The sequence below is a fragment of the Symphalangus syndactylus genome, chromosome 17, assembly GCF_028878055.3.
Source record: "Symphalangus syndactylus isolate Jambi chromosome 17, NHGRI_mSymSyn1-v2.1_pri, whole genome shotgun sequence".
Classification (NCBI taxonomy): domain Eukaryota; kingdom Metazoa; phylum Chordata; class Mammalia; order Primates; family Hylobatidae; genus Symphalangus; species Symphalangus syndactylus.
Genome location: NC_072439.2, coordinates 18621013 through 18722302, shown reverse-complemented (window position 1 = coordinate 18722302; position 101290 = coordinate 18621013). Strand labels below are relative to the sequence as shown.

The window sequence follows — 101290 nt, the reverse complement described above, 5'->3', positions numbered from 1 at the left end:
ACAAGGGAGCTCCCTGAGGTCCTCCCCTAAATGGCCACTGACTCTCCTACCTGGAAGCAGAGCCCAAGAACGTTGAGCTGATGAGAGGACTCTGGGCTTGGCCATGTATCAGAAAGCAGCCTGTTGTTGGCCGGGCGCGGTGGCTCACGCTTGTAATCCCAGCACTTTGGGAGGCCGAGGCGGGCGGATCACGAGGTCAGGAGATCGAGACCATGGTGAAACCCCGTCTCTACTAAAAATACAAAAGAAAAATTAGCCGGGCGTGTTGGCGGGCACCTGTAGTCCCAGCTACTTGGAGAGGCTGAGGCAGGAGAATGGCGTGAACCCAGGAGGCGGAGTTTGCAGTGAGCCGAGACTGCGCCACTGCACTCCAGTCTGGGTGACGGAGCGAGACTCTGTCTCAAAAAAAAAAAAAAAAAAAAAGAAAGCAGCCTGTTGAATGGCAAGAGTGACGCCATCTTCAAGCAAAACTGGCATGATGATCAATGTTTGACCCCCACATACCAAGGTGCTCTTTTTTCTTTCTTTCTTTCTTTCTTTTTCTTTTCTTTTGTTTTCGTTTTGCATGGAAAGTGTAAGCAAAGAGGCAGACTTGCCCCCAAGGTGGACAGTCCAGCGGGTGTGCAAAGCCATTTTAGAACACACACAGAGAAAACAGGAGTATGAGCAGTGCAGGTTTTTGGAAAAGAGCAGATTTTAGTTGAAAAGCAGAGGAAACCCCAGACATTGCATGCTTTTTAGACCTTAGTCTCACCTCTCTTGCAAGCCTCTTGTCAAGGAGGGCCATGTAGTGCCTCCAGCCTTCTCAGTGAGGACCCTAAGGTCCTCCCCACCCCCGTGAGCCATGGGGGAGCAGAGTCACTTATGTCCAAGAGGAGTTGTTCTTAGGGTTGGTTAGTAAGCAGGAAAGAAAAAGAGAGAGAGAGCAGAAGAAAAACCATGCAGGGGGGTTGGATGCCTCCATGGGAAGAAGGCGAGGCATAGACATCCCTTGCCATCTGAGTCAAGTGGCATCAAATATGTTACCAGTGGAAGGTGTCTGAGTTACCTGCCGCAAATCCAGACAGGTCTGCAGCAACCTCAGTTCTTGCCTCCTCAGAAGAAAGAATTCAACTGAAGGGCATAAGGCAGAAAAAGAGACCAAGGCAAGTTTCAGAGCAAGGTTGGAAGCTTATTAAAAAGCTTTAGAACAGGCCAGGTGTGGTGGCTCAGGCCTGTAATCCCAGCACTTTGGGAGGCTGAGGCGGGCAGATCATGAGGTCCAGAGTTCGAGACCAGCCTGGCCAACATGGTGAAACCCTGTCTCTACTAAAAATACAAAAAAATTAGCTGGGCGTGGTGGCAGGTGCCTGTAATCCCAGCTACTCCAGAGGCTGAGGCAGGAGAATTGCTTGAACCTAGGAGGTGGAGGTTGCAGCCAAGACTGCGCCATTGCACCCCAGCCTGGGCAATAAGAGTGAAACTAAGTCAAAAAATAATAATAATAAATTAAAAAATAAAGCTTTATAACAGTAAGGAAAGGAAAGCGCACTTGGAAGAGGGCCAAGTGGGCGACTTAAGAAACCAAGTGCCTGACCTCCACGTACCAAGGTGCTCTGCAACAAGCTCTTTAAACAATGCCTATAGCGGAGACAACCCCTCAAAAAGATGCTCATCCAACCTCCCAGGGGTCACATGTTTCAGCAAGAACATCTGAGACACTACCAGCTACACATGTTTTAGCCTAAAAGCTTGCTATATAAAAGGATAATTTCTGTAGGGCAGGTGCAGGGACCCACCGTCTCATGGCCACCTGAGACATTGCTTATGTTTGTGAATCCCTGTGAAATGTTTCTTCCTGAGAAACTGGATGTATGGGCCTCTCAGCACCCTGGGCCTTTGCGGTAGGTTTGCATAGACCTGCTCACCACAGAACATCATGCAACTTGCTTTTACCAACAGAATTAGGTTGGAGTGACAGCGTGCCAGTTTCAAGCCTGGGCCTCCACTGAGAGGAGTGCAAATGGTCTTTGCACATTTCCACTTGTACTTTTGTGGGGATTTTGTTTTGGGGTGGGGGGTCAGGGTCTTATTCTGTTGCCCAGGCTGGAGTGTGGTGGCACAATCATAGCCCACTTCAAGCTCAAGCTCCCTGACTCAAGCGATCCTCCCATCTCAGCCTCTCAGGTAGCTGGGACTACAGGCACACACCATCACACCTGGCTAATTTTTAAATTTTTTGTAGAGATCGGGTCTTGCTATGTTGCCCAGGCTAGTCTGGAACTGCTGGACTCAAGCAATCCTCTGGTCTTGGCTGCCTAAAATGCTGGTATTACAGGAGTGAGCCACCACACCTGGGCACTTGTAATTTTATACCTCTGTGAGAAACCCAAGCTAGCCTGTAGGAAAACGAAAGCCTCACAGAGACCAACCAACCCAGTTGTTGCAGACAAGACCAACCTAGAACAGCTGACAGCTGAGTTCTAGACATATGAGAAGGTACAGATGAGCCCAGAAGAACCATCCAGCCAAGCCCAGCTAAACAGCCTACCCACAAACTCAGAGGCTAAAAAGACATGCTACTGAGCTTTGGGGTGGTTTGTTACACAGCATTATTGTAACTAACCAATACAAGAAACCTGCAGCTGCTCAGCCAAATCCTGAAGTTAGCCTGCTTGGATTTGAAACCCATCTCCATTATCTGTCAGCTGAGTGACTGAACCTCCCTGAGCCTTAGATCTCTCGTCTATAAAATGGGATAAGAGCAGGTCTAACCCAACAAGATGGTTCCATCATTCAGGAGCTGACAGTTTATGGGGTTCCTCTTGCTCTGTGTGAGAAAGAGACAACAATGACCAAGACAGACTGGGCATGATGGCTCACGCCTGTAACCCCAGCACTCTGGGAGGCCAAGGTGGGAGGATTGATTGAGGGCAGGAATTGAAAGCCAGCCTGGGCAACATAGCAAGACCCCATCTCTAAAAAAAAAAAAAAAAAATTAACCCAGGAGGCCGAGGTTGTGGTGAGCCGAGATCGCACCATTGCACTCCAGCCTGGGCAACAAGAGCGAAACTCCATCTCAAAAAGAAGAAAAAAAATTAAAAATTAGCCAGGGGTGGTAGCTCCTGCCTATAGTTCCAGCACTTTGGGAGGTCAAGGTGAGAGGATCACCTAAGCCCAGGAGATTGAGGCTGAAGTGAGCTATGATCACACCACTGCATTCCAGCCTGGGCAACAGAGCAAAACCCTGTCTGTAAAAAACCAAAACAGTGACCGAGAGAAAGTTCCATATGCATAAAAAGCAAACAGATCTACGATATGAAGTCAGGTAGAGAGAAGTAAGTGCTCTGAAGAGAAGCACAGCTGACTAAAGGATGGAGGCTGTGATGGGGAGAGGAGACACTGCTTTCCATAAGGTACTCAGGGACGCCCACCAAAAGGAGATGACATCCCAGCCACGTGTGAATGAAGAGACCATGAGGGAGGTTTTCCCAGCAGAGGGAAAGGTGGGAGTATTAGTGATTTTTCTTTTTTTTTTTTTTTTTTTTGAAATGGAGTTTTGCTCTTGTTGCCCAGGCTGGAGTGCAATGGCACAATCTCGGCTCACCACAACCTCCCCTCCCAGGTTCAAGCGGTTCTGATTAGCCTCTCCAAATGGGGCAATGAGATATGCATTTATCTCAGTGAGCAGAGGGGTGACTTTGAATAGAATGGGAGGCAGGTTCGCCCTAAGCTGTTCCCAGCTTGACTTTTCCCTTTAGCTTTGGTGATTTGGGGGCCCCAATATTTATTTTCCTCTCACAGCTCAGAACTGTGCTTGGTGCCAGGAGTGTTTGGCGCATAGCTGTTGGTAAATGCAGGATGGGCACTGCAGGCAGAAGGAACAGCAAGTGCAAAGGTTCTGAGAAGGGAATGGGTTTCTGTGGCTAAGCCTCATCCAGGAGACCTGCGTGGCTGCAGTGGAGCAGGCAGTGGGTAGTACAAGGAGGTGCGGCCAGCACAGCGGTCAGGGCCAGACCCCGTGGAGCCTGTGGGCACACCAAGGGCATAGCGCTTCCGCTCAATGAGTGTTTCAAAAGTTAACCATTCTTGGCCAGGCACGGTGACTCATGCCTGTAATCCCAATGCTTTGGAAGGCCAAGGTGGGAGAATCGCTTGAACCCAGGAGTTCAAGACCAACCTGGGCAACAAAGTGAGACCCCCGTCTCTACAAGAAATTAGACAGGCATGGTGGCACACACCTGTAATCCCAGCTACTCTCCAGGCTGAACTGGGAAGATGGCTTGAGCCTGGGAGGTCAAGACTGCAGTGAGCTATGATCACGCCACTGCACTCCAACCTGGGTGACAGAGTGAGGCCCTGTTTCAAGAAAGAAAAAAACTAATAATAATATTGTTAAATGAAATTTACCAGAGGCCACTAGTTCGGACCAAGCTTCTGCGCAAAGCCCAACAGACCAAACCAAAATGGAGTCACTCATGCTAACTTCCACATCACCAAGCCAAAACTGAGTTGTTTATCTGACCTTCCAAGAAATCAGGAGAGTGAAAGATGTTAGCCAAGTCCCCAAGTAGGCCAGTTTTAACCTGCATGATAAGGAAACCCCCTGTCCTTTAACCTTTACAAGGAAAGTAATTTTGAAACGGCCAATCCACTTTTTCTTCTCTGTTTCTGCAGTGTCTGCCCTTTCTGTCTACAAAATCAACCTCCTGGCCAGGCGCAGTGGCTCACGCCTGTAATCCCAGCACTGTGGGAGGCTAAGGTGGGCAGATCACGAGGTCAGGAGATCGAGACCATCCTGGCTAACACGGTGAAACCCCGTCTCTGCTAAAAATAGAAAAAATTAGCTGGGCGTGGTGGTGGGCGCCTGTAGTCCCAGGTACTCGGGAGGCTGAGGCAGGAGAATGGCGTGAACCTGGGAGGCGGAGCTTGCAGTGAGCCGAGATCGCGCCACTGCACTCCAGCCTGGGCAACAGCACAAGACTCCGTCTAAAAAAAAAAAAAAAACCAACCTCCTTTGCTCACCTCATCAGAACACTCATTCTATCTCTTATAATTCGATGTTGCCCAATTCTAAAATCACGAATAAAGTCCATTTAATATCTTTAAGCAGGCTGGGCACAGTGGCTCACGCCTGTAATCCCAGCACTTTGGGAGGCCGAGGCAGGTGGATCACTTGAGGTCAGGAGGTCGAGACCAGCCTGGCCAACATGTGTCTTTTGTAAAGATACAAAAATTAGCCAGGCATGATGGTGCATGCTTGTAATCCCAGCTATTTGGGAGGCTGAGGCGGGAGGGAATCTATTAGCAAATTTGTTGTGCTTTTGTCTTTTGACAGTTCAAGGACTGGAACACTTTCTCTCTCTCTTTTTTTTTTTTTTTTTTTTTTTGAGACAGAGTCTTGCTCTGTCACGAGGCTGGAGTGCAGTGGGGCAATCTTGGCTTACCGCAACCTCCACCTCCCGGGTTCAAGCAATTATCTTGCCTCAGCCTCCCGAGTGGCTGGGATTACAGGCACCTGCCACCGCGCCTGGCTAATTTTTGTATTTTTATTAGAGATGAGGTTTCACCATGTTGGCCAGGCTGGTCTCGAAATCCTGACCTCGTGATCTGCCTGCCTCAGCCTCCCAAAGTGCTGGGATTACAGGCGTGAGCCACCATGCCTGGCCAGACTAAGCCCTTTCACCTTTATTTTTTTCTGTCTCCAAACTCATCCACAATCTCATCCAGCTTGGACTCACCCCTGGCAGTTCATCTCTGCCTTGACCTTGCTTTAGCAATGATCTTTCCTTTCATTCATCCCTTCTTTTGGGGCCTTTGCATGACTCTAGACTCTGAGGGTACAACAGTGAGCAACGCAGACTCAGATCCTGCCCGGAACATTCCCTAACACACAGTAGGTGTTCATTAAAAGCTTTTAGAATGAATAAGAATAGTTGTTTTTAAGTCCCTACTAACAAAATAAAAAGTTGACATCCTTAATGCTTGACCCTCCAATTTTGTCTTTGAAGTTGCTGGTTCACAATCTCCAAACTGGTTTACAGGAAAGTCCCAATGCCAAGGTTCTTTCCCAAATGGGCCCGACCTAATTCCCCAACCTCATCTCCCTGCTCCCTCCCAGGAAGCTGCACCCAGTTTCCGACACAAGGCATGTTCGCTCAGGCCTCTGCACGTGCTCCTTGTTATTTAAGATCCCGATCCTGGTCTTATCCATCACGACCTCTGAGAAGATGTCCTGGAAACCCAGGCAGAGCTGTGTCACTGTCTCTGCTGCAGATTTAGCTGAACGTTGGTGCAAGTGCATTCGCCAAACAGCAGTAGTACTTCCCGAAAGTCCAGCCAGGGCTGGATGCTGATGCTTAGCTGACATTGCTGCTCCAAGCCGCCAGAGGGCGCATGGAAAACACCAATCTGACTTCTAGAGTGAAAACCCTACAGGAGCTCCCAGTTGCTCTTATAATTAACCGTTAAGGTGCCAGTTTTTGTTTTGTTTGTTTTGAGGCAGGGTCTCGCTCTGTCACCCAGGCTGGAATGCAGTGGCGCGATCTCGGCTCTCTGCAGCCTCGTCATCCTGGGCTCAAGTGAACCTCCCACCTTTTGACACAGAAAAGTTGGCTTGTCAGTGGTTCATTTTGTTAACCCATGTCCATGAGTTTCTTGTGATGTGCTAATTTACTGCTAATATTTAGGATTCCCGTTGATCCTAATAAATTCCTAATTGCTGTTCTTGTTTCATCGGCTCACTATAAACCAGTGGATGCTGTCTCACTCTTATCCCTGATGCACACTGGCACTTTTTTTTTTTTTTTTTTGAGACAGAGTCTCGCTCTGTCGCCCAGGCTGGAGTGCAGTGGCGCCATCTCAGCTCACTGCAAGCTCTGCCTCCCAGGTTCACGCCATTCTCCTGCCTCAGCCTCCCGAGTAGCTGGGACTACAGGCACCCGCCACCACGCCTGGCTAATTTTTTGTATTTTTAGTAGAGACGGGGTTTCACTTTGTTAGCCAGGATGGTCTCGATCTCCTGACCTCGTGATCCGCCCGCCTCAGCCTCCTAAAGTGCTGGGATTACAGGCGTGAGCCACTGCACCCGGCGCACACTGGCACTTTTATATGAAGTGCCCTTGATGACACTAGTGATGATGGTTGTCACTGGAGTGGTACTTGCATTCTGGATTATCTTACTGCACTTTAGCTTTGCTAGGTGAGCATTCAGCCTCCCTAGTAGCTGAGACCACAGGTGCGTACCACTCAGCTAATTTTTGTATTTTTAGCAGAGATGGGGTCTCACTATGTTGCCCAAGCTGGGCAAACTCATGGGCTCAAGTGATCCTCCCACCTCAGCCTCACATAGTGCTGGGATTACAGGCATGAGCCACCGCGCCCCGCCAAGATGCCACTGTTTTTTGTTTGTTTTTCTGGGTCTGGGGGGGCTTTTTTGTTTTGTTTTTTTGTGGGGGGGGGGTTGAGACAGAGTATCACTCTGTTGCCCAGGCAGGAGTGCAGCAGCATGGTCTCAGCTCACTGCAACCTCTGCCTCCTGGGTTCAAGCAATTCTCCTGCCTCAGCCTCCCCAGCAGCTGGGATTACAGGCACCCACCACCAGGCCTGGCTAATTTTTTTTGTATTTTTAGTAGAGATGGGTTTTCACCATGTTGGCCAGGCTGGTCTTGAACTCCTGACTTCAAGAGATCTGCCTGCCTTGGCCTCCCAAAGTGCTGGGATTACAGGTGTGAGCCACTGCGCCTGGCCAATGCCACTGTTTTTGAGGTAGGAGGCTGGACTCACCTCCAGAGGTGGGACTTGGGTATGGGACCAAATTGAGGACTAGCTAAGCAGTTTCCCATAATACACGCCCACCAGTGTGCCATGTCAGTTTACCGTTGTCATGGCAACACCTGGGCGTTACTGCCCCTTTCCATGCCAATAACCCCACAAGCCAAAAGTCATTACCCTTTCCCTAGAAATTTCTGCGTAAACCGCCCCTTAATCTACATGTAATTAAAAGTAAGTATCAGGCCGAGCACACTGGCTCACGCCTGTAATCCCAGCATTTTGGGAGGCCGAGGCTGGCGGATCATCTGAGTCAGGAGTTTGAGACTAGCCTGGCCGACATAGTGAAACCCCATCTCTACTAACAATACAAAAATTAGCCAGGCGTGGTGGCGCCCGCCTGTAATCCCAGCTACTCAGGAGGCTGAAGTAGGAGAATTACTTGAACCCAGGAGGCGGATGTTGCAGTGAGCCGAGATGGCGCCACTGACAGCACTCCAGCCTGGGTGATAGAGAGAGACTGTTGTCTAAAAAAAAAAAAAAAAAGGAGTCTATTTACAAGGGTGGAGGCAGTGGGTAGAAAGATACAGGCAGTCCAAGGCAACTGCACATCAAAAAGCGAGCTGGGGAAATAAATACCCACCCTCCAGTTTCTTGCCAGTGTCTCCCCATTGGGCAAACCAATGCGGAAAGCTAGAGGTTCAGAAAGCTCACTGTGGTTCATGCTGATCCCAAGGTATGGTCAGACTCCCAGGAGTATGGCGGGGAGAGGTGGAGAGTGGACCTGAAGAGATAAACAAAAAATATCCAGCATAGGCCGGGCACGGCAGCTCACACCTGTAATTCCAGCACTTTGGGAGGCTGAGGCGTGAAGATCACTTGAGGCCGAGAGTTCGTGACCAGCCTGGACAACATAATGAGATTCATCTCTACCAAAAAAAAAAAAAGTTTTTTTAATTAGCCTGGCATGGTGGCATGCACCTGTAATTCCAGTTATTTCCAAGGCTGAGGAGGGAGGATGGCTTGAGCCTAGGAGTTTGAGGCTGCAGTGAGCTATGATTGCACCACTGCACTACAGCCTGGGCAACAGAGTGAGACCCTGTCTCAAAAAAAAAAAAAAGGGAAGAAAAGAAAAAAGAAAAAATCCAGCATAGTCTTATATTTGTATTGTTATTGTATTTCTTATTGTGGTCTATGAGGCCCTTCAAGGTCTAGGCCTAACCTCTGCCTCCTCTTCCCACCCCACCCACTACACTCCTCTCTGAAACCCAGGGATTGACTGGGAAGGGATGGGAGAGAACCTTCTGGAGTGATGGTGATGTTCTGATTCAAGATAAGGATTTCGGCGGCATGGGCCTGCACATTTGTCAGAATTCCTCTAACAATGTGCTTAAATTTTGTGCATTTCAGCATATGTAAATTTTACCTGAAAAGGAAAAACTAAATAAATATGCATTTCAACTTACTTTGAAATGCATCGAAAAGGCAAGAAGGAGTGGTGGATAGATGGATGGAAAGGTGGGTAAATACTTGATAAAGCAAGTTGAGTAAGATGTTAATTAATTTAGAATCTAGGTGATGCGGCCAGGCGCGGCGGCTCATGCCTGTAATCCCAGCACTTTGGGAGGCCAAGGCAGGCAGAGGGCTTGAGTATAGGAGTTCGAGACCAGCCTGGGCAACAGGGCGAAATCCTATCTCTGCAAAAAACAATTAGCCAGGTGTGGTGGCACATGCCCCTAGTCCCAACTACTCAGGAGGCTGAGATGGGAGGATCACCTGAGCCACAGAAGTCGAGGCTGAAGTGAGCCAAGATTGCACCACTGCACTCCAGCCTGGGCTATGGGAGTGAGACCGTGTGTCCAAAGATAAAATAAAAATAGAGCTGGGCATGGTGGCTCACCCCTGTAATCCCAGCATTTTGGGAGGCCAAGGCGGGTGAATCACTTGAGGCCAGGAGTTCAAGACCAGCCTGGCCAACATGGTGAAACCCCATCTCTACTAAAAATACAAAAATTAGCCAGGCGTGGTGGTGGGCACCTGTAATCCCAGCTACTCAGGAGGCTGAGGCAGGAGAATCGCTTGAACCTGGGAGGTGATGGTTGCAGTGAGCCCAGATCGCACCACTGCACTCCAGCCTAGGTGACAGAGTGAGACTCTGTCTCAAAAAAATAATAATCATCATACAAATAGAATCTAGGTGATGGGTATATATGAGTGTTCACTGTAAGATCATTTTAACTTCTCTATGTTTTAAATTATTCATTTTAAACGTCTGTGCAAAAGTAAAAATAAAAATTTGGGAAAGTGTTGAGTCAGCAAAGGAATTTGGATTGGATTGATTGGTTGGAGGAACCAAGAAGAAATGAATTGCTCTGGGACTTTCCACAGAAACCACAACCGCTTCCCTGCAGCATAGAGCTGGCCTCCAGGAACGAACTGTGCCAGTTGTCAAGTCTCAGTTCTCAAGAAAGCCTGTCAGGGAAAAAGTGCAGAGAAGAGAAAGAGACAGCACTCTCGCTTCTCAGAAATCCTGTGATGAACAGATCTGCCTAACATCTGAAGTCATGCACTATTCATTCGACAAACTGTAATTGAAGCCCTCCTCTGTGCCCAGCCCTGAGCTGTGCCTGTGGCACTGACAACATGGCACCAGCCCTTCCCTCAGGAGACTCAAAGACCGGGGCAGAGACAGACACATCTTCCAGTGTTATGGTTTGGCTCCATGTCCCCACCCAAATCTCATCTCGAATTGTAATCCCCATGTGTGAGGGAATGACCTAGTGGGAGGTGATTGGATCATGGGGACAGTTTCTCTCATGCTGTTCTTGTGATAATGAGGGAAGTTTCACGAGATCTGATGGTTTAAAAGTGGCAGTTTCCCTTGCGCTCTCTCACTCTCTCTGTCTCTCTCTCTTTCTCTGCTGCTGCCATGTAAGACATGCCTTACTTCCCCTTGACCTTCTGCCATAATTGTAAGTTTCCTGAGTCCTCCTCAGCCATGCAGAATTGTGAGTCAATTAAACCTCTTTTCAGTCCAGGTGCAGTGGCTCTCACCTGTACTCCCAGCACTTTGGGAGGCCAAAGCAGGCAGATCATCTGAGGTCAAGAGTTCAAGACCATCCTGGCCAACATGGTGAAACCCCATCTCTCCTGAAAATGCAAAAATTAGCCAGGCATGGTGGCAGCCACCTGTAACCTCAGCTACTTGGGCGGCTGAGGCAGGAGAATCGCTTGAACCCGGGAGGTGGAGATTACACTGAGCCAACTTCTCTCCACTGCACTCCAGCATGGGCAACAGAGTAAGACCTTATCTCAAAAAAAAAAAAAAAAAATTAAAGGCTGGGCATGATGGCTCATGCCTGTAATCCCAGCATTTTGGGAGGCTGAGCCAGGCAGATCACGAGGTCAGGAGTTCAAGATCAGCCTGACCAACACGGTGAAACCCTATCTCTACTAAAAAAATACAAAAATTAGCTGGGCATGGTGGCACACACCTGTAATCCCAGCTACTCAGGAGGCTGAGGCAGGAGAATCACTTGAACCCGGGAAGTGGAGGTTGCAGTGAGACGAGATTGCACCACTGCACTCCAGCCTGGGCAACAAAGCAATACTATGTCTCAAAAATAATAATAAATTTAAAAAAAAAATAACCTCTTTTCTTTATCAATTACACAGCCTCAGGTAGTATCTTTATAGCAGTGTGAGAACGGACCAATACATCCAGATAGCAACAATCCCAAGTGATCAAAACAATAATGGGGGAAGCCCCAAATGAGGCATGTGACCCAGACTGGTGGTCAGGAAAGCTACCTGATGGAGAGAACATCCGAGCTGAGTCTTAAAGAAAGGGTAGGTGTCAGCCAGGTAGAGAGGGAAGGGCAATGGAAAAGCATTCCAGGCAGAAGGAACAGCACCTGCAAAGGCCTGGGAGTGAGCGGAAGAGTTTGATGCTTGCAGTAAACTGAAAAGTTCAGTGTCACTGGAATGTGAAAGGAAGCAAAGGGTAGGGAGGGGTTAAAGGCAAGCGTGCAGCAGTCACCAGTTCCTGTGTGGGCTTGTAAGCCACGGTAGGGCATTGGAATCTTACCCTGTGAGTGCTGGGGAGTCACAGCAGGGTTATAGTCAATGGGAAGACTTCACCAGTTTGCAAATGATTCCAATTGCAAAACAGGGGAAGGAGATGAGGGAACGTATCGGTCAGGATTGGCTACGTTATGCTGCAGTGACAAACAGCTCCAGAATTCAGTGACTCAAAACAACAAAGGTTGGCTGGGTGCAGTGGCTCATGTCTGGACTCCCAGAACTTTCAGAGGCCAAGGAGGGAGAACTGCTTGAGGCCAGGAGTTCAAGACCAGCCTGAGCAACATAGTGAGATTCCATCTCTACAAAAAAAGCTTTTAAAAATTACATGGGCACGGTGTGCACACCTGTGGTCCCATCTACTCAGAAGCCTGAGACAGGAGGATCTCTTGAACCCAGGAGTTCAAGGTTACCATGAGCCATGATCGCACCACTGCACTCCAGCCTGGGTGACAAAGCAAGACCCCATCTCAAAAGAAAATAAATAAATTTTAAAAATAAATTTTCTGGCCAGGCACAGTGGTGCATGATTGTAATCTCAGCACTTTGAGAGGCTAAGGTGAGAGAATCATTTGAGCTCAGAAGCTCGAGACCAGCCTGGGCAACATAGCAAAACCCCATCTCTACAAAAAAAAAAATAATAATACAAAAATTAACCAGGTATGGTGGAACATGCCTGTAGTCCCAGCTACTCAGGAGGCTGGGATGGGAGGATTGCTTGAGCCCAGGAGGTAGAGGCTGCTGTGAGCTGTGATTGCACCAGTGTACTCCAGCCTGGGTGACAGAACAAGAACCCGTCTCAAAAAAAATTTTTTTTTCTAGCAACCACATTTTTTTTATTTAATTATTTTTGAGACAGAGTCTCACTCTTGTTACCCAAGCTGGAGTGCAATGGCACCATCTTGGCTCATTGCAACCTCTGCCTCCCAGGTTCAAGCAATTCTCCTGCCTCAGCCTCCTGAGTAACTGGGATTACAGGTGCACACCACCACGCCTGGCTAAATTTTTTTTTTTTTTTTTTTTTTCTTTTTTGAGACGGAGTCTCACTCTGTCGCCCAGGCTGGAGTGCAGTGGCGCAGGCTCGGCTCACTGCAAGCTCCGCCTCCCAGGTTCACGGCATTCTCCTGCCTCAGCCTCTCTGAATAGCTGGGACTACAGGCGCCCGCCACCACGCCCAGCTAATTTTTTGTATTTTTAGTAGAGGCGGGGTTTCACCGTGGTCTCGATCTCCTGACCTTGTGATCCGCCCGCCTCGGCCTCCCAACGCCTGGCTAATTTTTGTATTTTAGTAGAGACAAGGTTTCACCATGTTGGGCAGGCTGGTCTCGAACTCCTGACCTCAGGTGATCTGACTGCCTCGGCCTCCCAAAGTGCTGGGATTACAGGTGTGAGCCACCGCGCCCAGCCATTGCTATTTTATAGATGAGGAAACTGAGGCACAGAAAGATGATGGGGCTTGTCCAAAGTCACAAGCTAGAGCAGGAGCAGGGATTTGAACCCGGGCCATTGGGCTCCCTGCAAGGAGAGCAGAGATGGGTTCCTACATGGTCATTCATTGGGCTGGGTGAGTGTGAGTCCTTGGTGGTCCAATCCTACTCCCCCCAGAGGTCTCAGTAAAGAGAGAATGGTAGTGATTCTTGAGAATACTGAAGGGAAAACCCACAGTTGGTCCCAAGAACGACGGTGTGGGTGGGAGTGAAGAGATGTGGGAAAAGATTTTCCTGTTTCTTGCCACAGATTGCCAGGGAGTTGGAAAAATCCCCTTGCACTATGGGCCATAGACTAGTGGCTGTCACTGCTACTGGATTCTTCATCACTGGAAAAGCAGAAAGTTGGGGTGAGTTCCCTGTGAAGTCCCAGACCAGGAGGATGGATGTAGGAGGAGGGCCTCTCTTTGTTCTTGTTTTTTGTTTGTTTGTTTGTTTGGTTTGGTTTTTGTGGGGTTTTTTGTTTTGTTTTGTTTTGTTTTGTTTCTGAGACAAGGTCTTGCTCTGTCACCCAGGCTGCAGTGCAATGTCATGATCACAGCTCACTGCAGCCTCAACCTCCCAGGGATCAAGCTATCCTCCCACCCCAGCCTCCTGAGTAGCTGGGACTACAGACGCATGCCACCACGCACCTGGCTAACTTTTGTATTTTTTTGTAGAGACAAGGTTTCACCATGTTGTCCAGACTGGTCTAGAACTCCTGGGCTCAAGCGATCCTCCCACCTCGGCCTCCCAAAGTGCTAGAATTACAGGTGTGAGCCACCGCGCCCGGCCAGGAGAGCCTCTCTTCAACAAGTATCTCCAGTGTGCCAGGCTCTGGAAGGAGAACTCTAGTCTCTCATTTTATGACCCTCCCTTTCCAAATGGGGAAACTGAGGCTCAGAGGAGACATGTGACTCATCCAACATCACACAGAGGGGAAAGATGGAAAAGTTTCCTCCCACCCCCATCCCATGGCCACCCAATTCCCTTTCCAGAGGCAATGGTATTTATTGCCTTGTGGGTATTTCTTGACATGTTCTAGGCATATACAAGCATTTCCACACAGATTTTTTTTTTTACACAATAGTGGTACACTGTTCTGTATCTTATCTTTTATTTTACTTAACATTATTTTCAAGATCTTTCTAGATTAATACAAATAGATGTGCCTCATTTTATTTATTTTATTTTATTAATTTATTTATTTTTGAGACAGAGTCTCACTCTGTCACCTAGGCTAGAGTGCAGTGGCGTGATCTTGGCTCACCGCAACCTGCACCTCCCGAGTTCAAGCAATTCTCCTGCCTCAGCCTCCCGAGTAGCTGGGATTACAGGCACCCACCACCACGCCCGGCTAATTTTTGTATTTTTAGTAGAGAGGGGGGTTTCACCATGTTGGCCAGGCTGGTCTTGAACTCCTGACCTCAGGTGATCCACCCGCCTCGGCCTCCCAAAGTGCTGGGATTACAAGCGTGAACAACTGCACCCGGCTCATTTTATTTTTATAATGCCCATAAAGCATCAAACTGTGTGAGCGCACCATCATAAGCATAACCAGTTCCCTTCTGATAAACATTTAGGTTATTCCTAATGTTTTGTTATTCCAAACACTACCGCAATTAACATCCTTGGGCAGACCTGACATCGGCCACAGGCGTCCACATCTACATGTGAGATAAATTCCTGACAGAAAAACCTGCCAAGTCAGAAGCGACCTGCATTTGTCATTTAGAGAGACGTTTCCAAATTGCACCCCAATTTCCCTCCCCTGCAACTGATTGACCAATCATTTCTCAAAAGGGCTTTTTGAGCTCTCTCTCTTTTGCTGTCTCTGTATTTTTCTAATGTTTGACAGCAAGAAGATAGTCATGTCTTGCTTATGTAATTAAAATTAAACAAGCCCTTCGTTAAAAACACACAAACCCAGGAAGAAGAGAAAGCAGCAAGGTCAGTTCAGGCAGATCCACCCTGCCCCTTGTCACACCTGCCTTGTCCCCAGCAAGCCCTGAAAAAGAGGCTGAAATCAATTTCTCACACATGGACCTCAGACATCAAACTTTGGAAAAAATACAGGAAAGAGATTTTGTAACTTTCCCCCTCTGTGGCTTTTCATACGGCTAAATCCTCTCACTCTCTCTTCCCTTTCTTTCTCCTCCTCCTTTTTCTTCTTTCTCTCACTTCTGTTTTGGTGAGATGTCATTAAAAACACTTTAAAGCCATGTCCAGTCTAATAAGTTATACAGAATCTGGCTGTGTGTGTGTGTGTGTGTGTGTGTGTGTGTGTGTGTGTGTGTGAGAGAGAGAGAGAAAGACAGAGTCTCACTCTGTCGCCCAGGCTGGAGTGCAGTGGCACAATCACAGCTCACTGCAGCCTCCGCCTCCCGGGTTCAAGCGATTCTCCTGCCTCAGCCTCCCAAGTAGCTGGGATTATAGGTGCACGCCACCAAGCCTGGCTGATTTTTTTTTTTTTTTTTTTTTTGAGACAGAGTCTCACTCTGTCACCCAGGTTGGAGTGCAATGGCACAATCTTGGCTCACTGCAAGCTTCGCCTCCCAGGTTCAAGCGATTCTTCTTCCTCAGCCTCCTGAGTAGCTGGGACTACAGGAGTGCACCACCACATCCAGCTAATTTTTGTATTTTTAGTGGAGACAGGGTTTTACCATATTGGCAAGACTGGTCTGAACTCCTGACCTAAGGTGATCCGCCCGCCTCGACCTCCCAAAGTGCTGGGATTGCAGGCGTGAGCCACCATGCCCAGCCGATTTTGTTGCATTTTTAGTAGAGATGGGGTTTCACCATATTGGCCAGACTGGTCTCGAACTCCTGAACTAAGGTGATCTGCCCGCCTCGACCTCCCAAAGCGCTGGGATTACAGGCGTGAGCCACAATGCCCAGCCGATTTTGTTGCATTTTTAGTAGAGATGGGGTTTCACCATATTGTCCAGACTGGTCTCAAACTCCTGACTTCAAGAGATCCACCCACCTTGGCCTCACAAAGTGCTGGGATTATGGGTATGAGCCACCACACCTGGCCAGAATCTGGTATTTTTAACAGAAAGCAGAGCTAGGAGCTTAGAAGTAGAAACTAGATGAGCAAAACAATTGATTATATTTTAAACACATTAAGCTCTTCTTTTCTCTTCTCCTCCTGAACACAAGAAAGTAGCTGTCTGGAAGGAGGTTGGAGAGGTTGCGGTGGGGGAGCGGGAGTCTCAGGGCCCATAACGGGTTTCAGAGGCCAAGATGGGTAAGGAGGTCATCCTCCCAAGAAGACGGGAAGGGTGGACAGTGACAGCTGCAAAAGATTGGTTACTTTCAGGGGGATGGATCCACTAAGTAAATATATTGCCAGCCCGGCCAACATAGCGAATTCCCATCTCTACTAAAAATACAAAAATTAGCCAGGCGTGGTGGTGTGTGCCTGTAGAACCAGCTACTCAAGAGGCTGAGGCAGGAGAATTGCTTGAACCTGGGAGGCAGAAGTTGCAGTGAGCCAAGATCACGCCACTGCACTCCAGCCCGGGCAACAGAGTGAGACTCTATCTCAAAAAAAAAAAAAAAAATTGGAAGCCAGATTTCTTTTTTTTTTTGAGACAGCATCTCGCTTTGTCACCCAGGCTGGAGTGCAGTGGTGCCATCATGGTTCACTGCAACCTCGACTTCCAGGGTTCAAGCGATCCTCCCACCTCAGCATCCCCAAGTAGCTGGGACTACAGGTGAGTGCCACCACACCTGGCTAATTTTTAATGTATTTTTCTTAGAGACGAGGTTGCCCAGGATGGTCTTGAATTCCCGGACTCAAGGGATCCACCTGCCTCAACCTCCCAAAATGCGTGAGGATTACAGGCGTGAGCCACCGCGCCCAGCCGAGTGGTAGGAATTTTGAGCTGGGGTGAATGGGAGATTGTAGGTCATTTGCGTTTTTAATCAGCTTTACCCAGAGGAGAAGGCAACTTTCTTCTGTCTTTATGACAGGAGGTATTTCACAACTGAGAGCTGAGTCATCTACCAAAGTTAAGGCTCTCACCTTCTTGGGGGAGATAGGAGTGCTATTTCCTTTTATGTTTACATTTCAAAGAGATAGTTTCTTGGGTCCTGGTCACTCACCCCTGTAATCCCAGCATTTTGAGAAGCCAAGGCAGGAAGATACCTTGACCCCAGTTCAAGATCAGCCTGGGCAACATAGTGAGACTCCATTTCCTGGGCTATAAACTGGCAAGATACCTTTTTTTTTTTTGAGGCAGAGTGTCATTTTGTCACCCCCAGGCTGGAGTGCAATGGCGTGATTTCGGCTCACTGCAACCTCCGCCTCCCAGGTTCAAGCGATTCTCCTGCCTCAGCCTCCTGAGTAGCTGGGATTACAGGCACGTGCCACCACACCTGGCTAATTTTTGTATTTTTAGTAGGGACGGGGTTTCAACATGTTGGTCAGGCTGGTCTTGAACTCCCGACGTCGTGATCTGCCCGCCTCGACCTCCCAAAGTACTGGGATTACAGGTGTGAGCCACTACACCCGGCCAAGACTTTTGAAGAGGTTTATATCCATCTCAAATGGACAAAGAAATAATTTACAACGACAAGTTTTCTCAAGTAAATGCTCTAAGAAAAGGGAGGTAAGGGGCCTCTGTGTTTAGACCCTCTGGATTCTGAGGGCCTAGAGGCAGGAGAAAGCCTGTCTAAAGTTTAGTCAAGCTGAGGGAAACATTATGGCAGTGTTGGTACACTCTGTAAAGCTGACCTGCCCGTGTTCAAATCTGAGCTCCACTGCTTAATAGTTGAGGGAACTGGGGCAAGTTTCTCAACCTCTCTAGCCCTGATTTCCGCATCTTGTAAAATGCAGATGATTAACACTTACTTCATAGGATGGTTTTGTAGATTAAATATATTAATCCAAGTACAGCACTTAAAACAGTACCTGACACATAATAAATGTATTATTTGCTGTGGGTTAATTACTTCACCATTCTAAGCCTCAGTTTCCCCAATCATCCCATCTGAAAATATGCGGAAAAGTCAATGACATGATGGCTGCAAACTGATAGCATAGACTGGGCATCTAGTAAGACTGTCTTTAATCACTAACACAGCTGGGCACGGTGCCTCACATCTGTAATCCCAGCACTTGAGAGACAGAGGCAGGAGGATCATCTGAGCCCAGGAGTTCGAGACCAGCCTAGGTAACATAGTGAGACACCAATCTCTACAATACAAATAAAAGTTACATTAAAATTAAAAAATCACTGCCGGGCATGGTGACTCATGCCTGTAATCCCAGCACTTTGGGAGGCCGAGGTGGGTGGATCACCTGAGGTCAAGAGTTCGAGACCAGCCTGACCAACATGAAGAAACCCTGTCTCTACTAAAAATACAAGATTAGCCAGGCATGGTGGCACATGCCTGTAATCCCAGCTACTCGGGAGGCTGAGGCAGGAGAATCGCTTGTACCTGGGAGGGGAGGTTGTGGTGAGCCGAGATTGTGCCATTGCACTCCAGCCTGGGCAACAAGAGCAAAACTCCATTTCAAAAAAAAAAAAAAGAAAGAAAAATCACTAATACTCCCAACACTACATCTACCATCACTGATGTTTCCCTCTATACATGTATTATATGTTTCAGAATAAGAGCTCATACTCTTTTTGATGTTCTATTTTGTTGCTATACTCATTATTTGCTCTTGTTTTGTTGTTACCTCACACTACTCCCCATTATCAATAGTAATATTGGCAATATACTGTTATGATCTCACTATTCCCCACATCTGATCCTCCTCCCATCAAGCAGTTGCAAAGCCTACCAGGAACTCTCTCATTCCCAAGCCAGGCTTTTCCCCTCCAGTGCCTCTAGGGCCAGGCCTTCATCTGATTGGAAGGAGATGGAGGTGGGGCTCAAGCCCCAGGTCCCCAACATCAAGCAAAGGCCAACAGCAGCACCCTTGGGCCCTATGGACAAGTGGGATACAGTAGGTGAGCCCAGTTAACGATTTTTTTTTTTTTTTTGAGACGGAGTTTCACTCTTTTCGCCCAGGCTGGAGTGCAGTGCATGATCTCGGCTCACCGCAACCTCCGCCTCCTGGGTTCAAGCGATTCTCCCACCTCAGCCTCCCGAGTAGCTGGGATTACAAGCATGCGCCATCGTGCCCAGCTAATTTTGTATTTTTAGTAGAGACAGGGTTTCTCCATGTTGGTCAGGCTGGTCTCGAACTCTGGACCTCAGGTGATCTGGCTGCCTCGGCTTCCCAAAGTGCATGAACCACTGCGCCCAGCCTTAATGACTCTTAGTAAACCAGATGAAGCCGGGTGCAGTGGCTCCTGCCTATAATCCCAACACTTTGGGAGGCCAAGGCAGGAGGACTGGGCATCACAGCAAGACCTCATCTTTACAAAAAATAAAATTAGCCAATTATGATAGGGTGAGCCTGTAGTCCCAGCTACTTGGGAGCCTGAGGCAGTAGTTAGAGGTTGCAGTGAGCTATGATTGGGCCACTGCGGTCCAGTTTGGGTGACAGAGACCCCGTCTCTAAAAAAATGCAGATGGCTGGCTGGATGGCAAGGTGGGTGGAGCCTAGGGAGGGTACACAAACTCATTAGACAAAGGTCTCTGTTCCCTGGCATGGCTAAAAGCCCCATTCACCCCTCCATGCCACTTATGGTTTCGCCCGGTCTCCCTCTCACCAGTGGGACCACCCACATGCAGGCTAGACCCCAGGAGATTAAAGTTCAACCATGACTTCCCCCAGGGCTGTGGCTCTAGGTCCAATATCTCTCCTGTTAAAGGCTTTATGATGCCCACCCTAGCTCAGCTACAGAGGTTATTGCGAGAAACAAGATGGAAGTGACTCCTTTAAAGCACTATACAAAGTAATTAAATCTTTACTGAGGCATTTATGTGCCAGAAACTGATCACACACAGACGTAAGGCACGGTCCCTGCCCTCGAGGAGCTCACAGTCTAGTAAGGCAGACATATGGGGAACCGATTCCCCAAAGATGAGGGGAGTAGGGGAGGCAGTGCTTAGAGTGGGGAGCCATTGTCCCACCCACCCCACGCTCCAAAGTCCAGGCTGGCTAGGAGAAAGTGAGTAGGAAGCTTAGCATCCTCTCTGTCACCTTCCCTGTGACAGCTGACTTCTCTCATTCTGTCCTAACATCACAAGAGGACAAACAGAGAGACAAGGATGAGAAGGATACAGGTGCTGTCCTCAAAAAGCTAGAAAACCCCTGGCAGGATATATACAACAGTATTTTATTTCCCGAAGCCGCAAACCAGCGCAGCAGAAGCTGGGGATACTGGGGAATGTTGGAAAAACAGGGGCTGGGCCAGCCCAGTCCCATGGTGGGAACAGGAAGTGATGGGAAGAGAGGTACCCAGTGCCAGAGAAGTAGGTGAGAGGGAAATTTCCAGGTGGAGAAGCTCACAGCAGGACACCAGCAGCCACGGCCAACAGAAGGGCTGCCAATCCAGCTGTGGGAGCCACACAGCCTTTATTATGGGGCTGCTGGGGTCCCCCTTTTGCAGGATACTGCCCCGAATTGCTGCGGTCCTGGTGGCCAGCGGCGCCTCCAGTCAACCTGGGCTCCTCATCCCGGGAGGCCTCATGTTCTACTCCCTGTCTCGGAGTCTGACTGGTTGGGGCAGGCATGGGTTTGGTGGTGGAGGTGGGTCTCACTGGGGCAGAGGTAGAAGTGGTGACAGACGTGGTTGAGGCCACAGATATGGTTGAGGCCACAGTCGTGGGCTCTGGAGGGGGCAGCCGGACAAGGGGTGGGATTCGAGGGGAGAAGTAGGTCTTGTTGCGGAGGTCAGAGTTACAGCGGGACCCCTGGCAGCAGGAGCCACTGAGTGTGAACCCTGGGCCTGTTACTCCATCCCGAGTGCAGAATTCATCCTGGACACAGCCCCGGACAGGCAAGGACACGGTCACGTTAGCTGCAGGAAGGAGACACAGATAGGTCAGTGGCTGGAGGGAGAGAGGTTGACATGGCCAGAACGAAACTTAGAGGCAACAGACAAGAACAGTGAACCCAACCGGGCATGGTGGCTCAAGCCTGTAATCCCAGCACTTTGGGAAGCCGAGGCAGGTGGATCACTGGGCAACAGAGTGAGACTCTGTCTTGCAAAAAAAAAAAAAAAAAAAAGAACAGAGAACACCCAAAAGGAGACAGAAGGTCCCTGCATCCATTAATCCCAAAACCTCAACTCAGGTCCTACTATGAGAAACAGACAGACTCACTGTCTTTGGTTGGCACATGGTGGATTAACATTTTCCATTGTGCTTTGAATGGAAATGTGTGTAGGCTGAACCAAAAGTAGGGTTTAAAACAAAGGCTTAGACTGAGATACAAGACCTCTCACAAGACCACGGGGCAGAACAAACTTCCTCTACAACCCTCTCGCCATCATCCCCCTAGCCTTCACCCCGGCTTTTACTCCCCCATCAGAATTTAGTCTCAGAGTCAGAGCTACATCTCGGCACCAGGTTCAGTGGTTCACGCCTGTAATCCCAGCACTCTGGGAGACCTACGCAGGGGATCGCTTAGCTCAGGAGTTCAATACCAGCCTGGGGAACACGGCAAGACCCCACCGTTACCAAAAATAAAAGGAACCAGTCATGGCGGTGCACCCCTGTAGTCCCAGCTACTTGGGAGGCTGAGGCGGGAGGACTGCTTGAGCCCAAGAGGTAGAGGCTGCAGTGAGTTATGATTGCGCCACTACACTCCAGGCTAGGCGATAGAGCAAGATGCTGTCTTAAAAAAAAATAGTAATAATAAAATAAAAAAGAACTACATTTTCCATAGCATAACTGGCAGGGGATGGGGTTCGAAGAACTTCATTTTCCATGGTTACATCTCTCAATAGTCTGGGACAGGCGGAGGACCCCTTGAGTTTTAAGGGCTAAGAACTAGAGATTACCCGCAGTGCCTGGGCAGAAGCTTAGAGGCTTAAATGCCTCCTAAGTACCTGGCAGCCCTCTATGGAAATGTATTTCCCTCCAAAACACTCTGGGACAAAGCATCACTATCCCCACACTATTAATATGTTGGGGGAAGGGACTGCATTTTCCATGATGCCCTACGATACAAGCACTTAGGCCCCACGGTTCCCAGAATGCGTCGCAGGTGAAGGAAACGCTTTGGGTAAAGGGTTCCCTACCGCCCAGGGTGCTTCAGAAGGGCTACCCTAACTCCCACAGGTCCCGTGCTCCGGGGCTCCCTCACCTGCCATCAAGGTGACGTTGCCGTCGAAGCAGCCCTTGTAGACATGATCGCTGGCGTTGTAGCAGCTCACGACCGGCGGCGATGTACCCTGGCACGCCTCCCGGCTCAAGCCCACGCAGCTGTAGCACTCCACGCCGTTGGGCGGGTATGCACTCTCATTACCTGCGAGGGGAGCCGAGAGGAAGAAAAGGCGTCGAAAGGGTTCGGGAACCGCAGCTCGTCCTCTAGCCCCGCCCCTACGGCCTGGCCCCGCACTATCGATGACCCCGCCTACTAGTATCCCCGCCCCAGCGCGCAACCTCCCGGCGCCTACAGCCAGAAAGTCCCTCCTGCTGCCTCTTGGCCCCGCCCCAGAGTGTGACCCCACCCCCAGCCCAGGCCGAGTACTCCCGCCTCCGCCACGGCTCCGCCTCCATCTTGGCAGGCCCGAATGTGGCTCCGCCCCCGCAGCTACGGCCCCGCCCCCCACGGACCTGCCGGGTCGAGCGCCCGCGAGGTGAGGTTGAGCTTGGCGTTGCAGCGATCCTGAGCGCATTGCTGCAGCTGGATGAACGCCAGAAGCCCGTGAAGATCCAGGCCGCGGTCATTCTTGCCGGGGAGTCCCGAACCGCAACCCCGCACTGCCATCGAGAATTGTCCGTGGACTGGGGAGAGAGACAAGGGCGGGATTAGCTGTGGGCGTGGTCTCAGATGGGGCGTGGCCCAAAGTTGGGTAGGGTCTGGGAGGGGCGGGGCCTCAAATAGGCCAACACCACAGGACCGACAGGCAGGAATTGGCGGATGGACGCCCCCAAAGAGCCGCTCAGAGCGGAAACAACGACCGAAGGAGGGAGGAGCGGGGTCGTGGAACGGGGGCGGAACCTCAAAGAGCAGAGTCGGAGGAGACAGCCCGGTTGACAGGCAGGGATGGGGAGGTCTCAGTGGTGGAGCAGAAAAAGTGCATAGGACGTGACCTCGTTCCGAACCCGAGCTCTCCCAGTCCGCCCCACCCAGTTCTCAACTCTCTGCTCCTCGCCCTTGTAATTGTTAATAGAGAAGCCCTGGCCTGGGAGAAGGGGCAAGGCTGTGTCTTAGGGTCCCGGCCAGGCTGAAAGGGAGGGGTGGGGCCGCGTTAAAGGGGCGTGGCCAGATCCAGAAAGGATCTAAGGAGGCGGGCTGGGCCGGAGGAGCCTGCAGTGGTGTGCGTGGCCCGGGGGTCCCCACTCACTGGTCTCCACCGCCCCCACGGCCTCGGTGCAGACGTCCACGCCCGGCGCGCACTTCACTGTCTTCATCTTGTTCGGGGAGCATCCGTCATCTGCTTTCTGCACGCAGCTGTAGCACTCCAGGGCCTGCGCTCCTGGGGGAGCGGAGCCGAGTAGACCTGAGTCCTCCTTGCTAAAGCGTCCATCCCCAAGGGGGAAATAGTCCTTCCCATGCCCTCTGGCCTGGGATAAGACAGTCTTATTGCACACAATTTTCCAGGGCAGGAGTAGGGAAAAGCTTTCCACAAATCTGGAAGCACGGGAATCATTGGACCCTTTTCCTTCACACCCACTATGCCAACCGTGGGCACATCCTTCCGACAGCCCCGTATGCCCACTGTAGGCGATCCCCGCCATGAAGCCCCTCATCCCGGGGTAGGAGGGATACCTCCTCAGTTTTCTGCTCAGAATGAGAGAACTTTTCCCACAGTACACTGTGCTAGACTGTGCTCAGTGAGGGATCCCTTCCCACAGCTCCCTTCTGCTCAAATGAGAGAACTCTGCCCACAGCTTCTCTGCCCAGAACAGGGGACTCTTTTTTTCTTTTTTTGAGACGGAGTCTCGCTCTGTCGCCAGGCTGGAGTGCAGTGGCGCAATCTCGGCTCACTGCAACCTCCGCCACTGCAACCTCCGCCTCCCGGATTCAAACGATTCTCCTGCCTCAGCCTCCCGAGTAGCTGGGACTACAGGCTCGCGCTACTGCGCCCAGCTAATTTTTGTATTTTTAGTAGAGACGGGGTTTCACCATGTTGGCCAGGCTGGTCTCGATCGCTTGACCTCATGATCCGCCCGTCTCGGCCTCCCAAAGTGCTGAGATTACAGCCGTAAGCCACCGCGCCCGGCCTAGGAACAGAGGACTTCTTTCTACAGCTTCAGGATAGGAAAATTTTGCCCACAGTTCCCCCTGTCCGTGGTGGGGAACCCTTCCTACTGCCCATGGTGGAGGACCCTTCCCTCTGCCTCCCTTGCTCAGGACGGGGGAACTTTGCCCACAGTGCCCTCTGCTTATGTGGGGATCCTTCCCACAGCCTTCTCTATACGGGGCCAGAGAAGCCTCCTCCCTAGGAGCTCCCACTCTACCCCCTCCACCTCTCTGGGCAGCAGACCCACCTCCGCGAAGCAGCAGCAGCAGCAGCAGCCAGCCTGCGGTCCAGATCACGGCCTGGGCACCTGCTTTCCTGGCGGGGTCCATGGCTCCGTCCTGCTCCCTTGGCGTCCCCCCTGGGTGTGCCGCCTCCCAGCTGCGGCCCTCTTACCTGAGCCCAGGATGAGTAACCTCGCCCCAGGCAACCCCAGCCTTGCCCAACCGGGCCAACTCAGCGTCGGCTGTGGGGCGGGGCCCCGCCCCTAGGCGCGTCATCCACAGGGAGAGCGGTCCCTGCCCTGTGAAGTTGCCAAGGAGGTAAAGGGTGGGAGCTGAGGTTCCCTGACAGCTCGCGGGAGAAAGTCTGTGTATGTTTGGAGTGGGAGAGTAGTGGGGCTTAAAGACAGGCTGGGGCTACTCGACATTCAGTGTTCGGTAACTGTAAATGAGCATCTACAGTGTGCCCGGCTTTGATCTAGGTAATGCTGGAGATGAAGACAGAATCAGCGCCTGTCCTGGCAGAGCTCACAGTCTGATGGGGGAGACAGATGCTAATCAAATAATCATACAAATTGGTGTTTACCACAGAGACTAAGACACTGAAGGAAAAAGTGTAGTGATACAAGGAGATGTGGAGTCTAGAAGTGGGGGCTGGTCGGTGAGGGCTTCCTTGAGGTTATCTGAGATGCAACCTCAAGGGCATGCAGGATGTAGCCAGCTAGAGCAGGTCAAGAGAGGGACACAGCCCTTTACAAGCAGAGGGAACAGCACGTGGGAGCACCTGGAGGTAGGAGGTAGGATGAACCATTCAAACATGGAAAGGAGAGCAGTGCTCCTGAGCTCAGAAGTCCATGAGAGAAGCGCAGGAACTGAGATGAAAGAGTCAGGCAGAGGCCGAGAGCACTCAGGGCATTAGAGGCCCCGACAAGAGATTTGGATTAATTTTGAGAATAGTAGAGAATCTTTTAAGAGGGTCTAAATGAGCTGGAGGACATAATAGATTTGCTTCCTTTTATTTTTAAGGAATCACTGACTCAGGCCTGTCACTGGACGTATGTTATTCTTCAATAAAAACAAGGTAAAGAATGTCACTGTGGCCTCTGTGTGAAAAAGGAAAATGACTCTAGAAGGCGTGAGAGAGAAGGCCAGGAAACCAACAGGGGGCCGGGTAGTTTTCCATGGAAGAAAGAGAAAAATAGCCCCTAACTGCTGGCAGTTGGCCTGACACACACAGTGAGGCCATGGAGTTCAACTGCACATAGATAATTTCACAGAGCACCAACCTGGACAAGGCCACACTGTGACAGTAAAGGATCAAGAAAAAAATCAACAGTCTGGGCAACGCAGCGAAACCTCGTCTCTACTAAAAATACAAAAAATTAGCTGGGCGTGGGGGTGTGCACCTATAATCTCAGCTACCTGAGAGGCTGAGCTGGGAGAATCACCCGAGCCTGGGAGGTTGAGGCTGCAGTGAGCTGAGATTGCGCCACTGCACTCCAGCCTGGGCAACCAGAGTGAGACCCTGTCTCAAAAAAAACAAAAAACAAAGAAAGAAAAAAAATCAAGACCAATCCATAACCATGTCTGAACACAGAAACAAACAAGATCATTGTGCAAACCGCAGAATGACTAAGCATCCCCATATCCTGGCTAATATAAATGACTGCTTACATTATATTATAAAGTTACAACTTTAACCTCACTTTATTTCTCCTGCCTCATAAATGAGATTTATGCAAATGCCCAACCACAGCGTTACTCCTTCTCTGTTTAACAGTATCCAAACCAGAACGAGGCCCCACTTCCTTGCACCATTCCCAAGACCACCACACACAAGCCCAAATCTTAAAATCAATCCTTTCTGGCCAGGTGCTCACACCTGTAATCCCAGCACTTTGGGAGGCCAAGGGGGTGGATCACCTGAGCTCAAGAGTTTGAGACCAGACTGGCCAACGTGGTGAAACTCTGTCTCTACTAAAAATACAAAAAGTTAGCTGGGTGTGGTGGCACACACCTGTAATCCCAGCTACTGGGGATTAGGGGCTGAGGCAGGAGAATCGCTGAACCTAGGAGGCAGAGGTCGCAGTGAGCTGAGATCGTGCCACTGCCCTCCAACCCGGGCGACAGAGCAAGACTTTGACTCAAAAAAAAAAAAAAAAAAATCAATCCTTTCTAACACCCTTTTACTTAGACACCTCACGGTTACCTCATGGTGTGTTTTCTCCCTCATTGCAAGAAGCAATAAACCCAACTTGTTCAACCACAGGTGTGTCCCTGGTGGAGAACATTGACACAGGCCAGAGCAGATGTACTTGGCCAAGGGTGTCCCAAAGGAAAGGTGAAGAGTGGAAAGATCTAAAATATTTTAGGAGGAAGAACAGGTAGGGGTTACTGATGGATCCAATGTGAGGGATGAGGAAGTGGGAGGTTTCCAAGCTGATTCCAGACAGTCCTTGCCATAAACCACATCGTGACATTAATAACAATGGTAACAAAAGTCATAATAAGAACAGTGACTGAGTATCAAGTGTTTGTTTCCCAGAAACTGTTTTGAACAGGGGGCATGCATTATCTCATTTAATCCTCACCTGTAAGTATGCTTATTAGCATTTATTAATCACCTACTCTGTGCTTAGCACTTTCTGTGAATCCTCTCTGAATGTCACGACAGCTCTGCAAAGAGAGAACTAAATCTCATTTCACAGATGGGGAAATTGAGACTGGGAGAGGCTTGGAAGTGGCATAACTGGGATTTGAATCCAGGGCTGTCTCCAAAGACCCCCATGCCATTTGCCAAAGTCAGAGCCTGGCTTTAGGCCTGAGATTGTATTTTGCAATGACCCTTAGTTTTACAGCAAGAGAGGCATGCATTTGAATACCGACCCTAATCTGCTGTGTGACTTGATCAAGTGGCTCCAATTCTTTGATGTTCAGAGGCTTCCTGTCTAAACAAGGACTATGACAAAAGCACATGCATTCAGTGCTTCCTCTGTGCCAGGCAACTTTCCACACCCTTTACACACGATCCTATGAGAGATTTCTATGATGGTCAATTTACAAATGGGGAGATCGAGGCAGGCATGGGGGGCTTAACAACTTGCTCAGGGTCACGAAGCTAGGAAGTGGTGGAGACGGTATTTGAACTCAGGCAGTCTGGCTTAACTAACAGTACCTATAATTAAGTACATGGGTCCATTGGATATCAGCTGTGAAACTTTGACAATTACTTGGCCCCTGTGTGCCTCAGTGTCCTCATCCTCATCCATAAAATGAGGGTCTTAGTAGTACCCACCTCATACTAGGTGCTATACTGCTAGGGCATCAATGTTATATATATTTGAAATACTATACTGCTAGGGCATCAATGTTAAATATATGTGAAACGATTAAAATAGGGTCAAATTCTAGGAGCTATGAAAGTATTAGTTTTTATTACTAATAATAGGTTAAGGGCCGAGCACAGTGGCTGGTGCCTGTAATCCCAGCACTTTGTGGGGGCTGAGGCGGGCAGATCACTTGAGCCCAGGAGTTTGAGACCAGCCGGGGCAACATGGTGGAATCCCTATCTCTACAAAAAATACAAAAATTAGCCAGGCGTGGTGGTGCACACCTGTAGATCCAACTCCTCAGGAGGCTGAGGTGGAAGGATCACATTGAGCCTGGGAGGTCAAGGCGGCAGTAAGTTGTGATCACGTCACTGCACTCCAGCCTGATTGACAGAGAAAGACCCTGTCTCAACAATAATAATAATAATAAGTAGATTGTTAGTATCACTATTATTAGTAATAGCCCTCACTTCTTGAGCTCCAACCGTGTGCCACACAGGGTGGTCGGCTCTTATACAAGCAATCTCACCTTGAATTCCTAACGAGGGGGTAGAGAGGAGGATCTCTTTCACAGAGGAAGACTCTGAGACCCAGAGAGAGGAAGGTATCTGTTCAAGTTCACACAGCAAGGGAAGCGGCAGAGTCAGATGTCAGACCTGGCTGCAGGGGGCTGGCTCACTGTCTGATGATGAGACAAGCAGCGGTCGTGTTTATAAAGATATCATCTGTTCTCCAGACCCTGTGAGGCACCCCCGTTCCCAACAATGACGAGCACTTCAGTCACCTGGGTGAGGTCACTTGGCATCACGCTGAAGCTCAGAGAGAGAAAGTGAATGACTCCTTGTGAAGTCATTCATTCAGCACTGGCTCCTGCCCCCCCGCCTCCCAGCCTTGGAATCTCAGCCCCGATTCTTGCTTTGCTGTGTGATGCTGCATAAATGCTTTCACCTCTCTGAGCCTCCAAGGTGTCTTTTTTTTTTTTTTTGAGGCGGAGTTTCACTCTTGCTTCCCAGGCTGGAGTGCAAATGGCGCGATCTCAGCTCACTGCAACCTCTGCCTCCTGGGTTCAAGCGATTCTCCTACCTCAGCCTCCCGAGTAGCTGGGATTACAGGCATCCACCACCACACTCGGCAAATTTTTTGTATTTTTAGTAGAGATGGGATTTCACCATGTTGGTCAAGCTGGTCTCAAATTCCCGACCTCAGGTGATCCGCCTGCCTCGGCCTCTCAAAGTGTTGGGATTACAGGCGTGAGCCACCGTGCCCGACCCACGGTGTCTTTTTTATAATAAAAGAAGGATTATCTTTCATGGTAGGGTAAGGCAGTGGGCAAAATATCGAGTCTGGAAGTGGACAGACACATTTTAATCCTATCTCTGCCACCCTCTTGCTGTGTAACCTCAAGCAACTCGATCTCCCTCTCTGAACTTCAGCTGAAAACCCCTACCTCCTGAAGGCTAGAGCGGGCACCCAGTGAGTGACAGGCAGGGTGAGACTAGCATTATTATTGTGTGCTGCTCTGAAGCAGGAGGCCTTGCAGGTCCCAGCTGTGTGGGAGAGTTTCAGGGAGGAACCCCAACTGGCCAGACCAGAAGAACTAGCATCTCGGGAGGGAGTGGGACCCAGGGTGGAGAGGTACCTCTTGCTCAGGCCTGCCCGGATTCTGGGCACTGACCCCCGCCTGGCCCATGACCAGAGAACAGAAGGAGGTTTGAATGCAGGGCACCACTTAAGCCTGCTGCGTGGTAGGTGGCTGGCTCTTCTAGATCCTTTGCAGATTTTATGGCAAAGAATCTAGAATCTGGCTCAGGGGTCAGTGCGGAGGCAGCCGCCAGCCATACAGACCACTCCCAGGCCTCAGACAAGCCCAGGACCATATTCACTCTGGATTTCTTGTCTCCCTGTGGCAGAGCAGGCTCTGAGCCCAGCGAGGTTCCCAGCCTGACTCAGGCCCACTCCCTCTGGGATACACCATTTGGGACAAGTTAGGGAAGGAGTGGAGTCAGCGACAGGGCTGACTGTGTAATTTTCAGGCCCCAGTGCAAAATGAAATTTAGAGACCTGGTTCAAAAGGCAGGAAAAGAGTCCAGGCACGGTGGCTCACGCCTGTAATCCCAGCAATTTGGGAGGCCAAGGTGGGAGGATCACCTAAGATTAGGAGTTCCAGACCAGCCTGACCAACATGGTGAAACCCCATTTCTACTAAAAATACAAAAAATTAGCCAGGTGTGGTGGCGTGTGCCTGTAATCCCAGCTACTCCAGAGGCTGAGACAGGAGAATCGCTTGAACCCAGGAGGCAGAGGTTGCAGTGAGCTGAGATCGCACCATTGCACTCCAGCCTGGGCAACAAGAGCGAAATTCCGTCTCACAAAAAAAAAAAAAAAAAAAAACAGGAAAGAGTGCTGTTAAAGGTACTAAAATAGAAACACCTTTTTTTCCTTTCTTCTGCCTCAATCTCTTTTTTTTTTTTTTTTTTTTGAGACAGTCTCACTGCCACCCAGGCTGGCATGCAGCTCACAGCTCACTGCAGCCTCTATCTCCTAGACTCAAGCAATCCTCCCACCTCAGCCTCCCAAGTAACTGCCACTACAGGCGTGTGCCACCATGTCCAGCTAATTTTCAAATTTTTTTTGTAGAAACAGGGTCTTGCTATGTTGCCCAGGCTGGTCTCAAACTCCTGGGCTCAAGTGATCTTCCTGTCTCAGCCTCTCAGAGTGCTAGGATTACAGGTATGAGCCACTGCACCCAGCCCTCAGCCTTTCTCTTGAGCCCTCATGGTGTTTAATGTTATGTTCCCTTGGGCACAGAGATACTCATGGGACCAGCACAGATCTTCGAAAGTGGCTTCGAAGGGACCCTGCCCCACAACGTGGGCAACCTGGCTGGGTTCCCCATCCCACCAGATGCCCACCGCCATGTTCCACCCCAAGATACCATGAGGCACAAGCACCCAACCCTGATCTTCTTGCGGCATGCCTACAACGGGGATGGACAGTGCCAGTGATCACGGGGCAGAGTTAAGAAGGGAATAGGCCAGGCACGGTGGCTCACGCCTGTAATCCCAGCATTTTGGGAGGCCGAGGCAGGCGGATCACTTGAGGTCAGGAGTTCCAGACCAGCCTGGCCAACATGGTGAAACCCTGTCTCTACTAAAAACACAAACATTAGCCAGGTGTGGTGGCCAGTGCCTAAAATACCAGCTACTTAGGAGGCTGAGGCAGGAGAATCGCTTGAACCTGGGAGGCAGAGGTTGCAGTGAGCCAAGATCACGCCACTGCACTCCAGCCTAGGTGACAGAGTAAGACTCCGTCTCAAGAAAAAAAAAGGAGGTGGGGATAGGAGTGGAAACTTGTCCCAGAGAGGTGAGGCTGCCTCATCATGCTTTTATTATCTCATTAGTCTTAGCTTACAAAACAGAAATTCAAAGATACATTTACGAATTTCTACAGTGACCACAGAGCAGGGCTCTTCTGAACACGGGGAGCTGTCGTCTACATTGGTCAGATGTCCATGAAGTGGGATTCAGTAAGGGACCCGGTTTGCAGAGGGGCTGCGGGATGAACTGATCCAAGAATACAGATGTCACACACCTGAAGGTAGAGGCCAAGGGACACCTACAGTCCCAGAGGACCTAGGAATTTGGGTGTCTGCCCTCCCGGGACTCAGAGCACTCTATCTTGGTACTCAAGGGAACTTTTTGAGGCAGGAAAGAGCTGTCTCCAGAGTGACAGCCTAGAGTGCCCAAGTGGCGGACCCTGGAGGACTGTAGAGGCCCAGAGCAGGCACCTGACCCGGCCTAGGGGTCAGGGAGAGCTTCTTGAAGGAAGGGGCGCCGTAGATGAGACCTGAAGGATGAAGTCAGCCAAAGAGCTCTGCCTGCCTTGTTCATGACAGTCCCCAGCCCTTAGCATCACTTTCCCATCAGTTTATTCAACCACTAGATGTTCCCTCCGTACCTAGTATGCACCAGGCCCTCTGCTGTACCAAGGGTTCAGTGGTGACCAAGACAGCACTCACTCCCAGGCCAGAGGGGGAGACAGACTCAATAGCAGTGATGATCCCAGGTAGTGAAGGCCATGATGAGAGAAGCACAGGATAGAATGATCAGGGTTGGGAATGGGGAGGCACAGGTGGGGCGGTCAGGGCTATAATGAAAAGCCCAGGGCCAGGAGCAGTGGCTCACGCCTGTAATTCCAACACTTTGGGAGGCCGAGACAGGCAGATCGCTTGAGCCTAGGAGTTGGAGGCTAGCCTGGCCTACATGGTGAAACCCCATCTCTACTAAAAATACAAACAAACAAAAAAAAGAAAAAAAAAAAAAAGCCAGGCATGGTGTGGTGGTGGGTGCCCGTAATCCCAGCTGCTCGGGAGGCTGAGGCAGGAGAACCGTTTGAACCTGAGAGGTGGAGGTTGCAGTGAGCTGAGATTGCACTACTGCACTCCAGCCTGGGCGACAGACCGAGGCTCTGTCTCAAAAAAAAAAAAAGCCCAGAGGAAGCATCTGACCTGCCAGGAAAATCAGGGAGGGCTTCCTAAAGAAAGAGATTTAACACAGGAACTAGAAGCTAAATGATGAGTAGGGCTTTTGTGGAATGGGGAGAGGTGCCTAACCAAAGGGAACAGAATGTACAAAGGCCCAGAGGTGAAAGGGAAGCGAGTTTGTTTTTTGGTTTTTTTCCACTTTCATGGAATGAGACATGCTCTATGGTGCTGGGAACAGCAGTGACCAGGACAATGCTGGCTCTGCCTCATGGAGCTCCCAGTGCATAAAGGACTCAGATCCATCGCCCATGATGACCCAGGGTCCTCAGGGATGGGATGACAGAGCTCAAAAAGGGGTGCCTGACCCAGCCAGGAAAGTCAGTGAGGGCTTCCTGAAGGAGGTGCCAACTGAACTAAGGCTGGAAGAATGAGGTGCAGCTGATTAAGGGAAGGAGAGGGGCCGGGCGTGGTGGCTCACACCTGTAATCTCAGCACCTTGGGAGGCTAAGGTGGGTGGATTGCTTAAGTCCAGGAGTTGGAGACCAGCCTGGGCAACACAGTGAGACCCCATCTCTATAAAAATAAATAGATAAAAGAAAAAAGGGAAGAAAAGGGCAGAGGGAACAACGTACGCAAAGGCCTAAAGAGGGGAAGCCTAGGAGTTCCTAGAAATTTCCAGCAGCCCATCAGGCCAGAAAGGGTGGAAACAGAAGGGCCTACAACTAAAAAAGCAAAACTGCCAAACACTAAGGACACATGCCTCTCACCCTCTTCTCCCAGCCATGACCTTAGAGTTGAAGGCCTCCATTGCTAAAGAAACCTGGCTGTGGGACGCGTGGTTCCCAGAGGCACCTATAACTCAGATGTCCTGCCTAGGGCCCCAGGGGCGCCGGATGCCTGGGCTGGAAACCACAGCAGCAATTCCTGTTTTTCCTCCGTATTTAATTCGGTATCACAGGAGCACCAATAAATAGTTTCTTCCCGCCCCTGCAATCTTCCTCCTGCCCCGGGCAGGGCCTCAGGGGCCGGCGATCCCGTCGGAGGCAAGGCACCTGCAACCCAGAACGCAGCAGCTCAGGCCAGCTGAGCTGCGGCGCCTGCGGAATTCCCGGGAGAGTTCCAAAGCGGTGCGACCAAGTTTTCCGGCAGTGGGCGGGGCCCAGGAACGCCCCCGCGCCCCGCGCCGGAGGAGCCTCGAAGGGACTTCCCCCAAGAGGGCGGGGCCACTCAGGGGGCGTGGTTTTCATCAGCTGCTGTCACGATGACGTCCATCCAAATGCGCATGGCTTCGGGGTTCGGAGCCACCATGTAGAAAAGGCGTTCGTAGGTTTTGACGCAGAAGGTCAGGCGGGGGTTGGGGCTCTGGAATAAGCAGAAAGTGAGGGTAATTAAGACAAAAGACACCGGCCACAGTCTGGGTGTGAATCCAGCCTTGCTGCTTACAGTCTGTGTGGTAAGTCAGATACTTACTTAAGTATCTGAATGTCAGTTTCCCTGTCTTCCCAAATGATGCCACCTACCTCACTGGATCATAAGGATTAAATGAATTAACACAAGAAAGTGCTTAAAATTAACATATGTAGAGCGCTATTGATAAATTAGGGGCAAGATAAATTTTTTTTCTTTTGTTTTTGAAACGGAGTCTGGCTCTGTCACCAGGCTGGAGTGCAGTGGCGCAATCTTGGCTCACTGCAACCTCCACCTCTCGAGTTCAAGCGATTCTCCTGCCTCAGCCTCCCGAGTAGCTGGGACTACAGGCGTGCGCCACCACGCCCAGCTAATTTTTGTATTTTTAGTGCAGACCGGGTTTCACAATGTTTGTCAGGATGGTCTCGATCTCTTGACCTTGTGATCCGCCTGCTTCGGCCTCCCAAAGTGCTGGGCTTACAGGCGTGAGCCACTGCGCCAGGCCGAGAAATTTAAAAGTAGGACTTACGGCGTCTTCTCTCAGCCTAACTTCTCCTATATTAGAAATACAAGCATTCAAATTCCACCTCCCCAAAATCTAGGTCCCCTTGTACCTGGGGAAAGTTAGTGTCTAGAATCCGTTATTTGAGTACCCACTTGCCAGTCCCAAATTGAGTAAATCCCTTATGTCCATAATCTGTTTTTAGCCCTCTCAATAACCCTGATGGAATGGGTTGATGCGTGCCCATTCTACACATGAGAAAACTAAGGCTGGCTGGGCTGGGTGGCTCACACCTGTAATCCCAGCACTTTGGGAGGTTGAAGCGGATTGATTGCTTGAACTCAGGAGTTCAAGACCAGCCTGGGCAACATAGGGAGACCCCATCTCTACAAAAAAATACCAGAAAAACAAAACAAAACAAATTAGCTGGGTGTGGTGGCACACACATACAGTCCTAGCTACTCAGGAGGCTGAGGCAGGAGGATTGCTTGAGCCCGAGAATAGAGGCTGCAGTGAGCTATGATTGTACCACTGCACTCCAGCCTGGGCGATGGAGCAAGAAAAAAAAAAAAGAAAAGAAACAAAGAAAACTAAGGCTAAAGGCTAAAGAAAGGAAGTCACTTTCCTGATATTACATAGCTGAGATTCCAACCTAATTGCTAAAAAGCCACAGTTTGGTTATTCTCCACAGAGCTTTCTAAATATTGTATCAGTTGCCAATGTTTAAATTTTTGGCACTGTGCTTTATTCAAGTTCCAATTCCTGAGTTCTCTGGGAAAAAATAAATACAAGATAACACCATGGGGCCCACTCCCACTTGGCAACTGTTGGCAGGAGCCAACTAACAACCATCTCCTTTATCTATTTTTCATTTAAAAAATTAAAAAGAAAACAGAGATGGGATCTTGCTATGGGATCAAAAAAAAACAGTTTGAGACCATGCTGGTCTCAAACTCCTGGCCTCCTGAAATCCTCCCATCTTGGTCTCCCAAAATGTTGGGATTACAGGCATGAGCCACCACGCCTGGCAGATCATCTCCTTTAGATGCTCCCAGGCTGCCCCACTCTTGCTCTGACCTATTCATTCATTTATTCCCAGTTTAACATCAGAGTTTGCCATATTTTGGCTCTAAAACTTTTGCTCCAAGAAAATTAACAGTGACAGGCCAGGTGTGGTGGCTCACGCCTGTAATCCCAGCACTTTGGGGGGCCAAGGTGGGCAGATCATGAGGTCAGGAGTTCGAGACCAGCCTGGCCAACATAGTGAAACCCCATCTCAACTAAAAATACAAAAGTTAGCCAGGTGTGGTGGTGTGCCTGTAATCCCAACTACTTGGGAGGCTGAGGCAGGAGAATCACTTGAACCTGGGAGGCAGAGGTTGCAGTGAGCCAAGATGGCGCCACTGCACTCCAGCCTGGGCGACAGAGCCAGACTCCATCTAAAAAAAAAAAAGAGCCGTGTGTGGTGTGGTGGTTCACACCTGTAATCCCAGAACTTTGAGAGGCTGAGGTGGGTCAGGAGTTTGAGACCAACCTGGCCAACACAGTGAAACCCTGTCTCTACTAAAAATACAAAAATTAGCCAGGCACGGTGCCTATAATCCCAGCTACTCAGGAGGCTGAGGCAGGAGAATTGCTTGAACCAGGGAGGCGGAGGTTGCAGTGAGCCGAGATGGCGCCACTGCACTCCAGCCTGGGTGACAGAATGAGACTCCATCTTAAAAAAAAAAAGAAAATTAACAGTGGCTGAAAACTAGAGTCTGGGCTCTTAATTTTTAGTCCTGCAGTCAGGTGAACTGTTTGTTTTCTCTGCAACAAACAGGTACTCCTATGAGTACTCTGACAGGAGAAGCTGCAGGTGGCTTTCCCCAGGATGAGCCAGGGATGAGATAAGGCCTGACTCCAACTGGGTCTCCAGCTGGGAGGGCAGGGTGACATTGAGGGGCTTCACCTTGAAGGCACAGCGTAAGTGGTCGTAATAGACTTCCTCAATGGCCTGGAAGTAGATGACACCTTTGAGCTTGATCTCTTCCTTGTCTGGTAGGGGAGGTAAGAGAAAAAGAGAGCCAGTGAGAAAGGTGTGTCTGTGTGTGTCAAGGTGAGGGTCACTGGCCCTAAGTCCTGAGACTGGATTTGGGGTAAGAAACATGGTGACAAGAGTCTGAAGGTCTCTAAAGGTTGGGAGGTGAGTGAATGTTAACGCTGGATGGGAGACTGGGTGCAGAAACTGGACACGATTAGGGAGTGGGGTCTGTGGAGCTGGAATCCTAGGCCCTGAATGTCTTGGTCTCTGAGAAGGGAAGGAACTCAGGGAGTGCTCAAGCACTTTCTAGGTAAAATCTCTAACCCTCTCAAACTCTCCTGGAGGGTAAGTACATTTATCTCCATTTCACAGATGTGGAAACCAAGACTCAGAGAAGTTAAGTCACCTGGCACAAGTCACACAGCCAGAGCTGACAGAGCCAGGACTCACCAAGTAGAGTCAAATGGTCATACAGGGTCATATAGGTAAGTGTCCAAGGAAGCTGGGCGCAGTGGCTCAAGCCTGTAATCCCAGCACTTGGGGAGGCTGAGGCAGGCGGATCAAAAGGTCAGGAGATCGAGACCATCCTGGCTAACACAGTGAAACCCAGTCTCTACTACAAATACAAAAAATTAGCCGGGTGTGGTGGCATGAGCCTGTAGTCCTGCCTATTCGGGAGGCTGAGGCAGGAGAATCGCTTGAGCCGGGGAGGTGGAGGTTGCAGTGGGCTGAGATCGCGCCACTGCACCACAGCCTGGGCGACAGAGCGAGACTCTGTCTCAAAACAAACAAACATACAAACAAACAAACAAAACAAAGTGTCCAAGGAGAGGTTTGGAATAATTGATTCTCCTAGAGAAGAAGGACAAGGGCCCCAGACTCCTGGCCGTTGGGGGGTTGGAGGCAGCTGACAGTGCAGGTTCAGACTCATGGATGTCTTAGGAACATGGGCCCTGGAAAGCTTGAATTGTACTAAACTGTTATCTATGTCCCTGAGGAGGACTGGGGGTTTGAATTCTGGGTGGCTTAAAGAGGGGCTGGGGATCTGGACTCCAGGGTATGGAGGAAAGAGGGAGCTGGGAACCTGGACTCCTGGGTTGTAGAGAAGGTAGGAGCTAGGGAACCAAACTTCTGGATCCAGGGGAACATGGAAAGTGGGGGCCAGGACTTCTGGTGCCTGTAGCGGAAAGGCCTCCCGAGTGGAATTCCAGCGTCCCGGGGCCCGTGGTGGCCAGGCTGGGCTTACCCGCATAGTAGGCCAAGCGGCGGGCTTGGCGGTCAAAGCAGAACCATCGCTTCCTCCAGGTCTTGATGCGGCCACCCATCTTCACCAGGGGTCCGCGGCAGCAGCCCCCAGACACCTGCACATGTGGGCAGTTTTCCGGGTTGTGGCCCCACCCCTCCAGATGCTGCCGGAGATCCAAGATTCGCGGGCCTGGAGAGTGAGTTGGGGTGGGCGGAGCCTGGGGAGCAAAGAGAAGGGGCAGCTGATGTAAGGGGCGGGGGATTCTACAGCCTGGAGCCCCTCGAGGGGAGCAAGTCATAGCAGCTTGCGTGTAAGGCCCGCTACAGCCTTTAGACGGTAATATTAATTAGCACCATCTGACAAATGCAATGGCTACATGGATTGACTATGATGCTCTGCCCAGGGCTTTATGGACATCAGCTCCTTGGCACTTCATGGCAACTGTGAGCCCCATTTTACAAATGAGCAAAATGAGGTACAGAGAGATGACATAATGCACCCGAGGTCACACAGAGCTTCTAGGCAGCAGAACTGGGACACAAACCCAGGTATTTCTGACCCTAGAGCTCACCCTGAAACATCAGAGGCCTATCAACAGAAATGAACATTGGGCCGGGCATGGTGGCTCATGCCTGTAATCTCAGAACTTTGGGAGGCTGAGGCAGGAGGATCCCTTAGGCCTAAGAATTCAAGGGCAGCCTGGGCAACATAGCAAGATCCCGTCTCTGAAAAAAAAAATTTTTTTTTGGAAAAAAAGAAATGAAGATTGGAGCCTGTGTGGTGGCTTGAGCCTGTAATTCCAGCTACGCAGGAAGCTGAGGTGGGAGGATCCCTTGATCCCAGAAGTTTCAAACCAGTCTGGCCAACACAAAAGACCCCTTCTCTATTTAAAAAAAAAAAAAAAAGAGAGAGAGAGAGAGAGAGAGAAGCTATGTGCAGTGGTTCATGCCTGTAATCCCAGCACTTTGGGAACCTGAAGTGGAAGGATCACTTGAGGCTATGAGTTGGAGACCAGCCTGGGCAATATAGTGAGACCCTATCTCTACTAAAAATCCAAAAAATTAGCTGCGCCTGGTGGCGCACACCCGTAGTTCCAGCTACTAAGGAGGCTGAGCCCAGGAGATCGAAATTGCATTGAGCTATGATTGCACCACTGCACTCCAGCCTGGGTGATTGAGTGAGACCCTGTCTCAAAAATAAAAAAGAGAGCTTGTTTACATTATTATTGTTATTATTGTTGTGATGAAATTAATGAATATAATCCTCTGCTAAGTACTTTCTACGTATAATCTCTGCCCCCTCAAACTCTCCTGGAGGGGTAAGTACGTTTATCTCCATTTCACAGATGTGGAAACCAAGACTCAGAGAGGTTAAGTCACTCGGCACAAGTCACACAGCCAGAGCTGACAGAACCAGGACTCACCAGGTAGAGTGGTCACCTCAGATGGTCATACAGGTTGGGGAGGAGGATTTAAGGCAATACAAGTGTCCACTATTTATGAGAGCCTGACCATGAGCTGGTCTGATCCAACCTATTCTTCCCAAATAATCCCTGCAAACAGTGGTATGATTCCGGATGTCAAACTGAGGTTCAGGGTAGTACATCTCAGATTTCTTCATGCAAGCAGATCCACTGGAGATTTTGTTAAAATGTTAAAATGCAGACTCTGATTCAGTCTGGAGTAGGGGGAGAAGTTCTGCATGTCTGACAAGCTCCCAGGTGGGCCCTGATGCTGCTGTTCCACCAGCCACACTTTGAGTGTCAAGGAGTTAGAAAACTGAAGCAGGATGGGTGTGGTGGCTCACACGTGTAATCCCAGCACTTTGGGAGGCCAAGAGGGGAGGATCGCTTAAACCCAGAGTTTGAGACCAGCCTGGGGCAACATGGCGAAACCCCGTCTCTACAAAAAATACAAAAATTAGGCTGGGCGTGGTGGCTCACGCCTATAATCCCAGCACATTGGGAAGCCAAGGTGGGGGGATCACCTGAGGTCGGGAGTTCGAGACCAGCCTGACCAACATGGATAAACCCCATCTCTGCTAAAAATACAAAATTAGCCAGGTGTGGTGGTGCATGCCTGTAATCCCAGCTACTCGGGAGGCTGAGGTTGCAGTGAATCAAGATGGCACCATTGCACTCCAGCCCCAGCAACAAGAGCAAAACTCTGTCTCAAAAAAAAAAAAAATACAAAAATTAGCCAGGCATGGTGGTGTGTGCCTAGGATCCCGGCTAATTGGGAGGCTGAGGTGGGAGGACTGCATAAGCCCAGGAGGTGGAGGTTGCACTGAGCCGAGATCACACCACTGCACTCCAGCCTGGGGGACAAAGGGAGACCGTGTCTCAAAAAAAAAAAGAAAGAACGAAAAGAAAGAAAACTGAAGCAAGACCAGAGCAAGAAGGGATGAGAAACAGATGAGATTTACTGGTTGGAGACAGGAGAGTGAGGTGGGGAAATGAGAAGGATTAGGGAGGAGGACTGCAGAGAAGGAAAGGCCAGGTTTAAAGAGCACCCACTGGGCCTGCAATCTCCCCAAATCCACACAGGAAGACCAAGGATCACCACCGCGTGTGGAAGCTCCCACTCTGTGTCAGGCACTATGCCAAGTGGTCACTGTGATTATCTCGTTTCTTCTCCAAAACAACCCATTAATGTCCCCACTAGACAGATCAAGAAACTGAGGTTTTAAGAAGAGGTGACTCTCCAAGGTCACCAAACTAGGGCGTAGGGGAGCTGGGCCCCAATCTAGGAGGAGACCAGGGATGGGCTTGGGATTCCACCACTGCCTGGCTGTGTCACCTCTACAGAACTCCTGCCCCTCTGGGAGCCTCAGTTCCCTGTGCTAAAACACCAGGGTTATCACAGCACCCTCCTCTGGGGCTGTTTCAAGGATGAGCTGGCTGCCCTCAGGGTCTCTCACTTACAGGTTCCTCTTCTAGGTGTGAAGCCCAGGGACAAACTTGCTGATGTGCACAACAAATAGCAGGGGTGTACAGCAGGGGACAAAGCACACAGCAGGGGACTGTTTAATAAATGATGACCCTACAAGCCAGGCAGAACACCAGAGCAGGAGCAATTCTGTTTGTTTGTTTTGAGACGGAGTCTTGCTCTGTCACCCAGGCTGGAAGGCAGTCCTGTGATCTTGGCTCATTGCAACTTCTGCCTCCTGGGTTCAAGCGATTCTCCTGCCTCAGCCTCTCAGGTAGCTGTGACTATAGGCACACGCCACCATGCCTGGCTAATTTTTGTATTTTTAGTAGAGACAGGGTTTCTCCATGTTGGTCAGGCTGGTCTCGAACTCCCGACCTCAGGTGATCGGCCCGCCTCAGCCTCCCAAAGTGCTGGGATTACAGGCGTGAGCCATCGCGCCCGGCCTGTGCTTCGTTTTTAATGAGCACAAGCTTATGCCTAACAATGCAGAAGACCCCACTGCCGTTCCTGCCTTATTTTGCTCCCTCGCTCTTATCAGCCTCTGACATGCTATTTATTTTACATATTGATGTTGCTTTGTGTCCATCTTCCCCCTTAAAACATCAGCTTCCCCCAAAGGTGGGGATTGTCATCTTGGTCACTGCTATAACCCAGGGTCTAGCACACAGTAGGCACTCAATAAATATTGGCTGAAATGTATAAGGGAAGGACAGATGGTGGTAAAAACAAAAAGGTTGGGAAGGATGTGCTTATTTATGAGACAAATTCACAAAATATGGCTTGATTGTTGCATGTGGAAAAGTATAAACATAGATTTGAAGGCTTCTCAGCAGTAGAAGTGAGATCAGGAAGTAAGTGACCACTTTCTTAATACTTTATCTATCATTCTTTTTTTTTTTTTTTTTTGAGGCAGGGTCTCACTCTGTCACTGAAGCTGGAGTGCAGTGGTGCGATCATAGCTCACTGCAGCCTCCACCCACTGGGCTCAAGCAATCCTCCCACCTTAGCCTTTTCCCAAGTAACTGGGACCAAAGGCTTGCACCACCACACCTGCTAATTTTTTAAATTTCTGTAGAGATGAGGGTCTCACTCTGTTGCCCAGGCTGGTCTCCAGCTCCGAGACTCAAGTGATCCTCCAACCTCGGCCTCTCAAAGTGCTGAGATTATAGGCGTGAGCTACAGTGCCTAGCTTTATCATTCTTTATAACAAAACGCATTGATTCTATGAATGTTATTAGTATAGGCAAAAATATAATTTATGTAAGGGAGCTGTCAGCTAAATCAAGAATGTGAAAAAGTCAACAGGATAAATGATTTGATTATTTCCACAAATAAATAGCATTTTCTTTAATGGGGAGGCGGAACTGTTAGAGATTAAAAGATTTAAGAGACATTAAACCAAATGCATAGTGTGTGCTTTGCATATAGATTCAAATAAATCAACTGTGAAAAGATATTTTGGGTCAGGCATGATGGCTCAGGCCTATAATCTCAGCACTTTGGCTGGCCAGAAGGGAGGCTCAAGGCCAGGAATTCAATACCAGCCTGGCCAACCTAGTGTCTCTACTGTTAAAAATGGAAAACAAAGCCAGGCACGGTAGCTTATGCCTGTAATGCCAGCACTTTGGGAGGCAAATGCGGGTGGATCACCTGAGGTCAGGAGTTCGAAACCAGCCTGGCTAACATGGTGAAACCCTGTCTCTACTATAAATACAAAATTAGCCAGGCATGGTGGTGGGCGCCTGTAATCCTAGCTACTCCAGAGGCTGAGGCAGGAGAATTGCTTGAACCCTGGAGGCAGAGGTTGCAGTGAGCCGAGATCGTGCCACTGCACTCCAGCTTGGGCAACAAAGTGAGACTCCATCTTGAAAAAAAAAAAGGGAAAAGAAAAATAATAAATAAATTTTAAAAAAAACATATTTTGGAGACAATGAGAGAAATGTGAATATGGACTATATATTACAATATAATGAAATTAATAATCTCATAAGATATGACAATGGAATTTTTGTTATGTTAAAAAAAAAAACAAAAAAACTATTGGCCAGGCACAGTGGCTCACACTTGTAATCCCAGCACTTTTTGAGGCCAAGGCAGGCAGATCACCAGAGGTCAGGAGTTGAAGACCAGCCCGGACAACATGGCAAAACCCCATCTCTACTAAAAACAAAAAAAACTAAATGGATGTGGTGGTGGGCACCTGTACTCCCAGCTACTCGGGAGGCTGAGGTAGAAGAATCGCTTGAACCAGGGAGGCGGAGGTTCCAGTGAACTGAGATCACATCACTGCACTCTAGCCTGGGCGACAAGAGTAAAACTCTGTCCCCCAAAAAACAAGCCTATCTATTGGAGATAGTGATGTTTGAGTGAAAGGATACAATATTTTGCTTTAAAATATTTCAGTGCAGAGTGGGATGTAGGTATGGGATTAGTAAAATAAAATTGGTGGCTGGGCACCCATGCCCTAGAATTATGCTTATAATTCTAGCACCTTGGGAGGCTGAGATGGGAGGATTGTTTGAGGCCAGAAGTTTGAGATCAGCCTGGACAACATAGCAAGACTCTATCTCTACAAACATAAAATACATTAAAAATATAAGAGTGCAGAAGACTTATGAGAAAAAAGAAAAATATTAAAAATAAAAATAAAATATATATACCTAGTACATACTCACACAATTTAAAACATTAAATAAAATAAATAAATAAAAAGTTGGCAAGTACAAGATTCAATATTGCAAATGATTAAAGCTGCGCAGTGGGCACCTGGGGGTCTATTAATCTACTCCTTCTCTCGTGCATATGCTTGAATATTTCTATAAATAAAAAGGTTTTTTAAATAAATACAAATAAAAACAGTTTTTTGGGTTTTTTTTTTTTTTTTTTTTGAGACGGAGTTTTGCTCTTGTCGCCAAGGCTGGAGTGTAGCGGTGCAATCTCGGCTCGCTGCAACCTCCACCTGCGGGTTCAAGTGATTCTCGTGCCTCAGCCTCCTGAGTAGCTGGGATTACAGGCATGTGCCACCACGCCTGGCTAATTTTTGTATTTTTAGTAGAGATGGGGTTTCACCATGTTGGCCAGGCTGGTTGCAAACTCCTGACCTCAGGTGATCCACCCACCTTGGCCTCCCAAAGTACTGGGATTACAGGCATGAGCCACTGTGCCCGGCCAAAAACAAAATTTTAAATGATTTTGAAAAGTTCCAGCATGGACCGGGCATGGTGGTTCACGCTATAATCCCAGTACCCTGGGAGGCTGAGGCAGGAGGATTGCTTGAGGCCAGGAGTAAGTCCCAGCATGGACTCGTCCTCCTTCTGTACTGACTGCTGACATTGTCACCAATGTACAGAAGAGGAAACTGAGGCAGAGTAAAGCAAGTTACCCGAGGACCTGCCACACATGGAGATGACCGTCATCCGGTCATGGGAACAGGAACTGGTCCTCTGCAGTTCCCTTTCCCTTGCCAAGCCCAGGACACTTTTCTGTTCAATTGGAGGAGAGGAAAGGGTCAGATGGAAGAAAGGGCATAGGTCAGGGGGAGAAACAGAGTAGGGAGCGGTGGGTGTGAGGGCGGGGGTGGGACTGACCGTGATGGCAGGAACAGCAGGGCCTGAGGAACCTTCCGTGCCCCTTCTTGTTCCTTCCTGTGGATTCAGGATGAAGCACTCAATGAGGATGCCAACCCATAAGATGGTGGGGTGGCTGGAGAATGTCCTAGTTTCCCTGTTCTGAGGGTAGAGGGGCTGGGGGCCTGGACCCCTGGGTCTGAGGGAGGAGGGGCTGGGGGCCTGGACTCCTGGGTCTGAAGGAGGAGGGGCTGGGGGCTTGGACCCCTGGGTCTGACTGAGGTGGGCCTGGGAGGCTGGACTCCTGGGTCTGAGGGTGAAGGGGCTGAGGGCCTGGACCCGTGGGTCTGAGGGAGGTGGGGCTGGGGGCCTGGACCCCTGGGTCTGAGGGAGAAGTGACTGGGGGCCTGGACTCCTGGGTCTGAGGGAGGAAGAGCTGGGGTCCTGGACTCCTGGGTCTGAGGGAGGAAGAGCTGGGGCCCTGGACCCCTGGGTCTGAGGGAGGAGGAGCTGGGGTCCTGGACTCCTGGGTCTGAGAGAGGAAGAGCTGGGGGCCTGGACTCCTGGGTCTGAGGGAGGAGGGGTTGGGGGTCTCCCGGGTCTGAGGGAGGAGGGGCTGGAGCAGTCTTCTGTTCCTAAGAGGATGGCCTGGGCTCTCACCCGGGCCTTGAGCAGCCGCTCCCTCTCCGCCATGGCCTGCTGCAGGAGCCGCTCCATGTGGGCAATGTGTGGGTGGATGGCCCCACAGCTAGGAGGAGGGAACACAGATGGGGTGGGTTACAGTGGCTGGGCCTCTTCTCCCATCTCCCCACCTTCTCTCTGATGTCTCACCTATTCCCACGGCCACAGTTCAGTAGCTGGTAGAGGGGGTATCTGCCAGAGTCCCCCACTGCTGGTGGGAGAGCTGAGGCCTCCAGGGATTCTAGAGTAGAGGGGACCAGGTTACAGGGCTGGATACACCCTGGCCTGAGCCCCTCCACTTCTCCCCTGCAGGCATAGGTGCGGGTTTCCTCCATCCTCTGCTGCAGGATGGGTGCTGTTGCAGGAAGGAAGTGGGGAACAGGGGGATCCTCACCAGTACAATGGAAGGACAGAGGTCGGGGGGATCCTCTCTGGCTCGCCCTCTCTCCCCTTTTCCGGGGCAGGCTCCCAGTCCTCTGGAGGCCAATGGAGCCCTGAAAACACAAAAGCCTCATGAGCATAGGAAAAAGGCTTGATCTCCACCCTAAGTCAGAGCACTGCCCAGTGAAACCACCACCCAGTCAGCACAAATCAAAACGCTACTGTCCATGTGCTGAGTGAAAGGACCTCACAGGGGTATGATCCCATTTATAAGAAATATCAAGCTGAGCGCAGTGGCTCATGCCTGTAATCCCAGCACTTTGGGAGGCCAAGGCAGGCTGATCACCTGAGGCCGGGAGCTCGAGACCAGCCTGGCCAGTATGGTGAAACCCCGTCTCTACTAAAAATACAGAAATTAGCCGGGCGTGGTGGCACATGCCTGTAGTCCCAGCTACGTGGGAGGCTGAGGCAGAAGAATCGCTTGAACCCAGGAGGTAGAGATTGCAGTGAGCCGAGATCGTGCCACTGTACTCCAGCCTGGGCGACAGAGTGAGACTCTGTCTCAAAAAAAAAAAAAAAGAAAAGAAAAGAAAAAAAGAAATGTCCGGAACAGACAAATTAACATAGAAATGGGAAGTAGAATTGTGGTTCCCCAGACAGGCGTAGATGGGGGAACCAAGAGGCTAAGGGATGCAGGGTTTCTTTTGCGGGGTAATGAAAATGTTCTAAAATTGATTGTGGTAATGTTTGCGCAACTTTGAATATACTAAAAGACACAGAACTGTACAATTTAAATGTATGAATTGTATGGGGACGTGAATTATGCCTCGATAAAACTCTTTCTAAAAATCCCACTGTGGGCCGGGTGTGGTGGCTCACGCCTGTAATCCCAACACTTTGGGAGGCCAAGGGGGGTGGATAACTTGAGATCAGGCGTTCGAGACCAGCCAGGCCAACATGGTGAAACCCCGTCTCTACTAAAAATACAAAAATTAGCCAAGCGTGGTGGCACGTGTCTGTAATCCCAGCTACTCAGGAGGCTGAGTCAGGAGAATTGCTTGAACTTGGGAGTTAGAGGTTCCAGTGAGCTGAGATCTCACCACTGAAATCCAGGCTGAACGACAGAGTGAGACTCCATCTCAAAAAAAAAAAAAAAAAAAAATCTCACCACGGCCAGGCGCAGTGGCCCACACCTAGAATGCCAGCACTTTGAGAGGCCCAGGCAAGTAAATTGCTTGAGCCCAGGAGTTGGAGACCAGCCTGGGTACCATGGTGAAACTCTGTCTCCACAAAAAATAGAAAAATTAGCTGGGCACCGTGGCACATGCCTGCAGTCCCAGCTACTGTGGAGGCTGACGTGGGAGTATTGCTTGAACCCGGGAGGTCAAGGTTGCAGTGAGCTGAGATTGTGCCACTGCACTCCAGTCTGGGCGACAGAGCAACAGCCTGTCTCAAAAAAATAAATAAGTAAAACAAAAAAAAACAAAAAACCCACCGTGCTGGTGGCTATGTAGGAAACCCAGATGCCCTCACATGATACTGGGGGTGTTCTACTGGAACAAGCTTTATGGAGGGCAACTTGGCTTTTAAAAAAAAAAAATCTGAATGACAAATGCATAAACCATGGAGCCCCAATTCCACTTCTAGGAATTCAGCGGATGGATATACTCATACACATGCAAAGTGATCTGAGTTCAAGGTGATTCCCTGCGGTGCCATCTGTGCTAGCAAAAGCCTGGAGACCACCTAAGTGTCCATCAAAAGGGGACAAGGTAAATGAACCATGGCTTATGCACTCCATAGACTTTTTTTTTTTTTTGAGTTGGAGTCTCACTCTGTCACCCAGGCTGGAGTGCAGTAGCACAATCTTGGCTCACTGCAACTTCCGCCTCCTGGGTTCAAGCGATTCTCCTGCCTCAGCCTCACGAGTAGCTGGGATTACAGGCGTGTGCCACCACGCTAGGCTAATTTTTGTATTTTTAGTAGAGACGGGGTTTCACCATATTGGCCAGGTTGGTCTCGAACTCCTGACTTCAAGTGATCCACCTGCCTCAGCCTCCCAAAGTGCTGGGATTACAGGCGTGAGCCACCGCACCCAGCTGACTCTAAGGACAATTCTGCAGTGTAGAACAAGAGGAAGATGCATCCTACATCCAGATAGAAAATAATATCCAAAAAAGAAAAGAAAAAACAGAACATAATATCCAAGAGAAAAGCAAGGCCAGGTGTGGTAGCGTGCACCTGTAGTCCCAGCTACTCGGGATGCTGAGGTGGGAGGATCACTTGAGCCCAGGAGGTTGAGGCTGCAGTGAGCCATGATCATGCCACTGCACTCCAGCCTGGGCGACAGTGAGATCTGTCTCTTAAAGTTTTGTTTTGTTTTGTTTTTAAAGCAAGTACAGAACAGCATAGAATAAACTAGGTATGCATAAAAAGAGGGCGAAAGTACATACATGACTAGCTGTGTCAACACAGAATATCTCTGGGGAACACATGGGAAATTGGTAACCCTGCTGGCCCTCAGGAAGTGAACAGCGTAGGAGGGGGAACAAGAGCTGCAGAGTCTTCTCTGAATATCCTCCCACGCCGTGTGAATTTTGAACGAGGAGAATGTTAACTTTTTAAAAGCAAATAAACATGACAACTAAGTGCAACCTGTGTTCCTGAGCCAAGAAAAAAAAAGTTTGTTTTTTTTGTGAATTTTTTGCTAGAAAAAACACTAGTGGGGCCAGGAACAGTGGCTCATGCCCGTAATCCCAGCACTCTGGAAAGCCGAGGCAGACGGATCACCTGAGGTCAGGAGTTCGAGGCCAGCCTGGCCAACATGGTGAAACCCTGTCTCTACTAAAAATACAAAAATAAGCTGGGCGTGGTGGTGGGCACCTGTAATTCCAGCTACTTGGGAGGCTGAGGCAGGAGAATCACTTGAACCAGGGAGGCAGAAGTTGCAGTGAGCCAATATCACACCACTGCACTCCAGCCTGGGCGACAGAGCAAGACTCTGCCAAAAAGAAAAAAAAAAAAAGAAAGAGAGAGCGAGAGAGAGAAAGAGAGAGAAGAAGGAAGGAAGGAAGGGAGGGAGGGAGGGAGGGAAAAACATTGGTGGAACAACTGACAAAATATAAATAAGGTCTGTGGATTCTAATAGTGTTGCCTCAGTGTTAGTTTCCTGAAATCGATCGTTGAACTGTGCTTGTGTAACAGAATGGGCTTGACATTAGGTAGTAAATTTAGGAATATTTAGGGGTTAAGGGGAATCATGGGTAAGAAAATAATGGGCCAGGCATGAAGGCTCACACCTGTAATCCTAGCACTTTGGGAGGTCCAGGGAAGGCACATCACTTGAGCTCAGGAATTTGAGACCAGCCTAGGGCAATATAGTGAGACCCCATGTCTACAAAGAATACAAAAGTTAGCCTGGCGCATGCCTGTAATCCCAGCTACTTGGGGGGCTGAGGCAGGAGAATCGCTTGAGCCTGGGAGGTAGAGGCTGCAGTGAGCCAAGATCGCACCATTACACTCCACTCCAGCCTGGGCGACAGAGCGAGACTGTCTCAAAAGCTGAAAACTAAAAAAAATAAAAACTCTGGGAGTTGAGAAATGTTAGCTCCACTTCACAGAGAAGAAACTAAGGCTCAAATCCCTGTGCTTTACTTGACTTTTTCCTTCCTTCCAGCCACATTCCCAGCACTTCCTAGCTGGGAGATCTTAGATACTTGGCACTGAGGAACCAAGTGGGCAGGACAGACCCCAGCTTTGTCAGCAGGGCACTTATGTTGTAGGAACTGCATAAGCCATCAGCAGGCCATAGAAACAGGCCGGTTCGGGTTCAAATTCCAGCTCTGCCACTTCCTGGGTGCGTGACATAGGCAAGTCATTTCTCTTCTCAAGCGAGGTATCCTTTCTGTAAAGTGGGTATCATCTCACTGCCCTTCCTGGGTTGTTGCAAGGATTAAATGAGTGACCTCCCACAATGCATGTAGAGCATGCATGGCCCCCAGGTGAGATCCAGAAGCTAAGCAATGATCCACATTGGTGGGTCCAGGGTGCACCTGGGCTTAGAGGCCTCCAGTGCACAGGGGCCAACAACTCAGGTGACAACTCCATAGGACTGGACATGGCGTCCCACCAAGTATTTTCATATATGCAATTTACTAATAAGGGTAATTGCTATGCTAAGTCACGTTGCCTGGCAACACAGCTGACACCTACCTTCATCAGGTTTCCAGGGGAAGCAGCCAGAAAGTTAATTTCCCATACAGAAGAACATCTGCTAACCCTTCACCCAAATAATAACAGAACCTGCTTGTGGGGGTTCTTCTCAAGAAAAAATGAAATTTTATGTGTTAGGTTGAGCCAGGGAAATTGCCAGTATATGACTGTTTCTTGCCTCCAAATAATAGCAATTTCATAAGGTTCAAAGTGATAAAATGGTTTAGAACAGACCCTGACCTATATTAAGTGCTTTAAAATTAGTGTTATTAATATTGATTAATAAATAACAAGATTTTTTTTTTAAGATGGAGTCTCGCTCTGTCGCCCAGGCTGGCATGCAGTGGTGCGACCTTAGCTCACCGAAACCTCCATCTCCTGGGTTCAAAGTATTCTCCTGCCTCAGCCTCCCGAGTAACTGGGATTATAGGCACGCACCAGCACACCCAGCTAATTTTTTTTTTTTTTTTTTTTTTTGAGACAAGGTCTGGCTCTGTCGCCCAGGCTGGAGTGCAGTGGTGCAATCTCGGCTCACTGCAACCTCTGCCTCCCAGGTTTAAGCAATTCTCCTGCTGCAGCCTCCCGAGTAGCTGGGACTAGGCTAATTTGTTGTATTTTTAGTACAGACAGGGTTTCACCATGTTAGCCAGGCTGGTCTCGATCTCCTGACCTTATGATCTGCCCGCCTCAGCCTCCCAAAGTGCTAGGATTACCAGCGTGAGCCACTGCACCTGGCGTTTTTGTTGTTGTTGTTGTTGTTGTTTTGTTGTTGTTGTTGTTGTTTTTGAGACGGAGTCTCGCTCTGTCACCCAGGCTGGAGTGCAGTGGCATGATCTCGGCTCACTGCAACCTCCGCCTCCCGGGTTCAAGCAATTCTCCTGCCTCAGCCTCCCAAGTAGCTGTGACTACAGGCGTGCATTACACCCAGCTAATTTTTGTATTTTTAGTAGAGACGGGGTTTCACCATGTTGGCCAGGCTGGTCTCGAACTCCTGACCTTGTGATCTGCCTGTCTCAGCTTCCCAAAGTGCTGGGATTACAGGCGTGAGCCACCGCGCCCAGCCAATTTTTTGTATTTTTAGTAGAGAGGGGGTTTCACCAAGTTGGCCAGGCTGGTCTTGAACTCCTGACCTCAAGGGATCCACCCACCTTGGCCTCTCAAAGTGCTGGATTATAGGCATGAGCTGATGCACACTGTTATTATTTATGTATTTATTTATTTATTTTTAAGACAAAGTCTCACTCTGTTGCCCAGGTCTGGAACTCCTGACCTCAGGTGATTGTCGGCCTCAGCCTCCCAAAATGCTGGGGTTACAGGCATGAGCCACCATGCCCGGCCCACACACTGGTATTCTTAACAGTATTGCTTAAACTGCAAAAAAAACCTCAACTCACCATCTGTAGAGGGAGAGCTGTTCCATGCCCCCACAGTAGAGTTGTGAAGCCCAGAGTGATTAAGAACCTAGGCTCTAGGAGGCTGGGTGTGGTGGCTCACACCTATAATCCCAGCACTTTGGGAGGCCGAGGCAGGAAGATCGCTTGAGCTCAGGAGTTCAAGACCAACTTGGGCAACGTGGCAAAACCCCATCTCTACACACACACACACACACACACACACACACTAATTAGATGGGTGTGGTGGCTGTAGTCCCAGCTACTCTGGAGGCTGAGGTGGGAGGATGGCTTGAGCCTGGGAGGCAGATCATGTCACTGCACTCTGGCCTGGGTGACAGAGCCAGACCCTATCTCAAAAAAAAAAAAAAAGAACCTAAGTTCTGAAAACAGAGTACCTGGGTTTAAATCCCAGCTCTGCCACATACTAGCTGGTTAAACAACTTAACCTCTCTGTCTTGGTGTTTTTGCCTATAACATGGAAACAAGAACCTAGCTCACAGATTTGTTGCAAAGACAAATCAGTAAGCCAATCAGCAGAAGCATTTGTAACCATGCCTTGCATACTATAATGCCTCAATAAAACCATTGTTATGATTATTGCCATTGTCAATGTTATTATTATTGTTATTATTGTGAAGTCATTAAAAATGAGGCAACTCTAAATGTAGCAACATAAAACAATCTCCAAGATAGAGTTAAGTTAAAAAATAAAAACCAGTGGGCCAGGCACAGTGGCTCACACCTGTAATCCCAGCACTTTGGGAGGCCAAGGTGGGCAGATCACCTGAGGTCAGGAGTGCGAGACCAGCCTGGCCAACATGGCAAAACCCCATCTCTACTAAAAATACAAAAATTAGCCAGGCATGGTGGTGCATGCCTGTAATCCCAGCTACTCGGGAGGCTGAGGCTGGAGAATCGCTTGAACCCAGGAGGTGGAGGTTGCAGTGAGTTGAGATCGTGCCATTGCACTCCAGCCTGGGCAACAAGAGGAAAACTCTGTCTCTAAATAAATAAATAAATAAATGCCAGTGAGACCCTATCTCTACAAATTGGGCCCATGCACGGTGGCTTATGCCTGTAATCCCAGCAATTTGGGAGGCTAAAGCAGGAGGACCACTTGAGCCCAAGGGTTCAAAACCAGCTTGGGTAACATAGGGAGACCCCATCTCTACAAAAACAACTTCAAAAATCAGCTGTGCATGGTGGTGCATGGTGCGTGCCTGTGGTCCCGGCTACTCAAGGAGGATCACCTGAGCCTGGGAGGTTGCGGCTGCAGTGAGCTGTGATCCCCACCATTGCACTCCAGCCTGGGCAACAGAGTGAGACTCTGTCAAAAAAAAAAAAAAAAAAGCTAGAAGAGGACTTGAAATGTTCTCAACACACAGAAATGATAAACATTTGAGGTGATAGATACCCCAATACCCTGACTTATTACGCATTCTATGCATGTAATATCATAGGTATCCCATAAATATGTTCAAAATATATCATTTTTAAAAAGAAAAGCCAACTAGTGAACCCGGGAGGCGGAGCTTGCAGTGAGCCGAGATTGCGCCACTGCACTCCAGCCTGGGCGACAGAGCGAGACTCCGTCTCAAAAAAAAAAAAAAAAAAAAAAAAAGAAAAGCCAACTAGTAGCTAATATACACATTTTTCAAAAGGACAGGTTGAATATCCCTTCTCCAAAATACTTGGGACCAGAAAAGGTTTCAGATTTGGGATATTTTTTTCAGATTTTGGAATATTTGGGTTGAGCATCTTTAACCTAAAACTCTGAAACCCAAACTGCTCCAATGTGCATTTCCTTGCAGCATCATGTAGGCACTCAAAGAGTTTCAGATTTTTGAGCATTTTGGATTAGGGATTTTTTTGGTTCGTTTTTTGAGACAAAGTCTCACTCTGTCGCCCAGGCTGGAGTACAGTGGCATAATCTCGGCTCACTGCAACCTCTGCCTTCTCAGATTCAAGTAATTCTCGTGCCTCAGCCTCGCATCACCATGCCCGGCTAATTTTTGTATTTTTAGTAGAGATGGGATTTCGCCATCTTGGCCAGGCTGGTCTCGAACTCCTGACCTCAGGTCATCCGCCCGCCGTGGCCTCCCAAAGTGCTGGGATTACAGGCATGAGCCACCACTCTGGCCGTCTGTTGTTAACTATAAATGAGCTGCCCCCTAACCACCTCTGCAGTTTTAAGGAAGTCTAGAAGGATTCTCAAAACACAAGTAGCTGCGTTACTTCTGAGAAGGGGAGACCTTATTAAAATATGCTGTTTGGTTGCTTTTAAAATCTACTCCTGGGTGCACACGTTCCCATTTCGCCAGGGCAGGGGTGGGTGTTACGCAGAAAAAAATAATAATAATAAAGCTGGAGTCATAGGAATACCCCTTGGCCAAGCTTCCCTATACCCCAACCCCCATACAGAAAATCAGAGTGGAAGTTCTGGAGACCCCAGTTCGGGGACTCTGCTCCTAGCCCCTCCCTCCCCACTGACCAATAAAGACACGTGGGGAAACAGAGGCAGTGGGGGAGGCACCTGCATGGAGCTATGGACAGAGAAGAGGCAGGAAGAAGTAGGGGTGGCAGCGGAGTGGGCCACGGCGTCCTGGAGCACCAGCAGCTGGTGGTCTGTCTTCTGGGTGAACAGCAGCTGCAGGAGAGGGGGGTGAAGTTTCATGGGAGCAGGAGGGACCCCAGAGCCACTGTCAGTTTCCACACGCTCTGGCCCATGCCTCAGAAAGAAAAACTAAGGAGAGATGAAATGTGGTCCTTTTTGTCCAGTCTCCCAGCGTAGGGCTGTGGGCAGAGACTCCTGGCTCCCTGAGGAGGGGCTGAGGGCCTGGACTCCTGTGTCTGAGAGAGGAGGGGGCTGGGGGCCTGGACTCCTGGGTCTGAGGGAGGAGGGGCTGGGGCCTGGACTCCTGGGTCTGAGAGAAGAGGGGACTTGGGGCAGGACCCCTGAGTCTGAGGGAGGAGGGGCTGGGGCCTGGACTCCTGGGTCTGAGGGAGGAGGGCTGAGACTTGGACCCCTGGGTCTGAGGGAGGAGGAGCTGGGGCCTGGACTCCTGAGTCTGAGAGAGGAGGGGGCTGGGGACCTGGACTCCTGGGTCTGAGGGAAGAGGGGACTCGGGGCAGGACCCCTGAGTCTGAGGGAGGAGGGGACTCGGGGCAGAACCCCTGAGTCTGAGGGAGAAGGGGCTAGGGCCTGGACTCCTGGGTCTGAGGGAGGAAGGGCTGGGGCCTGGGCTTTCGAGTCTGAGAGAAGAGGGAGTGAGAGGTATACAAAATCCCCATACCTTAGTGAGGGCCGGGTTGGGCTCAGAGAAGTCCCCGCCAGGTGTTCCCTGAAGGCAGTTGAGCTCGAGCAGCCGGCTCCGTTCCTACCAGAAGATATGGACAGCTATGTGTCAAAGTCAGAATGGGCTGTCTCAGCTGCTTTCCCTAATGTCAGGAGACATCTGGGGTGCAGGGAGGGGAAAGTGAGGACAGTAGGGCAGGTGCCAGGGAGCTCACCTGTGACAGGGCCTGAAGGGCCTCCTCCTTCTTCCGGCTCAGCCCCCGGCTCTCAGCTGCCATCTGCTCCCCCAGTGACTTGAGCTGCTCTTCCAGGACCCGGATCCGGTGCTGCAGAGCACCCCTCTGTCCCAGTTACTCCTCTGCCAAGGCCCCAGCCAGCTCTCCAGGCCACCCTCCCACAGAACCACAGCCGCCTGGAGGGCTGGGGTTTGCTCCAGCCCCTCCCAGAGACCATGGGATCGGAGTGTCCAGGGCTGGGGACCCAGGGTTCAGCTCCCTGGACCCTCTTCCCTTTTGAGGGTCCAGAAGAGATCTAGGGAAGATGAAGAGAAAGGGATGGACAGAGAGAACAGCAACCAAGACAGGCCCCAAAAGACAGAGATGTAGACAGAGATTCAGGCAAAAGAAAAGATAGAAATAGAACAGAGACAAATAGAGACAACCCGAGACAAAGGAAAAGCCAGCGGGACAGGAAAAAGATCCAGAAACAGGTGGGGAAAGGAGACCCAAGAAAAGCTTTTATTTTTTATTTTTTATTTTTTTGAGATGGAGTTTCGCTCTTGTTGCCCAGGCTGGAGTGCAATGGTGCAATCTCCGCTCACTGCAACCTCTGTCTCCCAGATTCAAACAATTGTCCTGCCTCAGCCTCCCGAGTAGCTGGGATTACAGGCATGCACCACCACGCTCAGCTAATTTTGTATTTTTAATAGAGACAGGCTTTCTCCATGTTGGTCAGGCTGGTCTCAAACTCCCAACCTCAGGTGATCTGCCTGCTTCAGCCTCCCAAAGTGCTGGGATTACAGGAGTGAGCCACCAAGCCTGGCCGAGCTTTCTAATCCAAAACTTTGGGAAACTCTGGGTTAAATATGGTCAAACATGCCCATTTTTTCCCAAGGGTCTGACAAGTCAGACCCTTGAATGTGAAGCTCCCAGGAGGGATCTGATGGAGCGTCTTTTTGGAATAGAGGCAAAGAATGTGGTGGTGAATACCAAGTTTGTTCAAATCCTGGCTGTGGCGAGGCACGGTGGCTCATGTCTGTAATCCCAGCACCTTGAGAGGCCAAGGTGGGGAGATTGCTTGAGCCCAAGCGTTTAAAAATACAAAAATTATCCAGGTGTGGGGGCTCGCACCTGTGGTCCCAGCTACTCGAGAGGCTGAGGTGGGAGGATCACTTAAGCACAGGAGGTCGAAGCTGCAGTGAGCTGTGGACGTGTCACTGCACTCCAGCCTGGGTGACAGAGTGAGACCCTATCTCAAAAAATAAAAATAAAAAAATCCTGGCTCTATCCCTTACTAAGGAAACTTGGAAAAGACTACTTAAGCACCTTGACCTTCAGCTTCTTTATTTATAACATGGGAAAAAAAAAAACGTAATAGGACTTGCCTCATAGGTTTGTTGTAAGGATTCAGTGAGGAAATGCTCATGAAATATTCAGGACCATATCTGGCACATAGTAAATGTTTCATCAGTATCAGCTCTTGTTGTTACTATTCAGAAGAACATGACAGGCAGGAAACAAGGACAGAGAAAAACGCAGACAGAGCAGGGGAGACAGAGAGGAGCGGCAAGGGGGGCGGCGCTGGTCGGGCATGACTCACTCTGTGCTGCGCCATGCTGGCCTGAAGTTCCTGGACCTTGGGGTCTGGCACCTGGGGCCCAGGGCTGTCCTGATCCTCCTCCTCCTGCCGGCTCTCCCGCTCCAGTTGCTGGAACTCCAGGTCCTCATAGGCGCGTTGGGCCACATCCAGTTGTTCCCTCATCTATAGGTTGGAACACAAAAAGCGTGGAGGCCTGAATCCCTAGGACCCCAGGGAGTAGTGAGCTGGGGCTGGAACTCCTGGTCAGAGGAAGAAGGTGACTGAGGACCTGGATTCCTGGGTCCTGGGGGAGGAGGGGGCTAAGAATCAGAGGGCCAGCTGGGCACAGTGGCTCACGCCTGTAATCCCAGCATTTTGGGAGGCCGAGGCAGGTGGATCACCTGTCAGGAGTTCGAAACCAGCCTAGCCAAAATAGTGAAACCCCGTCTCTACTAAAATTCCAAAAATTAGCCAGGTGTGGTGGTGCGCACCTGTAGTCCCAGCTACACGGGAGGCTGAGGTGGGAGAATCACTTGAACCTGGGAGGCAGAGGTTGCAGTGAGCCAAGATCGCACCACTGCACTCCAGCCTGGGCAACGGGGCGAGACTCTGTCTCAAAAACAAACAAACAAAAAAAACCAGAGGGCCATTACCTCCTGCACACCCTGCAGAAGCCGCTCTCGTTGGTCCTCTGGCTGTGAGTCGAGCTGTCCCTGGGCCTCGCGGAGTCTCTGGCGAAGACCCTCTAGGCGATCCCGTTCCTGGCTCAGCCGCCTCTGCTCCTGAAAGAACAACCAGGTTCTCAGCCTCAGCTTAAGTGTAACAGGGGAAGCAGCAGTCAGCCGTATCTCAGCGCCTGCCTGGGGTGTCGGCTGTACAAAGGCAGGGACTTCATCTATGTGATTCACTCCTGTGCAGGCCTGCCTCACAGTCAGCGCCAAGATTTTAAAGAAATGAATGAGGCCAGGTGTGGTGGCTCACACCTGTAATCCTAGCACTTTGGGAGGCCAAGGCGGGAAGCTCTCTTGAGCCCAGGTGTTTGAGATTAGCCTGGGGCAACATAGGGGGAGCCCACCTCTACAAAAAAAAAAACAAAAAAATTAGCGGAGTGTGTTAGTGCACGTCTGTAGTTCCAGCTACTCAGGAGGCTGAGGTGGGAGGATTGCTTGAGCCAGGGAGATTGAGGCTGCACTGAGCTGTGTTTGCATCACTGTTCCAGTCTGGGTGACAGAGGGAGACACTGTCTTGAAAGGAAAGGGAAGGAAAGGAGAAAAGAAAGAAAAAGGAAAGAGAAAGAAAGGAAAGAAAGAAAGAAAAAGAAAGAAAGAAAGAGAAAGAAAGAAAGAGAAAGAAAAGAAAGAAAGGAATGCAAAACATATTCATGTTATGTGATACGGTGGATGCAGAAGTGGATTGTGTCTGGGCCCTGTCCTCCAGGTGGGAACACAGCCAGTTGGAAAGATCAGGGCAGTAAAATCCAGAGACTGTGGGAACCTAGAATGAAGAACAATGTCAGCCAGAGGTTGAGGCTGCAGTGATTGCACTACTGCACTCCAGCCTGGGCGACAGTGAGACCCTGTCTCAAAAACAAAACAAAACAAAACAATCAGGGAGCATTTGGATCTGGGAAAATAAAAGGAGCTAGAAGAGCATTTTGGGCAGAGGAAACGGCTTGGCACAAATGCATGAAAGTTGAAAAGTACAAGAAGTCTGGGGGACAAACTCCAGCCAGGGTGGAAGAGGATGTGGTGGTGGGAAGAACGTAGTGGGAGAGGACAGTGGGAAGGCCAGCTCGTCCAGCTCACAGGGGGTTTGGTCAACCTGGGGATATGGGGAGCCTCAGAAGGACTGAAAGGATGGAGTAGGAGCTAGGAATCATCCCTCTGGGAGATGGGTTAGAGGGGTGGAGAGCAGCTCCCTCGGGAGTCCTCCAAGCAGTGAGGGTGAGACCTAAGCTGGGGCCTGGGCAGTGGGGCTGAAAAATAGATGGACTAGACAAAGAGGATCAGGAAGCAGAAAGGATAGGACATGGTGGCTGACGGGCTTGGAGGTGAGAGACAGGGAAGTGTACAGGGCAAAGTCCAGGACTCTGGCCTGGTGACCAAAGGGACAGCAAGACAAACAGTGTGGAGAAGGGAGTTGCTGAGGTCAGCCAGACTCCTGGGTCAGAGGGAGGAGGGGCTGGGGCCTGGATTCCTGGATCTGAGGAAGGAGGATCTGGGGATCTGGACTTCTGGGTTTGAGGGAGGAGGAGCTGGGGGCCTGGACTCCTGGGACAGAGGGAGAAGGGGCTGTGACCGAGATTTCTGGATCTGGGTGAGAAAGGAGTACCTAGTAGCCAGTACCCTAGGAAGAAGGGCACATTTCTGTCTCAGGAGAGAAGGCCTGGGAGAAATATATGATCTTTGAGGATAAATGAGGGCCTAGGACCCAGCCTCATAAAATTCCAACATACACGACACTTGCAAAGAAAAAAAACTGACAAAATCACAAATCACCATTTTCCAATCTATAATGGTAACTGACCCAAGCAATGACCACTGATGGATGTTACAATCTTCAGATAAAAGATTCTTTTTTTTGAAACAGAGTTTTGCTCCTGTTGCCCAGGCTGGAGTGCAGTGGTGTGATCTTGGCTCCTGGGAGCTGCAACCTCCACCTCCCGGATTCAAGCAATTCTACTGCCTCAGCTTCCCGAATAGCTGGGATTACAGGTGCCTGCCACCACACCCAGCTAATTTTTTGTATTTTTAGTAGAGATGGGGTTTCATCATGTTGGACAGGCTGGCCTCGAACTGCGGTGGCTCATATCTGTAATCCCAGCACTTTGGGAGGCCAAGGCGGGCGGATCACCTGAGGTCAGGAGTTTGAGACCAGCCTGACCAGCATGGAGAAACCCCATCTCTACTGAAAATACAAAATTACCCGGGCATGGTGGCGCATGCCTGTAATCCCAGCTGCTGGGGAGGCTAAGGCAGGAGAATCACTTGAACCTGGGAGGCGGAGGTTATGGTGAGCCAAGATTGCACCATTGCACTCCAGCCTGGGCAACAAGAGCGAAACTGTGTCTCACAAAAAAAAAAAAAAAAAAAAAAAAAAAGAGACTAGGGTGATCTCATTAGGTTGGGACAACCAGAGATGAGGTTCCCAACACCGGCTCAGGAAGCACTAAAGCACTTCTGAATACGATCAAACCTCTCCCTCTAACCAACACCCACTTGCAGAAACAGGCATGTTCAAGGGCACCACAGGCATGCAATCGGCCATGCTCTGCCTATGGGACAGAAGACTGGGTTTTTCCAATAAACAATATGGAGAAGGCACAGCGGGTAGGAACCACCAGAGATAAAACAACGGGCAAGACATATCAGCCAATCACACTGACCTTTGGGGACTTCATTCAAACAAGCCACCTGTTAACTGGCATTTTGAGACTGTCTGGGAAACACAAAAACTAACCAGAAATAAGACAATGCTAAGAACTTAATTAATTTTTTATTTTTGAGACAGGGTCTTGCTCTGTCACCCAGGTTGGAGTGCAGTGTCATGATCACAGCTCACTGCAGCCTGTACCTTCTGGGCTCAATTGATCCTCCCACCTCACTCTTCTGAGTCTGAGGCCACAGGCACATGCCACCATGCCTGGTTAATTTTTGTATTTTTATTTTTCACAGAAACGGTGTCTCATTATGTTGCCAGGCTGGTCTCATAGTCTTGAGCTCAAGCGATCCTCCTACTTTGCCCCGCCCTCGTTCCCCCCCGTCCCCCCCTCCCCTGCAAGTACTGGGATTACAGGTGTCAGCCACCTCGCCCAGCCAAAAAGGATTTCTTATCTGTCAATGATACACTCTAAACATTATGTACAGGCCATATGATGTCTGGGATTGGCTTTTAAAACTGGGGACGGGAACAAATTGGAGATAATGAAACAAGAATGTAAGAATATTAATCATTGCTGAAGCTGGTGGGCACAGGACATGGGAGCTGCCTAACTATAGTGGGTTCGGAAGTTTTCTTCTTTACTTTTTTTTTTTTTTTTTTGAGACGGAGTCTTGTTCTTGTCGCCCAGGCTGCTGGAGTGCAATGGTGCGATCTTGGCTCACTGCAATCTCCATCTCCCGGATTCAAGCGATTCTCCTGCCTCAGCCTCCCAAGTAGCTGGGACTACCGGCGCCCACCACCACGCCCTGCTAATTTTTGTATTTTTAAGCAGAGACGGGGTTTCGCCATGTTGCCCAGGCTGGTCTCAAACTCCTGAGCTCAGGCAATCCGCCCGCCTCGCCCAAAGTGCTATGATTACAGGCGTGAGCCACCGCTTCCGGCCAGTTTGGAAGTTTTCACACACCCGCATTTAAATAGCAAACGGACAGGGGACAAAGGAAGAGCCCCAAAAATCTCGCCCAGGGACGGAGGAGGAAAACCAGGAGGGGCATCTGCCCCTCACTCTCTCAGGAGCCCAAATGTCTTCCTTTGGGGAATGGGGACAACCCCGGGGCGCAGGTGGCTAGGAGCACACCAACATCCATGGACCAGGAAGGACGCTGCTGATGAAGACCCGGTGAGCCAAACAGACCTGTTCCCGCTGCTGGCGGCCGCGATGCTCCGAGGCCGCCTGCTGCCCCAGCAGCTCCCGCAGCTGCTCCTCCTCCCGGCGAGCGGCCACTCGCTCCCCAGCCAGCTCACCCCGCAGCAAGGCCACCTCCACCTCCATCTGCGGAGAGAATGCCAGGGCTGGGGGCTCGAACGCCTAGGTCCAAGGAAGAGGCCCAGGGCCTGAACTACCGGATTCGAAGGGAGGATGGACTCCAGGGACCTGAATTTGGAGGGAAGTAGAGCGGAGGCCCTAAAATCTGATCCCACCAGAGGAAAAGGCTGGGAGTCTGGCTTTGCCGGTTCCGCTTGAGTTGGGGCCAGGCTTCCCAAGGGGTCCGCAGCCTCACCTCGATCCTCAGCTCCTTCCTCTGGCGTTGTAGCTCCTTCACTCGCTGCTCCATCAGGGCCACGCGAGTCAATGACTCCAGCTGCTGTCCTTGCAGGCGCCGCGCCGCCCCTCGCACCCCTTCCCGCGAAGAGGTGGATGCGGGAGGTGTGGCCGCCATCGCTATCCGAGGCGCAGCCTCGGGCTGAAGTTGAGGGGGCGTGGTTAAGTGGAGATGCTTCGCCCCCTGCAATCACTAAGTAGGTCTGGTCCCCACCCAACATCCCTCTCTGCGGGTCTCAGTCCATCAGTCCACTTACCTAACACAACCACCACTCCCATAATCTGTCGCAGGCTCTTTTTATTTTCTTTCATTCTTTTTTTTTTTTTTTTTGTCCTGAGATAGGGTCTCACTGGCTGGAATGCAGTGGCGCGATTATGGCTCACTGCAGCATCGATCTCCCGCGCTCAAGCGATCCTTCTGCCTCAGCCTCCTAGGTAGCTGTGACTACAGGCGCGCACCACCACGCCAATCTCTTTTTTTTTTTTTTTTTTGGTAGAGAGGGGGTCATGCTATGTTGCCCAGGCTGGTCTCAAACTCCTAGGCTCAAGCGATTCTCCCACCTCGGCCTCCCAAAGTGCTACGATTACAGGCGTGAGCCACCGCGCCCGGCCTCAGCCCCTTGTATTTAAGGTCGGAGTAGGGGAGGGTGCAAGTCCCGTGACCACCCAATCACACGGACCACAGAGGCTTGCAGTACCGTATGGAGGCTGGGCGGATGTAAAGCCGACTTATGAAAGGTGTTTCTTTTTCTCTGGCAGGTCCTATTCTCTTGCCGTCACTTTCTTGTAGTGCCTGGATCTGTCTCTCTGTCTCTCCACCCGACCCCAGTCTCTCAGATTCGGTATCTGTCCACTGCCTCTGAATCACTAGATCTTTCTTCCTCGAAGTATGTCCCTCTCTCGAGGTTTTTCTCTATTTGTTTCTCTGAGCATCTCTGCCGTTTATTTCTGGGTTTCCTTCTGTCTCGATTCCCCTCTCTCTGACTCTAGTCTGTGTCTCTGTCTTTTTGGGGTCTTTGTCTCTCAGTCTCCATGTCTCTGGGTCTCTGTCTGGTTTCTTGATCTCTCTACATCTCTTACTCGTTTGGTTCTCTGTTCAGTAGTCTCTCCTGTCTGTCTATCTGGTCTCTCTCTCTCTCTCTCGTTTTTAGAGATAGGTTCTGCTTTGTCTCAGGCTGGGGTGCAGTGGCGCAGTCATAGTTCACTGCAGCCTACAACTCCTGGGCTCAAGCAATCCTCCTGCCTCAGCCTCCCGAGTAGCTGGGATTACAGGCATGCGGCACTGTGCTTGGACAATTTTTGTATTTTTTTTTTCTAGAGACAGGGATTTGCTATGTTGCCCAGACTTGTCTCGAACTCCTGGGCTTAAGCAATCCTCCCCTCGGCCTCCCCAAGTGCTGGGATTACAGGCGTGAGCCACCTATCTGGTTCCTCTATACCCATCTCTCTGACTCTGTCGCCCGTTTGGGTCTGTCTCCGTTCTTGGGGCCTCCCCGTGGCTCTATCTGGTTTCTGTCTGTGTATCTGGTTTCTATCTGTCTGTGCCTCTGCCTCTCTGGCTCCGTGTCCTGGTGTCTGTCTCTCAGTAGTCTCTGCTATCACTGGGTCTCTCTCCCTGTCTCCGGGTCTCTGTCTTTCTGGTTTCCCTCTACCTGTCTACCTGTCCGGCCACCTGTTTGGGTCCCCGTCCGTCCAAGCCCCCCGCGCTGTCGCCCTAGGGCCCCTCACCGCGTCGCGGCTGCTCTCAGTGCTGCTGCCTTCTCCCACTTCTTCCTCCGCCTGCTGCTCAGCTCCCCTGCAGCTCGAAGGTTCCGCCAGGACTTCGGGTGCCTCCTGTTCCCGGGACTCCTCGGGATGGCCCTGGGGCTGGACATCTACGTCGCATTCCGGGACCGGAGGCGGCGGCGTACCCTCCTCGGGGCTGCTCCGCGTCCCCATGGCCGCTCGGGCTCCTGCAGGGTGGGCGGGACCAGGCGCTCTGGGGGCGGGGCCTGGGCGGGGGCTAGGCCTAGGACTGCTGAGCGCCGCTCGCGTCTGCTCCGGGGCGCCGAGACTCCCCCCAGGAGGCGGGGCCTAAGAGTTCAAAGGATGGAACTGAGCGTTACGGAGGCGTGTCCTGAAGTTTCCAGAGGTGGGGCTTGATGGCTCCAAGGCGACACGCCCCCGGAGACGGGACCGGAATTTGAGTCTGGGTCGTAGCACGCCCCCTACTGGCCTCTTCGACTCCGCCTCCCCTCCCTCAGCTCCAGGTGTCAGGCCGTGTACCCTCCCAGCAGCCCCCTACAATCTCTTGGATTCGCTTAGAGCGACCCATCTTCTCCCTCCGAGACTCAGCAGTTCGGCTCCCGCGCCATCCTTCCCGGAGCCCCGTAGTCTTAGTCCCGACCCCACTGTGCAGGGCAACAGCGCCCATGCCGCCTCACCTAGGGATCCAGGAGTCGGGGCTCCCAGGCTCTCCTCTGAACAAGCCAGGAGTCGGAGTCCTTGAGATTCCGAAGTCCAGCTGCCACCTCCCCACAGCTTCGGCCCCCTCACCAGCTCAGGCTTCGGCGCGCTCCGCTCTGCGCGCTGGGCACGGCTGCTTCTGCCTATGAGACAGGTGGCAGGGGAAGAGGGGGGAGAGAGGCCGCCCGGTCCCCCTCCCCAGCAGCCCGGAAGTGGAGGGGGACAACAGGTCCAACAGCTCCCGAGGGAGGAGGGAGCGACGGGCTTGCCCCACCCGTGGCCTCGGCATCCGGCCATCCCGGCCCCACCGGCCCCGGCCCCACCCTTGTGGAACTCAGCATCGCGACCTCCCAGTCTCCCTCGAGCCCCTCATTCCTGCCCCCCTGGAGGAGTCTTGGCCACCTCTGTATGGGCGCCGCTCTAATGTCCAGACCTTGGGAGTTCAGAAAGGAAGGCAGGAATGAAGATGGGGATGTCTCCCCTCTAATGAGCCCTTCAGAAGGGCCCTGACCGGTTTGGGGAGCTGGACAAGGGGAAGGGGTGCCCTGAACTGAGTCAGAGACCTGCCCAGAGACTGAGGGAAGTGTACCGCCACCCCCCCGCTTCGCTATGGGGTGGAGGGCAGAGGTTAAAGGTCTCAGCCAGACCCTTTCCTCTCTGGGCGAAAACAGGAAAATAACTGGTATATGAAAAGGGATGATTAGAAGTCAAGAGCTGTGCTAAACACTTTATACCCAGTCATTTAATTTCACCCTCAAAGCTGCCCAGCCAGAAAGTGATTACTACCTCCATTTCTTTTTTTTACTAGAGACTGGGTTTCTCCAGGTTGCCCAGGCTGGTCTTGAACTCCTGGGCTCAAACAACCTGCCTGCCTCGGCCTCCCAAAGTGTTGAGATGACAGGTGTGAGCCGCCGCGCCTGGCCTACTATCTCCATTTTATACTTGGGGATACAAGCTGAGGAAGACAAATGCACCCAAGGTTGACTGGGCACAGAGGCTCAGGCCTGTAATCCCAGCACTTTGGGAAGCCGAGGCAGGTGGATTGCTTGAGACCAGGAGTTCAAGGCCAGCCTGGGCAACATGGAGAAACACCATCTCTACTAAAAATACAAAAATTATGCCAGGTGTGGTGGCACACACCTGTCATCTCAGCTACTCCAGAGGCTGAGGCAGGAGGATCTCTTGAGCCCAGGAGGTCGAGGCTGCAGTGAATCTTGAATGCGCCACTGCACTCCAGCCTGGGCAACAGAGTAAGACCCCATCTCAAAAAAAAAAAAAGAAATGTAGCCAAGATCTACACATGTTGTAAGTGGTAAAATGCAGGCTTCATTCTCTCAAAAGTCCATGTTCTTAACCATTGCATATACTGTCACTACAAGCCAGGAAGTACCCAAAAGATCATTCTAAATGATAGTAACTTTAATGGTGAACACCGATAGGTCACGTGCCAGGCACTCACATACATTGACTCATCAGGGCATCACAACACCCTATTATTATCCCTTCCATTTTACAGATAAGAAAACTGAGGCCTAGGGAAGTAAAGTACCTTACCCCAGGGCTAAGTGGGAAGTGGCTCAAAAGCAAGCCGGTGTTCTAATCCAAGGTGATGAGAAGACCTGCCCCAGATATCTGTGTTTGTTTTTGATCTTGTGAGTTAGAAATCTTGTGGGCTCCCAGGCCGGGCACGGTGGCTCACGCCTGTAATCCCAGCACTTTGGGAGGCCGAGGCAGGTAGATCACGAGGTCAGGAGATCAAGATCATATTGGCTAACACGGTGAAACCCTGTCTCTACTAAAAATACAAAAAAATTAGCCGGGCATGGTGGCACGCGCCTGTAGTCCCAGCTACTCGGGAAGCTGAGTCAGGAGAATCGCTTGAACCCGGGAGGCAGAGGTTGCAGTGAGCCAAGATCGTGCCACTGCACTCCAGCCTGGGCAACAGCGGGAGACTCCATCTCAAAAAAAAAAAAAAGAAAAGAAATCTTGCAGGCTCCCTGGCCTCTCTACAGGACCAGAACTCCATCCCTTTCGGCCCAGAAACCCAATTGGTTCCCCCAGAAAATAGGTAGAAGTCAGACTCATGTTAAAAAAAGTTTTATTTAGGAAGCTCCAGGGGCTGGGATTCGGGAATGGGGTGGGAAAGGAGAGGTGCAGTGTCGACGCCGCCCTCTCCTCCCGCCTAGTGCATTAATACCGATGGGAGCATCTGACAGAAGTGAGATCAGGCAGGGGGTGTCTGCACCCCACAGCGCATGTTGGCTGGAACAGCAAAGTCTGAAAGGAAGAAATAAAGGTTAAAACTAAGGGGCCTAGGCAGAGCTCCAGGCCCCATTGGAGACCCAGAAATCCTGGGAACCTTTCCTCTTCAGGGAACTAGAGTTTTCGCCTGAGCCCACTCCTTCCCTCACACTCAGGAGCCCAGGCCCCCAGCCCCTCCTCCCTCAGACCCGGGAGCCCAGGCCCCCAGCCCCTCCTCCCTCAGACCCAGGAGTCCAGGCCCCAGCCCCTCCTCCCTCAGACCCAGGAGTCCAGGCCCCCAGCCCCTCCTCCCTCAGACCCAGGAGTCCAGGCCCCCAGCCCCTCCTCCCTCAGACCCAGGAGTCCAAGCCCTCAGCCCCTCCTCTCTCAGACCCAGGAGTCCAGGTCCCCAGCTGCTCACCTATCTGCTGAGGTTTAGGCAAGTTCAGCTTGCCCATGATTTTGACAAACTCCTCACAGCTGAGGGTGAGCCGAGGGTTCAGAGTCCTCTCCTCCTCCACGGTGGACACTGTGAACCCTAGTGGCCAAGGGAGGGGAAGGAAAGTCGAGGAGTCCAGTGCCTCAGGCCTCTCAGAACTACATTCCCCAGGAGGCCTTGGGTGCCTCTCTGGCAGGGGCCTCTCTGGCAGGGGCTTTTCCCAGAATTTTCCTGAAATAGCTTTCCCTCCTCCATGGGCACTATGGGAAATTTAGTTTTCCCCCACTTCCCTAAGCTCCACAAGTAAGGCCCAGGAAAACCCATGCCCTGCAGAATTCTAGGCATCTGGCAGTCACATGGTTTCTACATCCACACACAGCAGGCTCAAGCACTTTATTTTTTATTTTTTATTTTTTTTTGAGACAGGGTCTTGCTATGTCACCCAGGCTGGAATATAGTGGTACGATCATAGCTCACTGCAGCCTCAACCTCCTGGGCTCAAGTAATCCTCCTACCACAGCCTCTCAAGTAGCTGGCAGCATGCCACCATGCCTGGCTAATTTTTTGTATTTTGTAGAGGCAGGGTTTTGCCATGTTACTCCGGCTGGTCTCAAACTCACTCCTGGGCTCAAAGGAGCCTCCTGCCTTGGCCTCCCAAAGTGCTAGGATTAGAAGCCTGAGCCCCCTTGCCCAGCCTCAAACACTTAATTTTTTTTTGGCCAGAGAAATTTCTGAGACTGGTCGTCTTCATGCCCTACAAGGATTACAGAAATTCACACTCCACTTTCAAAGTTATGTACACCCCACACCTCTTCCAGGAAGCCCTCACCATGGTAATCGTGAGCAGGGTAGATCAGACAGTCGCCTGGAAGTGTGAAGATCTTTTCATGGACCGAGTGGTACAAGGTCTTGGCACAGCCTAGGGAAGGAAAGATCAGAGGTCGGTGGATCAACAGGACAGAAGACTCTAATCCCTTCCTTCAAGAAAAGAGTAGGAGGATAAAATCACTACAGCTAAACCCTCTCCTTCGTGTCCTGCCAATATCCCTTTGTCTAAGTAGAGAACGGGGAAAGGCATTCTAGGAGGATGGAACAGCATATACAAATAACTGAGGAATGGTGAGAAATTCAGCATGGCTGTAAATAGGGTTGGAATGACACCGTGAGGCACCAAAGAGTGTCATCTGTGACCTTGGCTGTCACCCACGGGATGTCAAGTAAGGGTTCTGAACAAGGAAGGTGGACTAGAAGGTAAGAAACTGAAAACAAAGCCGGGTGCAGTGGCTCATGCCTGTAATCCTAGCACTTTGGGAGGCTGAGGCAGGTGGACTACCTGAGGTCAGGAGTTCGAGACCAGCCTGGCCAACATGGCAAAACCCTGTCTCTACTAAAAATACAAAAATTAGCCAGGCGTGGTGACCCATGCCTGTAATCCCAGCTATTCGGGAGGCTGAGGCAGGAGAATTGCTTGAACCCGGGAGGTGGAGATTGCAGTGAGCCAAGATCACACCACTGCCCTCCAGCCTAGGAGATAGAGTGAGGCTCTGTCTCAAGAAAAAAAAAAAAAAAAAAAGAAGAAGAAGAAGAAGAATAAAGAAACTGCAGACATGAGGCCCAGGAGGAGAGTGTGAAGCCATGGTCCCCACAAGCAGCTCTGAGTCCTAAGTATGGGGCAAACTTCTCTTCCACCTTGCATTTCAGCCTAAATCCTTCAGCTTCCTGACTATACTGCGAATGGATAAATGGGAGATTGGGAGCCTTGGAGAGAAAAGGACAGAGACTGAGATGCAGAGATAAGGAGAGAGGGAAGAGGGAGGAAGAGGCCTGGGGATGTGGCTTCCCATGGCCGTCTCATCATGGCTTCTGTCTTTCCCTCTCATCCAGCCTCACCTCTCCCCATAAGGCAGCTAAATTCCAGGCCTAGTGTTAACCCCACATTCACACACATGCTCAAAGGATGGCCCAACCCTGAGATTCTGAAACTATACTCCCTTTCTATAGGGAAGCTCCTAAATCTAACTGTCCCTAGCAGCTAGACTCCAAATGGATCATTCATTGCTCCCTGGCAATTAAAACTGCTGGCTCTAACAACTTTTTTTTTTTTTTTTGAGCTGGAGTCTCACTCTGTCACCCAGGCTGGAATGCAGTGGTGCCATCTTGGCTCACTGCAACCTCCGCCTCCTGGGTTCAAGTAAATCTCTGCCTCAGCCTCCCGAGTAGCTGGGATTACAGGCACCTACCATCATGGCCAGCTAATTTTTGTATTTTTAGTAGAGACAGGGTTTCACCATCTTGGCCAGGCTGGTCTTGAACTCCTGACCTCATGATCCACCCGCCTCAGCCTCCCAAAGTGCTGGGATTATAGGCGTGAGCCACCGTGCCCAGCCCTTTGTTTTTTTTTTCTTAGCTATATTTGTTTCTTAGAGAGGGAGTCTCACTATGTTGCCCAAGCTGGGCTCAAATAGGTAACTAACACACCCCTGAATCTAACTGTCCCCCCAACAGCTAAGCCCCTGAATCTAATTCTTCCCATACTCTAGCATGGGGGTCCTTAACCCTGGGTACCAGTCCGTGGTCTGTTAGGAACTGGGCTGTGCGGAACATGGTGAGCGATGGGTGAATGAGCAAAGCTTCATCTGTATTTACAGCCACTGCCCATCACTCCCGTTACCACCCGAGCTCTGCCTCCTGTCAGATCCACAGCAGCATTAGATTCTCATAGGAGCACAAACCCTATTGTGAACTGTACATGCGAGGGATCTAGGTTATGTTCTCCTTATGAGAATCTAATGCCTGATGATCTGTCACTATCTTCCATCTCTCCCAGATGGGACCATCTAGTTGCAGGAAAACAAGCTCAGGGTTCCCACTGATTCTACATGATGGTAAGTTACATAATTATTTCATTATCTATTGCAGTGTAATAATAATAAAGTACACAATAAATGTAATGCATTTGAATCCCCAAAACTATGCCCTGCCATGGTCCATGGAAAAACTGTCTTCCACAAAACTGGTCCCTGGTGCCAAAAAGGTTGGGGACCACTGTTCTAGCAGGTAAACTTGAATTTAATACTGAAGTCCTCTAAAAGTCTAATGTCCATCCATTCATTCTTGTAACAGATACTTCAACACTTGACACACACGTAACTATGAAGATCTGGGGCTGGATAAAGGAGCTGGTCACCTTGCTGGAAGTCTGTCCGCCCACACCCACGGATCAACAGAGCATCTCCAGTGAAGGCCATGCTGTGGTCATTCAGGACGAAGGTGACACAGCCTGGGGTGTGGCCAGGGCTGGCCCTGGTCTCCAAGGCCTAGCAGGGGTGGAAGAGTACAGAGATAGTCACCAAGAAGCCTTCAAGATGAAACTGGCCCCCAAAGCCCCACCCTACCCCAGGGTCTTATCTAGATAAACATTTGGTAAAAAATGTAGATTCCCAGGCTGTAATCTTATATTATCAGAGTAAACTCCAAGTGGATTAAAGATTTAAATGCATGAAAAATAAAACCACAAAGCTGTGACACACAACAATAAAAATACAAAAAATATGTGACCTCTGGTTAGGAAGGTGATATGGTTTGGCTGTGTCCCCACCCAAATCTCATCTTGAATTGTAGCTCCCATAATCCCCATATGTCATGGGAGGGACTGGGCAGGAGGTAATTGAATAATGGGGGCAGGTTTTTCCCATGCTGTCTCATGATGGTGAATAAGTCTCACGAGATCTGATGGTTTTATAAAGGGCAGTTCCCCTGCACACGCTCTCTTGCCTGCTGCCACGTAAGACAGGCCTTTGCTCCTCCTTCGCCTTCCACCATGATTGTGAGGCCTCCCCAGCCATGTGGAACTATGAGTCCATTAAACCTCTTTTTCTTTATAAATGACCCAGTCTTAGGGATGTCTTTATTAGCAGCATGAGAAAAGACTAATATAGTAAATTGGTACCAGTAAAGTGGGGTGCTGCTATAAGGAGATGTGAAAATGTGACTTTGGAACTGGGTAACAAGCAGAGGTTTGAACAGTTTGGAAGGCTCAGAAGAAGACAGAAAAATGTGGGAAATTTTGGAACTTCCTAGAGACTTGTTGAATGGCTTTGACCAATATGCTGAGAGTGATATGGACCATGAAGTCCAGGCTGACATGGTCTTAGATGGAGATGAGGAACTTTTTGGGAACTGGGGTAAAGGTCACTTTTGTTATGTGTTAGCAAAGAGACTGGCAGCATTTTGCCCCTGCCCTAGAGATCTGTGGAACTTTGAACTTGAGAGAGATGATTTAGGGTACCTAGTGGAAGAAATTTCTCAGCAGGAAAGCATTCAAGAAGTGACTTGAGTGCTGTTAAAAGCATTCATTTCAGTTTTATGTATTCACAAAGATATGGCTTGGAATTGGAACCTATGTTTGAAAGGGAAACAGAGCATAAATGTTTTGAAAATTTACAGCCAGACAATGTGATAGAAAAGAAAAACCCATTTTCTGAGGAAAAATTCAAGCCTGCTGCAGAAATTTGCATAAGTAACGAGGAGCCAAATGTTAATCACCAAGACAATGGGAAAAATGTCTCCAGGGCATGTCAGAAGTTTTCACAGCAGCCTCTCCCATCACAGGTCCAAAGGACTAGGAGAAAAAATGGTTTCATGGGCAGGGCCCATGGCCTTGCCGTTTTGTGCAGTCTCAGGACTTGGTGCCCTGCATCCCGTCGGGGTTAAAAGGGGCCAAGTACAGCTCAGGCCATTGCTTCAGAGGGTGCAAGCCCCAAGCCTTGGTGGCTTACACGTGGTGCTGGGCCTGCTGGTGAACAGAAGTCAAGAATAGAGGTTTGGGAACCTTCACCTAGATTTGAGAGGCTGTATGGAAATGCCTGGATGTCCAGGTAGAGGTGTGCTGCAGGGGTGAAGCCTTCATAGGGAACCTCTGCTAGGGCAGTGCAGAAGGGAAATGTGGAGTGGGAGCTCCCACAGAGAGTCCCCACCGGGGCACTGCCTCTAGTGGAGCTGTGAGAAGAGGGCCATCGCCCTCCAGAACCCAGAATGTTAGATCCACCGACAGCTTGCACCATGTGCCTGGAAAAGCCACAGATACTCCACACCAGCCTGTGAAAGCAGCCAGGAGCAGGGCTGTACCCTGCAAAGCCAGAGGGGCAGAGCTGTCCAAGACCATGGGAACCCACCTCTTGCATCAGCATGACCTGGATGTGAGACACAGAGTCAAAGAAGATCTTTCTGGAGCTTTAAGATTTGACTGCCCCACTGGATTTAGGACTTGCATGGAGCCTGCAGCCCCTTCATTTTGGCCAATCAATTTCTTCCATTTGAAATGGATGTATTTACCCAATCCCTGTATCCCACTGTATCTAGGAAATAACTAAACTTGCTTTTGATTTTACAGGCCCATAGGTGGGAGGGACTTGCCTTGTCTCAGATGAGACTTTATTTTGTTGTTGTTGTTTTTTTTTTTGGAGACAGAATCTCACTCTGTCACCCAGGCTGGGGTGGAGTGGTGTAATCTTGGCTCACTGCAACCTCTGCTTCCCAGGTTCAACCAATTCTTGTGCCTCAGCCTCCCGAGTAGTTGAGACTACAGGCATGTGCCCCCATGCCTGGCTAATTTTTGTATTTTTAGTATAGACTGGGTTTTACTATTTTGGCCAGGCTGGTCTTGAACTCCTTGGTCTTGATCTGCCTGCCTTGGCCTCCCAAAGTGCTGGGATAACAAGTGTGAGCCACCACGCCTGGCCTCAGATGAGACTTTGGACTGTGGACTTTTGAGTTAATGGTGAAATGAATTGAGACTTTGGGGGACTGTTGGGAAGGTATGATTGGTTTTGAAATGTGAGGACATGAGATTTGGGAGTGACCAAAGTGGAATGATAGGGTTTGGCTGTGTCCCCACCCAAATCTCATCTTGAATTACAGCTCCCATAATCCCCACGGGTTGTGGGAGGGACCCGGTGGGAGGTAATTGAATCATGGGGGTGGGTTTTTCCCATGCTATTCTCATGATAGTGAATAAGTCTCACAAGATCTGATGATCTTACAAACGGCAGTTCCCCTGCACACGCTTTCTTGCCTGTCACCATGTAAGCCATGTCTTCACTCCTGCTTTGCCTTCCACCGTGATTGGGAGGCCTCCCAAGCCATGTGGAACTGTGAGCCCACTAAATCCCTTTTTCTTTATAAATGACCCAGTCTTGGGTATGTCTTTTTTTTTTTTTTTTTTTTTTTTTTTTGAGACAGAGTCTCGCTCTGTCGCCCAAGCTGCAGTGCGGTGGCGCAATCTCGGCTCACTGCAACCTCCACCTCCCCAGTTCAAGCAATTCTCCTGCCTCAGCCTCCTGAGTAGCTGGGATTAGGCATGCACCACCACACCTGGCTAATTTTTATGTTTTTAGTAGAGATGGGGTTTCACCATGTTGGTCAGGCTGGTCTCAAACTCCTAACCATGTGATCCACCTGCCTTGGCCTCCCAAAGTGCTGGGATTACAGGTGTGAGCCACCACACCCAGCCTTCAGATATGTCTTTATTAGCAGCATGAGAACAGACTAATACAGAAGGGATATTCAAATGTGATACCTAAAGTGATAAATCATTAAGGAAAAGATCAGTCAGAAGGTTCCAAATGGCAGCAGCACCATAAACAAAATCTAAAGAGAACCAACATGCTGGGAAAATATATTTGTAACAGACACATACCACACAGTGGTCAATATACTTAATATACAAACAGATCTTGCAAATCAATTTTAAAAGGTAAGCACACTAATATAAAAATGGAATACCCAACAGTCATTAAAAGCAGTATTGTTGAAATAAAATTGAATGTTTTACACTTTTAAAAATAAAAAATAGGCAGTGGCGCCTGGCACTGTGGCTCATACCTATAATCCCAGCACTTTGGGAGGCCGAGGCAGGCAAATCACCTGAGGTCAGGAGTTTAAGACCACCCTGGCCAGTGTGGTGAAACCCCATCTCTACTAAAAATACAAAAATCAGCCAGGCATGGTGGCACATGCTTGTAATCCCAGCTACTTGGGAGGCTGAGGCAGGAGAATTACTTTAACCCGGGAGGCGGAGGTTGCAGTGAGCCAAGATTGCACCATTGCACTCCAGCCTGGATGACAAGAGCAAAACTCCGCCTTAAAAAAAAAAAAAAAAAGACAGTGAAAAGGTAGCCCTCAGAGTAGGAAATGATATTTACAAACATAAACAGTAGTCCTTCCTTATCCACAGGGGATACCTTCAAGACCCCAGTGGATATCTGAAACCTCAGATAGTACAAACCCTATAAATACTGTTTTGTTTTGTTTTGTTTTGGATGGAGTCTGGCTCTGTCACCCAGGCTGGAGTGCAATGGCATGATCCCGGCTCATTGCAACCTCCCCATCCCGGGTTCAAGTGATTCTCCTGCCTCAGCCTCTCGGGTAGCTAGATTACAGGTGCCCATGACCATGCCCAGATAATTTTTGTATTTTTTTAGTAGAGACAGGGTTTCACCATGTTGGTCAGGCTGGTCTCAAGCTCCTGACCTCAGGTGATTCACCCGCCTCAGGCTCCCAAAGTGCTGGGATTATAGGCATGAGCCACTGTGACCGGCCAATACTATGGTTTTTTTTGTCTGAAGACCAAGAAGGCTACTAAGTGGTTACTGAGCAGGTAACATACTCCTATACAGCACGGATACACTGGACATAGGGATAACTCATGTCCTGAGTGGGATGGTGTGAGATTTTATCATGCTACTCAGAACGATGTACAATTTAAAACTTACTAATTGTTTAACTCTGGAATTTTCCATTGAATATCTTCACGCTATGGTTGACCACAGATAATTGACACCATAGAAAGTGAAACCACAGGTAAAGGAGTTGTAGTGGACCCAACAAAGTTCTTGGATCCGGAATATATAGAGATCATCTACAAATCAGTAAGATGGATTCCCTAATAGAAAAATTAGCAAAGACTTGAAAAAAACACTTTGCAAAAGAGGGTACCCAGATGGAACAAACACATTAAAAGGTGCCTAACTTCATCTGTCATCAAGGAAATAAAAGTAAAACCGGCCGGGCGCGGTGGCTCACGCTTGTAATCCCAGCACTTTGGGAGGCCGAGGCGGGCGGATCATGAGGTCAGGAGATCGAGACCACGGTGAAACCCCGTCTCTACTAAAAATACAAAAAAAATTAGCCGGGCGTGGTGGCGGGCGCCTGTAGTCCCAGCTACTCGGAGAGGCTGAGGCAGGAGAATGGCATGAACCCGGGAGGCGGAGCTTGCAGTGAGCCGAGATTGCGCCACTGCATTCCAGCCTGGGCGACAGAGCGAGGCTCCGTCTCAAAAAAAAAAAAAAAAAAAAAAGTAAAACCACAATAGGATGCTACTACACAATACCAGAATGGCTGGAATGAAAAAGATTGATTTGAAGTAACTGAAACTCTCATACACCATGGTGGGAGAGTACACAGAAAACTAATGGGCAGTTTCTACTAAAGCTAAATCTACACATACCCTGTGGCTCAACCCTTGGTATACATGTGGTCCTCGACTTAAGGTGGTCTGACTTATGATTTTTTTTTTTTAACCAGAGTCTCACTCTGTCACCCAGGCTGGAGTGCAGTGCTGCGATCTCGGCTCACTGCAACCTCTGCCTCCCAGGTTCAAGCGATTCCTGCCTCAGCCTCCTGAGTAGCTGGGATTACAGGCACCCACTATCACACCTGGCTCATTTTTGTCTTTTTAGTAGAGATGGGATTTCACCACGTTGGGCAGGCTGGTCTCAAACTCCTGACCTCAAATGATCCGCCTGCTTCATCCTCCCAAAGTGCTGGGATTACAGGTGTGAGCCAGCCACCACGCCTGGTTTTGTTTTTTTGTTTTTTGTTTTTTTTTTTGAGACAGAGTCTCTCTCTGTTGCCCAGGCTGCAGAGTGAAGTGGCACAATCTCGGCTCACTGCAACCTCGGCCTCCTGGGTTGAAGTGATTCTTGTGCCTCAGCCTTCTGAGTAGCTAGGATTACAGGCACGCACCACTGTGTCTAGCTAATTTTTGTACTGTTATTTAGTAGAGACGAGGTTTCATCATGTTGACCAGGCTGGTCTTGAACTCCTGGCATCAAGCAATCTGCCCACACTGGCTTCCCAAAGTGTTGGGATTACAGGTGTGATGTGCCCGATGACTAACAATTTTTTGACTTTACAATAATGTGAAAGTGATATATTTTATTTCTTTTTTTCATTTTTCTTTTTTTTTCTTCAGTAAAGATGGGCTCTCACTATGTTGACCAGCCTGGTCTTGAACTCCTGGCCTCAAACAATCCTTCCATCTCAGCCTCCCAGTGTGCTGGGATTACAGGCATAAGCCACTGCACCCAGCCAAAGGTGATACACTTTCAATAGAAATCATATTCCATGCACCCATACAGCCATTCTGTTTTTCACTTTCAATACAGTATTCAATAAATTACATGAGATATTCAACACTCTTGTATAAAATACAAGGCTTTCTGTTAGATGAGTTTGCCCAACTGCAGGCTAATGTAAATGTTCTGAGCACTTTAAGGTAAAGTAGGCTAACCTATGATGTTTAATAGGTTAAATATATTAAATGCGGCCAGGCGCGGTGGCTCACACCTGTAATCCCAGCACTTTGGGAGGCTGAGGCAGGCAGATCACAAGGTCAGGAGTTCGAGACCAGTCTGGCCAACATAGTGAAACACTGTCTCTACTAAAAACACAAAAAATTAGCCAGGCGTGGTGGTGTGTGCACCTGTAATCCCAGCTACTCGGGAGGCTGAGGCAAGAGAATTGCGTGAACCTAGGAGGCGGAAGTTGCAGTAAGCCAAGATCACACCACTGTACTCCAGCCTGGGCGACACAGTGAGACTCCATCTTGGAAAAAAAATATGTATATATAAAATGCATTTTTTTAAGACAGGGCCTCACACTGTACCCAGGCTGAAGTACAGTGGCGCAATCACAGCTCACTGCAGCCTGGAACTCCCAGGCTCAAGCGATCCTCCCACACCAGCCTTTCCAGTAGCTGGGACTATAGGCGCACCACCATGCCTGGCTAATTTGTTTTTAATTTTTTGTACAGACAGGGTCTTGCACTGTTGCCCAGGCTGGTCTCAAATTCCTGGGCTCAAACTATCCTCCCACCTCAGCCTCCCAAAGTCCTGGGATTATAGGCGTGAACCACCGTGCCCAGCCTATTATTATTATTATTTTTTTTTTTTTTTTTTGAGACGGAGTCTTGCTCTGTCACCCAGGTTGGAGTGCAGTGGCGCAATCTCGGCTCACTGCAAGCTCTGCCTCCCGGGTTCACGCCATTCTCCTGGCTCAGCCTCCCGAGTAGCTGGGACTACAGGCACCCACCATCACGCCTGGCTAATTTTTTTTGTATTTTTTAGTAGAGACAGGGTTTCACCGTGTTAGCCAGGATGGTCTCGATCTCCTGACCTCATGATCCGCCCACCTCAGCCTCCCAAAGTGCTGGGAGTATAGGCATGAGCCACTGTGCCCAGCCTTATTATTATTAACTAATACAAAAACAATCTACTTCAGTTCATAGGAAAGAAAAGTTTTAATAAGACACGTTAAATGACACACCATGAGGAAAAAGTCGAACACATCCAGAATGTGGAATATTTTAGAAGACAGCATGTCAGGAAGCTTCAAAAGTCAATACCCTGGAGGCCGAGCACAGTAGCTGATGCCTGTAATCCCAGCACTTTGGGAGGCCGAGGCAGGTGGATTACTTGAGGTCAGGAATTTGAGACCAGCCTGGTGAACATGGTGAAACCCCATCCATACTAAAAATACAAAAATTAGCCAAGGCTGGGCACGGTGGCTCACGCCTGTAATCGTGACACTTTGGGAGGCCAAGGCAGGCGGATGACCTGAGGCCAGGAGTTCAAACCAGCCTGGCCAACATGGTGAAACCCTGTCTCCACTAAAAATACAAGTATTAGTCAGGCGTGGTGGTGATGTCTGTAATCCCAGCTACTCGGGAGGCTGAGCCAGGAAAATTGCTTGAACCAGGGATGCAGAGGCCGCAGCGAGCCGAGATCATGCCACTGCACTCCAGCTTGGGTGACAGAGTGAGACTCCGCCTCAAAAAAAAAAAAAAATTAGCCGAGCGTGGTGGCACACGCCTACAGAGGAGGCTACTGGGGAGGCTGAGGCAGTAGAATCGCTTGAACTTGGGAGGCAGAGGTTACAGTGAGCAGAGATCATGCCACTGCACTCCAGTCTGAGTGACAGAGAGACACTCCATCTCAAAAAAAAAAAAAAGCAAAAGTCAATATCCTCAGCCTGGGTGACAGAGCGAGACTCTGTCTCAAAAAAAAAAAGGTCAATATCCTGGGGCAAAAGGATATGAAACTGTTCTAGATCCAAAAAGATTTTTAATAAATAAAAAATAATAAATAAATATAAGTAAATAAATAAAAAGAAAACAAAACAAAAACAAAAGAAGGAAAAAGAAAACACACACACACACACACACACGAGACTAAATAGACATAGTGGCCAAACACAAAGCTCAGCTGCATCCTGGTTCCTCAAAACAGCCGTAGGCTGGGCACCGTGGCTCACACCTATAATTACAGCACTTTGAGTCACCGAGAGGGGAGGAGCATTTGAGCCCAGGAGATTGAGACCAGCCTGGACAACATGGTGAGATCCTATCTCTACCAAAAAAGAAAGAAAAAAGAAAAAAAAAGCTGTAAAAATTATTCCTAGGGTAATTGGAGACATCTGAACACAGGCTGAATATTTAATGATGATATAAAGTTACTGTATATTTTGTTAGACGTGACAAAGGTTTTGTAAAAGAGTAAGTCTCAAAGTATAGCCTAGAGAACGCTGACAGTCTGCAAGATCAAAACTATTTTTAGACTTTTTGCCCATTTTCACTCTCATTCCCCAAAAACATTTGGGGGAGGGAGGGGCGGTTCTAAAAGTTTCATGACCTATAGTGACATAATTGCTCTGATGGCTGATGAAATTTGTGCTTGTGTATTCTTTTTTTTTTTTTTTTTTTTTTGAGACAGTCTCGCTCTGTGGCCCAGGCGGGAGTGCAGTGGTGTGATCTCGGCTCACTGCAACCTCTAGCTCCTGGGTGTTCAAGTGATTCTCATGCCTCAGCCTCCTAAGTAGCTGGTATTACAGGAGCGTGCCACCATGCCCGGTTAATTTTTGTATTTTTAGTAGAGACGGGGTTTCACCATGTTGGCCAGGCTGACCTCAAACTCCTGAACCTCGGGTGATCCACACACCTCGGCTTCCCAAAGTGCCAGGATTACAGGCATGAGCCACCGCGCCCGGCCTGTGCTTGTGTATTGTTATATTTTGTACTATTATTTCCATGTAGATTTAAAAAAATTCAAAATAAGAAATTGTGGGTGGGGAGCACATAACATCTTGACCTAAAGCAGCCTTCATTGTCCCTGAAACTTGTCAAGTGATTTCCGCAACAGCCCAGCCTGCCTAACCCCAAATTCTTTCAACAAATTCATTCTTCCCTTCCGTGATGCATCATGTCCGTGACACATCCCCAGAGCTTTTCTTTCATCTGTTCCCTGCAGCAGCTAAACCTGAAACTACCCCCATCAAAGAAACATAACCCAGAACGGATCCTGTAAAGCATTCAGCTTGCTGGCCTTGGAGTTCCCACGGCCTACACTGCCCCCTGGTGGCAAGTAAGCTCTCAGCTTCTTTTCCATTTGGTTCCCAAGTTCTTTCCCTTCATTACTCAAAACTATAGTAAACCCCTCTTATCTGCCTGGGATACATTTCAAGACCCGGAGTGGATGCCTAAAACCGCAGATGGTACAGAACCCTACACACTATAATTTTTCCTATACATACGCACCTATGATAGAGTTTAATTTATAAATTAGGCACACTAATAAATCAATAATAGCTAATAATAAAATAGAACAATTACAGCAAGGCATGATGGTGCATGTCTGTAGGCCCAGCTACTTGGGAGGCTGAGGCGGGAGGATCGCCTTAGCCAGGGTTCAATACCAGCCTGGACAACATAGCGAGACCCCATCCAAAAAAAAAAAAAAGAATAGGTCGGACGCAGCAGCTCAAACCTGTAATCCTAGCACTTTGGGAGATCAAGGCAGGCGGATCACTTGAGGTCAGGAGTTCGAGACCAGCCTGGCCAACATGGTGAAACCTCATCGCTACTAAAAATATTTTAAAAATCAGTTAGCTGGGTGTGGTGGCACTTGCCTGTAAACAAGAGAACTGCTTGAACCCAGGAGGCAGAGGTTGCAGTAAACCGAGATTGTGCCACTGTACGCCAGCCTAGGCAACAGAGTGAGACTCCATCTCAAAAGAAAAAAAGATGGAGTGATGGATGGGTAGAGATGTACACTGTAAAAAAAAATTTTAAGCCTGGTCCAGTGACTCACTCTAATCCCAGCACTTTGGGAGGCCAAGGAGGGAGGATTGCCTGAGCCCAGGAGGTCGAGGCCAGCCTGGGCAATATGGCAAAACTCTGTCCTTACAAAAAACACAAAAACTAGCCAGGAGTGGTGGTGCACACCTGTAGTTCCAGCTATTTGGAAGACTGAGGCAGGAGGATCACTTGAGCCAGGAGGTAGAGGCTGCAGTGAGCTATGATTGCACAACTGCACTCCAGCCTGGATGACAAAGTGAGACCCTGTCTCAAAAAAAAAAAAAAAAAAAATTCAGCTTTTCTCTATGCTTGAAATTTTTCATAATAAAATGTTGGAAGAAAAATTACTTGTTTCACAAGTTTAAAAGGAGGAAGTATGGAAACCCACACTTGAGCCACAGAAGAATCAATGGTGGAGCTTTTAAAACATGCCAATTCCTTGTGTCCACCCAGAACAATTAAATTAGACTCTCTGATTCTAAGGGACCTGGGGGATCAGTGTTTTCAACAGTAATTCTCTAAGCCAGCATATTTAACAGGCAAACCTAACTTTCTGATTCGGCCGCCCTGTGGCAGCTAAGATGTTCACTTCTCAATCATTGTGTATTAAAAAAAGAAAACTCAGGCCAGGTGCGGTGGCTCACACCTGTAATCCCAGCACTTTGGGAGGCTGAGGCATGCAGATCACTTGAGGCCAGGAGCTCACGACCAGCCTGGTAGTATGGTGAAACCCCGTCTCTAATAAAAACACAAAATTTAGCTAGATGTGGTGGTGTGCGCCTGTAATCCCAGCTACTGGAGAGGCTGAGGCAGAAGGATCACCTGAACCCGAAAGGCAGAGGTTGCAGTGAGCCGAGATTGTGCCACTGCACTCTAGCCTGGTCGACAGAGTGAGGCTCTGTCTCAGAAAAAAAAAAAGAAGAATTGCTCCTGTTTTGGCGATCCACAGCCTTGTAGCGTCATCATGTATTAAACAGTCCCATGCTGTGTACTTTGTCCCCTGCCTTGTGACGTCATCATGTATTAAACAGTCCCCTGTGGTGTATTTTGTCCCCTGCCCTACACCCCTGCTGTCTTTTGTGCACATGAGCAAGGGTGTCTCTGGGCTTCACACCTAGAAGGGGAACCTCTGGGTTGGAGACCCTGAGGGCAGCCAGCTAATCCTTGAAACAGCCTCAAGAGGAAGGTGCTGTGATAAACCCTGTGTTTTAGCGCAGGGAACTGAGGCTCCCAGAGGGAGGCAGAGGTTGCAGTGAGCCGAGATTGTGCCACTGCACTCCAGCCTGGGTGACAGAGTGAGACTGTCTCTAAAAAAAAAAAAAAAGAAAAGAAACAAAACTCATTCTACAATGAAACCACTTAAATTTGTCCCACCTTTTATATAAGATGAACAACCAGTTCAAGAAACTGGGAGTTTCTATGAAAGTTAAACATTTGTTGACTCAGTGACCCAGCAAGTCCAATCCTTAGAATTCAGGACAATGTTCCCCAAGATATTAGCAGAAGAATCTTCATAGCAGCATTATTCGTGGTAGCCAAAAACTGAATAATCAGAAGGAAAATGGGATGTGGTGGCTCATGCCTGTAATTCACTTTGTACTTTGGGAGGCTGAGGCAGGAGGATCGCTTGAGCCTAGGAGCCACCACAACCTGCCCATTTTGTAGGGCAAAAATTATGGCCAGTGGACCAAATTTGGCCTGCCATCTGTTTTTGTAAGGCCTGTAAGCTAAGAATATTTTTAACTTTTTTTCACATTGAAAACTATCAAAGTAACATGTAAAAACTAGATGGGGCTCACACCTGTAATCCCAACACTTTGGGAGGCTGAGGCAGGAGGGTTGCTTGAGGCCTGGAGTTCGAGACCAATCTGAGCAACACAGCAAGACTCAGTCTCTACAAAAAATTTTTTAAAAATTAGCTGGGCATGGTGGCACATGCCCATAGTCCCAGCTTTTCAGGGATCACTTGAGCCCAGGAGTTGGAGGGTGCAATGAGCTATGCTCATGCCAGTGCATACCAGCTTGGGCGATAGAACAAGAGCCTGTCTCAAAAAAATTTAAAAAAAAAACCTATATGAAATCCAAATTTTATTTTTTATTTTTTATTTTTTGAGATAAGAGTTTCACTCTTGTCACTCATGCTAGAGTGCAATGGCACCATCTGGGCTCACTGCAACCTCCACCTCCCAGTGGAGATTCAAGCAATTCCCCTGCCTCAGCCTCCCGAGTATCTGGGAATACAGGCACACCCCAACACGCCCAGCTTATTTTGTATTTTTAGTAGAGATGGGGTTTCACCATGTTGGTCAGGCTGGTCTCGAACTCCTGACCTCAGGTGATCTACCCATCTCAGCTTCCCAAAGTGCTGGGATTACAGGCATGAGCCTGGCCTGAAATCCAAATGTAGAGGCCACAAATAAAGTCTTATTGGAACACAGCCATGCCTATTCATTTATGCAGTGCCTGTGGCTGCTTTCATACCACACTAAGAGAGCTGTGTAGCTGTCACAGAGACCCTACTACCTGTAAAAACTGAAAATATTTACTATCTGGTCCTTCACAGAAAAAGGTGGCCAACTGCTGCTCTATAGCAATAAGAAGGAAAGAACTCCAAGTATAAACCAACATCATGCAGAGTGGGAAAAAGGCCAGACACAAAAAAGCACACTGTATAAGTCCTGTTTATAAAGTCAGAACAGGCAAAACTGGCCTGTGGTTAAATGCATCAGAAGAATGGTGCCTTGGGAGGGCGGTCATTGGCCAGAAAGTGAGGCAAGGAAGCCTTCTGGGGTGATGGGAAAGTTCTGTATCGGGATCTGGGTAAGTACTCATGCACATATATATGTGGACTCACTTCATTCCATGAATGTTAACAACTCGGTTTTGTTTGTTTGTTTGTTTGTTTTTTGAGATGGAGTCTCGCTTTGTCACCCAGGCTGGAGCGCAGTGGTGTGATCTCGGCTCACTGCAACCTCCGCCTCCCAAGTTCAAGCAATTCTCCTGCCTCAGCCTCCTGAGTAGCTGGGACTACAGGTGCCCCACCACCATACCGCTTAATTTTTGTATTTTTAGTAGAGACAGGGTTTCACCATGTTGGCCAGGCTGATCTCGAACTTCTGACCTCAAGTGATCCGCCCATCTCAGCCTCTCAAAGTACTGGGATTACAGGCATGAGCCACCGTGCCCGACCTTCTTTTTTTTTTTTTTTTTTTGAAATAGGGTCTTGCTCTGTCACCCAGGCTGGAGTGCAGTGGCATGATCACGTCTCACTGTAACCTCCACCTTCTGGGTTCGAGTGATCCTCCCACCTCAGCCTCCTGAGTGGCTTAGACTGCAGGTACATGCCACCATGGCCTGCTAACTTTTGTATTGTTTTGTAGAGACAGGGTCTCGCCATGTTGCCCAGGCTGGTCTTGAACTCCTGGGCTCAAGCAATCCACCCACCATGGCCTCCTAAAGTGCTGGAATTACAGGTGTGAGCCACCACACCCAGGCTAACAATTCATTTTTTTAAAGTAGAAGGAAAAATAAAGGAGAGAAAAATGGACCCCCATCTCCAAAATCTCAGACAAGCCAGGCCTGGTGGCTCATGCCTGTAATTCCCAGCAATTTGGGGAGGTCGAGGCGTGCAGATAACCTGAGGTCAGGAGTTTGAGACCAGCCTGGCCAACATGGTGAAACCCTATCTCTACTAAAAATACAAAAATTAGCCAGGCATGGTGGCACGTGCCTGGAATCCCAGCTATTTGGGAGGCTGAGACAGCAGAATCGCTTGCGCTCAGGAGGCAGAGGCTGCAGTGAACTGAGAGCTTGCCATTGCACTCCAGCCTGGGTGACAGAGCAAGACTCTGTCTCAAAAAAATAAATAAAAATGTGGCCGGGCGCAGTGGCTCATGCCTGTAATCCCAACACTTTGGGAGGCCAGGGCGCGTGGATCACCTGAGATAGGGAGTTGGAGACCAGCCTGACCAATACGGAGAAACCCCGTCTCCAATAAAAATACAAAATTAGCTAGACATGGTGGCACATGCCTGTAATCCCAGCTACTTGGGAGGCTGAGGTTGCGCTAAGCTGAGATAGTGCCATTGCACTCCAGCCTGGGCAACAAGAACAAAACTCCATCTCAAATAAATAAATAAATAAATAAGTAAAACAAAAAAAATTAGCTGAGCTTGGTGGCTCATGCCTATAATCCCTGCTATTTGGGAGGCTGAAACAAGAGAATCACTTGAACCCGGGAGGTGGAGGTTGCAGTAAACCAAGATCGCACCACTGCACTCTAGCTTGGGCAACAAAGTGAGAGCCTGTCTCAAATTTAAAAAAAAAAAAAAAAGTTGCCTAAGGCTGAGGGGGGAAAAGGGAAGGACAGGGGTGATGGCTAAGGGGTGTGGGGTCTTTCTGGAGTAATGGAAACATTTTCCAATTAATGGTAGTAATGGATGTACAACTTTGAATATACTAAAAGTCATTGAATTGTGCACTCGAAATAGATAAATCATATGGTATGTGGGTTATATCAATAAAGCTATTAAGCCTGGGCAACATAGTGAGATTACAGCTCAACAAAAAATTAAAAAATTAGCCAGGTATGGTGGCAGGTGCCTGTAGTCCCAGCTACTTGGGAGGCTGAGGCAGGAGGATCACCTGGGCCCAGAAGGTCAAGGCTGCAGTAAGCTATGATCCCACCATTGCACTCCAGCCTGGGTGACAGAGCAAGACCCTTTCTCAAAAACAAACAAACAACAACAAAAAAGGGTGGGCGCAGTGGCTCATGCCTGTAATCCCAGCACTTTCAGAGGCCCTGTAATCCCAGCACTTTAGGAGGCCAAGGTAGGAGGATCACTTGTGTCCAGTAGTTCAAGACCAGCCTGGATAATAAGAAAACCCTGTCTCTACAAGAACATGCATAAATTAGCCAGATGTGGTGGTGCATGCTTGTGGTCCCAGCTACCAGGGAGGCTAAGGTGGGAGGATCACCTGAGCCTGGGAGGTCAAGGCTGACTGCACTCCAGCCTGGGTGACAGAGACCCAGTCTCAAATAAAAAAAAAAAAAAAAAGAAAGAAAGAAAAAAAAAACACTGAAGCTAAATCTACCATAGCTAAACCCTTCGTTCATTTAAAGACACGTTTGTTAGCACCTATTATGTACAATGTACATACATGTACAATGTATTTTTGCCTGCTTCCAGAAAAAGGCTTGAAATAAAGCTTCTATAACCATTGTAGCTAAACTGTCTTCCCACACGTAGCCCTCATTTCCTCTAAACACTCTGACTCAAATGAACTGTCCCTATTTGGCAAAACTCTCTAACCTAGAGGCTGTCTTCTGTCACCTGACATTCTGTCCCCAAAGTCAGCCAAACTTTATTATACATCTTTAGCAATTGATCAGAAAAATGCCCTGCCAGCTGTTTCCCTCTCTCTGAGGGCAACTCCCCTGGCCCTCCCCCCATGGCCTGGTTGCAATTACGGCCGGAAACCCGCTGGTGCCTGTGGCAAAGAAAGTGAGGAAGGCAGGAACCTTTAGAACTTCCCAGTGTGAGGCAACGGCAGGCTAGGACTAGGGTGAGGCTATTGGTGCAAGATTTAAGGAGGCGCTCACTCACAGGTGCGGACCCTGCTCTTACAGGACCCTGAGAGCGAACGCCTCCTTAAATGTTGCACTCCAGGGTCCTCACAGTCCTTATCCTAGTCCTGGGCTCCGGGTTCTAAGCACCCAGATGCTCCTTCCTCAAACGGAGGTTTCCGCAAGACAGGACTGGGTCTCTTTCCTTCTCAGCCCTGCCCTCAGAATTCCAGCCCCTTAATCAACTTTTATGGAGATGCATGCCGGGCCAAACAGCTGCCCCTAAGCTTTAGGAAGGAAACTCCTTAAATGCTGTTGACTTAGGAGTTCCGCCAGTGCCCCACCTGCCCAGAGCCTCTTGCCCCAGTGCCCCACCTGGGTTTATGGTGCCCCCCTCCCAGAAATATGAGCTCAGGGGTCAGAAACCCAGGTCCTGAGGTCCCTCCTCCCCAAGGACTCAGGATCCCAGGCCTCCAGGCCCCTCTTCCCTTAAGTTTAAGGAGTCCAGGCCACCACCCTCTTGGGGACCCAGCACCCAACTCACGAAGCGCCCGAAGCGGATGGAGTCTCCATCCTCAATGTGCAAGTCAGCCTGGGCCCCACTAAGGCGGGAGATGACAGACTGGCAGCCAGGGAGGAGGGAACGGAGCAGTCCCGAGCCTGTAATGTGGTCCGCGTGGCAGTGGGTATTCACTGGGAGAGAGAGGAGGGACAGGTCCAGGAGGGTACAGAAAGGACCTGGGAGTCCCAGCCCAGATCCTTCTCCCTCAGACTCAGGAGTTCTTGTCCCCGGCTTCCCATTCCACTGACGCTGCAGCCCAGCGTCGCTGGGATCCAAGAGTTTGGTCCCCGGACTGACCAGCATACAGCAGCCGCAGCCCCAGCTCCTTGATCAGCTGGGCATCCCGAGGCGCTGTTTCCAGGACCGGGTCGATCAGAACGGCCTCCCGGGACTCTCTGTCACCCAGCAGGTACGTGTAGGTGCAGCTCACGGGCTCGAACATCTGGGAACGGGGGACCCAGGTGAGAGCGCAGAACCGGATTTCCACCCACTGCAGGCCAAGTAGTCCAGACTGACTCTATCCTCTTCCTAAGATCCGGAAGCAGAAACCCCGGTCCCCTCTTTCCGCTGGAGCCCCACTATCAGAACAAGAGTTCCAACTTTCTAACATCCCAAAATCAGGGTCCCCAGCACGTTCTTTCAGAGGACCCAGGGGTCCGGCCCCAAGCCCAGAGGTCCCCAGACCACTCACCTTTAAAGGACCCAAGAGTCCAGCCCTAAACCTCCACCCCGCTTTCCGCAAGATGCAGGCATGGGTCCCCCGGATCTCTCCCTATTAAGAGACCCAAGAGTTCCGTCCTTGCTGCCGCCTAGCGCCCAGTAGTCCCCTCCTAGGTCCAGCCACCCTCACCTGCCGCAGGAGGATGGGGGCTCCAGACCCGCCGCGCTGGCTCAGCTGCCGCCGGGCGACCCTCAATACAGCCCCCGCCATCGCACCCACTGCGGGGTCAGGAATGAGCCGAGGCCGAGCGCCGGCAGGACCGGGCGCTACCGCACTGACCCGGGGAATGGCGGGGCGGGGGCGGAGCACGCCTTAAAGGGGCCACGGACGCCTGGGGCGGAGGGCGGGGGACCGCCGAGCGAGACTGGGGCGAGGGCGAGACCGAGGCAGTCAGAGTGCAATGCCTGGACGCTCTGAGATCCAGAGGAAACAGAGAACAGGGAGACACTCAAAGTGCGAGGGACAGACGCTCAGAGACACACAGACATACTCATGTAGGAACACAGATAGGGAGAGAAGTAGAAACCCAGGGAGAGGCCCCCAGTACACTCATAGCCTCGGGGCCGGTTTTTTCCTTTTTCTTTTGTTTTATTTTGAGACAGAGTCTTGCTCTGTCACGCAGGCTTGGGTGCAGTGACTCGATCTCAGCTTACTACAGGCTTAAACTCCCAGGTTCAAGAGATTCTCCAACCTCAGCCTCCCGAGTAGCTGGGACTATGGCACGTTGCCACCACACCTGGCATTATATATATATATATATACACACACATATATATATATACTCATATATATATATATACACACACATATATATATACTCATATATATATATACTCATATATATACACACACATATATATACACATATATATACACATACATATATACACATATATACATACATATATACACACATATACACACATATATACATATATACATATATACATATATACACATATACATATATACATATATACACATACATATATACATATACACATATATACATATATACACATATATATACATATATACATATACACATATATACGTATATATACATACATATACACATATATACGTATATATACATACATATACATATACATACACATATATATACATATATATATACACACACATGTAATTTGTTTTTTGCAGGGACAGAGGTCTCACTATGTTCCCCAGGCTGATCTCGAAATCCTGAGCTCAAGCGTTCCTCCCACCTTGTCCTCCCAAAGTGCTGGGATTACAGACGTGAGCCACCGCGTCCCGTGGGGCCGTTTTCTAGCAGATGGTAGGATAGTCATGGTTAGAAAAAGATGTTCGGTTCTGGGAGGCAGAGGTTGCAGTGAGCAGAGATGGCGCCACTGCACTCCAGCCTGGGCCACAGAGGAAGACTCCATCTCAAAAAAAAAAAAAGATATTCGTTCGGTTCCAGGTCATTAATATCTTGAAGGACTTTTGAGTGGGTGCCTGGTTACCAGAACAACACTTGATCCCATTAAAGTTCATCCAGAAATTGCATAAGCATTTTATCAGGAATGTTTCTCTCTTTCCAGGAAGAAATCTTAAAAAAAAAATAATAATAATTTTGCATTATCTCTTGAATAATCAGATTGGGGATTATTCATCTTCTGTTGGGGTGTGAACCTCTGAAAAGAGCTTTTGTTCATTTACAGGACCGGGTCGATCAGAACGGACTCCCGGGACTCTCTGTCACCCAGCAGGTACGTGTAGGTGCAGCTCACGGGCTCTAACATCTGGGAACGGGGGACCCAGGTGAGAGCGCAGAACCGGATTTCCACCCATTGCAGGCCAAGTAGTCCAGACTGACTCTATCCTCTTCCTAAGATCCGGAAGCAGAAACCCCAGCCCCCTCTTTCCGCTGGAGTCGGGAGTCTGGAGCCCCACTATCAGAACAAGAGTTCCAACTTTCTAACATCCCAAAATCAGGGTCCTGAAAAGAGCTTTTGTTCAGTCTGCTCTTTGTAATCGTAGCAGTAGTGAGAATAGGACATCCCACTCTCATCTGGAGGATCTATGTCACTTTGTGACATCAGAGCAGCCTTGATATCCAGCCTAGGGGCAGAGCTTTTTTTTTTTTTTTAATTTTTTTAATTTTTTGTAGAAACAGGGATCTTGCTATGTTGCCCAGGCTGGTCTCCAGCTCCTGGCCTCAAATGGTCCTCCCACCTGGGCCTCCCAAAATGCTGGGATTACAGGTATGAACCACTGAGTTATCCTGTCCCACAGCTTCTGAGGAGGGGTTTCCTGCAACAACATTTATCTTAATTCTGGAGTTTCCAGGGAATGGTCCCTGGAGCTATTTTCAGAGCAGGCCCTGTGTGAATGCCTTTACGCAAAAAAGGCCTGCCTTTCCTTAAGCCTATCAAATTGCTTCATTAAAATTTTATGTGGCCAGCTGGGCGCGGTGGCTCAAGCCTGTAATCCCAGCACTTTGGGAGGCTGAGGAGGGCGGATCACGAGGTCAGGAGTTCGAGACCAGCCTGACTAACATGGTGAAACCCCATCTCTACTAAAAATACAAAAATTAGCTGGGCGTAGTGGTGCGCACCTGTTATCCCAGTTACTCAGGAGGCTGAGGCAGGAGAATTGCTTGAACTCGGGAGGTGGAGGTTGCACTGAGCTGAGATCGTGCCACTGCATTCCAGCCTGGGTGACAGAGAGAGACTCCATCTCAAAAAAAAAAAAAAAAAAAGTACATGGCTGAGCTCATGCACAGGCACTTTGAGCACTTTGGGAGGCCGAGGCGGGCAGATCACTTGAGACAGATCACTTTGAGACAGCCTGGCCAACATGGTAAAACCCCATCTCTACTGAAAAAAAAAAAAATACAAAAAATTAGCTGGGCATGGTGGGGCATGCCTGTAGACCCAGCTACTTGGGAAGCTGAGGCATGAGAATCACTTGAACCCAAGAGGCAGAGGTTGCAGAGTTTGCAGTGATCCAAGATTGCGCCTCTGCAACATAGCAAAACCCTGTCTGGGCAACAGAGCGAGAGTGTCTAAAAAAAAAAGGCCAGGCGTGGTGGCTCACACCTGTAATCCCAGCACTTTGGCAGGCCGAGGCGGGCGGATCACGAGGTTAGGAGATTGAGACCAACCTGGCTAACATGATGAAACCCCGTCTCTACTAAAAAAAATACAAAAAATTAGCCAGGCATGGTGGCGGAGGCCTGTAGTCCCGGCTACTCGCGAGGCTGAGGCAGGAGAATGGCGTGAACCCAGGAGGTGGAGCTTGCAGTGAGCCGGGATCACGCCACTGCACTCCAGCCTGGGTGACAGAGAGAGACTCCGTCTCAAACAAAAAAAAAAAACATTCCAGGTATGAGGTCTCATGCATGCCTGACTCAAGCTAGACAAAGCTGAGGACCCAGAGGTGACTCAGTCTGGCTGGTAGGGGAGAGAGGTAGGGACAGCAGGTCTGAGACACAGGGAGGTGTAGGGATTTGGGGAGCTCAGGGGAGGGAGGAGCCAGGGAAAGGAAGACCCTCAGGCACTCCTTACTGAGAGGGTCCCCCAAATAAGAACTTCTTGCCCCTGGCACCCTTTCCCGTTGTTTTTGCAGAATTTCTAGACCATTTATTTGTCCTTTGAAGACACACCCTAGGTGGGGTTTATAGGTTCAGCTGTGAGATGTTCCAAGAGTTAGACTTGGCTTCACCTTTCTCAGCTGTAGGACCTTGGGCTGAAAACTTATCTTCTTCTGGGTTCCAGTTTTCTTATCTACAAAATGAGGTTGAAAATAGTTCAATAGCCTGCCATAGCACAGGCTCTCAATGGGAACTGCCCATCATTATTTTGTCACTATCCTTGACTCCTTCCTACCCTTGCCACCTCCACCCACTTCCAGGCCCTGCTGAGTTAACCTCTCTCTTTTTCTTTTTTCTTTTTCTTTTTCTTTTTTATTCTTTTTTTTTTTTTGAGATGGAGTCTTGCTCTGTCACCTAGGCTAGAGTGCGATGGTGCAATCTCAGCTCACTGCAACCTCCGCCTCCCGGGTTCGAGAGATTCTCCTGCCCAAGCCTCCCAAGTAGCTGGGATTACAGGTGCACACCACCACACCCAGCTAATTTTTGTATTTTTAGTAAAGATGGGGCTTCACCATGTTGGCCAGGCTGGTCTGGAACTCCTGACCCCAAGTAATCCACCTGCCTCAGCCTCCCAAAGTGCTGGGATTACAGGGGCGAGCCACCGTGCCCAGCCAGATTTAACCGATCTTAACCAGGCCACTTTTCCGTTATCACACCCTCTGCCCCAGTCAAGGGGCAGCAAAGCATAAATGCAAATTGTCTGGACTGTAGGGCCAGGCTGAGGGATTCAAATCCTGGCTCTGATACTTCCTGGCTGGGATGACCTTCTCCTCCCCACTTCATTTTCCTCCTCTATACAAGGATGATAGTAGTGCCTCCTCTCAAAACGTTGCTATGGGGATTAAATAAATTAATGCACATAAGGACAGTTTCAGTGTATAATAAGTGCTAGCAATTAATACTGTAATTAATATATAACAATACCCTCACTGGTCTTCTGGCTTCTACTCTGCCTTCTTAAAATCATGGTTCTTGAAAATAGCTGTGGCCCTAGAGGCTGGGCGCGGTGGCTCACACCTGAAACCCCAGCACCATGGGAGGCCAAAGTGGGGGGATCACCTGAGGTCAGGAGTTTGAGACCAGCCTGGCCAACATGGTGAAACTCCATCTTTACTAAAAATACAAAAAAAAAAAAAAATTAGCCAGGCGTGGTGGCGGGCACCTGTAATCCCAGCTACTCAGGACGCTGAAGCAGGAGAATCACTTGATCCTGGGAGGCGGAGGTTACAGTGAGCTAATATCTCGCCACTGCACACCAGCCTGGGTGACAGAGCGAGACTCCGTACAAAAAAAGAAAGGGATGGGCATGGTGGCTCACCCTGTAATCCCAGCACTTTGGGAGGTCGAGATGGGTGGATCACGAGGTCAGGAGATCGAGATCAGCCTGGCCAACATGGTGAAACCCTGTCTCTACTAAAAATACAGAAACTAGCTGGGTGTTGTGGTGAGCGCCTGTAATCCCAGCTACTTGGGAGGCTGAAGCAGGAGAATCGCTTGAACTCGGGAGGCAGAGGTTGCAGTGAGCCAAGACTGCGCCACTGCGCTCCAGCCTGGGGGACACAGCGAGACTCCATCTCAAAAAAAAAAAGGGAGAGAGAGAGACCGAAGTGTCACTTCAAACTAATACAATGTGTGGAGCTCATTTAGATCTTGAGTCAAGCAAATCAAGTGTAATAAAAAGATATTTATGAGATATGATGTTTGACATTTAGCTTCAGAATCATTTGGGAAGAGTGGATGGGGGTAAATCAAACAATACTGGTCATGAGTGAATAATTATTTTAAAAAAATTTTCTTTAAAAGATATGGGGTATCGCTCTGTTGCGCAGGCTGGAATGCAGTAACACAATCATAGCTCATTGCAGACATGAACTCCTGGGTGAGTCCCCACTCCCTACCCCAGTGAAATACCTGGGACTACAGGCTGCCATTAAGCCAGTCTTTTTTTTTCTTTTTTTAAGATGGGGAGGTGTCTCACTATGTTGTCCAGGCTGGGATTTTTGTTTGGGTTTTTTATTTTTTTGTTTTTTTGAGACGGAGTCTCACTCTGTTGCCCAGGCTGGAGTGCAGTGGCTTGATCTTGGCTCACTGCAACCTCTGCCTCCCAGGTTCAAGCCATCCTCCCACCTCAGCCTCCGGAGTAGCTGAGATTACAAGCGTGTGCCACCACGCCCGACTAATTTTTGTATTTTTAGTAGAGACGGGTTTTCACCATGTTGGCCAGGCTGGTCTCGAACTCCTGACCTCAAGTGATCCGTCCACCTCCGCCTCCCAAAGTGCTGAGATTACAGGAGTAAACCACCGCGCCTGGCCCCAGTCTGGTTTGGAAATCCTGGGCTCAAGTGATTCGCCCGCCTCTGCCTTCCAGAGTGCTGGGATTTACAGGCATGAGACAGGGAGCCCGGCCTTGGCACCTTCTATTCTAAACACTTTCCATTGATTATCATATTTAATCCTAAAAACGCTCCATTTTATAGATGAGGAAACAGGCCTAGAAAGAGAGCTAGAAAGGGTCACACGGCTAGAAAGTGGCACAGCCGTATTCCAAACCAGTTACCCAGGCAATCTGGCTCCAGAGTCCAAATAACCCCGCCAAACAACTCCCAGGGATCGCCAGACCTTGCGGGTTATCGGACTGGAGACCCACCCATGTAGAGGACTTTTATGGGCATTTCCTGGTCCTTTCTGCACCAGGCAGGAAGGTGCACCGCCACTGCTCGGGAAGAATGCCAAGCTGCATGCCACCCCAGGCCTGGCACCAGGAGCATGGGCCAGGGCACCTCGGGACCACACAAGCTTCCGAGGCATAAGGTAGATGGGGGCGTGGCTGAGAATCTTTAATCACCCAGTAGCGAGGTGTGCCAAGGCGCTGTGCAAATAATGTGCCTTTTATTGGGCACTGGCTCTCTATGACCCCGGAGTCCCGCCCCCGACCTCTCTCGAAGAAATGGCCAGACTTTTTGCAAACGCCTTGAAGGGTAGAATTAGCAGCGAGCTCTTGAAACTGCCTCTGGAAATGGAACCCAGCAGAATTCTCGAAAAGAAGAGGACATTTAAAAGAGGGGTGCGTGCACTTATTTCCAAGCGCAGTTTGTCCATGTTAGTCTTGCACGTGCTTGACTCCAGTCAGCCACCGTAGGCCCCGCCACCGGCTGTGCACTTTCTGTCGATACGGTAGCTTCGCGCTTGCTCACGAACTTGCCTGCCTGGCTGGCGCACCCAGCTCCTCCTTCCATTCCTCCTTCCCGCTCCGCAGCCTCTGCCAGCCGGCACTGCGCATGCTTTCTGACGCCCCCTTTGGTCCAGCGTGGGAGGAGGGGATGGAAATGAGGTTGGGCCGAGCAGCTCGCGCGCCCTCCCTTCCCTGCCCTCCCCCGACGCCGGACGCGCGCCGGGCGGTGCAGCTCCGTTGGTCCGACGGCAGTGCAGCAGCAGCGGCAGCGGCTGCGGCCGTGGCCGCGGCGGGAGGAGCCCGAAGCCCCGCCCCCGGGGAGGGGCCGTCCTGCAGGTGAGGAGGCAGGGGTTCGGGCGCGGATATTGGCTTGCAGGCTGAATGCCAGAATCACCCCGAGGGAGATCGGTTGTGGTCCGGACGCCTAGATTCTGGAGATTCTGGAGGGACTGTGCATTGGTGCCAGAGCCTCGGGAGGGTGCATCGGTACCTGAATGTCTGATTCCGAGGGATGCATTGAATCCTTTACGCTTGGGACTCTGAGGGAAAAGTCCATTAGGGGTCTCTGGACCGCGACACATGCCAGGTTCCTTCCGTATCTTCCTCCAGGTCCCCCCTCTATCCTCCACGGCCCCATCCAAGCCAGGGATGAAATTTAACGGCAAGAAGGACGCAGTTGACGCGGCGTCAATGAACTGAGACTAAGTCAAAAGCCGGGTAAAGCTAGGTCTTCGACGTGAAGCCCCGCCCACTGTGCCCGTAGGCCCCTCCCTTGGGACGGTGATGAAAGACCTGCCCACTCCGCTCGAAGGCCCCCGCCCCCTGGGTCTAGTTTCAGAACAAGACTTTTTGTACAGCTCCGCCCATTCCGGGACTGCAGGGTCTGGTGGGGAAGGTCCCGCCCACTCTGCGCATAGGCCCCGCCGGCTCCGCGCTTAAGACGGGCGCTTAGTTGCGGAGACCCCGCCCACTCTGCTCAAAGACTCCAACCCTGGGTTTAGATAGCGAAGGGACTGCCTCTGGCTTGAATTTGCATAGCCCCGCCCACTGTGCTCTTAGGCTCCGCCTTCCCGCTAAGCCCGCCCTCGCCTTAGAATCCAGTACTTACAGACCTTGCTCCTAAACAGTGTGATCCCTCATTTTAGGCCCCCCAACCCTATCCCCATCAGCCTGGTAATCACCGGCGTCACCCCCGCCCCGCGCCCTGCCCCTAGGTTCCTGTGCCAGCAAGATGCTGGAGCGAGGCGCGGAGTCCGCCACCGGGGCCACCGATCCTAGTCCCACTGGCAAGGAACCGGTAACCAAAGAAGGTGAGAGTGCCCCGCCTGTGAGTAGGGAGCATTCTCCAGGAATGGGAGCCAAAATAATCACATTCTGGGGGAATCTCAGGGTGAAAGTTTGAGGGCCCCACGGTGATGACTATTTGGGATCCCCAAAACTGCCACGTTCTGGGAAATCCTCCCATTTGGCTCAGAGAGAGCCTCAGTGACCATTTGCTAGGGCTCAGGAAATTACAGAAGGGACGGGGCAGGGATGACATGCGGGATGTCAGGGTGATCACTGGGAAGATACTAGAAACGGACACCTTGGTAGCTTTGAGGAAGCCTTAGTAGCTTTGGGGATCCAGGAAAGTAACCCTTTGGAGTCCCTCAGAATGACGCCTGGGGGGAGGGGGGAGCAGAAACATGCAATTTGGGGAGTCTCAATGTGATGCTTGAGGTGTCCAGGTACACTTGGAGGTGCCCCTCGAATAGTAAAGTCGTGGCGGAGCCTAGCCTAGGCCCAGGGCGTTGGCTGCTTCCTGGAGCCCACCAGCCCTCCTGTACCCCAGCTCCCCACCAGGGCCCACCAATGAAGCCCAGCCAGTCAGCTCCAGGGCCCACCGCGTCCGCGGGCTCGCCTCCCCGGCCTCGCCGGCGGCCCCCGCCCCAGCGCCCGCACCGCTGCCCCGACTGTGACAAGGCCTTCTCGTACCCGTCCAAGCTGGCCACGCACCGCTTAGCACACGGAGGCGCCCGACCCCACCCATGCCCAGACTGCCCCAAGGCCTTCTCCTACCCCTCCAAGCTGGCAGCCCACCGCCTCACGCACAGCGGCGCCCGCCCGCACCCGTGCCCACACTGCCCGAAGGCCTTTGGCCACCGCTCCAAGCTGGCGGCTCACCTCTGGACCCACGCACCCACCCGCCCCTACCCGTGCCCCGACTGCTCCAAGTCCTTCTGCTACCCTTCCAAGCTGGCGGCCCACCGCCACACGCACCACGCCACCGACGCCCGCCCCTATCCTTGCCCGCATTGCCCCAAGGCTTTCTCATTTCCCTCCAAGCTGGCCGCCCATCGCCTATGTCACGACCCCCCAACTGCGCCAGGCAGCCAGGCGACTGCCCGGCACCGATGCTCCAGCTGCAGCCAGGCCTTTGGCCAGAGACGCTTACTGCTCCTTCATCAACGCAGCCACCACCAGGTGGAGCACAAGGGGGAGAGAGACTGAGCCCTCTCTTGGTTCACTGTCCCCCTCTGCCGCCAGCCCTCGCCAGTAAGAGGTGGGATTTCTAAGACCGACTGTATGAGCAGATAGCTGGCAGAGGGCAGGGCAAGGGACTGGCCATTTATACTGGGCTCGAGCTCAGAAGCCCGAGGAACTCTTTGCTCCCCTGCTTTGGGGAGATCTCAAACCATGGACGTGGAGCTGTGGTTTGACAGCGCTGCCTCTGCTTCTCCCCACACACTTACATGGCAAAGGTAAAAAGTCTGCTACTATCGTGGATTGATGAGGATTGGGGGCAAACAGGCTCTCTTGTTGTTAAAAGTTTAAATTGGTGTCTCTACTTTGGCCATATGACGGTATCTAAGAAATTGAAAATACATACATGCTTGTCTCAACTCTTCCACTTGTAGGAATTTATTATATAAACTCATGCATGTGAAAAAAAGCATAGTGTATAAGGGTGTTCACCGCAGTGCGACTGTTGTGGCCAAAGATTGGAAGCAACTCAAGTGCCCAAGAACAGGGGACCGACTATTGAATTACAGCCATGGAATGGAATAGGTAGCCATAGGAAAAAAAGAAGTGCTATATGTACTGATGTGGAAAGATCTTCGATAGGTGATAAAAGCAAGAACAAAGGGTATACCACTGACCATTTAAAGACATTCAAAAGCCGAGCTTCAGGCTGGGTGTGGTGGCTCACGCCTATAATCCCAGCACTTTGGATAGCTTGAGGCCAGAAGTTCAAGAGCAGTCTGGGCAACATAGCCAGACGCCATCTCTACCAAAAAAAAAAAGAGCTGGGTGTGGTGGCATGTACCTGTAGTCCCAGCTACTTGGGAGGCTGGGGAAGGTGGATCATTTGAGCTGGCAGGGCAAGGCTGCCGTGAGCTGTGATCATGCCACTGCCTTCTAGTCTGGGTGACAGAGCGAGACCCCATCTCAAGAAGAAAAAGAAAAAAAAGCCCAAGATTCAGACCCATCCCTGACCCACTTCTTACAAGTTGCCACGCCTTGGACAAGCTTTGTCACTCCTCTGGATTCAGATGCCTTTGTTGTAAAATGGGTGGGTTATAAGGCATTTGTAAGGGGCAAGCAACACCTCAGGCAAAGTCAGTTCCCCTTTTGGAGCCTGTTTCTCCCATTATAAAATAAGGATGAACAAGCTAACATTGGAATGTTCTTCATTCCACAAATATTAAGCACCTCCTGTGTGCTGGTCCCTGCATGCGGTGTTGAGGACACAGCATTGAAGACAGACCTTGTCTAGTGAGGAAAGTGAACACTAATTTTAAAAAGCTGCAGCAGACCAGGCAGGGTGGCTCAGGCCTGTAATCCCAGCACTTTGGGAGGCTGAGGCAGGCGGATCACTTGAGGTCAGGAGTTCAAAACCAGCCTGGTCAGCATGGCGAAACTCCGTCTCTACTAAAAATACAAAAACTAGCTGGACGTGGTGGCATGCACCTGTAATCCCAGCTACTTGGGAGACTGAGGTATGAGAATCGCTTGGACCCGGGAGGCGGAGGTTGCAGTGAGCCAAGGTTGCACCACTGCACTCCAGCCTAGGCGACAGAGAGCCTGCCTCAAAAAAAAAAAAAAAATCCAGCAGCAGCCAAGTCATTCATTCATCCATGTGTGTATGTATGTAGAGATAGGGTCTATGTTGCCCAGGCTAGTCTGAACTTCTGGACTCCCACTTTGGCCTCCCAAAGTGCTAGGATTACAGGCATGAGCCACCATGCCCGGCCCCAAGTCCATTTAGAAGAATAAGTAGGAGAGCCTTGGCTCCCCACCCCCTCAACCCAGATACAAGAATTATTACAAAGCTGTGCAGTAATGAAATTGGTGGTGTTGGCTTGAAAACGGGCCAGTGGAAGACAATTGAGAGCTCAGAAACAGACCTGTGCTTATGCTGACATATGACAAACTGGACCTGTAAACCTGGGAGTGGCAACCTTTTTCTATAAAGGGCCAAAGAGTACAAATGTCCCCTGACTTAACAATGGTTTGATTTCAGGATTCTCCAAGTTTATGATGGGTTCATCTGGATTTAGCACCACTGTAAGTCAAGGGGCATTGTTTTTTTTGTTTTGTTTTGTTTTTGAGACAGGGTCTTGCTCTGTTGTCCAGGCTGGAGTGCAGTGGCACGATCGCAGCTCATTGCCCTGAACTCCTGGGCGCAAGCGATCCTCCTACCTCAGCCTCCCAAGTAGCTGGGACTACAGGCAAGCACCACCACACCCGGCTTATTTATTTTTGAGATGGAGTCTTGCTTTGTTGCCCAGGCTGGAATGCAGTGGCATGACTGCCGCTCACTGCAATCTCTGCCTCCCGGGCTCAAGCTTCTCCTACCTCTCAGCCTCCTGAGTAGCCGGGATTTCAGGTGTGCACCACCATGCCCAGCTAATTTTTGTATTTTTAGTAGAGATGGGGTTTCACCATGTTGGCCAGGCTGGTCTCGAACTCCTGACCTCAAGTGGTCCGCCTGCCTTGGCCTCCCAAAGTGCTGGAATTACAGAGGTGAGCCACTGCACCCAGCCCCCAGCTAAATTTTTTTTGTAAATTTTTTTGTAGAGATGGGGTCTCACTATGTTGCCCAGGCTGGTCCCAATCTCCTAGTCTCAAGTGATCCTCCTGTCTTGGCCTCCCAATATGTCCTGGGATTCCAGGCATGGGCCACCAAGCCCAGCTGCATCTGTTATATGTTTAAGTTTTGCAGGCCATACAGTGTCTTCCACAACTATTCCACTCTGCCACTGTAGCAGGAAAGCAGCCACACACATTACAATACATAAATGAATGAGCATGGCTGTGTTCCAATAAACATTTACCAAAACACTAGGTAGGCTGGATTTTGCCTGTGGGCTACAGTTTGTTGAACCTTGACATGGATGAGTGGAGGATGGACAGACTAATCATAAATAAGGCTAAGAGACATGGGGAAAAATTAAGTTGAATCCCCTGGTGTGTAGAAGAATGATCCCCCAAAGATATCCACATTTGAATCCCCAGAACCTGTATGTTAGCTTGCATGTAGCAAAAGGGACATCGCAGATGTGATTGAGTTGGGTAAGTTATCCTGATTATTCAGATAGGCCCAATATAATCACAAAGGTCCTTATATGGGAAAGAAGGAAGCAGGAGTCAGAGAGAGGTGATCATGAAAGCAAACATTCGAGTGATGAAAGGCCCCAAGTCAAGGAATTTTGCCTACAAAGGGCAAGGAAATAAATTCCTCCTTAGAGCCTCCAGAAGGATTGCAGCCCTGCTGACACTTGATTTTAGCCCAGTAAGGCTGATTTTGGACTACTGACCTCCAGAACTATAATAAAATTAACTTGTGTAGTTTAAAACCACTAAGCTTATGGCAATTTGTTACAGTAACAATGGGAAACTACTGCAGATCCCTACCTCACACCATATGCAAAAACAAGTTTCTGGGAGTTTAAGATCTAAATCTGAAGAGAAAAACTCAAAAATATTTACATGGAAATAAGAAGAATTATCTTAGTAATTCCAGAAGTAGAGACAGTATCCTTAAGAGACAAAAGAGTGTAAATCATAGATGAAAAGATGGGTAAATATGACCATAAATGAATGTAAAGTTAGGACTAGGATGGATGAGATATAGTATTTTAAGAGTGTGTACCTGGCATATCCTATTATATAGTGGAGGTTAGGAAGGGCCTTGTTGAGGATGTAATGTTTGAACTGAGATCTGAAAGTTGTGGTGGAAGGAGAGAGTAGAAAGTGTCCATAGACTGGATACAGAAAATGTGGTACATATACACCATGGAATACTATGCAGCCACAAAATGGAATGAGATCACATCTTTTGCAGGGACACAGATAGAGCTGGAAGCCATTATCCTCAGCAAACTAACGCAGGAACAGAAAATCAAACACTGCATGTTCTCAATTATAAGTGGGAGCTGAATGATGAGAACACATGGACATGGCCGGGCATGGTGCCTCATGCCTGTAATCCCAGCACTTTGGGAGGTGGAGGCAGGCGTATCACCCGAAGTCAGTTCAAAACCAGCCTGGCCAACGTGGCAAAACCCCCTCTCTACCAAAAATACAAAAATTAGCTGGGCGTGGTGGCAAATGCCTGTAATCCCAGCTATTCGGGAGGCTGAGGCACAAGAATCCCTTGAACCCAGGAGGCAAAGGTTGCAGTGAGCCAAGATCATGCCACTGCACTCCAGCCTGGGCAACAGAGTGAGACTCTATCTCAGAAAAAAAAAAAAAAAAAAAAAAGAACACATCAGGGGAACAACACACACTAGGGCCTGTCGGGAGGTGGGGGTGGGGGGCTAGGAAGAGCATCAGGAAGTATACCTAATGGACGCTGGCTTAATACCCAGGTGATGGGATGATCTGTGCAGCAAACCACCATGGCATACATTTACCTATGAAACAAAACTGCACATCCTGCACATGTACCTCTGAACTTAAAATAAAAGTAGGAGAAAAGAAAGTGTCCAGCATAAGGGCTAGGACTGAGCAGGCTGCTGTACTGCACTCTATTCAGTAAGGCCTTTCGGGGAAGGTTTTGGGAGGGGTAAAGGTTCTACTCTGTCCTCCCAACCCAGCAGTGCTGCTTGTATCCACGTATATGCAGAGAACTGTCCGGAAGAGTTTCTCCAAAGCAACCACACCAGCAGCAAAGTTTCAAAGATACATACTCATTTGAGAGGGCATTGATCTGGTCCAACCTTACTTTTACAGATGGGGGAAATGAGGCCAGGAAAGATGAGATTTATTGGCAACCAAACCACAGGGCAGTACCTGAGTCTAGGTGGATCCTAGGTCTCTTGATAGCCTGACACCCACCTAGCTGTTCCTTGAACACATAATGCTCGCTCCTGCCTCAGGGCCTTTGCACTTGCTTTTCCTCTGCCTGGAAGGGCTCTCTCAGATACTCCTTACTTCTCCCAGGTCCCTGCTGAGGGGTAAGTCCTCCAAGAGGCCATCCCCAATCATCCTATCTAAACTACCAGGACCCTGCCATTGCTCTGTCACTCACGATGCTCTATTTTCCTTGCTCTCACTGCATTTCCCACTGTCCAAGGTTGCATTGCACATGCACCATCTCTCTCCCCCTATACAAAGTCAGGCCAATGAGATCGGGGACTACTGTTTTTTTCATACTGTCTTCCCAGTGTCCCCCACATGGTGGCTGTGGTAGGCAGAGTAATGGCCTCCCAAAGATGTTCACATCCCAGCTGGGCACAGTGGCTCATGCCTGTAATCCAGCACTTTGAATGGCTGAGGCGGGTGGATCACCTTAAGTCAGGAGTTCAAGACCTGCCTGGCCAACATGGTGAAACCCCGTCTCTACTAAAAATACAAAAATTAGCTGTGCATGATGGCAGGCGCCTGGAATCCCAGGTACTCGGGAGGCTAAGGCAGAGAATTGCTTGAACCTGGGAGGCAGAGGCTGCAGTGAGCCAAAAACACGCCACTGCACTCCAGCCTGGGTGATAGAGCAAGACTCCGTCTCAAAAACAAAAAAACAGGGAGATTACCCCAAATGATCCAGGTAGGCTTAATGTAATCA

The 101290-nt window shown here is 49.8% G+C and overlaps 4 protein-coding genes across 11 annotated transcripts; 1 reads left to right on the top strand and 3 right to left on the bottom strand.

The window, feature by feature from the left end:
- Positions 1-20520: 20520 nt before the first annotated feature.
- Positions 20521-24985, bottom strand: LYPD3 (LY6/PLAUR domain containing 3). The gene is made up of 5 exons (XM_055248571.2): positions 24867-24985; positions 23720-23851; positions 22986-23156; positions 22513-22674; positions 20521-21223 (listed from the first exon to the last, which is right to left on the bottom strand). The coding sequence occupies exons 1-5, from the start codon at positions 24946-24948 to the stop codon at positions 20709-20711; spliced, it is 1062 nt and encodes a 353-aa protein (XP_055104546.1). The 5' UTR covers positions 24949-24985; the 3' UTR covers positions 20521-20708.
- Positions 24986-33570: 8585 nt separating this feature from the next.
- Positions 33571-63778, bottom strand: PHLDB3 (pleckstrin homology like domain family B member 3). 2 transcript variants are annotated; one of them, XM_055249041.2, is made up of 16 exons: positions 63488-63778; positions 62793-63016; positions 61024-61206; positions 60657-60794; positions 56737-56865; positions 56105-56266; positions 54502-54627; positions 54285-54368; positions 53525-53638; positions 45399-45498; positions 45155-45245; positions 44984-45071; positions 44345-44401; positions 37828-38044; positions 36510-36595; positions 33571-34011 (listed from the first exon to the last, which is right to left on the bottom strand). In XM_055249041.2, exons 2-16 carry the CDS (start codon positions 63000-63002, stop codon positions 33877-33879), a joined length of 1920 nt encoding a protein of 639 aa, XP_055105016.1. In that variant the 5' UTR covers positions 63003-63016; positions 63488-63778; the 3' UTR covers positions 33571-33876. The 2 variants fall into 2 exon arrangements, with proteins under 2 accessions (XP_055105016.1, XP_055105017.1); XM_055249042.2 differs by having other exon boundaries at positions 54502-54612; positions 62793-63137; positions 63488-63774.
- Positions 63779-65590: 1812 nt separating this feature from the next.
- On the bottom strand, positions 65591-86997 carry ETHE1 (ETHE1 persulfide dioxygenase). Of its 4 annotated transcripts, none has more exons than XM_055249337.2 (7): positions 86579-86997; positions 86026-86170; positions 85711-85859; positions 69377-69506; positions 67019-67108; positions 66172-66288; positions 65591-65786 (listed from the first exon to the last, which is right to left on the bottom strand). In XM_055249337.2, exons 1-7 carry the CDS (start codon positions 86657-86659, stop codon positions 65734-65736), a joined length of 765 nt encoding a protein of 254 aa, XP_055105312.1. In that variant the 5' UTR covers positions 86660-86997; the 3' UTR covers positions 65591-65733. The 4 variants fall into 4 exon arrangements, with proteins under 4 accessions (XP_055105312.1, XP_055105313.1, XP_055105314.1 ...); XM_055249338.2 differs by having other exon boundaries at positions 85711-85826; positions 86579-86753; XM_055249339.2 differs by lacking the exons at positions 85711-85859; positions 86026-86170 and having other exon boundaries at positions 86579-86749.
- Positions 86998-92933: 5936 nt separating this feature from the next.
- Positions 92934-96127, top strand: ZNF575 (zinc finger protein 575). Of its 4 annotated transcripts, none has more exons than XM_063621089.1 (4): positions 92934-93132; positions 93850-93957; positions 94386-94550; positions 95072-96127. In XM_063621089.1, the coding sequence occupies exons 3-4, from the start codon at positions 94472-94474 to the stop codon at positions 95728-95730; spliced, it is 738 nt and encodes a 245-aa protein (XP_063477159.1). In that variant the 5' UTR covers positions 92934-93132; positions 93850-93957; positions 94386-94471; the 3' UTR covers positions 95731-96127. The 4 variants fall into 4 exon arrangements, with proteins under 4 accessions (XP_063477159.1, XP_063477158.1, XP_055105310.1 ...); XM_063621088.1 differs by having other exon boundaries at positions 92935-93132; positions 94455-94550; XM_055249335.2 differs by lacking the exon at positions 92934-93132 and adding an exon at positions 93466-93576 and having other exon boundaries at positions 94455-94550.
- The last annotated feature ends 5163 nt before the right edge of the window (positions 96128-101290 follow it).

Excerpts from the sequence above, each read along its gene's own strand:
- LYPD3 (XM_055248571.2), bottom strand. The coding sequence starts at position 24,948 with ATGGACCCCGCCAGGAAAGCAGGTGCCCAGGCCGTGATCTGGACCGCA. Across the intron at positions 22,675-22,985 it reads GCGGGCGCTCGACCCGGCAG|GTAATGAGAGTGCATACCCG; the intron begins GTCCGTGGGGGG and ends CTCCCCTCGCAG. Across the intron at positions 21,224-22,512 it reads CAACGTCACCTTGATGGCAG|CTAACGTGACCGTGTCCTTG; the intron begins GTGAGGGAGCCC and ends TCCTTCCTGCAG.
- PHLDB3 (XM_055249041.2), bottom strand. The coding sequence starts at position 63,002 with ATGGGGACGCGGAGCAGCCCCGAGGAGGGTACGCCGCCGCCTCCGGTC. Across the intron at positions 61,207-62,792 it reads CTGAGAGCAGCCGCGACGCG|CCCGAGGCTGCGCCTCGGAT; the intron begins GTGAGGGGCCCT and ends CCTCAACTTCAG. Across the intron at positions 54,628-56,104 it reads CCAGCATGGCGCAGCACAGA|AGGGGTGCTCTGCAGCACCG; the intron begins GTGAGTCATGCC and ends TAACTGGGACAG.
- ETHE1 (XM_055249337.2), bottom strand. The coding sequence starts at position 86,659 with ATGGCGGGGGCTGTATTGAGGGTCGCCCGGCGGCAGCTGAGCCAGCGC. Across the intron at positions 86,171-86,578 it reads CCCCCATCCTCCTGCGGCAG|ATGTTCGAGCCCGTGAGCTG; the intron begins GTGAGGGTGGCT and ends CCCCGTTCCCAG. Across the intron at positions 69,507-85,710 it reads CCATCCGCTTCGGGCGCTTC|GCCTTGGAGACCAGGGCCAG; the intron begins GTGAGTTGGGTG and ends CACCCCTGCTAG.
- ZNF575 (XM_063621089.1), top strand. The coding sequence starts at position 94,472 with ATGCTGGAGCGAGGCGCGGAGTCCGCCACCGGGGCCACCGATCCTAGT. Across the intron at positions 94,551-95,071 it reads GGAACCGGTAACCAAAGAAG|CTCCCCACCAGGGCCCACCA; the intron begins GTGAGAGTGCCC and ends CCTGTACCCCAG.